General features: G+C 44.9%; 7 protein-coding genes across 16 annotated transcripts in view; 4 read left to right on the forward strand and 3 right to left on the reverse strand.

The window, feature by feature from the left end:
- Positions 1 to 3,895: 3,895 nt before the first annotated feature.
- On the reverse strand, positions 3,896 to 17,721 carry DHRS1 (dehydrogenase/reductase 1). Of its 4 annotated transcripts, none has more exons than XM_027843045.1 (9): positions 17,548 to 17,634; positions 16,682 to 16,850; positions 10,479 to 10,622; positions 10,163 to 10,242; positions 8,788 to 8,920; positions 8,277 to 8,414; positions 7,559 to 7,628; positions 7,097 to 7,177; positions 3,896 to 4,023 (listed from the first exon to the last, which is right to left on the reverse strand). In XM_027843045.1, exons 2-9 carry the CDS (start codon positions 16,829 to 16,831, stop codon positions 4,001 to 4,003), a joined length of 819 nt encoding a protein of 272 aa, XP_027698846.1. In that variant the 5' UTR covers positions 16,832 to 16,850; positions 17,548 to 17,634; the 3' UTR covers positions 3,896 to 4,000. The 4 variants fall into 4 exon arrangements, with proteins under 4 accessions (XP_027698846.1, XP_027698845.1, XP_027698843.1 ...); XM_027843044.1 differs by lacking the exons at positions 3,896 to 4,023; positions 17,548 to 17,634 and adding exons at positions 6,283 to 6,866; positions 17,667 to 17,721; XM_027843042.1 differs by lacking the exon at positions 3,896 to 4,023 and adding an exon at positions 6,283 to 6,866.
- A 238-nt stretch (positions 17,722 to 17,959) lies between these two features.
- NOP9 (NOP9 nucleolar protein) lies at positions 17,960 to 28,114 on the forward strand. Its single transcript, XM_027843099.1, has 10 exons — positions 17,960 to 18,188; positions 18,480 to 18,920; positions 19,171 to 19,281; positions 19,519 to 19,660; positions 19,767 to 19,959; positions 20,083 to 20,223; positions 26,680 to 26,799; positions 26,983 to 27,219; positions 27,444 to 27,549; positions 27,858 to 28,114. Exons 1-10 carry the CDS (start codon positions 17,975 to 17,977, stop codon positions 28,013 to 28,015), a joined length of 1,863 nt encoding a protein of 620 aa, XP_027698900.1. The 5' UTR covers positions 17,960 to 17,974; the 3' UTR covers positions 28,016 to 28,114.
- A 106-nt stretch (positions 28,115 to 28,220) lies between these two features.
- CIDEB (cell death inducing DFFA like effector b) lies at positions 28,221 to 42,566 on the reverse strand. 2 transcript variants are annotated; one of them, XM_027843106.1, is made up of 6 exons: positions 42,541 to 42,566; positions 33,211 to 33,394; positions 32,672 to 32,816; positions 29,209 to 29,358; positions 28,718 to 28,908; positions 28,221 to 28,607 (listed from the first exon to the last, which is right to left on the reverse strand). In XM_027843106.1, exons 2-6 carry the CDS (start codon positions 33,267 to 33,269, stop codon positions 28,475 to 28,477), a joined length of 678 nt encoding a protein of 225 aa, XP_027698907.1. In that variant the 5' UTR covers positions 33,270 to 33,394; positions 42,541 to 42,566; the 3' UTR covers positions 28,221 to 28,474. The 2 variants fall into 2 exon arrangements, with proteins under 2 accessions (XP_027698907.1, XP_027698906.1); XM_027843105.1 differs by lacking the exon at positions 42,541 to 42,566 and having other exon boundaries at positions 33,211 to 33,464.
- LTB4R2 (leukotriene B4 receptor 2) lies at positions 35,144 to 37,131 on the forward strand. Its single transcript, XM_027843100.1, has 2 exons — positions 35,144 to 35,227; positions 35,739 to 37,131. Exon 2 carries the CDS (start codon positions 35,740 to 35,742, stop codon positions 36,817 to 36,819), a length of 1,080 nt encoding a protein of 359 aa, XP_027698901.1. The 5' UTR covers positions 35,144 to 35,227; position 35,739; the 3' UTR covers positions 36,820 to 37,131.
- LTB4R (leukotriene B4 receptor) lies at positions 35,164 to 44,777 on the forward strand. 3 transcript variants are annotated; one of them, XM_027843101.1, is made up of 3 exons: positions 35,164 to 35,227; positions 41,239 to 41,298; positions 43,655 to 44,777. In XM_027843101.1, the coding sequence occupies exons 2-3, from the start codon at positions 41,239 to 41,241 to the stop codon at positions 44,714 to 44,716; spliced, it is 1,122 nt and encodes a 373-aa protein (XP_027698902.1). In that variant the 5' UTR covers positions 35,164 to 35,227; the 3' UTR covers positions 44,717 to 44,777. The 3 variants fall into 3 exon arrangements, with proteins under 3 accessions (XP_027698902.1, XP_027698904.1, XP_027698903.1); XM_027843103.1 differs by lacking the exons at positions 35,164 to 35,227; positions 41,239 to 41,298 and adding an exon at positions 42,424 to 42,457; XM_027843102.1 differs by lacking the exons at positions 35,164 to 35,227; positions 41,239 to 41,298 and adding an exon at positions 42,752 to 42,894.
- A 1,316-nt stretch (positions 44,778 to 46,093) lies between these two features.
- ADCY4 (adenylate cyclase 4) lies at positions 46,094 to 69,033 on the reverse strand. 4 transcript variants are annotated; one of them, XM_027843137.1, is made up of 26 exons: positions 68,896 to 69,028; positions 68,090 to 68,313; positions 66,073 to 66,270; positions 65,686 to 65,847; positions 65,375 to 65,524; positions 64,351 to 64,499; positions 64,047 to 64,158; positions 63,648 to 63,775; positions 63,020 to 63,178; positions 62,213 to 62,345; positions 61,588 to 61,764; positions 54,532 to 54,575; positions 54,248 to 54,334; positions 53,973 to 54,042; positions 53,321 to 53,418; positions 51,400 to 51,484; positions 50,669 to 50,806; positions 50,163 to 50,267; positions 49,509 to 49,693; positions 49,216 to 49,300; positions 48,373 to 48,531; positions 47,929 to 48,075; positions 47,481 to 47,588; positions 47,070 to 47,184; positions 46,412 to 46,536; positions 46,094 to 46,305 (listed from the first exon to the last, which is right to left on the reverse strand). In XM_027843137.1, the coding sequence occupies exons 2-26, from the start codon at positions 68,246 to 68,248 to the stop codon at positions 46,162 to 46,164; spliced, it is 3,222 nt and encodes a 1,073-aa protein (XP_027698938.1). In that variant the 5' UTR covers positions 68,249 to 68,313; positions 68,896 to 69,028; the 3' UTR covers positions 46,094 to 46,161. The 4 variants fall into 4 exon arrangements, with proteins under 4 accessions (XP_027698938.1, XP_027698937.1, XP_027698940.1 ...); XM_027843136.1 differs by having other exon boundaries at positions 68,880 to 69,028; XM_027843138.1 differs by lacking the exons at positions 46,094 to 46,305; positions 47,070 to 47,184 and having other exon boundaries at positions 46,451 to 46,536; positions 68,880 to 69,032.
- Positions 69,034 to 91,343: 22,310 nt separating this feature from the next.
- The window catches only part of NFATC4 (nuclear factor of activated T cells 4), a 12,388-nt gene continuing 1,376 nt past the window's right edge, over positions 91,344 to 102,355 (forward strand). The window contains exons 1-9 of the mRNA XM_027842938.1: positions 91,344 to 91,558; positions 92,834 to 93,932; positions 95,710 to 95,872; positions 96,491 to 96,690; positions 97,781 to 97,953; positions 98,386 to 98,526; positions 100,841 to 100,896; positions 101,176 to 101,302; positions 101,672 to 102,247. Of these exons, the coding sequence (XP_027698739.1) occupies positions 91,453 to 91,558; positions 92,834 to 93,932; positions 95,710 to 95,872; positions 96,491 to 96,690; positions 97,781 to 97,953; positions 98,386 to 98,526; positions 100,841 to 100,896; positions 101,176 to 101,302; positions 101,672 to 102,247 (2,641 nt within the window). The 5' untranslated portion in view covers positions 91,344 to 91,452. The remainder of the gene's footprint in view (positions 91,559 to 92,833; positions 93,933 to 95,709; positions 95,873 to 96,490; positions 96,691 to 97,780; positions 97,954 to 98,385; positions 98,527 to 100,840; positions 100,897 to 101,175; positions 101,303 to 101,671; positions 102,248 to 102,355) is intronic.

A 102,355-nucleotide genomic window follows, 5' to 3' on the forward strand; every position in this document is an offset into this window, starting at 1 on the left:
GCTTGGCATTACTGCCATTAGCTTGTTCCTATTCATCTGAAGAACCAAACATTGGTCAGTGCCAAGTCAACTAAGGGATACTCTTTCTTCTAGTTGAATTCTCCTTCCCCATGTCATTAGAAAGCAAAGTGCTTACCACCAATTCTATTCCTTGGGAAAGAATCATCCAGTGATTATCCCAGGGAAAAGGAGATCTGTCAATTAAGGATGACCTGAACCATTTCCCCTAGATGTACAGAACCTTCTGAGGGGGCAAAAACTTGGATAACTCCTTATACAGGACCAAATAAGGAAAGACTGAAGAGGGTGGCCTGGGACAATTTCTAATAGTTCATCCTTATCAGGTAACTCTTCCTGAAGGTTGAATCCTAAACATTGCTGAACTGGAGAGTCTCCCCCCTTCCTAGGCTAGTGCCAATTCAACATATACACAGGTTCTAGGAAGGGAGACATCCAACCCCAATAATCAGTGACAGGTACAAAGTTCATGTTCTAAGGGTCCATTCTAGTATTCAACAAGACCAAGTGCTTTATGATGCAGGAGTTGAAAAACCTAGCCAATGGGATAGTGATGGATCGAATCTCAGACATCCAGAAAACCTAGCAGTAAAACAAGTGTCCTGATCAGAGGCAATGGTGTCAGGGGGCCATAATGAAAAATGATACGTTCTCCAAGAGCTTTGATGTTGGCTGCTGTGGTAGAAGGCTTAATTGCCACTGTCATACCATATCCTGAATAAGTGCCAACTGCTCTTTTCTATTTCAGCCATGCAGCCCACAGCTTGGCCTGGTGGGAGAACTTTTCAGGAACCTCATCCCTCAGGGTATTCTCTGTTACCAGATTAATGGCCATTGAGGTGCAATTATGCATGTCTGTCTCATAGCAGGCAGAGTCATCAGTTAATCTGGCAATAGCATTCTTTAAGAGCCAAGTCCTCATAAATAGGGTCCTTTTAGGCTAGCAGAGGAGATGAAGCCCTGGGGCTGGTCCTGGAGGTGGAAAGGGTAGACAAACATCAAGAATATTCCATTTCCATTGAACGATTGAAGTCTCTTGGGCCCAACTCATCTTGTTAGGGGGGCATCTTGCATCACCCAACTAATAATGGGAAATTCTGAATGAAGGGTGATGGTATGACCCTGCATCATCCATTTAGTAGTAACTAGGGCCTAGTAACAACATGAGCATCTGCTTTTTAAAAGTAGATACAATGGTACAGATGGTACAATGGAGAACCTTTTCAGGGAGGTTATGGCTCAGTTTAGCCACCTCCTTGTGCCTATCAAAGGCTCCTTTCAGCCTGATCTTTACAGACAGAGCCTTCTAATAACAGAGATCCTATAGGGTCATAAAGACCCAGGGAGGAAGCCTGCTGGTTGGTTTCATTGGGCCTTTCTGAGCTAGAGTCTGCTGTGGGACTCTTCTGAAAGAGATGACTCAGTAAAAGGGAAACATCAAAATACTCAGCTGGGGAATATGGATTCTTTGGAACCTGAAGAAAGAATCCAATAAAGTCTCTGAGCTTCCTTTTCAGATTGTGAGGGCATGTCAGTAGCTTATTATGGACTCCATTTAGAATCACCTAGGTTCTTCCCATCCAATTCTCCACAATTCTGCTGAGTAGGATCCACTCTGAATTTTCTTAGGGTCGATCTCCTATTTTTTCTTCTCATATAGTGACCATCTTATCTGCCACTATAGCTTTCTCCAGCCCAGTCAACATTATATCATCAATGTAATGGTGGACATAAATGGCCTCAGGGAGTGGGGCTTCTTTGAGGTCCCTGCCCACCAAACTATAGTAATATAAAGAGTTCAAATAATGTTGAGGAAGGACTGTGAAGGAATACTTTACTCCTCTCAGGTAAAAGCAAACCCACTCCAGATTAGTTTCAGACATGAGAATAAGGAAAAGACATTGGCAAGGTCTGTAACTATACTATTAGTCTGACTCATGAGCTACTTAATCTAATAGATTGATAAGGTCAGGAACAGCTGCAGCAAATGGAGTAACAACTATATTTAGCTCTCTATAATCCACTGAAAAGTACCAACTACTATCTACCTTCTTCATTGGTCATATAAGGTTATCATAGAGAAAGCTAGTGTAGTAAAATATTTCAGCCAGCCTCAAACACACACGTTTCAATACTTGATATTGTTTCATATTAACCATACAGGATGGTTCAAGCAGTTTCAAGGGTTTCCATTTGGCCCTACCACAATAATTGGTATAGAAGTGGCCATAAGTACCTATACAGGCACTGACTCCCAAGAACTCATAATATCTATTTCCACAAAGTAATCACACTGATTAGCCATCACAGGGTCTAGATGGGGAATCTTCCGACCACGCCAGGACTTCCCTGCACCCCACTTCCTTTAGTAGTCTCCCCTTCCAAAATCCCCATGGAAAGTAGAATGTCCTTATGATCTATCTGTAGAATAGTAACCTGGGTATCTAGCAGCCTCTTATACATTTGGTGACTGCTCTTTGTAAGTTACCAAGACTTGGGTATATGGATTTGTGTTCTGTTCTGGTCCTGCAGTTAGAACTTGAGCCTTGGGGGAACCTTAGCCCCTACCCTAGGGGAACATCCCCGAAGCCTCTCAAGTCTACATTCAAAGATTTAGGTGGTTTAGAACAAGCAAATGAAATTGGAAACTTTCAGAAATGTCCTAAATCTGGAAAGAACAGAATCCCTTCTGCTCCCTGAATTCTAGATAAGGAAGTTTTATTAAGACCTCCACAGAGTAATGATAATCTTCTTCAACTCCATGTTTCAAAAGCCACATCCAAAACTTCTTATGAGAAAAGGTCACCCTCCAACCACTTAACCTGGGAGCAGTAACAGTATTTCTTCCCATCATTTCTAGTAAAGTTATTATGCTTGTTTGTGTGGTAGCCATATTTGCCTAGACAGTTAAGTCTGCCCTAATCTCCCTAAATTTCATGAGTTGGTCTGCTCAGGCCTGTATGGTGGTATGGCAGTGGAGGCCCAATTAAAGGCTGATACCACCCAGTTGGGGATCAGCACAAAAAGCAAGATCTAATTGGTCCTGACATATGTTGGTCATACGGGTACTAGGGTGGCATAGATTCAGTCAACCAAACCCCTTGTCTTCTAAGAATTTCATCTTATCCCTTGCTGACCTCCACTGGGGAACTGGCTGTAGAGAAAATTAATTTAAAATTTATTATTTATAACATTCATTTTTTAAAAAATTGAATTCTGAATTCTCTCCCTCCCTCCTACACTTCCCCTACCCACCATGAAGGCAAGAAATGTGATATCAATTATAGATGTGAAATCCTGCAAAACATATTTACCATATTAGCTATGTTGCAAAAATAACAAGAAAAAGAAAGTGAAAAAATTATGCTTCAATCTGTATTCAGACTCCATCAGATCTTTCTCTGGAAGTGGACAGTATTTTTCGTCATAAGTCCTTTGGAATTGTCTTGGATCATTGTATTGGTCACAGTAGCTAAGTCATTCACAATCTTTCCAGGTTTTTCTGAAGCCACCTTGCTCATTATTTCTTATAGCACAATAGCATTCCATCATAATCATATATCACAACTTGTTCAGCCATTCCCCAATTGATGGACATCCCCTCAATTTTGAATTCTTTGCCACTGAAAAAAAGCTGCTGTAAATATTTTTGTCCTTTTCCTTTGATCTCTTTGGGACACAAACCTAGTAATGGTATTGCTGGATCATAGGGTATGTAGAGTTTTATAGTCCTTTAGAACATAGTTCCCAATTGCTCTCCAGAATGGTTGGATCAGTCCACAACTCCACCAACAGTGCATTAGCGTCCTAATTTTTCCACATTCCCTCTGACACTTATTTTCCTTTTCTTTCATATTAGTCAATCTGACAGGTGTGAGATAGTACCTCAGAGTTGTTTTAATTTTCATCTTTAATCAATAGTGATTTAGAGCATCTTTTCATATGACTGTAGGTAGCTTTGATGGAATTCATTTTTATGAGGCTAGAAGTCCCTTGAGCAGTCACCTAAAAAGGGATAAAAGACAATCTTTATGTAGGGACATGTAACTGATTTAACTGGCTTTGCAAAAGTAAATCTTCTGTGAGGCTCATCACACCAATGGAACTGTAGCTGGAAGATGCTTTGAACTGACCTCATCGGACCATACTCTCACTAACCACTGTTTTAATGACTCATTAGACTATTGTAAACTTTTCTTGCAGCCTCCCAAGTTCCTTGGTGGTAAAAAGCCTGTCCATTTTAACTCTGGAGGAAGTAACCTGTGGGGAGTAATAACAGTAATAACAAACAGGCTTTTTTACCACTGGTGCCTGTTCCCAGTTCTCACCCTTTTTCCCACTACCCTTCTCTTCACTAATAGTTCTAATCTTAACAGAATTCAATATTTTCTCCAGAGTGAGAAACCATGCTTTTCACCTGTGGCCTACTGGTCCCTGCTCCCATCGGTCTCTAGTATAGCTGAATGTGCAATTCTATAGACAATCTATTTTCATTTTCCTCATGCTTGCTGTCATAAGCATTAACACCTGCATAGTTTCTTTTCAATGGTACTGAAACCACCTCAGGACTTAATTGGTCCAAGAAACCAAGGCTAAAATCAGTGAAGATATCTTCCTTGTGGTTTAAGTACAAAAGCCACCAGGGACTACCCTTTCAGATTTGACATTCCTCTTCACTGGCAGGGAAGCTGAACTCAACTGAATCTGTGTAAACTTGATGAATCACTTTACCATGCTATGGCTAAGTAAACTTCCTTTTGTTAACTCTTACTTAGATGATTGTCTCATTTCCTTCTAATCCTAAACTTGAGGCATCAGACTGCCTTGAGTCAAATCTGGTCTACAACACTGATGATCCTGCTTTTCTAAAAACATTTGCAAGAGCCAGGGAATATTAGTTCTTGCAATACTTTTATTTTACCTGTCAATCTCTTTAAACAGCCATTGGATTAATCCTAGGGGGTCAGTAGGGCTTCCCCCCTTATCCTAGAGAAGGGCTCCTTGTATTCAGCTCAAAGAGCCACAGGTGCTAGATTCCTGAAACTGGCCATCCAATCATCTCCCTCAACTGGACCTATGACTTCATTAGGTCCTGATGAGGAACTTCCTCCATCAATGGAGGTCAGAACCTTCTCTGCAATTTGTAGTCTTAACATTGCCTGGGGGAACTTGGAGGTTAAGTGACTAGCACAAGTCATAGTCAGTAGGTGTTTGGAGGACAGGTATCCACTCAATCAATCATCTTACCTCACTCAAATAAACTACTTTTGTCAGGTTAGAACACCTCTACTGAATTGGTCAATCAAAAGCAATAAACTAGGTGGGAAAATTCCTTGATTAATTTGGAAGGAATGAAAGTCATTTGACAAAATAAAGTAACTCTGCAAAGGAAGTGTATTGGGATTGGCTGGGGAGACCTAATAGCACCCTGTGGGCCATGGAACCCGGGCATCTAAGTATCTAGCCAGCCCAGGAGAGTCACCTAATGAAGTCTCTGAAAGGGAACTGCTTGGTGAAGAAGATCTGTCCCCTCTCTGCTCTCCCTCTTAACAAAAGGACCTTGTGAACTCTGAAAGGTCAGAAGACTTTGGACATTCTATCAGCGTCTTCACAGGGAACCAAGGACAAAAGAGATAGCCCGAGGAAAGGCAGTTTGAGGACTCTACAAAGCTTAGCAGAAAGCTGTATCACGCCAGGTCTTTACAAGGGCACCACAAATGAGAAAAGAACCTCCTACAAAAGGATTTCCAGGAGCTACAAGTTACCCTTATTGCCACAGCTTGCTCTAGGCTTGGGCCCTATTTCCCTGGATTCTATGTGTACTTGTGGGAGAGTGTGTCTTAATTTGGAGGCATATGTTGAATCTACTGGTTTTGCCACACTGCTTCAGTAAATACCCTTTCCTAAATGTCAAGTCCAGCTGACTAATTGATATCAACTGATAATCACTTGGGGAAGCACACAAACATCCGCTTCCAAGCTATACTTAGAGAAGCCACATTCCCCTTCTCTTAGAACCCCGATGGGGAAAAAAACTAAAACTAAAACTAAAAACTCTCTGGGTACTCAACTTACCAGTGCAGTGGAAGTTAGGAGACTGAGCCCCAGAGCATGAGCTATAGATAGGACTCAAACCCATGTCCTTCCTAACATCGAGGCTGGCTCTCTATCCACTATACTATGTTGCCTCTCTGTATGTCTATCATATCTCTTACATTAGATTATAAGCTTCTTGAAGGCATAGTCCATCAGGCTTCATAAATATATGTTAAATTAATAACTGAATTGAGTTCTTTATTATCCCAGGCATCTTTTTCATTAAAAGGTAAAACAAGGTACAGGAAACAAGGAAAAGAAACCAAACAAAAGCACAAGTGGTATTAGAGCTCTTAAGAGTCACAAAGCTAGCCACTGTTTCAGATAAGACCAGAATTTGTGCCATATCCCAAATGCTCTTCTCATCAGGAGTCCCTTCTGGCTGCATGAGGGAGTAATACGAGTGAGATAGTGAAGGACCCAGTTGAAGACTTCACTTAAAGGCAGGGGTTTTGCTCAAGAGTTCAGGTGTGTGGGAAATATTAACTCTTCTTATCCAAATACGTCAAATCACTCCTCGATCCACGGCTGATGACTTCGGCAGAGTAGAAAGCAGTTGTGCTAAGTTTGGGGAGACAGGAAGTCTTGGCCCTTCATCTTGGCTGTCTGGTAAGATCAGAACTTGCTGGAATAAAGGGTGATAATCCACTTGGGCATACGGAGGAAGCTGGGCATATAAGAGGCCAGCCAGGCCAGTCTGGGAACCTCAGAAAACACCGATCGCAGGGATAGATAGTCAGAGACAGGACGGCCTGAAGCAACAGGAAGGAAAACTGGGCTAGAGGGATTAGACTTTCAATCCCCACCCTTAAACTATCCCAAACCTTGGATGTGGGAACAAGGGGAGATAAGGAAGGGTTAATCAAAAGATATGCTGGGAAAGGGAAGTAGAAGAAAAGGTAGAAAATGCATGGGGAGAAAAGGAAAGTTTGAGAACATAAGGACATTTCCTTTTTCACTTCCCTGCCCCACATCTTCTCACCATCCACATCCTTAAAGCTGTATCTTTGAGCCAGATCGCAGGATGGCAGGACCCGACCACTCAGCTGCATGATATTGGGATCTGAGGATAGAAAGTATCAATGCATATAGAGTGAAGGGGGCAGCTTAATAAGAAAGTATCTACCTTAGAAATTTCAGAAGAATGAGTTTCTAGCTCCATGGCTATCTGGTTACCTCCCTGGATTATTGTCTTTCTCTCCCCTCCTTTTAGGGAGATACCCTCTAGTATATAATACCTCTGGGTCTGTGAAATGTTGAGTATACTGTTAATCAAATTAAGTTTATCTACCCAATACAGTTCCCAAGGTCGCTAACAATATTATTGGCTTTCCTCTTGCTTCCAAAGGCAGGATAAGAACCCAGCCCTGGTTCATATTAGTTCTACAGATTCCCATGATGTTTTTGGCAACATATCCTCCACCCCCCCATCCCATCAATTTACCTGTTGCCAGGGCTACCACACATTTGCCACTCAGCTCTGGGGTCTCCCCATTTGGAAACTGTTCTTTCAGCTATATTGCATAACCAGAAGATATGAACTGTTAGTCTAACAGCATCATCTCAAGTCTGCCTGTTAGTGTCATTCTTTTCAGCCCCTACCTCAAGCGGCCAAATCAAGGCTTGTTATGGGTGGAGAAGAATGTATTCTCCCCTCAGAAAATCTTCTGAGAAGGGGCTCTTCCTTGCCCCTCTCTCAGACAATGAAGTAGAGCCCCATTCTGCTGGTTTCCAAGAGCTCCTACTGCCTTTCTTCCAGGTCTTAGATTTAGAGATGAAAAGGACCTTAGCAGTTTTATATTCCAGTTATTTTGCACAAGAATAAATTGAGGCCCAGACAGATGAAACTACTAACTCAAGGCTGCAGAAGTAGTACCTGGCAGAACTGGGATTTCAACCCACGTTCTCTGACTTCAAATCCAGTTCCATTTACGAGCCCATGTTAGACTATAAATCTATAAGAGCAGAGAATATGCTTTATCTAAACACTGTATCTTTCCACAGCCTTACCACAGTGCTCTAAACACAAAAGGTTTAATAAATGCACATTGAATGAAAGTTGAATTAACTCTCCTCAAGGCTGAATCTAGTAGTGCCCCTTGGGCTCTGTGCCTATGTATTAGGTGGATAGATGACCACCCCCATGCCCTTTCCTTGCTGACCTGATGGGCCAAGGAGCTCTCTTCCTTGCTCAAATGTTCCGTCAATAGCTCTGTCTTCACCAACCCTGGCCAAAGAGACACATAGGCAATACCATGGCGTCGTAGTTCCTGGGCACAATCTGTGGCCAACCTATCACACTATGGAGGAAACAGGATAGAAATGAAAGCTATGATCCTCTATCTTCATTCCACTACTGTTTTCCCAGCTTTACCTATAAGTGACCCTGCCCCCAACTTCAGAGCCTTCCCTATCAAAAAAACCCCTCTCCTACCCAGAAACCCCTAAATTATTTCCCTTTCCACAGTATAACAACTGCAGGAAAGCATTTGGGACATGGGTTTTTTTTTTCCTTAAAAGTCCAAAAGGGAAGGTCTGTATATGAAGGGACAGAGCTATTCTTTCCAATACAATCTGAAAAAATATCAAGGTAATGAATCACTGTAGCCTGAGAACCCCTTCCATGAGTCTTGTCAAGCTTTTGTTTCCACTTCCCAGCCATCAGGACCTTACCGCTGCTTTGCCTACACCGTAGGCTACATTGAATAAATACTGCAGCCCACCAAGTGAGGAGACGACCACGATGAGCCCTCGACCAGCAGGCACCATTAGCCTGGCTCCATACACCGAGCACAAATAGTGGCCTCTGAAGGGGAGAGGAAGTGAAGTTTAGATAGTAACAGCACCTCATTGCATGCTTTGAGTGCTACAGAGAGCAGGTAGACAAGTGCCTAACCTCTGGGGAACCAAGCAATGAGTTCTTCTCACTTCTCACTGTAGTTGGTGGGGCCCTCTAGCGGATTCTTTATTAATCTCACCTTCAAAGAAGCTTGCCTAGACAACTTAAGACTTTGGTTCTCAAAGTCCTCCAGAAAAGGAAGCCCAGTTGCTGCCCCGGGTCTCCTATCTTAGGAGACCTCATTTCTTACTTTCAGGATGTTCTTGCTTGTATAGAACCTATATCCCTTCTGTTACACTTTCAATTCATTTTTTTTGTCCTATTTAGAAAAGGGAAACAGAACTCTAAGCGCAGTAATAATAATAGTCAACATCTGCATAATACCCTAAGGTTTTTAAAGTACTCTAGATTTACACTATTTAAATCTTACAATAATCCAGGGAGGTAACCATGCATTATTATTCCTATTTTACATAAAAAGGTAATTGATGGCTCTGAAAGGTAACTTGTCCAAGGTCACACAGGTAGTAAGACTTAAGATTTGTGACCTGAATTCAGGTCTTCCTGTCTCCAAGTCCCACAGTCAATCCACAGTATCCATGAAGTCTTTCAGTAAAATGGCAAACAGATACAATTTGTGCTTTTAATATCCAGAATAAGCTTGAAATGCTGTGGTTTCTCCCTCAAATTTCTGATGTACACATACTTTCCTCAATCCAACCTATGTGCACTACTAAAACTGGACAGAATGTATTTACATGATGGAGAAGGGGAAGATGTAACCACATGCTAATTCTCAAATGAGAGATGATAGATTTCTATAACACTGTATTCTTTACAACTTAAAAAACAAAACAAAACCCACAGCTAGCACGTAGACTGGAGCAGAGATAGATATTTTCTTGACTTTGTTAATTTGGGGGGCTTTCTAGAAGAGTGTTAGTAAAGGCAAGGGGATGGGAGGCTGAAGGCTCTTCTCAGATGGATGAAAGGTACATTGAAGAGTAGGTGAGGGTATGTGATGGGCCTCTTAGTGGTGAAGGGAATGGGAACTGAAGGGAGAAGACAGAGATGGGGGAACAATAGGGCAAGCACAGAAAGATGAGGAAATACAAGGATGGAAATAAAAGTTGTGAATTACCAGACTGACTGAAAAGAAGGATAACTGGTCCCTTGATTATAGGGTGGATCAGGAGAAGTAGTACTCACCGGAGTCCTACATTATTGACGTCATCCCAAATAGAGGCTGGGCATTCCCAGAATGGCTTCTCCATATGGGAAATGAGGGTCTAAAAAGAATGAGGGATGAGATGGGAGGTGGGGAGCTGGGGGTGGGGCAGTGGGAGGTGGGGTGGGAGGGTAGGCAGTGCATGCATGACTTGAAAAGCGGAAGAATCTCAAGTATATATGGATAGGAGTTGAGGCAGATGGGGCTAAGGCCTAGAGTTAGAATGTTTAAAAAAAAAAAGAGAAGTGGAACCATTGGTAGGCCAGGGAATCAAAAGAAGGGGCGGGGGGCTGGTACCTGGACCCCAGCATAGGCATTGTTGACTAGTACATCCAATCTTCCATCTTGTTCTCTATTCACCCTTTCAAACAGGCACCGCACCTCATCTTCCTGGGTTGAGTCACAAACCACAGGCACACATCGACCACCTCGGGACTGTGCCTGGGGTAGGATGGACACAAGAGTCCCTTGAGCACATATCAGCACTGCATTTAGGTATAAATCATACCAGGTCTCTCCTCCCTACTCAACTGGTCCTCGTTCTGAGGCCAGCAGATCTGAATGAATGGAGTAAGGCTATCCTCTGGTGCCTGAACAAGAATTGCAGGTATAGAGAAAGGATTCCTGAGAATTCCACAGTTTTTAAAGCGTGCAGCAAATTAACTGTATGGATTATAGTTACATTTGCAATTAGCTGCAATCCCATGGACACATGGAATCTGACTGTCTATTAGTACACTTTGATTCCTCATGGCCAAGCAGAAGAAAAAAATGCTGGAGAACCACTGCTCTGGGATCAACTCTAAACTCTTATTTGGCATTTAAGGCTCATTACAACCTGGTCCCATCCTATCTTTACAGCTTCATTACATATTACTGCCCTCCATGCATTTTGTAGTCCCAGCCAAACTGACCTTGTGTTCCAAACATGATGGGTCACTTTACCTTCTGGTTCTAACAATTAAAACTATTTTCAATATGATTTCTTGAGTTGCATTTACCTGGCTTTTTTTTTTTAATCACAGTTTTTTTTTTTTGTTTTGTTTTTAGGCAATTGGGGTTAAGTGACTTGCCAGGGTCACACAGCTAATAAGTGCCAAGTGTTTGGTCTGAGGCCGCATTTGAACTCAGGTACTCCTGACTTCAGAGCTGGTGCTCTATCCACTGCACCACCTAGCTGCCCCCTAAGTCATAGTTTTCAGGGATACCCTCCCCAACAATTCTTAAATTGTATTTCCCTGATCTACTTTGCAGATCAGTTGTTTTTTTGTATTAGATATATTACTTTCTTCTATTTTTCTCTGTCTTTTGATTTTTTTTTCCTATTCCTTGCTCTCAGGGAATCACTGATTTCTGTTTAATCTAATCTAATTTTCAGGGAGCTCAATACTTAGATAACATTTATCGTTCTCTCTTCTAAGTTATTTGTTCTCTTTCCAATTTTTTCCTCAAGAGCTTTTAAGTTTTAAATCTCTTGCTCAATTTCTTCTAGGCATTCATATGTAGTCCTTGTGGAAAATCCATTTTGTTTCAAAAAGTTTCTCTCTCCTTTTGGGGGACCTCTATAGCTGTAATAAATTTTGATATTGGTTGTTTTATTTACTCATCTCTCCAGATTTAGTTACTGAATTGGAGCTTTTTGCCAAGACCAGGCTGTGTACCCAGCTGCACTTTTGAGTTGTATGGTTGGCCCTTGGTCACAGGCATGTATATGGTTCATCTGTGGTCCCACTGGGCAGCTACTCTATGCTTGTAGCAGGACCCTTAATGTTTTTGGGCTTCAGACTGATTTCTTGTGAAATTGTGGGGTGAAGACTCAGTACTATAGCTTCCACAATGAATTTTTTCCCCCTACCTTTTTTTATTAATTTATTTTGCTTTATCAACAATCATTTCCATAAGTTTTTGAGTTTTAAATTTTTCTCCCCTTCCCTTCATCTCCTGAGTCAGGGCTCCATGAATCTTGAAAGTTCAGAGCATTTGCTCTTCTATAATCTAGAAAGATTTGTTCTGTAAAACTTGTACTCGGTCAAAAGGCTGCACCCACGGCTGCACCACGTGTATCCTCAAGGTCACAGGTTCCCCGCCCCTGTTCTACATTCTCAGGACACAGATTATGGGGACCTCAAGCTTGAGGGGAGGGTGGAAATCCTGGTTTGAGGACTGCCACAGTATTGGTCATTGCCCACTGGACTGCTGTTTCCTGGGGCTTTCTGACCACTCCACGTTTTTAGGGGAGCCTCCTGTTCTTGCTGTCTTTGGACACAGAGCTTTGCAGGTCTGTATGTGGTTCATCTGTGGTCCCACTGGGCAGCTACTCTACTCTTGTAGCAGGACCATTCATGTTTTTGGGCTTCAGACTGATTTCTTGTGCAATTGTGGAGTGAAGACTCAGTACTATAGCTTCACAATGAATTTCTTTTTTTCCCCCCACTTTTTTTAAATTAATTTATTTTGCTTTATCAACAATCACTTCCATAAGCTTTTGAGTTTTAAATTTTTCTCCCTTCCCTCCTCACCTTCCTCCCCAAGACGGCTCGCAATCTGATATAGGTTATACATATACATTCCTATTAAACATATTTTCACATTAGTCATGTTGTAAGGAAGAATTAGAATAGGAGGAACCACCAGAAAGAGGAAACAAAACACAACAGAAGAAAAAAAAATAGCAAATAGTATGCTTCGATCTAAATTCAAACTCTTCTTTGGATGTAGATGGCATTTTCCATCATGAGGCCTTTGGAGATGTCTTAGATCCTAGTAATGCTGAGAAGGGTTAAGTCTATCAATGTTAGTCATCACATCAGAATGTGGCTGTTACTGTGTACAGTGTTCTCCTGGTTCTGCTCACTTCACTCTGACCATACAAGTCTTTCCAGGTTTTTCTGAAGTCTACCTGCTCATCATTTCTTATAGCACAATGAATTTCTTGATTATTCAGTCTGGTACAAACTTTAGGATTTTGCTGGAATAAGTATGTGGGAGCTGGGCAGTCTGCTTCCCATGCCAGCAGCCATCTTGACTTGAAGTGGTCTCCTTCTCTTCTCCCTTTATGCTTTCTCATTTGGGGAACCCATCAGCTATCATGGGTTTATTATCTCTATGCAGATGATTCTCAAGCTCTATTTATCTAGCCAGAATCTCTCTGCTGACCACATCACTAACTGCCTAGTGGACATCTCAAATTTTACGTCTCATAGGCATCACAAACACAGTATGTCCAAGATAAATAATTATCTATTTCCCCAAATCTTCCTCTCTTCCACAATTCTCTATTACTGTTGTGGGTACCACCATCCTCCTAGTTACCCAGGCTTGACCTTGATGTCATCCTTGATGCCTCACTCACACTGACCTTGTATCCAACCTGTTGCAAGTCTTGTCATTTACCTTCACAATATTTTTCACATGTTCCCTTCTCTACAAACAATTACCATCCTATTGCAGGTCCATATCATATCAAGCCTGCACTACTACAATAGCTCACTGGTTAGTTTCCCTGCCTCAAATTTCCCTCCATTTTAGTTTATCATTCACTCAGCTGCCAAAATTATCTTCCTAAAGTGGAGGTTTGGCCATGTCACCCTAATTCAATAAACCCCAGTGGTTCCCTATTACTTCAGGATCAAATATAAAATCCTGCATGACTTTTTTTTTTTTGGCTAGGCAATGGGGTTAAGTGACTAGCCTAGGGTCACACAGCTAGTAAGTATTATGTGTCTGAGTCCAGATTTGAACTCAGGTCCTCCTGAATCGAGGGCTGGTGCTCTATCCACTTCGCCACCTAGCTGCCCCTCTCCAGCTTTAGTTCCTGAATTGCAGCTTTTTGCCAAGACCAGGCTCTGTACCCAGCTGCACTTTTAAAGCCCCTAATGAACTGTATGCTTCCTGCCTTTCCAGTCTTCTTACACTTTATTCCACTCTACAAACTACAATCCAATGACATGGACTTTCTTGGCACTTCTCACACATAACATTCCATATTTGACCCTATGCTTTCTCACTGCCTGACTCTCTTACCTGGAATGCTTTTACTTTCTCATCTCTGCCTCCTGGTTTCCTTTAAGACTTAGTTCAAATCAGTACCACATTACATCTATCAGATTGGCCAACATGACAAAACAGGAAAATGATAAATGTTGGAGAAGATATGGGAAAATTGGAACACTAATGCATTGTTGGAGTTGTGAAATGATCCAACCATTCTGGAGAGCAATTTGGAACTATGCCCAAAGGGTTATAAAAATGTGTGTACCCTTTGACCCAGCAATACCACTTCTAGGTCTGTATCCCAGAGATCATAAAAATGAGAAAAGGACGCACATGTACAAAAATATTTATAGCAGCTCTTTTTGTAGTGGCAAAGAATTGGAAATTGAAGGGATGTCTATCAATTGGGGAACGGCTGAACAAGTTGTAGGATATCAATGTAATGGAATACTATTGTGCTATAAGAAATGATGAGCAGGGGGACTTCAGAAAAACCTGGAAAGACTTGTATGGACTGATGCTAAGTGAAGTGAGCAGAATCAGGAGAACATTGTACACAGTTAACAGCCACGTTGCTTGATGACTAATATTGATAGACCTAACCCTTCTCAGCATTACAAGGATCTAAGACATCTCCAAAGGCCTCATGATGGAAAATTCTATCCACATCCAAAGAAAGAACTATGGAGTTTGAATGCAAATGAAGTATACTATTTGCTCTTTTGTTTTTCTTCTGTTTTGTTTTCTTTTCTCTTTCTTGTGTTTCCTCCTATTGGGTCTAATTCTTCCTTACAACATGACTAAAGTGAAAATATGATTAATAAGAATGTATATGTAAAGTCTATACCATATTGCGCTCCGTCTTGGGGAGGGAGGTGGAGAAAAATTTAAAACTCAAAAGCTTATGGAAGTGATTGTTGACAAATCAAAATAAATTAAAAAAAAAAAGAAAAAGACTTAGCTCAAATCCTACCTTCCGCAAGAAGCCTTTCCTGGTCCTCCTCACTGCTAATATGCCTTCCCTATGAGATTAATTCCCACTTACACTGTATATATCTTATATATGAGTGTTTTTTTTGTATGCTTTCCTCCTCATTAGCAGGTGAACTCCTTGAGTGTAGAGACTGTGTTTTTTCCTTTCTTTGTATCTATAAGTTAGCATAATTCCTGACACGGAATCAGTGCTCAATAAATGTCTACTGACTCCAATATATCCTCAATTCAATTATCAAAGTGATTTTCCTAAAGAGAATGTCTAGCAATCCCATCCCCTCCTGCCTACTCCATAATTTCCAATGGCCTCCTGTTAGCTCTAGTATCAAATATAAAGCATCCTAGTATTATCCCAACAAGACCACAGTGGCTTGTTTCTACTCAAATCAGGCTGGAAGCAAATTCACTATGCTTTAAAGGAAACTAGAGCACATCAGGAATGGAAGAAAAGGACTTTCAGCAAGGAAGAGCTGTGAGTTACATCTTTGCTGCATGCTCAAAGTTTAAGCACACTTTCCCCTGGACTCTGTATGTACATGTGGATGAAAGTATCGAAAATGTTGGGGAAAGAGGGGATTTTTTTTTTGTATCAACTTGTTACCGGACCACTTTAATAAATGACCCTTTCTAAAAGCTACTTAAGGCTGCTTGACTATAGATTCTCAGCCGAAAATTGAGGAAGAGAAGAAGCAGGAAAGCATACCAATGGCATTAGAGAATCACCACCTGTGTATAAGGTGGCATGGATCCAATCTGATACCAGCAGCCAGGATCCTTTGCCCTATACACTCACACTGTGCTTTCACAATGCTGACACATCATTATATAACCACAGAAAATGTAAACTTAGGAGCTTATTGTTGGCATGATGCCTTCTCTGTGTGCTTCTCTATAAATTAAACAAGTACTGGTCAGTAAGTGCAGCAAGGGGGATGCTGTACTAAAGGCAGAAGTTCCCTTCTTGTCTCCCGGGGCTCAGAGAATAAAGTGATCAGGCAGAATGTGAATGTGGATGCTGTAGGGGCAGGTGCTCCTATTCCTCTGCTTCCCAGCCTGCCCCAGAATAAGCTGAAGAGGCAGATGCTTTACTCTTCTTTCAACCTGCTGCCTGGAGAATAAAGTAACATAACCCCTTATCATGTCTCCACTGTCCTTTTGCAGTCTGACCTAATACAGAGTGAACCTGCCAGGACCCCAGGAGCACCTGTGTAAGGCCACCCCATACACACTCCTTAAAAGTACGTACTCCTTGAACCCCTAGGGGAAGATGTACCCTTGCTATGGGATCCAAGACTCTTCTATGACAGCTGGTTGGGATAAGGACTCTAAGGGCTTACAGGGCCTAAGTGCCTGCCGTTCCCGATTGTAATGCAAACTATTGGAGAGCAAGGACCATTTTACTTTTTGACTTCGATTCGCCAGTGCCTAGTACATAGTTCAATAATCCTCGTTTGATTGACAGATACTGTGGAAAGTGAGGGGGTTTTTGATGGAAGAGGAGATACAGAGCTCACCTCCAGAGCGGCAGTCTGCAGCGTGTCCTGTTTTCGGCCAGTGATGTAGACCGTGGCTCCTGCCTCGCAGAGTTGCAAAGCAATGCCCCGGCCAATGCCCCTGGAGGCTCCTGTCACCACACATACTTGGCCCTTCAGGGAGCCTAACATCGTACCAAGATGAGTTTCCCTGTTGAAGAAAAGCAATTGAATGCACCTGCGGCTGCAGAAGCGTCAGGGAAATAAAACTGGGGAGGCGGGGCACAAGGGCCAAAAGGCAGTGAGGAAAGGGGCTGGAGGACAGAGGGCCCCGAGGCGGCAAGGGCCGCGAGCACCTCCTCCCCCGGCCCAAGAAGGCCTCGAACATGGGGCACCAGGCTACGCACACCTCCGAGGTGCCCCGGAGCCCCCAATCCAACCCCGGGAGGCACTGCGGCGAGGGACAGCCTGAAGCCCCCCAGGAGAGAACAGCTTCACGACGCAGCCCGGGTCGCAGCGGGTCACGTGCGCGCGCAACTGCAGCCTTAGGGTCCGCTCCCGGGGGATCCTCGAGCCCAGGCAGACGAGCGCGCTACGGAACCTTTAGCTGCCTGGCAGGACACGGTGGACCCTGACCCTGACCCGTGGGTGGAGCTCAGCCGCGGAAGCTGCCCGCCCTTCAACTGAGCACGTAATCCCAGCTCCCCGGGCGTGTGGGGGAGCCCAAGGGGGGGTACCCCAAGTTCAGGCAGACGCGCGCGCCTCGGAGCCTTTAGCTGCGTAGCAGAACACCTAGGACCCGAACCCAAAAAGTGCGCGGGCGGGGCTTGGCTGCGGAAGCTGCCTGCCAGTCAACAGCACGCAGCCTCAGCTCCCCGGGGTGTGGGGGGAGGCAAAGAGTGGGGTACCTTCAGCCCAGGCGGACGAGCGCGCGCCTCGGAACCTTTAAGGGCGCTCCCGGACGCTGAGGACCCGGGCCGAAAAGCGCGTGGGTGGGGCCCAGCGGCGGAAGCGGCCCGCCCCTCACCTGCGCGCGCAGTCGCCGCCTCCGCTCCCGGGGATCTTCGACGCCGGCGCACGAGCGCGCCTCGGCACGGGTAGCAGTTTTCCAAAACACCTCGGACCCTGGCCCGAGAGGGGCGTGCACGGGGGGCGGGGCCCAGCCGGGGAAGACGCCCCCTTCCCCCTGGGAGGCGGCGGTCGCAGAGCAATGACGCAAGCACCACAGCGCCTAACCGCCGTGGGCAAACGCGTTGGCGAGCGGCCTCCAAGCTGGGACCGCGACGCTCGAGGGCCGGTTGCCGGGCTGCCAGGGCCAGCTCTGCGCGTGCTCCCATGGGGGTGCGCCCACACCTTTCCCCGAAGGCCGGGCGCCGCCGGCCCGGTGGGGGCGGCCGGGGCAGGGGCTGGGCGCGGCCCGAGCAGGGCCCTGACCCCCATCCTCGCCCGGCTCCCGACCCGCACCCTCGTCCGGCCCCCGAGTCGCTGACCTACTTTCGCCGGGCTCTGGAGGCGCTTAAGGAGACGCCGGAGACTGGGGAGGAGCGCGGTACGGGGCAGGAGCGGGGTCCACTGGGCTCGTGTGGGGGCGGACTGGGGTGGACGGGACTGCTGGGTGTGTGGGTGGGAGGGTATGCGCGCGTGAGCGTGCAGGAGGTGTGGGGGGGGGCCCGGAGGGGGGGGGCGGTTGGGGGGGGGGGGAAAGGGGGCTAGACCGGGCATGGGCTCCGAGAGTGAAGCAAGGAACCCTGGAGAGAGGAGGGGTTTGTGTGTCTGCAGTGCCCTTCTTATCTCTTTCCCCCCACCAAAAGGAAAAAATAACTTTTTTTTCTCTTTCTAGAGCTTTTGATACGTAACGTGCTGAAGGAATTAGAGACGCAGGCCGTGGCCTTGGCCACAGATAGGGCAGGCAGTGGGATGCTGCAGGAGCTCTTGTCATCCAGCCCCCCGGGCCCACTGCGCCGCTTGCTGGCTGCTCTCTTACCTCATTTGCGCTTGGTGGCTTGTCACCGAAGTGGGGCCCACGTATTGCAGAGTGTCATGCTGCAGCTTCCCCGATTTCCAGAAGCTCTTGCCAAAAAGGATGAAGGAGATGTAAAGGATGGAGAGCCTGAGACTCTGGAAGAGCTGATAATGAAGCTGGCATCAGAGGTGCGTGATGCCTTAGTCCTCTACAGTGGAGACACTCATGGCAGCTTCGTGGTCAGGACTCTGCTACAGGTGTTAGGGGGGACGGTCTTGGAGTCTGAGATAGCCAGACCCCGAGGTCCCCAGTCACTTGGTGAGTTCTCCAGGGTAGGGAGGTAGTGTTGGGGTCATGATGAGATCTCCCGTGCTTATTTACATTGGGGAGGGAAAAGGGTTTCTCATCCTAGTTTGAAGTCACCTGGAATAGAGGGGAAAAAACAAAGTCTCCTAAAACTATATTATCTTATTTAAGTGTAACCCATATTTGTTCATCTCTGGAAATTCAGTCTTTTTGAAAGCAGTTTGCTATTTTACGAAGGCATATGTTCTTACCTTTACTTCAGGTGGCCATCGGGCCCCAGTTCGGGAATGGAAGCCAGCCAGTTTTGAGGTTCCTGATACCTTCTTGAGCTGCTTACAAGAACTGAGTTCCTGTTTTCTGAAGGATATTTCTGGTGAGGGGACTGAGAGAGAGCTTAAATCAGTAAACAGAACAAGAGAACACATTTTTGGGGGGGGGGTTTAATGTGGAAGGGAGGCACTGCCGCAGTCCCTTGATGGGACCTATGGAGGTAGTAACTGTGATTCTCCCTGAATCGCTTGTTTTCATTTCTTATTCTGTTTCCTTTTGAGGAATGAGGGTGGGCAAATCTTGTGTAAGAAATTTTGTATGTTCCTGTCCTGTCTCACAGTGTTCATCACTGACAAGATCTCTAGTTTCTGCCTCCAAATAGCGCTGCAGGTACTGCATCGGAAACTTCCCAAGACTTGTGCCCGTCTTTGTGGTTCTGTGATCAAATACCTGAGTACTCGAAACTCCTCAGCTGATGGCAGGTTAGAGGAAAGCTTCTAGTCTTCATAAGTTGGTGGTCAGGATGTATTGTGCTACACAGGATGGAGTAGAATTAATTTGGATTTATTGCCATTTCCCTGTCCCTAGCCCCTTGCTGTTATTCCTACGAGACCAGACAAGCTCCAGACTGCTAGAACAGGTGTTGCTGGTGTCAGAACCTCCACAGCTACAGAGCCTCTTTGAGGATCACTTCCAGGGGCAGCTTCAGGCCCTAGCATCCCATCCAATTGCCAACTTCCCCCTGCAGCGTTTTCTTGATGCTATTACCACCCCTCAGTTGGTAAGTGTGGTGGGATAGAGGAGAGCCTGGGGAATTGGGTTAAGGAGATGAAGTTGGGTAAGAAAGTTGAATTGTACTTGAGGGGTGATCAGTGATTCATTCCATGTCATCTTTTACCCTCAGCTGTCCCAAGTGTTTGAGGAGTTGAGTCCTGCCCTGGAAGCTGTGCTGGCACAAGGCCACGCAGGTGTAGTCATTGCCTTGGTGGGTGCCTGCCGTAAAGTTGGGACTCACCAGGCCCAAATTCTGCAGTTGCTTCTGGAGGTGAGTGAGGTATAGACTAGACCTCTGCCATTCCCCTATTTCAGATACCCCTCTCAGGTCTTACCTCATTTATTCTTTTCTCTTATGGTTCCAAGGGCCCTCATGACCCAACCATTCACAAATGGAAAAAAAAATGAGACAGAGAAGGCACAAATAAGGGCTCGAGCTCAGTGTCCCAAACAAAGCAAGATTTCAGACTCAGAAGGGATCTCAGAGGCTAAGTCCAACCCCCACCCATCCAAGAATCCTTTTCATGCTCGTGCCAAGTAGTCATCTAACCTTTCTGAATACTCTAATGAGGGAAGACTTGCTACTTCCAAGGCAATCCATGGCATTGTCTAATGGTTCTAATTCTTGGAAAGTTTTTTCTTACATTAAGCAAAAATCTCTTTTTCTGCAATGTCTTCCCCTTTTCCCAGTTCTTCCCTGTAGGACCAGGTCTAGTCTTTGCACATGACAATTCTTCAGATACCTCAAAATAGTTCTAGTTCCTTTAGTGAATCCTCAGACAGCATGTTCTTCATTTTCTTTGTCATTCACCCTGTAGATAATGGAGAGGTTTTTAAACTGGGGTTTGTAAACTTGTTTTAAAAATATTATAACTTTCAATGTAATTGACTTCTTTTACAATTTCATGTATTTCATTTTATATGTTTAAAAACATTATTCTGAAAAAAAGGGTCCATAGGTTTTGTGAGACTGCCAAAGGGGTCCATGACTCAAAAAGAGTTAAGAACCTTTACTTTAGTTGCTCTCCAGCTTGTTAATGTCCTTCCTAAATTGTAGCACTTACCTGAATACAGTGCTCTAACTGTGGTCTGACCAGGGTGGGGACTAGCAGAACGATCATCTCTGGTTCTGGATGTTGTACCTCTCTTAATTGCAACTAAAGATAACATTAATGTTTTTGTCTTCCATGTCACACTGTTATCTTAAAGCTTGCAGTTAACACCAATATCCTCCCCTACTCCCCACCCCTACTCTTTTTTTACATGAACTGTTGTCTAATCATGCTGCCCTTATACTGTATTTTTTAAACTGATTTTTGGACCAAAGTGTAGAATTTCATATTTATCCCAGGTAAAATTAATCTAATTAGATTGGGTTCATCTTTCTAGCCTTTAAGGATCTTTTTGGATCCTGATTTGGTAGTGCAAGATGTTCATTAGCCCTGCCAGTTTTATGTCATCGGCAGATTTGACAAGCATATGATTTATGCTTTTATCCAGATCATAGATAACATGTTGACTAATGCCAAGCCAAGGACAGATCCTTTGGGTGCTCTACTACAGATTTCTCCATAAAGATAAATGTGCTGTAAATGCTTTGTCAAATTGTGTGTAACAGCTGTTCTCAAAAATTTTGGTCTTTGGACCTCTTGACACTCTTAAAAATTATTGAAGATCCCCACAAAGAGCTTTTGCTTATGTGGGTTATATTTACTGCATTAGAAATTAAAACATCTCAGAATTACTATGAAAATAGTTTTGACCTTGACCCCCGAAAGTCTCTCAAAGACTCCCAACGTATCAGTGGACCACCCTTTGGGAATCACTGATCTGTAGCTTTCTCCTGATTCATGATTCTACTTATCCTATTTAAAAATGAAATGAGATTATAACTGGCATCATGTATTCTTGATGTAGCCATCCTGGCCCTTAGTGATTACCACTTCCCTTCCTAACTGCTTATAAACTACTCATTTAATAATGCATTTTAGAATCTTGTCTTTGCCTGGCCTATAATTTGTAGGCTTCACCTTCTATCCTTTTTCCCCACTTTGGTAAATCATCATATTGACCCTTCCCTGGGTCTTTGTCATACATTCCCATTCCCCATAATCATTGAAGTATCACATCTACTGGTCCTGTCAGTTGTCTCATGTATGGTTGATCCTTGTTTGGTCATTGAGTCTGTTAAAAGCAGTTGGCTGAATACTTATAGTCTCTTCCCTTAGTTTGCATTCTCTATTCCCCATGAATCATTATTGGTCTATTCTCTTCATTCCAAAGATCTTTCCTTTTTGGAAGAGAAAACAAAGTAAAAATTGAGTAGTTTTCTTGCCCCTCTCTTATCACACCATTCTTCCTGGGCATTAGTTTTCTTCCTTATTTTATCTTCTTCCTGCTCTCTACCATAGCTAAAAAGAGCCCATTTTGTTTTCTCTCAGTATTCTTTTGCAGCCGCCTCAGTTTTTATTATGGACTTCAGTACTCCTGACACTCTTCTTTACCTACTCTTGTTCAACTGTCTATTCATGAAGCAAACTGTCTGACACATAGGCATTTAATAAAAGCCTAGTGATTGATTCATTTTAAAAAAAATCTGACTTGTTTGGTGATTGTCCCTCTAAAGTCAAAGTATTTTTGACAGTTTCCATTTTTAAGAATAATTTCTTCTATTTAGAATTTTATTTTTAATAACTTCCCCATCCCTCTGACTTTTTCTATAGAATTTTCACATTGACTCCTGCCTGTTCTTTCTCTGAATCCTTTAAAATATGATTTCCCAAAATCCAGGGTGTGTCAGACTGCCTGGCCTTTCTTTCATATTTTATATTGAATTCTAAGCTTGGGTGATCACTTATTTGTCATCGTTTCTGCTTCCATTTTAAGTTTCTCTTTGTCAGAACCCTTTCCAGAATGGCAGTTTCTCATTATTTTTATTAAATTTTTAAGAGTGAAGTCATTTAGACAAATCAAGATTTTATCAACTGCTTTGCTTTTTTTTTTTTTTTAAACTTTTCTCGGTGAGAGTTTCAACAGAGATCCAGCTAAGCTAAATTCTCCCGTCATTACTAGATCATGCCTCTGCCAAGTTTATGATGTTTTCTCTCACTTCTAGCCTAATGTCTGCTTTCTAGGTGGTCTACAGTATATTCCTATGACTATAGTGCTTCCACTTTTAATCCTTACTCAAGTTCTTTCACGGCATGTTTCTCCCTACAAATTTTTTAATTTCTTCACATGAGGATATCTTGTTCATGTAAAATACTACCTCACCGTCCCTTGTATCAATTCTGTTCCTTTTGAATAAATGTCATTCTTCCATACTCATATTTCAGTCATGTGCTATTCCAGTCCTTCCAAGTCTGCTCAAATTTGCCTAGTATCTCTCGTTTACCCTGTTTATTACTCATCTTTTGTGCATTAGCGTAAAGACAATTGAAACCATTGAGTTTTTAAAAAAAGGAGGAAAAAGCATAATTGAGCTATACATTGAAAAAGTCTGCAATATGTGCAATAGTAACACTATTGGACCTCCCAAAGGGGTGGATTGGGAGTATCTTCTTATCTCTTCTTTTGAGCACATTTGTTTTTCATAACTTTGCAATATTCACTTTCCATTTACATTGTTGTAGTCATCGTTGTATAGAATTTTTTCTTGGCTCTGCATACTTCACTCTGCATCAGTTCATGATGTATTCATCACATACGTGTTTTTCTTACAGCACAATAATATTCTATTATACTCATGAACCACAGTTTGTTTAGCCATTCCTCAATTAAGGGGCATCTGATTTGTTTCTCATCCTTTGCTTTCACAAAAAGTACTACCATAAACATTTTGTTGTATATGGTTAATTTCTTCTTCTCAGTGACCTTCTTGGGGTATATATAGGTTAGTAATGGAATTATTGGCTCAAAAGAAATGGGTTTGTTAGTCACTTTATTTGCATAATTCCACATTGCTTTTCAGAATGGTTGTGCTGATTCAGAGCTCCACCAACAATATACCAGTATGCCTATTTTCCCACAACTTCTCTAACATTGACATCTTTTGACATCTTTACGAATTTGCACATTATGACGTGAAATTTCAGTGTTGTTTTGATTTGCATTTCTCCCATTATTAGTGATTTGGCATATTGTTTTATGTGATTGTTAATAGTTTGAAGTTCTTTTTCTTAGAATTGTTTGTTCATATCTTTTGAACACTTACCTATTAGGGAATGGAAGCCATGAAGTTTTAACCTTAATGTTCTTTGATATTTTCTTGTGAGTTCTCTTTTTTTTTTTTTTAAAGGCAATTGGGGTCAAGTGACTTGCTCAGGGTCACACAGCTAGTAAGTGGCAAGTGTTTGGTCTAATGCTGGATTTGAACTCAGGTCCTCCTGACTTCAGGGCCAGTACTCTATCCACTGTGCCATCTACCAGCCTGAGTTCTCTTTTCTGCTGTCCTTTCCATGTTACTAAATGCTCTGGCTGTGATACTTGGTTTGGCAAATATGTGGGCAGTTTAAAGCCCTCTTGATCAGATATGAAAGATGTCCAAGTAAATATATTTTATGGGTCCTCATAAGATACGTTCCATCCAGAGCCAAAGTCCACCATTTTGATATTTTAAATTATGGTTTAGAAATCCAAATCTTATTCTCTTATTCAGCTGTTCACTTCCTAGATCTTACTTACTCACAATTCACAGTAGTGGTGAAAACTCCTTGCACCCCCAAGGTCTTCAGTGTATTCCTTAGAATTTCATAATTATCAGTGCTTTCTAGTTTGCTTTTAACAGGATCATTTATCCCCACATGAAGCACTCCGAGTAGGAAAGGTCATCCGTTTGATAAATCCTGGGAAGTTTTCAATTGTCTAGGGTACATGCATTGGAGAGATAACAGACTTCTTCACTGTTAAAAATGTCAGGCCAATGAGTAGCTAACTCTTTTTTTTCCCTGCTTCTTCTAGCTATTACTATGTGACCTTTGTCCTAATGGCATCTGTGGTTCCACGTCATCTTTTAATGGAACATAAGAAGTTCCTTATTTCTGGGAGTTCCCAGCTTTCCCTCCTGCTGCAGGAATAGCATTGTGTTTGTTATTTGGCTCCAGATGTTCAGTAGTCTTTCTTCCCTTCCTTCTCTTGTGTCACATACTTTGAACCTCCAGCCTCTTGACGGGTTAAGATTCTACTCTGCTTCCCTCTTTGTTTCTTGAAGCTTTCCTTTTTTTCTTTCTTTTTTTTTTCTCCCAGAGAAGACTTTAATTCCTTGATAACCTAAAGGTCAAGGATTTGTTCCTTTAGCCTTCTATCACCATTAAAACAGAAACCAACTTGTATCCCAGTTCCTTGGTAGTGATACAGATGCTTTTGCACAGGCTCTTGTCCATATGTGAAAGGCATTGCCTTCTTGCCTCTCCCTCTTAGAACTTATAACGAGATGGGGACTGGACCTGCGATTTTATTGTTTGGAGAACTTTGTGATGAGGAAACTCACCACCAGTATTGTTAGACACCTTCTTAGTCCAGGCATGTTTCCTAGGGCCCTGAATGTTAAATTAATTGCTCATAGAGCTAATATGTGTCAGAGGTGGGACTTGAACCTAGGGTGTTCTTAGCTTGGAGGCCAGCTTTCTATCCATTATATTTGTTGGTTGGTTTTGACATTTTTGCTGACAGCTTTTAGCTAAACCTGATTTGATCGGCAGTTAGCATATTCCTGCCAAGTTTTTTTTTTCCCCCCTTCCCCTTTTATTTATTTGTTTGTGTTTTTATTTATTTTTAGTTTTCAACATTGACTTCCATGAGATTTTGAGTTCTAAATTTTCTCCCGTTCCCTAAGATGGTGTTCATTCTGCTGTAGGTCATACATCTACATGTTAAACATATTTTCATGTTAGTCATGTTGTAAGGAAGAATTAGAACCAATGGAAGAAACTACAAGAAAGAAGAAACCAAAAAGAGAGAGAGTGTGTGAGAGAGAGAGAGAGAGAGAGAGAGAGAGCAAATAGTGTGTTTCGATCTGCATTCAGACTCCATGGTTCTTTTTCTGGATGTGGATAGCATTTTCCATCATGAGTCTTTTGGAGTTGTCTTAGATCCTTACATTGCTGAGAAAAGCTAAATCTATCAAAGTCATCACACAGTGTTGCTATTACTGTGTACAATGTTCTCCTGGTTCTGCTCACTTCACTTAGGATCAGTTCATGTAAGTCTTTCCAGGTTTTTCTGAAATCTGCCTGCTCATCATTTCTTACGGAACAGTAGTATTACATTATATTCATATACCACAACTTGTTCAGTCATTCCTCAATTGATGGGCATCACTTCATTTTCCAGTTCTTGGCCATCACAAAAAAAGCTGCTGTAAATATTTTTGTACATGTGGGTCCTTTCCCCATTTTTATGATCTCTTTGGGATACAGACCTAGAAAGTGGTATTGTTGGGTCAAAGGTATGCACAGTTTGATAGCCCTTTGGGCATAATTACAAATTGCTGTCCAGTGTGGTTGAATCAGTTCACAACTCCACCAACAATGCATAAATGTTCCAATTTTCCCACGTCTCCAACATTTATCATTTTCCCATTTTGTCATGTTAGCCTGCCAGGTTTTAATGCAAACAGAAGCAACTCTCAGATATCCTTCATGAACTTTAGGTTATGAAACCCTGCCTTAAAGTGTGTGGAGAAAGAGTTTTCAAACCCATGGTGTATCGTTCCTCTTCATACCTACAGGCATTCCACTGTGCAGAACCCCTATCCCGGCAGGTGGCATGTGTACCCCTCTTTGGCTCCCTGACAGCCTATGAAGTATACTATGGACTAGAGGAAGAGGATGTACCTTCTGAACACAAGGTGAGGTGGGAGTTCCGAATGGCTAACAGAAGCAGATCCCCTGATTCTTAGGAAGAAACTTGTATTTTAAACCCTTCACCATAGATGGTTGTAAAGTCTTTGGCTTTTAGAAATAACTAGAAATGGGGCTAGACCCTCACTTAACATTTCTGACCCTAAATTTAATATTTCTTTTTTCAACAGCTAGAGGTTGCTGCAGCCCAGCCCCTGAGGGAAGTGACTGTTCCTGGGTCACTGTTGCTTCAGCACCTGCTTCACTTCTCAACCTTTGGCCCAGTGCTTCGAAGTCTGACTTCTATGGAAGGACCACAGCTTCTGGCCCTGGCCCAAAGCCCTACTGGTTCCCATGTCTTAGATGCTGTGCTGACTAGCTCTACTGTGACCAACAAACAACGTCGCAAAATCTTACGGCCTCTCAAGGTCAGGCTTCCTGCATCCTTCCTTCATTGCTCTCCTATTCCAGACTTCCAATTTTTCAAATAAGGTGCTCTTCCAATTACCTGGCTGTTTTGACTGACACCTTCGACCACTTTCTGTACAGAGGACAAACCATGTTGGGGACCACTGTTTCTCTCCCATGCCCTCTTTACCTTCCTCACCTGAGCTGGCCTGAGACCTGTTTCTCCTGTTTTTTCCCTCCCTAGGGACACTATGTGGCTCTGGCCTGTAGCCGTCATGGCAGTCGAGTGCTAGATGCCATCTGGAATGAAGCGGCTTTGGGGACCCGTAAGGAGATTGCTGCTGAGTTGGGTAAATGCCTGAGCTTCTCCTTGACCTTCCTTTTTCTTGTTGAAGGCATCTGGGCACCTGTAGGAATGGGATTAAACTCTGGGTAACAAGGGTGGTCTGGACTTGAGGTCTGCAAACTTGCTGTTTGCAGCCCAAGTTTCTTTCTCATCTTCTGGGTGTCAGGGGTAGTGAAATGTCGGCTTCATTCTAGGACCTGCTTCAGGGTAAAAAGGAGAGAAAGGAAGCCTTACCCTAGGCAAGGTCTTTATTTCAGGCTTGGGAACCTAGCTGCCTAGTGATTGTGATGTTGGAAGTGGTTATCTTCACAGGGGAACAGAACCAGGAGCTGATGAGAGATCCCTTTGGCCATCATGTGGCCCGAAATGTAGCACTGGGCACTTTCCTGAAGCGACGAGGAGACTGGGAACAGCAGCAAGGAGCAGTGGCCAAGCGGAGAAAAGCCCTGAGCACCATACTTGGAGACTGAGGTCTTTGGACCTGGAGATGGAGCAGTGCTGGGATGGGGAACTGGCTTAATTTGACTGAGAAATTCTGATAATAAATATATTTCTATTTTTATTGGAAATGAGATGTGTCATTTTTTTTTCCCCTACCCCCTGGGAGGGGGGAGGTGGCAGCATTAAAAGGAAAAGAGAAATGGAGTCCTTTGGGGACATACAGGGAGGACTCGTCATCAGGTCTGGGGATGCTCAGGGATAGGGAGAAGAGTTGGTAAGTGATTTAGAATATAGCCTCTTTGTCAGTGGTGGCTACTGTAGCTGGGGATGATGGGTGTGGCACCTTCCTAGGAACCAGGGTTGAATAGAGAATATTAGGTATGAATATTAGTGGAGAGTTTGTCCAGTTTAGCAGTAGGTGCAAATGAGACCATGTCCTCTCTGTTCCATGCTAAATCCATCTTGAGACTGAGGATGGGGCAGAGTATTTAGTAGGTACGGAGCCGGCGTTGACGCTGCCACTGCTCGGCACCTTCTACTGCGTGGCGAAGGGTGGATGCAACACTTAGTAGCATGTTTCCCAGGCCATGCAGGATCGTGGAAGTCCACCGAAGGAGCTCTCTAAATAGAGAAGTCAAAGGGAAGGAAGTCAGAGGGGGGTGGGGGACAGGAGTGGCAGTGCCACTGGCCAGTCTTAAGGGTGAAGAGGATCTAGAGTGTTGTTCACTGACCTGAGCACCTTCTTGGGACCAAGTCCTTGAAAATCGCAACTCATGGAGTACAGCCCATAAAACGTGGCCTTGACGTTGAGGCTTCCAAAGAGGTCCCTGGGATTCTGCTTATACACGTCAAATGTGATGCTGGCAATGTCCTTGCTGTGCTTTGGCTTCTCCCGGCCCAGGCCATATGAGAGCACCCCGCTCTAGAAGGGTACCATTATGATCAATAAAACCTAACCGCCCCAAATCCCAACAAACTGCCCTTGGCTGGATGTACAATCCCTTGAAGTTCCATATGGGGGCCCTTTCAGATTGTCTAGTTCCCCACAACTCTTTCCCTTGCCTTCCTCCCATACATGAATTGCTGAACTTCCCCTCAGAAGCAGATAGAGTAGCAGATAGTAGGCTTTCCCATCAGGGATAGGAGGGCCTAGCAAGATGGGGGGATTGTAGGAGTGACTGCATTTGTCAGGTGATGCAACATCCTTGTGGGGAACACTCACTCTGACAGGGCTCCAGTTCTGTCCTTCCTCCAGGACCATCAGGCTGGTATCATCCTCCAGCATCTGAAAGAATTCTTCACTCTCCACACTTGTCCCATCCTCCTCTAGCACCAGCGTTAGCACGCCACTCAGCAGCAAGGTCTCAAGTGCCTATCCAAGTAAGGAGGTAGAGAAGAAGATACTGTCAGGCACTCCTATCTTCAACATCCTTTGTCATCTATTGGCTAGTCTCTTTTCCCATCCTGAATCCCATCCAGTCTTAAAAACTGGTATTGCTTTTTCTCTACCTCTTCATTCCTTTTTCTGTGCTATTCCTTTCTTTGGCTCCTGTTTCCAGCCTTCATCCCCAGCCACCCTGAGGACACACCCTATCCCCTACCCAGAGCTCCCTCCTTTACTTCTTCCGTGTGCTGTTCTGTGGTTCTTTCTACCTCCCCCCTGCAAAGCTCTGCCAAGGAGTAACCTGGAATCAATAGTGTTTCTGTTTTCTCTTACCAGCAAGAGCATGTGCATTTCCTGGCTTTCCCTGCTTTTAACGGTCCCTGCCTCTGACATTTACTCTCCTATCACACACACACACCCCTCCACTGATAGCTTGCAGTCTGACAGTACCAAGAGATGGTCAATCCCTTTAGAGCAGAGGAGTCAAATACGAAATCTGCTGGCTACAATACTCTCAAATGCTGTCTAAACCAGATTAAAATGTCACTGGGAAATAGTTAACAAAACAATACAATAGAACATAGATACTGTTAATATGAAGTTTTCTAAGTCAGTAGGTGGACAGCAGGCATCCTTATTATTTATGAATGATTTAGTGACCCGTTTTTTATTTGAGTTTGACACCATTGCTCTAGAAGTTACCTTGTCTATTTACCTGCCGCTGAGCATGATAGAGGCAGATAGGTAACACAAAGGGCCTGGAGTCAGAAAGACCTGAGTTCAACTCCTGGCCTCAGACACTTGCTAACTGTATGACCCTGGTCAAGTCACTTAACCCTGTTTGCTGCAGTTCCCCACCTGTAAAATGAGCTGGAGAAGGAAATGACAAACCACCCCAGTATCTTTGCCAAGAAAACCCCAAATGGGGTCACAAAGACTTGGACACAACTGAACAACAACAGGCATGGTAGTCCCTAATTCAGTTTGAAGAAGCAACACAGTACAGTTGAAGAGCTCTTGGTTGAGAGCCAAAGGATCTGGGTTCAAGTTTAGACTCTGCTCCTTAAGATCTACATGACTTTAGACAAGACCTTTCTGATTTGTTTCTTCATCTATAAAATATGGAGTCTCTGATATCTATTTCAGCTCTAAATCTATTCATGGCAATAGTATCTCTTGCTTTAGGTTCTTCTTTGCAACCTGGCTTCCAACCTTGTTACTCAACTGAAACCTCTCTCCAAAGTCACTGAAGTTCTGATTGCCAAATCTGATGGCATATTCAATTTTCTTGACCTCTTTGCAGCGTTTGATACTGTTAAGCACCTTTTCCTCCTAGATACTTTTGCTGGGTTTTAGTGACTGCTCACTCCTGGTTCTCCTTTGCGGGCTCATCATCAGTCTCCTAATTGTGGCTTATACCCCAAGGTTTTGTCGTGGTTGCACTCTCTCTGTCTCTCTCTGTCTCTGTCTGTCTGTCTGTCCTCTTTCTCCCCTCTTCCCTTTCTCTCTTCTTTTCTTTCTCTCTTTTCTTCTCTCCCCTTTCTTCTCTCTCCTCTTTTCTCTCTCTCTCTCTCACCTCATTAGCTCCCATAAGTTTAATTATCTGTGCAAATGATTCACCAATTGCCATTTCAAACTGGATGTCCCATACACATTTCAAACTCAACATAGAACTCTTTATTTCCTCCACTCCACCCCCACAGACTTACCTCTCTTACCAAATTTTCCTATTTCTATTAAGTACACCACCAGTCTTGTAACCTTGGCTGTCATCCTTGACTCATTCTCCCTCACCCTACATATTCAAGCAGCTGCCATATCTCTATATTTCTACCTCAACACTTCTTGTATCCATCTCCTCACTCCTTATACCTTAGTTTAGGCCTACATCACCTCTCTGCTGGACTACTGTAATAGACCCTTTTTGTTTTTTGGGTGAGGCAATTGGTGACTTGCCCAGAGTCACACAGCTAGTGAGTGTTATGTGTCTGAGGCAGGATTTGAACTCAGGTCCAGACTCCTGGGCCTGTGCTCTATCCACTGCGCCACCCAGCTGCCCCTGTAATAGACTCCTAATTGACCTCCTTGCCTCAAGTGTCTCCTTGCTCCAATCCATCTACCACACAGATGACAAAAGTGATTTTCTTTAAGTATAGATCAGACTATATTACTCCCGTACTCAATAAACCAGGGGCTTCCTAGCGTCTCTAGGACAAAATATAAACTCTTTCATTTGACTATAAATGCCACACTAAAAGGTTGGGGTTGAACTATCTCAGCTTGGGAAAATCCCTTATAAGAGCCGAAACTAGGTAGCCACCTAGGGTATAACACAAAAGGAGGGGAAATGAGATAATACTTTTAAAATCCTTTACAAGAGGGTCCCAGCCTATCTTTTCAGCCTCACTATACATTATTTCCCTTCCTATTCTTAATAGTCCAGCCAAAGTGGATTTTTCTTAGTCCCTCACACAGTACGGATCAACCTCAGGTTGCTGTGCTTTTGCTGGTCATCTTCCATGTCTGCAACGCAACCCCTCTTCACCTTCACTTCAAGACTCAGTTCAAGCAGCAACTTCTATCTACGTGAAGCCTTTCCTGATCCTGCCAACTGCTAGTACCTTCCCTAACTTGTATTAACTATCATATTTATTGCGTATTTATTCTGTATTCTTATATATTTATATGTTGTCTCTTCCCTCCCTGCTTCCCTCCCCCAATACAATGTCAGCATCATCTGGCACATAGTTGCTTAATAAATGTTTATTGGTTATTTGATTGATTTTTAAACTTAAGGTAAGAAAAGTCTACACCCTCTCCTGCCAGGGTTTCATGCTCCATTACTTTCACACTGTCTTTTAAAAATCTTTCTAAATTCTACTTTTATTAATATATTTTTTCTATTTTCAGTTTTATTGATGTTTTGTTTTTGCATTACATATAATTAAAGATTACTCCTGATTTGTGGTAAAACTTATAATATAATGAAAGTTGAAAGTTCATGCAAGTAAAAAAACAAAAATAAATTTATCTTCTCTCCCTTCTACTCCCCACCCCACTGGAGGGAAAAAAAAGCAAATTTCTTGTAACAAATATACATTATTAAGCAAAGCAAACATCCTATGCCAGTACATAAAACATGTATGTCTCATTCTGCACCCTAAATTCATCATCTCTCTGTAATGTATAGTATATTTGTATATCTGAATCCTTTTTACTATACTCTCTCATGTTCTCACCATTCTTTGGCTAAAGGACCCAGATTTATGGCTGAGAAGACAGGTGTTCAGGCCCCACTCACTTTGTCAAGCAGCTCTTGGCGGGTGGCAGCTGTCAGACCTTTTCGAGTGGACCGTTTATGGTCACAGATACGGAAAGGACGCTGGGGAGGAGGACCTGAAGCCCAGACCCGACGACCAAACTCAGAACCCACACTGGATACTGACCTGGGAGTCAGGGGGAAAATGTCAGAAATGATCAATGCAGGGCATAAGGAGGAGGGCCACAAGTATTGAGAGAAAACAGGTTGGAGGAGAGGGGGAAGTGGGAGAGTTTAGAGACAGTCTTAGAAAAGAAAAGAAAAGGTGAAAATATCATAGTGGGTAGATGGACAACTTGAGGGAGTAGGTGAAGGGAGAGTATAACCACTATAGAAATAGGAAGTGGGAAGAGGTGGTGCTGGGTGGGAGAAACACTTTTCACTGTGACATGGATGGGATTGTCTGGATGGTGTGCCTGGGAGCATACACGGGGCTATATTTCTGTCTAGCCCATAGTCCAGCCTAGCCTGATGTTGGGGGGTGGGTGCGAGAAGAGAGGGGATAAAAGGAAAGGACTTACCTGAGCAGGGAAGTAGGGTTCAAGGCTGAGATATAGCCCTTGGCCTTGTTGTATTCCATGATCAGATGAGGTGGTGGTAGAACTCTCCTACAGTTTTCTCTCGGAGACTCGTCTCTTGAATGTCTGGTTCAGAATTGAGGCTTGGTCTGTCTCTCAGCAGAGTTGTTGATTTCTGTGACCTGACCTGGGGTTTAAGCACCAGAAGACGTTGTGGAGAATGAGTCAGGGTCGGACTCTGGCCCCCTGGCCTGGATAGGAAGTAGGTCAAAGTCCAAGAGGGCTGGGACTTGGGGGAAGAGAAAAGGGAGGGGCCTGGGGGGGAGTTGGTGGAGGAACCAGGTCTGGTGGGACCTTGATGTTTTTGAGTCAAAAATGGGAGGGGGGGGACTACTGAGAGTAAGAGGCAATTGGGAAAAGGGAACGTAGCGATTTGGTGCTTATCTGTCTGTTTCTTTGGAAGTCATTTCTAGGGATATTTTCTGCTGGGCCCACAACCTACTCTTCCCCACTAATGGTCCATTGTTTGTTGTAGGGTTTGCTTCCATCTGCTGGAAAAGCTAAAAAACTACACTTTTCAAGGAAAAGTGGGATGGGGAAACGAGGTCTGCAATTTGAGAAGTTTACAGACTTGGGCAATATAAGCGATTTGTTGTTAAGTCTTTTTTCAGTCTCGTCCAACCTCATTTGGTGTTTTCTGGGCAAAGATACCAGACTGGTTTGCCATTTCCTCCTCCAGCTCATTTTGCAGATGAAGAAACTGAAGCAAACATGGTTAAGTGACTTGCCTAGGGTCACACAGCTAGTAAGTATCTGAAAGCAGATTTGAACTCAGGAAGATGAGTCTTCATCAAGAGACCTGGATTCAAATCCCAGCTATTCTGCTTACCACACATGACCTTGGCCAAGTCACTTAACTTTTTGGGGGGCCTTGTTTCCTCATTTAGAACATAAGGGTGTTGCACTAGTTAAATCTTATGACCTGAGAGAGACCTAGGAATTCTCTGTCCATTTCCCCTAGACACTACCACACAGGCCCTTGATGAATGTTGAATTGAATCTCTGGTCTTAAATTTTCTAACATAAATGTCAAACTAGATTGCTCATTGTCCCTTCTATTTGCTCACTATCCCATTCCACGTATGCTGTCCCCCTCCTCTCTACTTTATCTAAATCCTACCCACTCTTCAAAGTCTAATTCAAGGACTACCTTCTCAAAGCCCTTCCCATTCCGGAGGACACTTAACAATCAGGTCTGTTATTATTTGTTGACATGTGTATGTCTTGTTTCACATAGATTTTTAAACTCCTTGAGGCCAGGGACCATGCTTTACACCCTTTTAAAATATCTTTCACAAACTATAACACAAAGGCTTGTAGATAGATGGCAGACACCCAGTAAATGTCGATTGAATTGAACTGAATTGCTTGATTTGACAAGAGCCGGATATGGAAAACTAGAGGTTGGGAGGCAGGCCACCGACAGGGAACTGGAGAACAGTGGCATGGGAAGACAGGAGGCCAAGATTAGGAGGCCACAATAGAAGAATGGATTCGGATTCTCTTTTCTGTCTTTCTTCCCTCCCCCACCTCTCCTCACACTGAAGGGAGATGTAAAAACTTAGGAATGCACGGAGGTATGGATGGGGGCGGGGAGAGAAGAGGAGGCAGAAATTCGGTCATTGGGGAGACAGTGGGGAGGACGAGGAATGAGACACTCTCTTCACACATCCCTGACCAAGGAACTTTATCGGCACCCCCTCAGTTCATCCTGTTTCCTGGGGGAGGCGGAGCCCTCTTTTTCAGGCCTAGACTCGCTGGAGTTCAAGGTAGGGAGGGGCAGCAGGATAGGCTCAGGGATGAGCTCCACCCGTACTTCCCCAACTCCCACCTGTCCCAGCCCCAGAGAACCTGACCAACCTAGTACGTGACTGGCCACCTGAGCAGTCCCCCTTGGTCACCTTTCGCTCTTTTTCTGGGGTCATCTAGCTTCGCCCCCCAGCATTGCTCTCTCCGCCGGGTGAGTCCCAGTTCGCTCGCTCTTCCACTGCATACTCCTCCCCACCTTCCCCAGCGGAGGGGGCTTGGATTTAGAGGGAGGGGCTGAGCAGAGGAGTGGGGAAGGGGGCAAATCTCCTGTGACCCGGGAGTCTGGCTGGGCTTGTGGAAGGCACAGGACGCTTGGACTCTCAGAAGGGAGCATGAATCTCTGTGCCCAAGGCTTGGGTGGTGTGCTGAAAGGAAGGGCTGAGAACAGAACACTTGGCTTCTAGGAGAGGAAACGAGAAAGAGTGGAAAGTGGGAAAGGGCTGGAGGCTATGGGCCGGGTTGGTCCTAGGGGCTGAAGTCACCAAAGAGATTTGAGGGTGGGAGACCCCTGAATTCCAAGGGAGAAGTGCCCTAAGGGTGGAGAAGGGTGGCACTGGGGCAAGAAGAATAAGAGGGGAGATGTTTGTTCCAAATCCTGGCACTCCCGATCTCTTCCATACAGTCCCCATTTTTTCCACTCTACCTTCCTCCCCTCCTCCCAGGATGACGCTGTTCTGCCTCCGGCCCCCGGGCAATGAGACTCTGCTGAGCTCCCCAGCCTCGCGGGCCACCGGCACTGTGTTCTTGCTGCTGGCCGCTCTGCTGGGGCTGCCCGGCAACAGCTTCGTGGTGTGGAGCCTGGTGGGCTGGAGGCCAGCTCGGGGAAGGCCCCTGGCGGCCACCCTAGTGCTGCATCTGGCCCTGGCCGACGGCGCGGTCCTGCTGCTCACCCCACTGTTCGTGGCTTTTCTGGCTGGCCAGGCTTGGCCCCTGGGCCCCGTGGGCTGCAAAGCCGTGTACTACGTGTGCGCGGTCAGTATGTACGCCAGTGTCATGCTCACCGCCCTGCTCAGCCTGCAGCGCTGCCTGGCCGTCACCCGTCCTTTCCTGGCTCCTACCCTGCGCAGCCCGACGCTAGCCGGACGCCTGCTGCTTGGAGTCTGGTTAGCTGCCTTGCTCCTGGCGCTTCCCGCAGCCACCTACCGACATCTGTGGGGAGGACGAGTGTGCCAGCTGTGCCACTCCTCACCTGCCGAGGCCGCAGCCCACCTGGTCCTGGAAACCCTGACTGCTTTCGTGCTACCCTTCGGGTTGGTACTGGGCTGCTATGGAGTGACTCTGGCCCGGTTGCGGAGCGGGCGCTGGGGCGCCCGGAGGCAGGGCGTGCGAGCCGGCCGTCTAGTGAGCGCCATCGTGCTGGCTTTCGGCTTACTCTGGGCTCCCTACCACTCTGTCAACTTGCTGCAAGCAGCGGCCGCTTTGGCACCTTCCACTGGGTCCCTGGCGCGGCTCGGAGGGGCAGGCCAGGCGGCCAGGGCTGGGGCCACAGCTTTGGCTTTCTTCAGCTCCAGCGTCAACCCCATTCTCTACGTCTTTGCTGCCGGGGACCTTTTGCCCCGGGCTGGACCCCGCTTCCTCACCCGAATCTTCGAAGGCTCCGGGGAGACAAGAGGGGGAGGTCGTTCCCATGAGGGGACCATGGAACTTCGAGCTACTAGGCACCTGGGAGGGGCAGGGCAGGGACGAGGGAATGGGGACCCGGGTGGCGGAGTTCAGGAGGGCAGCTCAGATTGTAAAAGTTGAAGTCCTGTGCCTCCTTTCCCATTATTTCTCCAACACCTCTTCTCCTACTAGCTCCCTATACGTGTTTGAACGTTTCTCCCCCGGAATCCAGGGGTACTATCCCTCTACTCCTGCCTGAACTTCTTACCGGCCTAGAGACCTGTGATGAGATTACTGTGCAATCCTAAAGGTGGGATCCGCCCCAGGCCCACTAAACTCAGGGAGCAGGATTTGTTGTGTGTGGCTTACTTTTATGCATGTGCTCAGCTATGTTGACCAACAGTACCAGAGGTGTAGATTGTAAATACAATAGATAGCCATTGGTATAACTTTCTGCATGTTATTTGAATTTTTTTTCCAGCCAATATAAAAATGCAAGGGTATTTTAAAGGTCTCCCCTCTTTTCTCCTCCTTCACGTGGTCAGGCTAGGGTTGGGCCATCTTAGTCTGGGAAATTCCCTCACAAGAGTTGGGAGTAGACAGCCACCTAGGGAGCGACTCAAGGAGGTGCAAGATCATATACATTCTTTTTAGTACCAGAAAATTCTTCCCTCCAAGGTGGAGTATTCTTTTTGCATTAAAACTTTTTTTTTAAAATGAAGATCCAACCCTTTCTCCCTCCCTCTCCCTGCCTCCACTATTGCGAAAACAAAAAAAGCAAAATTCCTCACTACGTAGGCATTTTTTGAGGTATTGCCCAAATGTGACTTATCTGTCACAATGATCTCAAACTTCTTCTTGCCACAAAAATTTCTCCCTTTAATACCAATATTTGCCTAATCAATTCAATTCAACATTTATTTAGGGCTACTATGTTCAAGACCTTGCATTGTGTCTTCTCCCTATTCAATCCATCCTCTTCTCAGCTTTCAAACTGAAAAGATGCAGGAAGTAATGATGACTACTGGGTAATGACTCCTAAAGCACAGGTCTGACCATGCCTCCTGTTGTTTCGATATTGTACATCATAATCTCAGAAGAATCAAAATGATAAGGAACCCAAAAGTCAATGAAAAGAACACAGTTTGTATTAACAGGTGCAACATATTACTAGCAACAGATTTTTTTTTTTTAAGAAGTGGTAGGGAAGACAAGGAGGACTGCTATAACTTGGAAAAGAAGTATCCTGGTCATATCACGCACACACAAAAAAGAGACGACAGATGGACAGCCCAAGTGTTCACTGAGATATTAAAAGAATCTGAGGAAGGTCTTCAAAATGGTGAATCCCTAGATTTCTAGAAAAGCATGAACCAGGCTCATACAAGATGGAAGGCATGCAAAGTTTGTCATCTCTGTGGGTAAAGGGATGAAGTAGTGGATCTATCAAGGGAAGTTATATTGCTTGTCACAAACAAAGCTGAAAGTATTTAGGTCATGTCTTAGGAGTACAGTTTTTAAATCTTGATTAGGGTGTACAGATAACTGTGTTTCAATTCAGATGAAAAGCCTCTGAGCCTCTCTCCTCAACCTGATGCCCTCTCCTTTCCCCAGATCCCCAGTACATATCCATGTACCTGACATCCACCAGGGTTGGCACTGAGACAAGATATGCCGTTGGAATAAGGGTATAGGCAGGGCAAAGGACTTGGAAGGAGAATAGAGAAAAGAGAATAGAGGAGCAAAGGGTGAATTGGCCCTCATGTCTTCACCAAAACAAGATTTGGGGTCAGTTTAAAGAGGGCAAATGCTGCTTCCTTTCCTGGCATTTTCCTTCCCTTCCCTTAGGCTTTCCTAGCTACTCTTTCTCACTTGTCATCCGTAGATCTCCTATATCTAGGTCTTCTAAATTTATGTAAACCAAGTGCCATTCTACTCTGGATTTAACCAGATTACTGGGTTCAATGGAGGGTACTTTGAATAAGTGTGTTTAATTTTGTTTAATTATTCATTATAAATTTGCTTAATAATTTTGCTCCACCTATCTTGTATGGGAACTTTTAAGGCTAACTAAACTTAAGTCCCACCAAGCTAGAAGAACAGACGATGGACATACATAATAAAAAGTAGAACATCTAATTGGGGCCCAAAAATTAGTAAAATAGTAGCTTTAAAGTAAAACCAGCGTTGGTGGTATGGTGATGAGCATAGCTGCCTTCAAAGCAGCTGACGCGGGTTCTATTCTGGGCCAATGCAATGAAAGTTTGGGGCACTAGGTGGCGTAGTGAATAGACTGCCAGGCCTGGAGTCAGAAAGACTCCTCTTCCTGAGTTCAAATGTGACCTCAGACGCTTACTAGCTGTGTGATTCTGGACAAGTCATTTAGCCCTGTTTGCTTCAGTCTCCTCATCTGCAAAATGAACTGGAAAAGGAAATGGCAAACCACTCCAGGATCTTGCCAAGAAAACTCCAAAAATGGGATAATGAAGAGTCAGACATGGCTGAAACGATTGAACAACAAAACCAATCAGTCAACAAGCATTTATTAAGCTCTTTCTATGCTCCAGAAGGGGAATCTAGGTGGCGTATAGAAAGACTCATCTTCCTGAGTTCAAATCTGACCTCAGACACTTACTAATTGTGTGATCCTGTGCAAGTCACTTGACCCTGTTTGCCTCGGTTACCTCATCTGTAAAATGAGCTGAAGAAGGAAATGGCAAACCACTCCAGAATCTCTTCCAAGAAAATCGCAAATGGGGTTACAGAGAATTGAATATGACTAAAAAATTACTTAACTTCCTAATGTTCCAGGAACCATAGTAAGAGCTGGGACTTGAGTAATTAGTAAAAGATTAGGGCCTCATTCCCAAGAAATAGGGAGGAAAGCAATCTTTTCTAGGACATGTGCTCTGGGGTGGGGAAGGCACAGCATCATCTTTGGTACAACCAAACCAAAGGTTTGGTATATCCTTTCATGCACCATAGAGATCTCTTACTACTTTTCTTTCAGTTTGCCTTTAGAAGCCTGAATTGCTGCTGTCCCCCTTCTGGCACTCCATGGCTTCTTGACATGACCATGTTCCTACATGGCTCCCCTTTATTCTTTGAGTTTGTGTCTCCTAAAGAAATCATCCTGTGCTGTAGGCAGACAGTATCACAGGAACTGAAGTCTTAGAATCTTCAATTAGACCCATCCTTGAGTCATGGCGTCTTGTGGGAAATGTAGTCCTTTTCCTTAGATCTACCTAGGATGACTTATACTTGTGAATTTGCCAGGAGAAAGGGTGGAGGGAAAAGGGAAGAAGAAAGGAATTTGCTGTCTATGCATGTATCTATCCATGTAGGCAGCAGTAACATGCACACATACATACATACACATTCACACACATTATATACATACATACATGTATATGTATTTGTATGTGTGTGTGTGTGTATAAATATACCCTAGAGTCTTCCCTCCCATCTCAATCTCAGTGACTACTCTTTGGTTAAAGTTTGGCAAAGGGAAAGGAGGAAACCCAAGCAATTTTAGCATGCTGTGGATATTAATGTGACATGAAAAAATCATGACATATGAATTGTTCAGATGCTTAGACTGGAATATGGTGCTCTAAAATACTGAGAGTTGAAAGGCGATAGAGTATTCTGTGTCTAGTCCTTGTTGATGAGGAGGAAAGAAGAGTTGAAAGGAAGGTCGGAGGGATGTCTTTTTTGACTATCTGTCTGATAGTCACTTTGTTTCTGTGACAGTCACTTTGTGTCTTTGTTTTTTCTATCTGTAAAATGAGAGGGTTGGGCCAGATGATCTCTCAAGCCTATAATCCTACGAAAACTACACTCTCTTTATTGACTGGCTATTTTAGAAGTTGTTTGGTTCTGAATGAGATAGTTACTTCCCCAGCCCAGACAGATGGGACTCAACTCTTCTTCAAGATCTCTGAAATGGAGAATTTACATACTCTCACTCTCACATTTCACATCTCCTATACTGTATCTCTCATTGTTTGAAAATTTTCACATTGGACCTCAATCCTTGTGGTTTTAGTCCAAAGTTTTTCTTCATATCCTCTGCCTGACAGTTATTTGGTCATTCTACCCCCACTCCCCCAGTAATATAACAGATAGCTGGGGGAGGGTAAAATTACCCAGTAGTCATCATTACTTCCTGCATCTTTTCAGAGAATGGAACAAGAGGAAGCGAGTTGCTGAAACTACAGCAGGAAGGTTCATGGTCAGATGAAAGAAAGTCCTCTTTCACATAGAGTAACCTCTGGGACAAAGGGACAGTTGCTCCAAATGGGAAGCTCTCCAAATGAAGGAGACTCCCCTTCACTCTGATGATCCTATTACCTTGATGCAAAGGTATGCGCAAGGTGGCATTTGGTGGTATGTCTCACCCAGAATCTTCTTTGGGATGCTTTCCATCTTTCCATCCTTGTCACAGTAATGATATTTAGATGGGGCTTTAAGGTTAGCAAAGTACTTTGCAAATATCATCTCTTCTTATCCTCCTAACAACCCTGAAAGGTAGGTGCTATTATTATTCCCATTTTACAGATGAGGAAACTGAAGCCAAAGGAAATTAAGTGCCTTACCCGGGGTTACACAGCTTATATGGTAAGTGTTGGAGGCTAGATTTGAACTAGATTTGAAGACCTGTTGAACTCAGGTCTTCCTGACTCTAAATCCAGCATTGTGTCATCTAACTGCCTGTGATGTGGTAGGCCAATTCCACCTTCCCTTTTGTCCGTTGGGTCTCAGTCTCAACTCTTCCCCCCACCCCAGGCAATTGGGGTTAAGTGATTTGCCCAGGGTCACATAGCTAGTGAGTATCATGTGTCTAAGGATGGATTGGAACTCAGGTACTCCTGACTCCAGGGCCAGTACTCTATCCACTTCGACATCTAGCTGCCCCCCAGTCTCAACTCTTCTTAACAAACACGTAGTAAGCTCCTACTCAAAGTCTATACCTCTTTCATTTCTTTTGTGGGGCAGATCTATGTGGAAGAATGGAGGGAGGCTGCCAAATGATGGAGTTAATAACTTTTACAAAATATAATGAAGTTTATAAAGTGCCTTCATTACAATAATTCTGTCAGGTAAGGAATACATACATTATCACCATTTTATAGCTGAGGAAACTGAAGCTCAGAGAGGTTACACAAACTACGTACAGCCACACAGCTAGGAATTGTCAGAGAGAGACTTGAACCCAGGTCTTCTGAAAGCAATTCCAGTGCTCTTTCTGTTATGCTATGTTGCTTCCTAGTTTTGCACCCCTTAGCTAAGCCCCCAAATGTCTAGATCTAAAATTGTGACTGAGAATCTACAAGAGCATATACATCAGCATTAAGGGAGAATGATGGGGCAGATGAGCATTCCCCTCCAAACCAAGGAAAGTAGAATGGGGCTAGTCTCTGCTGCGGGAATGTGGAATGACTTTAAGATGAATCTTGGTTAGTTTTGGTTTGGGAGCCTCAGTCCACCTAAGTTGTGAACAGGAACGGATCCAAATCCTGAGATTGCCTTAACATCAACCAATCCCTTAGTCCTCAACCTAATGGACTGGAGAGGGGAAAGGTTCTGGGTTTTCCCAGCCTTGTCCTTGGCTGACCTGTTGGAAATTTAAAATGAGTGGGTTGAACCAGGTCACCTTCTAGCTAGAATTTTATGCTGCTGTGATGCTATAGGGATGAGTCAAGATGGAGACCAGAAAAGAAGGATGGAAAACACTTACATTGAGGAAGAGAAAGGGAGATGAAATTTAGTTCTCCAGGTAACTCACACTTGCCATACCCCAATGAAAAATCAAAACCAAATACTGTTGTAAGGAAACCATGCTCCCCAAACTTTACTCACCTCCTTAATACTTCCCAGGCACCAACCCTAGATGTGTTCAGACATGATCCTAAGAGCTGAACCTCTACCTCCCCTCCCCTTTCCCTATTTCTCATTTCCCATCACATCTGGCCCCACCCACCCTGACCTTTTTTCCCTCCTTACTTGCTTCTTTGGATCACAAGGGGCTATTTCTTGCTTAGATGTAGGAAATAGCATTAAGCACCACCCCTCAGAAGGGTTCTTCTCCCATCCTCCTCCTGCCCCCTCCCCCTTCTCCACCCTTGCTGCCCCAACACTTCCTTCCCCACTGACTGACAAGACAGTAGCATCCAAACCCTGGGCCAGCCAGGGCTCCAACTTCTGGTAAAGAAGGTAAGTGTCCAAGACGGTGGGTGGGGATGAAGGAAACAAGGTCTAGTTTGTGAGAGAGAGGACTTAAAATGAGAAATATTTGGATTCACTCAGTACCCCCAACCTTCCCATTCTGGTAGCATCTCAGATATCAGAGGGAAGAATTAGGGGAGAGGGATGTAGGAGAAAAGGGGAAATGGGATGAGAGACAATCAGAAAACTGGGGGTGTTGGGGATGAAGAGGGTAGCATGGTGAGAGAATTGGACAGTCAGCTCTAAGGCTACAGTAAGTCATCCCCACAGGAGAGAAGTATGAGAGGAGACAGGAGAATGGGGGAACTGTTTACAAGACAGGGCTGGGGAAGAGCTAACTCCATTTTATTCTGAGACTCAGCCTCTTTCTGAAGGGAAGAAAGATTATAGAGGTGTGGAAATGCAACTACTGCAAATTTAGCAATTTGGCTCTGTGGGCAGGAAGCCCTATGGCCCAGTTAGGAAATTGGTCCATCTCTCTTCTAAGGTGGCTAAAGGGTGGGGTGGGAATGGGTGGAGCAGGGTAGGACAACCCCCTGAAAAGCAGGCTTGGAAAATCCTGATACTAGAACATGAAAGGATTTCAGAGATGCTGCCTCACAGGGTAGGGAAAGCCTGTCAGGTACTGAGCACTTGGCTAATGGTCCTTATGAGGTGGGTGCACCCCAGACAAAGGTGAAGGCTGGCAGGAAGTTCTCCCTTTGTCCTATGCCTAGTCTTTCCTATCTTTCCTGAACTCATCATCCAGGTCTTCCCAATGGCTACCAACACCACAGCCCAGCCTGCACCCATTCTATCCAGCCTCCTGTTTATCCGGTCCCTCTCTATCATACTGCTCTCACTGGCCCTGGTGTTGGGACTCCCTGGAAATAGCTTCGTGGTGTGGAGTATCCTGGCCCAAATGCGACATCGCTCTGTCACTGCCCTTTTGGTCCTGAACCTGGCAGTGGCTGATCTGGCTGTGCTGCTTACTGCACCTTTTTTCCTTCACACCCTGGCCGGTGGTACCTGGTCCTTTGGTCTGGCTGGATGTCGCCTCTGCCACTACATCTGTGGAGTCAGCATGTATGCCAGCATCCTCCTCATCACAGTGATGAGCCTCGATCGTTCCCTGGCTGTAGCTCGCCCTTTCCTCTCTCAGAAATTTCGAACCAAGTCAGCCGCCTGGAGAGTCTTGGTAGGCATCTGGGTGGTTTCTGCCTTCTTGGCAGTGCCTGTTATAGTGTACCGGCAGGTGCGTACAGTGACACAAGGCAGAGTGATATGTGAAACGTGCTACTCTACCCTTGGCCACACAGCCTTCCATTTGCTATTTGAGTCCATCACAGGCTTCGTGCTGCCCTTTGTGGCAATCGTGGGCAGCTACTCAGACATTGGGCGGCGGCTGCGGGCCACTAGATTCCGCCGGAGTCGCCGCACTGGACGCTTGGTGGTATTGATCATTTTGACCTTTACTGCCTTCTGGCTGCCCTACCATGTTGTGAACCTGGGAGAGGCTGCCAGGGCCTTGGGTGGGCATAAAATAGGGGAGGGATCAGCAGGGCAGAAGCTGAACTTGGCTCGAAACATTCTTATTGCCCTAGCCTTCCTGAGTAGCAGCCTGAACCCTATACTGTATGCCTGTGCTGGTGGTGGCCTACTCCGCTCAGCTGGTGTTGGTTTTGTAGCCAAGTTGCTTGAGGGCACTGGCTCAGAGATTTCCAGCACCCGGAGGGGCACCCAGGTTCAAACACCTCGTAGCAAGCCCAATAATCCTCTGGAACCTGGCCCAGCAGAGGAACTCATTCTGTCCACCAATCCCATTGACTGAACTACTGAGTAAGACCTGGGGGGGTGGGGGTTGGGGATGGGCCTGTGCTGGGGTTAGCTCCTCTGTTCCTAGGGATGACTGAAGCAAAATGCTGTCTCATTCCTGCTCAGTCATTTTCCCTAAGGGACGTGGAGTTAGAGGAAGCTCTTAGTTTGGACTGACAGTCAGTTTATATGTGAGATAAATTGACATAGGGGTGGGATAGCAGGAGAAGAGATGGAAAAAGGTGAATGAGAGAAGGAACCACATCCTGATCTGTCTCCTCATGCAGTTTTTAAAATTAAAAAACTAAAGCCTGAAAACATGTCTATTCATGAGGGATGCTCCCTGGAGTGCTGACAAGGACAACCCAGATTTTTCCTCAGCAAACCTTGTTGCAGTGGACTGCTGAGGCCATGGGTAGAGAGGTAAGAAGATAGGCAGCTCTGGAGTTCTGAAGGAGACATCTGACGAGCAAATGACTGGGTTTGAGGCTGACTCACTTTTCTGGCAACAGAATGAGGGAAACTAGGCAAGCTAGTTAAGGCAGGAATACACATAAGCTCACATGTACACATATACATACACAGACATATGCATGCTTATACTTACATACATGTACCATTCCCCAAGTTAGGAGATCCATATATTGCAGCCTGTCAATTCCAAATCACTCATAAGAAGATCAAGAAAGGTTGTGGGAAGCCCCACATAGCTGGGATAAAGATTGCACGTTTATGACCTTCCTCTAGAGTGGTACCCATGGTGACTATCAGTGATTGTCAGATTTCCTGTTGATGATCACTTTAGTCCTACACAGGAGGTAATTAGATCAATGAAATATCTAACAAGACAGCTTTCAAGGCTCTCTTCCATATCTAGTTTGAGGCAATTTCTGTTCTTAAATCACTGTGATGATTCAAGGATGAACAGTGGTCTCAGAGGCCCCTCGATCAAACCCTATGCTCATAAATTCAGAAAGGAAGATCTGAGGATGTGCCTTTCTCAAAATCTTCATTGGGGCACTAGTGGGTCTGAGAGCAAAATTTTTCTTTGGCATTTCCCCTTGAAAGTAGAAGGGAAACATCTGCCATTGGCCCCAAATGTCTGGAGTCACTAGGGAAGACAGAACCACAAAGGGACTTCCCGGTTATCCTGAACCAAGGAAAGCAATGTGTATGCCTCAGAATAGAAGCCTTCTCCTTCCTAAGATGGTGAACGAGGCAAGTTGGAATGAGTGAGCGAAGGATCCTTGGCTCTCTCTTTTCCAGGGACTGAGAACTTTCCCCCCTCCCAATCCTCAACTCCATCATCTATCTTTGGGAAGGAACCACCACTTGTTCAGAGGCAGAATGATGAATGCAATGATGTCAGAAAGCAGCAATCAGCACCATTTAATCTAGATGAAGCAGTGTTGTTTTATTGAGTATTTTCGAGGTCAAAGGATTGAGGGGGGAGGGAGTATTTCAGCTAAGCATGGGCCCCATCCTTGCTAATTCTGTGGATAGGAAGTAGGTACGGAGCTGTCCTTTGCCTTTGACCTTGATTACTCCTCGGCTATAGCAGGTGTAACCCAAAGACTGTAGGACCCGGGCTGTCTCCTCAGTTACCTGGAAATGGTGAGAGAGATGGTGGTGGGCTAGGGGTAGGTTCCTGCTTTCTGTGTCCTGTCCCCTGCGTGTTGTCTGCTCATCACATTTCTCCTGCCCCCCTCACCTGGATCTTGCCCAGAACGCCTGTGCTCTCCATTCTGCTAGCCACATTCACAGTGTTGCCCCAGATGTCATACTGTGGTTTCTGTGCTCCAATTACCCCAGCCACGACTGGCCCATGATTCAACCCTGAAATAGGAGGGAGGAATTCTAGCCCCAGGGGAAATTCAGTTGAATACTGGGTAAAATGTGGAGAAATGATATGATTTACAAACCAAACACTAGTTAGGCTCATTCTTTAGCAGAAAAGGTCACTAAGCTATGAACCAAAGCAACACATTATTTAATTAATCAATCAAACATTGGGAAAGGGATTATAGTTGCCAAAAGGACTACATATAAACTCCTCAAGACTTTAGAGGATAGATGTACTTCTCCCACCCCACCTGTGATGATAAGATGTCATCATCCCACAGGTAAAGCCTTGGCCACTCCAACATAGTTATAACTCTGAGTTTCAGGAAAGGGTGAGGAATCAGAGTTGGTCTTCAAAGATATTGGTCTGGTGTCCCTCCCCTAACTCCAGTACAACTGATGCAGGGTGAGCTGGCAAGGAAAGAATGTCCTATGGAAGCCCTAAGGAGATCTGAGAGAGATGGGAGGGAGTATGTGGTGAAAGGAACCTTCTGGGTAGGCTAGAGGAAGGAGTCTGGCACCCTCACCCACACGAAGGCGGAAGTTGTTGAATGAGTGCTTGTTGATGATGTCCAACTTGGCCCCCAGGGCCACTGCAAACTCCACCATAGTGCCTAGGTGGCTGCAACTTCGTTCAGAGTCCTAGCAACAAGTGCAACCCACCAGAATGAACCAGCAAAGGAACAGAGACAGGTTATACCTATGGGATACACTAGTAGGAGTCTGGGGAGAGGTATTTTCTCTAGGATTCACCATTGAGGGAAAATGACATAAAACATATCAATGAAGGAAGAGGGAGGATCACTTCCCATGGATACACCACTAAGGGAAGAGACATAGGCTTCACCCTTGGGATATGACTAAAGGAGGTTGGTCCCAAGGGGCCTCCCAGAGCTGGAAGAACATGCTGGACATGGGGAAGGGAAAGGATAAAATACCTGCTGGGTGTCCTGTCCAGAGGTGGCATTTAACCCTGTAGCTGCCATATATGTGCTGCCAATAGTTTTGATCTTTTCCACACCACTGAACTTGGGTTTAGAGAGTAGCTGTGGGGGAAGGTAGCAGTGTTGCCTAGGAGCCAGATCTCTCTCCCTGTTCTTGTGCCCATCTCTACAGCTGAAGCCCCAGCTTTTGGGAAGGGAGACTGAGATAGAACAGATATGCAATGGGAAGGGAGCTAGGGTAAATGATGAGTATTAGATGAACAGGGTGCTTGTGGGAGAGGAAAGTAGAAGACCCAAATGGGGAATCCCAGAGGGGAAAAGATAGCTCTGCTGGCTGTTGGGAAGGATACAGTAGGTATATAAAGATCAGGAAGACTCAGAAAGGTTTGTGGGAAGTGCTGGGGGATGGGACTTGAGGCTCAAAGGTGGGAAGTTTGTTCACCTCATCAAAGTCTGCAATGATCTCATTGAGCAGCCGAAGACACTCCAGCCCCTCACGGTTGATGTTGGACTCAGAGTAAAACTCCTTGAAGTCAGGGACAGAAGCAAAGAGGACACAGACACACTCATAGGATTGGTGGTAGAGGTCCTGGGTGGGTACGAGAGTCAGAAAAGTGAGGCACATGTCTACCTCAAGTTCCTTGTCTATATGGGATGGTTTCTTCCCCCTGTTTATATACTCCAAGGAATTCTCCCAACCCATCAACTTTTTGATAGATTGGGGGAGGGGGACAGGTAAATTTGGTGAAGTAGTTTGGGGAAGCTAAAGATTAGGGTACACTGCATTGTGATTCTGAGGGTTAAATATCAAGAGCAAGGGCAAAATAAGATCATAGCAGGAAAAAAGAGTTGCTCTATAGTGGTGGTTCTGTGGGGTCAAGATCACCTCATTTCGCCGGTTCTGACCAATGAACTGGGGGGCAACATGTGCAGGTAGTACATTTTCCAGCAGCAGTCGAGTCAGATTCTCCATTGTCTCTGTCTCTTCCCGCTCTTGCCGAAGCTTCTTTTTCCACAGGAAGTCCAATCGGCAATAATACTCATTCTGAGAGTTCACCACCATAGAGGGTGGGGGAAGGGAGGCATCAATTCAGAGAAACCAGGGGCCAAGGTAGGGCTGATCTTCCATGTAAGTAAACAGTGAAAGCAGTCTCATCTGTGATCATCTGGGAGCATTGGGAAGACCATCCCACCTCACACACACACCCTAAAATATATCTCCCCTTTCTCCATGATGCTTAAAATTTCATTTCACAATTAAAGGAAAGGCTTTGGGTATACGTACTTCCCAAAAAAGGTAACAAGGGACTTAAATGTACATTGAGTTGTGACTGATATCATATCCTTTCCTTTTTGGTCTGGGGAAGAGAGGAAAGAGGTTAAGGACACTGGATTCCTGAAGATAGTGAGGAGAGAGGAAATCAGCAATAAGGAAGGGGTGAAGAAAGGTGAACCTGAAATCACCCAGAAGACAAACTCTACCTTCTTTGAAATTTTGCCCTGGGACCAACCCTAGGGAAGGAATATGGATATAGACGATTGGACAGGGACATGATTGAGGGAAATTGAGGGGTGTAGCCAAGGACAAGGAGGATATCAAGTCACAGATATGGGAGACCCAACCTCACCCACTTCTAGGTAAACCCAGAGCACTATGCCGCATCCCCTCTCCCGCCCTCCTCCCTCTATGGAGTTGGGGAGTGCAGAGACTTGAAGCTGGTAGACTGACCTGTCGAGCCAGAGCCAGAAGGGTGAAGAAGAAGACGAAGAAGGAGATGGCACCCATCAGTTTGGGCTCCTTTAGTACCCCAGGCCTGGGGAGGCCACAGGTTAGAGATTCTCATCACACCCCTTCCCTGAGCTTCCCCCATTTTTCAAGCTTGTCGCCACCCTTTTTTTCCTTCTTTCCCACTTGTCAGAATCAGCACCAGGGACAGATCCAGCCAACCCAGGTTTGCCCTTCCTCCCACCCACCAGAATGGTGTTGGCTATCTCCTGGGCTCAATCCTCACGGTTGGGTACCTTTGAGCACTGGGGGTTGGGTAGAGATGGGCAACAAGGCAGTCAGAGAGCCAGGCGTGGGAATGCAAGAAGAGGCTGCAGGAGGTCAACAACCAGAGCAGCAGCAGCAGCAGCTTCAGTTCGAAGTTCATATGCAGAAAGAGGGAGCAGGAGAGGAAGCCCAGCACACAACAATGTATGGAGTACTGGAGACATAGAGGCAGGTGGACATGGTGGTGTCAGTGAAAGGGGAGAGGGTCAGAGGCAGGTCCAAAGGGAGAGATTGCCTCATCTGCAAAAGGGCATGGCACCAGATGATCTCTAAAGTCTCTTCTCTTGACCCTCTGACCCTTATGCCAAAGTGAGTGAGGTGTGTGTATGTGTGTGTACCTTTGGTGCCTTTCTAGTTCTATTCCTTTCTGGCTCCTAAGGTTGTCATTCTCCCCCTTCCTTTACTCCTCCCTTTCCCAGTTCCCATTTCTGTGTATGAACAGAGAACTGAAAAAAGGTTTGGGTTTCTCTAGCTCCCCTCCCCAAACAGGATGAAACTTTGTGGCCAGATTCTTACCCCTTCGATCCTGATTACAAAAGGAGAAATCCTTTACCCAAGGTTAGGAGGTCTGTAAGCTGAGCCTGGGACAGTGGTTACTAGGTGGAGCCAGGTGAAAGACTCACCGGGATGCTGATGAGAGGCAAGGAAGCAGATGTATTCCAGGAGTTGAGAGCCGCAGAAGAGGAATTGGGGGCTGGGAAGGAGCAGTCAGACATTGGCTGAAAGAACTGTTAGAGGAGAGAGGGCTGAGAGAAGAGCAAGAACATTTTCGGAGCACAAAAGTGGTCTGGGATTGGCCCTTAATTGTCCTGGAGTGATGAGTTTGTGTTTCCTGTATTGGTCAAGGTCCTAGTCAAACAGTTTGCTGTTATTAACTGGGGTTGGGGGTGGGTGGGTAGGGGAGAAGGAGTAGCGGGATTAAGGATCTGATAGGAGTGCTAGCAAATTCCCAGTTATCAACCAACCTGTTCTTAGACCTTGATTCTCCACTTTTGCCCTTCCCCTAGAATTAGTTTCTTTCTTTTTTTTTTTTTTTACCCTGTTCCTTCCCTTAGGGAATGAGGTTTCTCTTTTTCTTTACACCCCACCTCCAGGGCCAGTTTTCACCTAGCAGCTCAGGCCTGCTCACCATGTTGACAATGGCCATGGTGAGGACAATAAGGATGGTGGTGGTGCCGAGGGCAACTCGAAGACCAGGCCTCGTGGCTACTGTTCCTGAGAGGGCTGGCAGCCAGTGCAGGAATTTGGGACCCTTCAGGACACACTTCTGGGGAGGAAGGAAGGGAGAAAAACTGAGCTGGATGTGAGACTGTGGCTCTGCCTTCAGGCAAGGTTTTGCCTAGGATTTTTCTCAGCAGGTTCTCTGAGTCCCACACACTCTAATTGCCTCTCTTTTAAATGTTCTGGGACAGAAATAGGAAGTCCTGATCCTACACCCTTGGGATAGTTTATGCCCCAACTCTGTTCCCAGGCCAGCAGGATCTGAGCAGGTTTCTGGAATATCTCTAGGATGCTTAGTTTGATGGGACCAGAATAGGAGCAAAACCCTAGATGAATTCCCTTAGCTAGGGTCAGAACTTCATCCCCTTGTCTAAGTCTCATTTACTTAAGAAAAATAATGAGTCCCAAGTTTAACAGTTTTTAGAGTCGTTTTTCTTTCTTTTTTCCATTCTTCTACTATTTTTATTCCCCTCCCCTGTCCTTTCCCAGTCCATGTACCAAGAAAAATGGATGTGGTCCAAAACAAAGCAAAGCCCCAAACCCCAGGTAAATTTGGAATGAAAAGACCAGCTGGCCCCAGGTTACTGGGGCAGTCTAAACAATAGTTATCTGGTCTGGGGTTCCCTGGTATTCTCTTACCATCAAGTGTTCTGAGAAGCAGATGAAGAGGAGGAGGCAGAAGAGGATGAAGATGATGCCATAAGTGACAGCCAGAACTGGGGGCCTAACAGAGACAGTAATAAACTCTCATGTGATTCTCCTGGGCAATCATCCTGACAGGCTGTCTAGATGGAGCTTTCTGCCTTTGAGAAGGTTCTTGACAATTCAGTTTTGTGTTGTTGAATTACGTGTCCATGAGGGGACACGTGGGTCCAGGTGGAATAGCTGTGGAACCAAAGCTTGGAGTGCAAAGGGGATTAGGGAAGGTCTAGAGCTGGAAAGATAGAAGCAATAGGGGAGCAGAGGCTCATCTTCATCAAAATAACTATGAGCATTTAGACAAATAGTGCTCACAAATCTGTTGAACTGAGTCTTGACTTCTCATCTTACCACTGGACAATAAGTCAGGAGACCAGGGTTCTAGACATTAGGCAGTTTAATTCTCTGAGCCTCAGTTTCCTCATCTGTCAAATGAGTATAATGCTTTTTGGATGGGGCTGTTGTGAGGATCAAATGAGACAATATATGCAAAAGTATTTTTGTAACCATAAAGCACTATAGAAATGGAAGTTATTTTCTGTATTCTACATATTGGAATGTAGAGAACACTAAATTTGGAGTTAGGAAGACCCAAGTTCAAATCTGGTCTCAGGCAATTACTAACTTTGTGATCCTGGTCAAGTTCATTAACCTCTGTCTGACTTAATCTCCTCACTTGTAAAATGGGGATAATACAGATTGCTTGCTGTCTTGGGGAGGGGAGAGGAGAGGGAGGAAGAAAAATTTGGAACTCAAAATCTTATAAAAATGGATGTTAAAAACTATCTTTACATGTAATTGGAAAAAAATAATATTATTTTAAAAAAGAAAGTAACAAAATGAGGATAATAAAATAGAGATAATAATAGCACCTACCACCCAGGGTTGTTGGGAGGATAAAATGAGATATTTGGAAAACACCTTGCAAACCTTAAGGTGCTGTACAAATGCCAGCAATTATTATATTATTACTGTGGTATGGTTGGAGGGGACACTGGATTCTTGAAGACAGGGATCTCTGGCAGATCTCACCAAGTTTTAAAGGCTTTAGGTATGGTCTTGTCACCTGAGGGTTAGGCTAGCTACATTAAAATAAACTTATCAGGGGCAGCTAGGTGGCACAGTGGATAGAGCACTGTCCCTGAAGTCAGGAGGACCTGAGTTCAAATGTGACCTCAGACCAAACACTTGACACTTACTAGCTGTGTGATCCTGGGCAAGTCACTTAACCCCAATTGCCTAATAAATAAATAAATAAACATCATCAGAGAGTTGGCCATGAGGTAAAAAAATTATCATGCCAAGGCAACTCATGAAGACCCACTAAAATGTGGAGAGACTGCATTCTACCCTGATAAAATCTCAGTTCGTTATTAAAGTATATTTACAAGGCTCTTGGGAATATGCAAAATGTGAGGAATAATGATGATGAGTTCCCAAGGTCACCTCAATATTTCCACCTTAGCCACCTGTTTCCCACCTCTTGGTACCTGTCCCCATGGGGAATGAGAAGGCTGAAAGAAAAAGAGGGACAGAAAATGTGGAAGGAGGGAAGAGAGGGCAAGGGGAATCAACAGTTGTAATAACTTCCATTTACATAGGGCTTTACAATCACAAAAAACTTTCATAACAGCCCTCTGAGGGAGGAAGGGCATGTATCATACCCATCTGATGAAGAAGCAACCTAAGGTTTGAGAGTTTAAGTGACTTCCCTGGGGGTCATAGATTTTAGTGGTAGAGTTCTTCTGAATCTAGGCTCAATATTCTTTTCACTACAATGCCTCAGTTGGGGAGAAAAACATTTCCTTTCCTTGCCCAAGTTCCTCTATGGAGGCCTGGGTCAAGAGTAGGAGGAGCTTACCTGTTGGCCACCAGCATCTGAATGATGAAGTTGGAGAGGAAAACCAGAAAGGTACAGGCTGCATAATACTTGAAGGCAGGGAGAGCAGAGAGCCGATACTAAGGGAGAAGGGATTGAGTGTGGAGGTTGAGACAAAGGGATCAATGCTGTTTATCACCTTGAAGGAGTCAAGCTAGCCTAAGATTGACTCACACTATATTCCTTTCCGCCTCATCCATAACCACAATTCATCAGAATATTCCTTCTTTTAGAGGAGAAACTCAGGCCAAGAAGGATATGTATGCCTCATCTGGGTACATAAATTGGTGGAAAGAGAAAGAAGGCTTCTTATGACCAGGCAAGAGATTTTGTGTGTGTGTGTGTGTGTGTGTGTCTGTGTGTGTGTATACAATTCCAAATCAGGTTATAATTAAATGGTATCAAGGTATGAAGCATTAAACATACCTGAAAAAATGTTCCCAACCCAATCCCAGAAACTGTCCTCTGAAGTCAGCACATAGAAGGGGCTTAATCAATAATGGTTGATTGACTAGTCCATGACTAGGCATGGGCAAGGACTTTGAGTCAACTGGCCAGGGAGTTCTTTAGGGGTCTTTGAGTCATCCCCTTGGTATCCGCCTTCACCTCTCCCTTAGATTCAGCCCTCCCATACCTCCTTCTCCATCTCTTTCTCCCGGAAGTACAAGGTGAGTGGGCTGAAGTCCTTGGATCGTTTCCACTGTCTGGAGAAGAGGGTAGGGTTGAGGCACAGAAAAATGTGAGCTGGTCATAGAAGTTAGCTTTTTATCTAAACTGCGGTCAAGGATAGATGTCCTACTTTCTCACAATCACTCTAGTCACATAGAAATGCACCATCCCACCAATCTCGCCATCCCTTGCTCCCTCAATATCAGGAGTGCTGAGATTTAGGCTCTGATTTCTACTTACCTCTGGGAATTGAGCTGTTCGATGACTTGAAAGAATTTCTCATCCCCAGTGTCCAGTTCATCTTCAAGTCCCCTAGGGGTTCTGGTCCTGTTGGGGGGAGACCTCAACCCATCACCAGAGAAACTGTCTTGTTACCCTCATGTTTCTGTGCTAAACTGGTGTTATTGTGTGGTAAGAACATAGGATCATGGAGATTTGTTTCAGTTCCCTATACTTTCAGCTACCTCTGCCCTTATCCCAGCTCCCTAGGCCAGTCAAGTTATGTGTATTGGGCTTCTTCTCACCGGTCCAGGCTCCTCTGAGGACCCAGGGAGGTTAAGGCATTTTCCTGTTAGGGGAAAACAAAGGGAATTAAAAAACTCTTAGCAACATCCCTCAGTTCTGTACGCAGCAATATAAGATGTAAGTTTCAAGTTAAAAAACAATCACTAATGCCTCCAGTCAAGATGGCCTACTTCCCCCCACTTTTTGTTCTCCTTTCCCACTGCTAGACTGATGAGGGCTTCCTGGGGAAAGAGAAGGTTCACAAGTGCCTCTTTATTCCAGTGTCATGTACCTGGGAAGTCCTTTTTGATGTCTGACTTTTACTTGTCCTGCTGCTGCCTGGGGTTGCTCTGCTATAGCATAAGGGTGTCAAGGGAAGGAACAATTTTTCATTTTGTTTTTGTATCCCCAGCACCTAGCACAGTACTTAATACATGCTTGTTGGTTCGGACCTTTGGCTGATTTTGTTTACCTTTGAGTACCTTTAAGTCATTGGATTTTTAGTGTTTCAAGGGCTTAGGTGCCTTACTGTGTCAGGAAATAAACCTCAGAAGATTGCCTTTCCCAAAGTAGGTAGCTGAGGGAGAGAGACAGCGCTCAGTAGTAAAAGTGGGATGAACAGAGATAGTCTCAGCTCCTGGCCTGGTCATTTTTTCAAATTCCAGTCCCATATTTCCTAGGATATCTTTGCCCATATATCCCACCAGCATTTTAAATGTAGCATTCTCCAAACTGAATTCATTATCTTTCTCTTACCAACCATCGCTACTCTCAACATTTTCCATTCCCTCAGTGGTACCATATTTGGTCCAGCCTCCTAAATTCAAGACCTCAATATCATCTTTGACTTTACTCTCTCTCTCCGTATCCACTTAGTTGCCAAATCCTTTCAAGTCTTATTTGTATTATCTCCCATACCCATCCTTTAATTTCCATTTCCATTGCTATCACCCTAATTAAGGTCCTTTATTACCTTTTTTTTTTAAAAAAACAATTATTTTTATTTTGAACAAATCTGAAGTGGTTAAAATAAGAAGAGAAATAGGTAACTAAGAAAAAATCTTTATAGGAAGTTTCTCTGATAAAATCTTGTATCCAAGATATATGTGGAATGAATTCAAATTGATAAGACTAAGAGCCATTCTAGAACAGATAAATGGCCAAAAGATATGAAAGGCAATTTTCAAAGGAAGAAATCTAAGCTATCAGCAACCACATAAAAAAAAAAACTCCAAATCATTAATAGCTAGAGAAACGCAAATTAAAGAAACTTCGAGGTTCCAACCTCACATCCTTCAGACTGGCAAAAAATGACAGAAGAGGAAAATGACAAATGTTGGAGTGGCTGCAGGAAAACAGGCACACTAATGTACTGCTGATGGAGCTATGGATTATTTGAGCCATTGTAGAAAGTAATTTGGAACTATACGCCAACAGTCACTAAACTGTATACCCTTTCACCTAGCAATCCCACTTCTAAGATACCAGAAAGAGATTAAAGAAAGAGGAAAAGTGCTTATCTGTATAGCAGCTCTTTCCATAGTAGCTAGACATTGGAAATTAAGGGCATGTCCTCTTATTGGGAAATGGCTCAGTAAATTGTGGTATATGAATGCAATGGAATGTTGTTGTGTCATAGAAATGAAGAAATAGACAGTTTCAAAGGCAACTGGGTAGGGAAGGAGGAAGGAACAGAAAAACGTTTATATAGTGCCTCCTATGTTTCAGGCACTGTGCTTTTACAAATGTTATTTCATTTGATCCTCACAATAATCCTGTGAGGTAGATGCTATTATTATCCCCATCATTGCAGTTGAGGAAACTAAGGGAAGAGAGGTTAAGAGACTTGCTTAGGGTCAGACAGCTAGTAAGTATCTGAGACCAAACTGGAACTCAGGTCTTTCTGACTCCAGGTCCAGTACTCTATCCAGCTGCCAGGAAAACCTCTAAAAACTAACATATTGAAGTAAGCAGAACTAGGAGAATGATTTATTCAATGATAACAACATGATAAAGAAAAACAACTTTGAAAGACTTTAGAACTTTGATCAATGCAATGATAAACTAAGAGTCCAAAAGAATGAAGATGAAACATGCAATTCGCTTCTTGATATAGAGGTCACCAAAATTAAAATGCAGAAGGAGATACATGTTTTTAAACATGACCAATGTGGGAATTTGTTTTGCTGGATTATGCAGCTTTGTATATATTTTATGAATATATACAAATATATACAAATGAAAGGTTTTATATATTTTTATTTACTTAAGGAGGGGGATAGTGGAAGAGAGAGAATAGTAAAAGAAAAAACCCAAATGATATTTATTATTTTATTTTCATATAATTGGCTACTGCGCAGTGGTGTTGCTTTGAATTAAAACTCAGGCAATAAACCAGGCATGGGAAACCTGTGGCCTCAAGGCCATATGTGGCCCTCTATGTCCTTGGGTGTGGCATTTTGACTGAGTCCAAGTTTTGCAGAATAAATCCTTTTATTAAGGGATTTGTTCTGTGAAGTTTTAATTCTGTCAAAGGGCTGCACTTGAGGACTAGAGGGCCACATGTGACCTTAAGGCCGCAGGTTCCCCACCCCTATACTAAAACAACACTGCCAAAGAGGAATGGTGAAAATATATTATATCATCTTGCTACTAATATACACATGCATATATGTATATACACACATATATATATACACATATATATACATATATATATACACACATATATATATTTCATATATACATATATATTTCAATATACTATCTTAATGGGATAGGTCTGCTATTGATATTATGACTATTGGGAATGTATGAAAAAAATAATGTGTTAAGCATATAGGATTTAAATCATTGAATTACTAAGACACATGTACTATGTAATAACAATCTTTTTTTAAAAAGAAAAGCATGAAATACTGAAAAAAAGTTTGAGGGGACAGTGGGAATTGAATTCAGGACTGGAGATGTCTGGAGGGGATGATACAAGGGTTGATGCTATTCTAGAATATGACAAAGTAAGATAATCACATTGATGCCCTTTGTTTTGATACTGAAACTACTTAAACAATTGCATAAATGTGACATTATTATTATAATACTTCTAATCCTCCCCTTCCTTATTATGAGGGCAAAATAATGGGAATGCTGACCCCAATCCACACATGGCCTCTTATGACTACCTGGGATTACCAAGAGGACAGAAAACAGGACCAAGCCCAAGTCATTCCTTTCAGGAATATGGCAGAACCCAGACCAAACATAAAGTCCAAAGTCAGGAAGTAACATTGGAAGAATTAACAAGCAAAAAAAAGGATACTACCAAAAAGAGTTTTTATAGCAATGACAATGTTCAAGGTGGAAACCCAGAAGAAGAATATAATTCCAAAACATCTACAAGCAAAGAAAAACACAGCTTGGGCATGAGTTCAACTAGAATGCCTGAAAGAGATAAAGCAAGAGGGTTTTTTTTTAAGGGTTAAACATCATTTCATAAATGAAATGAGAGGGGAGACAGAGTCAAGATGGCAGAGAAAAGGCAGGGACTAGCCTGAGCTCTCCCTAAAATCCCTCCAAACAAATAATGCCTCAAAACAAATTCTAAAGCAGCAGAACCCATGAAAGGACAGAGTGAAATAATTTTCCAGACCAAGACAACCTAGAAGGTCAGAAGAACAGGTCTATCACATGGGGTGAGAGTGGAACACAGTCTGATGCTGACAGCTCCCCAGAAAACCAGCAGTACGCCCTAGGGGTGACTGAATCAGTGGCAGCAGTAGTGGTTTCTAGACTTCTCAGCACACAGATGGTAAGGGGTCAGACAACTGGTCAGAAGGAGGTTATAGGGGTCCCTTTGCTGGCACCAGGGTCAGGACTCTGTTGCATTGCCCATACTTGGATCTGGGTCAGTCTTAAGTCTGTCTCTGGGTGAGGAGGAGCACTAGTACACCAGAACTTGTGGCCACAGGGGAGCTGGGACTCTGATTCAGGGTGGAAAAAACTGTTGTTGCTCACAGATCAGAGCACAGAACAGGAGAGTAATAAACACACCTCTCCCTAGATCATACCACCTTGGAAGAACTGAAAACTTACAGGTTCCCAGGATTACCTCTGAAAACAGTTGCACAAAAAAACCTGAAGCTTGGGACAGTGCCCTCTCCACTCTGGAAGCAGAGCCCTACATTTAAAAGTCATGAAATAGGCTGGAAAAAATGAGCAAACAGCAGAAAAAAATCCTGATTACAGAAAGTATATAAACTTTAATTATAGAAAGTACACCACAAACTCAGAAGACAACAAAGTCAAAACTCCTACATCCACAGCCTCAAAGAAAAATATGAATTGGCCCCAGGCCATGGAAGAGCTCAAAAAGGATTTTAAAAATGAAGTATCTCTAGAGACGTAGAGGAAAAATTGGGAAGAGAAATGAAAGTCATGCTAGAAAATCATGAAAAAAGACTCAATAGCTTGATGAAAGAGGTGCAAAAAATACTGAAGAAAATAACACCTTAAAACCAGAATAGACCAAATAGTAAAAGAGATACAAAAATCCAATGAAGAGAAGAATGCCTTGAAAAGCAGAATTGGCCTAATGGAAAAAGATTATAAAAATTCACTGAAAAGAAGAACTCCATAAATGAAATGAATGCTAGAGGAAACAATTGAAAAAGAAATGAAAGCACCAGGGGAAAATTGGAAAAGAAATGTTAGCTATTAAAGAAACGATTGTAAAGGGAATGAACAGTTTTGGCAAAAAATGTATAAAACCTTAACCAAATGACAGACTCCTTGGAAATTAGAATAAACCAAATAGATATTAATGACTCCATGAGACAAAGTCAAAAGACTGGAAAAAAAAACTGGAAGAAAATATAAGATATCTCATAAACAACTGATCTGGGAAAACAGATTAAGGAGAGAGAATTTAAGAATCTTGAACTACCTGAAAGCCATGACCAAAAAAAGAAATTATTTCAAGAAATGATAAAAGTGCCCAGATCTCTTAGAAACTGAGGGCAAAGTGGAAATAAAATCCACCAATCAGTCACCTCTTAAAAGTAACCTCCATGTGAAAACTCCTAGGTACAAATAGCCCAGATTCAGACTCTCCAGGTCAAAGAAAAAATACTTCAAGAAGACAGGAAGAATTAAAGTTCTGATGAACCACACTTAGCAACTATCACTCTAAAGAAGCAGAGAACTTAGATTACAGTATTCCAAAAGGCAAAAGATGATGACTTACAACCAAGAATAACTTACCCAGTAAAATTGAATATAATCCTGGGGAGGGGGAGATACACTTTTTTTTTGTTTTGTTTTGAGGTAATTGGGGTTAAGCAACTTGCCCAGGGTCACACAGCTAGTAAGTGTTAAGTGTTTGGTCTGAGGCCGGATTTGAACTCAGGTCCTCCTGACTTCAAGGCCAGTGCTCTATCCACTGTACCACCTACCTGCCCTAGGGAATACACTTTTAATGAAATAGAGAACTTCCAAACATTTTTGATAAAAAAAGGCCAGAACTGCACAGAAACTTTGAAAAATACACAGGGGTCAAGAGAAATGTAAAAAGATAAATCTGAGTGAGAAGTCATAATAGACTAAACAAGGATGGATTGTTTACACTCTAATAAGGGGACATGATACATGGTTCCCTCCAAACCCTGTCATCATCAGGGATTATAGAGGGAGTCTAATAAGACAGGGGGCATAGGTGTGCTTTTTATTTAAAGTTGGATGATCTTAAAAGAAGAGAGGAAAGGGAGGGGGAGAAGAACAGAATGGGGGGAAGGAAGGGAAAGGGTGGGGAAAATTATCTCATAATTTGTGTGAGCAAGTAGAAGACTTCAAACAAGAAGGAAAAGGTGAAGGGAACAGGGGACACTTGAACCTCATTTTTATTTGAGTTGGTCAAATGAGGGAAAAATACCATAGACCACTGTGTTTCATTCAACAGGGAAACAAGAGTGAAAAGGAAGAAAAGAAAGGAGAGTAAGAGGGAGGATAGATTGAGGGAAGGAGTACTCCTAAACAAAATAAATTCTAACTAAGGAGACTGGATCTCAAAGAGGGGTTTAAGATAAAAGAAAGAATGGATAAGAACCTATGACTGGACTCTGAGTAAAGGAAAGAGAAGGTGGCAGGAAAGGAGAAGCAGATTGTATCAAACCTAGAGCAATGCTGCGAAGCTCACTATTTCTTTCACTCCACCCTCTGACGGTGAGGAAACTGATCAATATAGTGACTAATCATGATTCCAGAAGATGCATAATGAAACTTGACACCTACCTCTGGATAGACAGTTAATAGACTCAGGATGCACATTGAGACATATTTTTTTGGACATGGCCAATGTGAGAATTTGTTTTGCTTGATTATGCATATTTATTAAAATGGTTTTGTTTTTATTTTGTAAAAATATTGGGGAAATAGGGTACAAATAATGCAATTTGCAGTGGCCTCATCATTCTTATCCTCCTCCTCTGAGGAGATTGCTGTGAAAATCTTATCTCTTCTAAGAAAGACTGCTAAAAAAGGCTCCTATTTTTTTTAAACTGCAACAGACGGTATTTGAATTAAACAGAAACATTTCCTGATAGGAAGGGGTGTGTAATGCTGAAACTAGCAACCCAGGCAAACAGTGGCATCTGTCTCTGTACATTTGTCTAGTCTGGAGAAAGGAATATCCCAACTGAAGGTGAAAGTGGAGCTGGAAGGGAATTGAGATCATGCCTGAGAAGCTCAGCCAGCTATGAGGGTTTAGGACTTGGGAATCTTTGCTGAGGTGATCTTAGAAGCCAGGTAGAAAGCAGTGAACTTTGCTCTTTTCCTGGAAGAGCAGATTAAGGTCTGGCTTAATCCCCCTGGAGGGAGAACTCAGAATCTTGGGATATTAGAAGGCATCAAAAGTTACAATAGGGAGGCAAGGTCTCTTGAGAAGTATGGGGGTATGTAGGGGCCTGAAGGCACAGGCATGTGGATGAACAGTATTGAGAGAAGGGATATATGTTCCAATGATGACAATGGAGGGATCTATCCCAGGAAGAGACTAAGGTGCCCAGATACAGAAATGGACATACCGGAAGAGGGGGTGATGTGGGCACAGGGCTGTCCAGGTGGCTGAGGTGGGCAAAAGGCTTGGCTGCACCCCAGGACTCCAAGTATCGAGTCATCAGAAGTGATGGACGCATTTTGGGTCCCTCAGGAGGGGACAGGGGTCCTCCTGCAGTTACTTCCTCTTCTTCTTCCTCCTCTGCCTGGAAGATTTCAAACGAAGGTGGGTTGATGGCAAGACCCCTCCATCATTATGCCACACCCCCAGCTCAGATTCCTCAGGGCATGGAAGAAGCCTAATTCTCTTAAGTCTTTTGCCCATTCTGCTTCAGATTCTGGCAATGTATCTCTGATGGAAGTCAAGAGAAAGGGCTTAATTGGATCTGGTGCTGTCTGTAATCATAAGGTTTTAGAGCTGGAAGGGAAGTTAGAGGTCATCTAGAGTGATGTCTCCATTTTACAATGAAGAAGCTTTAGAAAGAGATGTTATTTGCTCAAGGTCACAAATGATAATAAGTGGAACAACAGGAATTTGATGTAGGTAATTTAATTCCAAATCCAGGACTCTTTTTCACTCTGCCACCACACTTCAGGAACTCAATTAGTCTATGTCTTATCAGCTGGGCTGATGGCTGGAATGGGAGATCTCACCCTTGGGTCAATGACCAGGTAGGTGGGCTCCCCAAGCTCCCGGAGATATGGGTCCCGATGCCCTGGGGCTGCATCCTCCACAGCATAAGCCCCTCCCAACAGGGCCAGGGTTGCCCCTGTGATGTGCACTCGACTTGGGGGGGGGGAGAGAAGAAGGGAGAGTGGAGTGTCAGTAGCCCCAGCCTTCTTATTCATCCACTGCAAAAATAACAGAATCTTAACAGTTGGGAGAGACCTAAGAGGTTACAGTATCATAAATCTGGAGCTGGAAAGGACCTCAGAAGTCAGTCCAAATCCCTCCTTTTACAGATCATCTTGACCAACTTCCACCTAAAATGTTCATTCCACAAATATTTACTGAAGCACCTGCTATATACAAGGTACTTGTATTTGGCCTAGGAACTCTGTGCCCAGGCCTCCAACCACCCTACCTGCTATTCCTCCCACCCTATTCTCCAGTCCCTTCCTTCCAATAATAAGCTCCTCCCCTTAGTCACTCTGCCTCTGCTCTGGCTGTATACACATTCATATATACACATATACACACATTTATACTGTACACACAGTCATATATACTAAGTACATGTGCATATATGCTATATACAGATATACATATACTATATATTCTCTCTCTATACACACATACTGTTCACTTATAGGGGATATATTGGGTGGTGAGGTGGGCCTGGGTTGGTGGGGACAGAGGCTTGTCTTAAGCTCAGAATTTTCTAGACACAGCTCTGTTCCCATTGCCTCTTTCAGCCTGAGCTTGTGTCTGGGTCCCTAGAATGGAGCTGACCCACTCACCCTGGCACTCCACCTGCCTCCATGTGGTTGGCCAGGGTCACATCATGGGACCAGACATCGTATTGCCACTTCTGAAGCCCGATGACACCGCAGAGCACGCTGCCCGAGTGCACGCCCACACGCATGTTGATATCTACTCCAGTGGCTGCCCGAAGCTTCCTAGGGAAGGGCAGAAAGAGGGTGGGCTCAGCCCTGGGCTTAATCTGAGCACAGATCCTCTCCCTGAGGCATCAGTTCTGATTTTGCCTAAGCCATGCCCCCTACTCAGATTGAAGGGCTTCTTCACCCTAAGGGGGGCGGAGAGGAACCTTTGGCCTGGAGGCCACATGTGGCTCTCTAGGTCCTCAGGTGTAGCCTTTTGATTGAGTCCAAGTTTTACAAAACAAATTCTTTTATTAAGTGGGTTTGTTCTGCGAAGTTTGGATTCAGTCAAAGAGCTGCACTTGAGGACCTAGAGGTTCATATGTGCCCTCCAGGCCGCAGGTTCCCCACCCCTGAGCAGCCTAGTGTAAGCCCAACATTCCCCAATAGTCCACCTTCCCTCACTGGACCCCAGGCCTTAAGATTTCTGGGTTTCCTGTTCTTTCCTATTCTTCAGTCCACCCCACGGTGTCTCTCAAGCACTGACCGGATGGCTCGGCACATGTCCAGCCCCATGCGCACACAGTTGAGTGCATGGTCCGGCAGAGAGAGTGGCAGACCAGACACACAATAGTAACAGTCTCCCAGAATCTTAATCCGCATGCACTCGTGCTCCTGGCAGGGAAGAAGGGGTGGGGGAGACACATGACATGGCCAACAGATTAGAAGCAACAAGAGGAAAGAGGGGCAGGAGATTGACTAACGGGGATGACTTGGAGTGTTGGGGTTGGGATGGGGAGCAGGCTGCAGTTCCCAAATATCAGGAGGTCTCTCAGAGTTGGGAATCTCTGAGGGAGTGAGTGTCTGGGGGCCTAGATGTGGCTGAAGTGGGATCTCAGAAGGTTAAGAGGTCTTTCTAAGGCATGAGTCCCTCACCAGCTCTGACCTTGGCGATCTGATCGAACTTGCCAAAGAGTTCATTCAGCATGAGCACCAGTTCCTTGGGAGAGCATTCACTGGCCAGTCGAGTAAAGCCAACAATGTCAGCATACAGCACACTGAGGTAGGATGTGGGGGATGGAAATTAGAACCTACAGAGTGCCTGCATTCCCTCTTCTCTTTTCCTTTTTCCCTTTATCTACTCCTCCCCTTCACCCCAGCCAACTCATCTGCACATTCTGTCTATGTCTGTCTCTGTGTCTCTGTGTCTCTGTCTCTGTCACTGTCTGTCTGTCCGTCTGTCAGCATACCTGACACCCTGATGCCTCTTCACATACAAACTGTGAAAGTTGTTGGTGCCCTCAGGCCGGGGACCTTGCCCAGCCTGGAGCCGTGCCATGATCTCAGCCTTCATTTCCCTGGCCAAGTAAGCCGGCAGAATGGACAGCAGGAGATGTTCCTAGAATGTAAGCAAGTTCTTTGAGGCCAGAAATGGTTTGGTTTTTTCGTTTTCCTTCTTTCTGTCTTCAACACCTAGAGTAGTGCTTGTCATAAAGCAGGCAAAATGCTTGTTGAGTTGAATGAGCCATGGGCATTGTTCTCCTTTTGCACCAAATTTCTGAATCTCTGAATACTGTTCCCCTCAAATACTAGTCCAACACTGTGTCCCCTCCAACTCTGCTCCCCTTGCAAAACACTGCTCCTGTCAAATACTTTATTTCACCTGCGTAATAATGGTATCTTGCATTCATTTATCACTTTAAGGATTTTTTTGTTGTTGTTGTTGCTGAGTCGTCTCCGACTCTTTGTGACCTTATTTGGGGTTTTCTTGGCAAAGATACTGGACTGGTTTCCCATTTCCTTCTCCAGCTCATTTTCCAGATGAGGAAACTGAGGCAAACAGGGTTAAATGATTTGCTCAGGGTTACACAGCTAATAAGTGTGTGAGGTCAAATTTGAACTCAGGTCTTCCTGACTCCAGGCCCTGCGCTCTATCCACTTCACCACCTAGCTGCCAAGGTTTATAAAATACCTAATATTCGAGATTTGCTACAAGCCTGTGGGTTAGCTCTTTGAATCTTATTATCTCCATTTCATACTTGCAAGAACCTCAGAGAATGACTCACTCAAAGTCTCAGTGGCAGAGCCTGCATGCCAACCCAGGTCTCCTGACTCCAAAACCAGTGCTCTTTCCATACATCACTCCTGACCACACTCAGTAGTAAGTAATCGCTGTCCACAATTCCCCGGACCCTGGTCCTCCGACAGTAACTCTCCCAACATTGATCTGTCCCTCCCACTGCCAGGTCCCTGGTCTTCGGCCCCAGGTCTGACCTGGTGTCTCTTCTCCGAATCCAGTCGCCTCCTCGAGTGCAGGGAGCTCAGAGCCTCGCGGAACGTGGCCCGAAGCGCACGCTCCATTAGTGCCTTGTGATAGGCTCCTGCAGCATTCCCGCACAAGAACAGCACGGCATTGGCAGCCAACTACAGTGCGATAAAGGGATCAGAGTGTAGGGCAGTGTTAAAGACTGGGGCCTGAGAATAGCCTGAGAGGGAGCAATCTCAGCCAAATCCTAGGGAACCTGGTCCCTGGACTAGGGAGCTGTCCAGAGCTCCCGATTTTCTATGGTCCTGATGGCTCTCACCTGAGGGAGAAGGTGGGGCTGGGCGTCAGGCTGAGGTCCAAGGTACAGCCCAAGGACCAGGAGGTGGGAGAAAGAAGAGGCAAAGCCGGCTGCAGCTGCGTCCCGCATACCCAGAGGCAGCATTGTGTACACGGTGAAGATGATGAAGAGGAAGAAAGATACCTGAGACGGAGGACAAAAGAAAGAAGGGATGCTCCCAGATGTCCCGATGATGTCCATAGAACCCCTGGGCGTCCAACAGACTTATTTTCTTTCACCTGTAGGAGCAGTTCCACCCTGCCTCTGTGATTTGCCTTCAAACCCCCCTTCCTGCCGCCCCAGCTGACCTCCTGGTTTAGTTTTGTTTCCCAGCTTCCCCTCCCTCGTAAAGGCTCACTCCCCTCTGACCTGGTCCCAGGCGCTGACCACACCTCCAGTGAACAGGAAGCTGTGGCCCAGGGCCAGTAGGGAGGCCCACACGAGGCCTGATACCGGGCGGGTCCAACGCTGCAGACGCCGCTCGCGGGAAGCCAAACAGAGCAGCAGCACAAAGCCTCCGAGTGCGCACAGCACCCCAGCCAGGAAGGCTGGGTCTGAGCCCAGTGCCTATGAGAAGATAATGGGGCCTAAGACCTGTGGGAGGTGTAAACTGGAGAAAAATAACCTAGTTGGAACTGGGGGTGTAAGGAACCGGGGAGAAACAGGCTGGATGAAAGAGAAGGATGCTCAAAAAAGTAAATTGAAAACTAAAAAGCAGCTGGACAACTTTGAGTGTTATTTACATCTCATTATTTTAAATACAGAATCACCCAAGGTCTTTACTTGTTTTCAGCTTGCCCTTAACTCCTAAGCAAAAATTGAGGAGTTGTCTTGAAACTTGCTTAGGGTAAACACCAGGTGTGGCTGGTAAGGATGCTGACTGGTGGACCTTTTCTGTAGTTTAATTAATCTTGTCCGAGCTCCACTTGGATTCTTGTGGTTGTTCAGTCCTTTCAGTCGTAACTGAGTCTTTGTGACCCTATTTGGGGTTTTCTTGGTAAAGATACTGGGGTGGTTTGCTGTCTTCCTTCTCCACCTCATTTTACAGATAAGGAACTGAGGCAAACAGGATTGAGTGACTTGCCCAGGGTCACACAACTAATAAATGTCTGAGGCTGGATTTGAATTCATTAAGATGAGTCTTCCTACCTTCAGGCCTGACACTCTATCCACTGTGCTACTTACCTGCCCCACTCGGACTCTTACCTGCCCTGAAATCTTGTCCATCCTTCCTTCTCCTGCTCTCCTCTCCCAAGACTTCCTAGTTTAATCTAGGTAATAAGACTATCCATCTAGAGCTGAAAGGGACCTCAGAATCCATCTAGTCCAACACTAATATTTTGTAGACAAGAAATTAAAAGCCCCAGGAGGTTAAGTGATTTGTCCAAGTCATGCAAAGTAGTGAAGACTAACCTTGAGACGTCAAGACCTAGGTTCTCCGACTCCAGAGGCAGTTTGCCATTTCTGTTGTACTACCCTGGTATAGCATATTGGAAAGAGATCTAGTACCCAGAGGAATCCAGATTCCAGTATGAATTCTGTCACTTACTGAGTAGCCTTGGGCAAAGGACAACTTTCTCTTGATTTCCTTTATGAGGCTAGAGAAAGTGGACAAGGTCCTTAAGGTCCTTCCAGCTCTTTGTGCCTTCCCTCTGTTGGTTTTCTCCAATTTATCCTGTATATAGTTTGTACACAGTTGTTTGCAAGTTGTCGCTCCACTTAGATTGTGAGCTATAGCAGGTATTGTCTTCTGTCTTTTATCATTATTATTATTATTATTTTTATCCCCAGGGCTTAGTACTGAACCTGGCTTAGAAGAGGTGCTTAATAAATGTTTATTGACTGCCTCTGCTCCCAACCCAATTGCCCTCAAACCAGTTGGAGGGAAAATAAAGCAGAAAACAGAGATTAGTATTTGAATTTGGAGATGCAGGATGATTGTTTCTTTGGAATGGAGTTGGGGTGAGCTTAGGGACTGTGTGAGAGGAAAATCCGTTAGATATATTTGCCATTTGAGACTGGCTGTGGGTACAACTGCCCCTATGAGGGCCTTAAGAGGGAAAGAAAACCAGGAAATGGATTTCCCAGGGGCCAGGGTGGAATTCCCCTCCTGGAAAAATGTAAAACCTGGCAAAAGATTGATCCTGGCGTATAGATGCATAGTCACCCAACCCCAACATATTACAGATGACAAAACTGAGGCCCAGAGTCCCAGGCTAGTTATTGGTAGGGTCCTAAACCCAGAATCAACCTTTTCCTCTTAATCAACTTCACCAAACCACAAGACAATCTGTTAGATTCCCAGCCCCTTTGCCTCTACTGGAGGCTGGAAGGACAGAAAACCCGGAGTACGATCTCCTATCTGGGCAAAGGGGTCCCTCCTCACCCGACCGCTGGCCCAAGTGACTGCAAGCAGAGCAAGAAGCGTGGAAATCACTATGGCCAGCAGCAGTAGTAACAGCGGGAACTGCTGGCTCAGGCTGTAATAAGTCTCGTAGAACAGATCTTCGCTGGGGGGAGGCCGGGGGCTGAAGAGGCGGGGCATGGTCTCTTCACCCTCACCCCCTATCCTAAATGGCCCAAAGTCACAGTGGGGCTCCGAGGGAACAGCTGGAAGATGGAGAAGGGGAGGAGGAAGAAATTGACAGTTTACTCCCTCCAAGAGAAAAAGAGACGCCCCCCCCCCCCCGCCCCAGTCGCTTACTGCTCTTTGCTCACCTCCCTTTGATTCTCAACTGTACTGTGGACTCTTTCCCAGTAGCTCCCCAGTACTCCCATCTATTTTCTCCCCTAGCACCTCTTCTTCCACCTCTCTCCCCAGCTCAGACCCCTTTTGCACCATCTTTCCATTCCCCAGCTTATTTCTCTGTTTCACTTTCTAGTATTTCTCTCATTTCTATCCCGGCCACTCTCCCGCAGTCCCTCATACCTTCTAACCTCAATCCTGTCCTCCACCTAGCCCCAGGTTTTCACCTCCTTGGTCCCCTTGGCCTTCCTTCCCTCCTGAACCTCCTCCCCCTCTCCCTTTTAGGGTTTTATCTAGTGACCCGAAGTCTCCACGATGTCAGGTCATTATTTGCTTGGAGAGGAGGGCAGGCCCTGGAAAAGAGGACAAGAGTGGGAACAAAACGGGAGGTGGTCCCAGAGTTTCCCCTCTTACTCATCTCTATACTCACTGCGTGGTGCCCCTACAGGGGTTAGTGCAGAAGAACCGGGGAAAGACCTGAGGAGTTCTACAGCAGGGAAAACGAAGCTGGGATGGTAGTGGCCAGGGACCCAGGGGCTACAAGCTCTTCCCGGCGCCACAGCCGCCTCCCACTTCCCCGACGGGGCAGCTGAGCCCCTCCCAGTCTCTGAGTCTTACCCTTCTTCCACCCCCCTCATACATCTCTGAATTGTTACCCCCTAACACACAGCCACCTCCTTCTCGCCTGTTCCCCGCTCCCCCCTCCCTTCCGTTCTCTTAGAAAAGGGAGATGCGAGGCAGCTGGAGAGGCCTCCGGGGAGGGGCTGGTGCGACTGGGGCTAGGAGCCAGGATGTGCGGCTGGACATTGAGGTTTAGAGTCTCCGTGGGGAGAGACTGGGTCTTGAGTCCAAGTTGGATTTAGGATCTGCATAGGATTCAGAGAGCTGGTTTCAGGTATGGAGAGGCCAATTACCCCCTTCCCACCTCCACCGCATCTCAGTCTCCTAGCACTTGTGACCGCAGCTGAATTATTGATGCTCCTGTCTGCGCAGGGCTAAGGGACTCTAGGGAAAGAATGGTGAAGGCAGGAGATTGTAAATGCATATTGTTTATAAAATGAATCTGCGTCTAATACAGCTATATGGAAAAGCAATTTAAATACAGGCCCAATAAATAAATAAATCCCCAATCAAAAGACTTAAGATTTTAAAGCTAAAACTGCAGCAAGACTTTTGGGATACCCTATAAAAAAAAAAGACGGCAGCTGAGAGTCAGTGACTCACGCCTCGAAAAGGAACGCTGGTATGGGGAAGGGACCCCAGGAGACTAAGTGGATGGGAAGGAAGCCAGAAGGGCCTGAGGATCTGAAAATTCCCACAGAGGGGTCTCCCAAGTGCCCCAGTCCAAGCCTTTCAGTTCTCCCCACCCTTTCCAGTTCTTTGTCTCAGGGACCTGGACATAAAAGTGCCCCCTCCCCTCCTCTCTCTCTCCTTTCGTCCATTCCCTGGAGGTATCAGGGTGGGGTCCCGGTCGTACCACTTCAGAGGAAGAGCTCCTCCCTCAGATAAGAGAAGCCCTAAGAGGGAGGCTGGGGAATCAGGCCTCCCGGAATTCCTTCCTGCCGCCGGCTGGGAGTTGACCCGATGCCACTCTACCCACCCCCACTGGCCCTAGGCCCCCAGCACTACCCTTCACTTCCTGACCTCCACAAAGGGAACTCTGCTTCTTACAATGCCACCCCCCCATCCTCTTTTCTGTTGTCTCTCTTTTCTCTCCAGGCCTTCCCCCTACCTTCCCCTTCCCCGCCCCCTCCCTAACAGATCCCACCACTCCGGACTGGGGCTCAGAACACGACACTGGAGCACTCTGGGGGTTGTTGTCCAGAGGACTGCGGGGGAGGAGGGGCAGAGCGATGCTGGGTCACACTGAAGACCTACTATTCCCACTCCCATTTCACCGCTTGCTTCCCAAGAGCCCCCTTTCTTCATACCATCCTCCCCACCCATCCACCTTGAAACACTGCAAGTCCCTCTCTAATCTAGGACAATGCCAGGTCTAGCTCATCCTGGTCCCTCCAATCCCCTTGCCCAGATGATTTCAAGAGTGAGCAGCGCAGAAAGCATACAGCCGGCCAGATGTGCACCTTTATGGCTCATTTTTATCCCCAGCACCTTAGCACAGTGCCTGGCACATTAGGAGATGCTTAATAAATGCTTGTTGACTTGACTCATTAACAGTTCAGTTGGGTACAGCCTGTCACCAGCGCCGGCTGGAGTTCCTCTGGATCATTACTATGTTATTGTTCCCTATCTGAAGTTCCCTCACGTTGCAAGCGTGGAAAAAGACTGGGGAGGCTATGCGTGTAAGGATGGTTATGTAGTGATTGGAAACTAGGGTGTGGAGAAGCCTCTCTGCGCAAAAGAACAAGGGTCCCTTGTGTCCACTTCGGGGAACTGCAAGTGCCGATTCCCACCTCCAACCCAGAGACTAAGAGATATCCGAGTTCCAGCTTGCCCAAGAAGCACTTTGCAGAGAAGCTCTGGGCGGGAAATTAGGAGGGGGTAGAGGATCTGGAAGCCTGGACAGAAGAGGAGTGAGATATATCTCTAGGCTTCTTCTATCCCAACCACCCCTTCATCCCCCTGAAGGGATTCAGGGGACTGAAGGGGGTTGAGAAGCAAGAATGAGTAAAGGAAACTAGTGAAAAAAATATGGGAAAGGGGGTACCTTCTAAGAGACTGAATGACTGAGAAGACCCTCATGGGCTGTTACTATGGAAAATAGCTGCTTCCTGAATACCCAGAGATCTTAGGCACCCATCCTGGAGCTGCCCTGGCCAAATCTCATACACTGAGACACATTGCAAGCTCCAAAGACCCTACAGATTCCACTCCTCCCCATCCTATCCTTTCAGTTTCTCACCTGGCTCCCTATGAGAACCTCCTCTGGATAGGGAGCATCCCTGCATCGAGGCTTGGGCTCTGCACCCTGACAGATGCTGCTTCTAGTGAGGACGATCATAGCATCTTGGTTAGCAGTGAACTAAATCTAGGATCACTCCTGCTGTTTCTCCCCTTTCTTTTGGTCATCTTCACTTCCACTTCCTCTTCTCCCTTCTCTGCTCGCCCTGTGAGTGGAGTCTTACTGTTTTTTTAAAAAATATATTTATTTAATATTTTATTTTCCCCAAATTACAAGTAAAAACAATTTTTAACATTCATTTTAAAAAAATTTTAAGTTCCAAATTCTCTCCCTCTCTCCCTTCCCCCCATTGAGAAGGCAAGCAATTTGATATAGACTATACATGTGCAGTCACGCAAACCATATTTCCATATTAGTCTTGCTGTGAAAGAAAACATGGACCAAAAAAATAAACCAAGCAAGCAAAATAAAGAAAGTAAAAAAAAAAAGTATGCTTAGATCTTCATTCAGACTCCCTCAGTTCTTTTTCTGGAGATAGAAAGCATTTTTTAAAAAATTGTAAGTCCTTTGGAATGGTCTTGGATCATTGTATTGCTGAGAATAGCTAAGTTATTCACAGTTGATCGTCGTAGAATGTTGCTGTTACTGTGCATCATGTTCTCCTGGTTCTGCTCACTGCACTTTGCATCAGTTCATGTAAGTCTTTCCAGAATTTTCTGAGAGCATCCTGCTCATCATTTCTTATAGTACAGTAGTATTCTATCACAATCATATACCACAACTTGTTCAGCCATTCTCCAATTGATGGGCACTCCATCAATTTCCAATTCTTTGCCACCACAGAAAGAGCTGCTATAAATAGTTTTATACATATAGGTCCTTATCCTTTTTTTTTTTTTAAATCTCTTTGGGATATAGATAGAGTAGTGAAAGTGTATGCAAAATTTTGTAGTCCTTTAGGCATAGTTCTAAACTGCTCTCCAGAAAAGCTGGATCACTTCACAACTTCATCCCCTCCAACATTTATCATTTACTTTTCTGTCATATTAACTGATCTGATGATAGGTATTCTTATAAGATTTCTTTAGTGAGCTTTTGTACTTCCTTTTCCATTTGGCCAATTCTGCTTTTTAAGGAGGTCTCTTCAGTGGATTTTTGTGCTTCTTTTTAACATCTGGACTATTCTGTTTTTTAAAGTGTTATTTTCTTCAGTATTTTTTTGTGTCTCCTTTACCAAGCTGTTGACTCTTTTTTCATTATTTTCTTGCATCACTCTCATTTCTTTTCCCAGTTTTTCCTCTACTTCTCTTATTTGATTTTTAAAAATCCTTTCTGAGCTCTTCCAGGAATTATTTTTTGGGGCCTGAGACCAATTCACATTTTTCTTTGTGTGTTTGAATGTAGCAGTTTTGACTTTGTTGCCTTCTTCAGAGTTTGTGTTTTGAGCTTTCTTTCCACCGTAGTAACTTTCTATGGTCAGGTTCTTTTTTTGTTGTTTGCTCCTTTCCCAGCCTATTTCTTAACTTTTAACTTCATGTTAAAGTTGGGCTCTGCTCCCTGGGTGGAGGGTGCGCTGTCCCAAGCTTTTTTATGCATCTGTTTTCAGAGATATTTCTGTGGGTCTGTAAATTTTCAGTTCTTCCAAGGTAGTGTGATCTAAGGAGAGGTGTGTTTACTACGCTCCTGGCCTGTGCTCTGGTCTGTGAGCAACCACAAGTACTCTTTTCACCCTGAAACTGTGACTGGGGTCCCTGCTCCCCTGTGGCTGCAAGCTCTGGTGTGCTAGTGCTCCTTGTCCTGAGATTGCCATCCAAGACTGTGACCCAGAACTGAATATGGACAATGCAGCAGAGTCCTGCACCCAGTGCCAGTGAAGGGTCCCTGTAATTGCCTTCTAATCAGTTGTCTGACCCCTTTACTATCTGTGGGCTAAGAGCTCTGGAAGCCACCACTGCTAAAGCTGATTCGATGACCCCTAAGTCCCACTGCTAGTTTGCTGGGGATTGGCCTAAACTGGACCATGCTTCATTCACACCCTGATGCAATAGACCTTTCCTGCCAACCTTCTAAGTTGGCTTGGGCTGGAAAACTGTTTCACCCCTCCTTTTGTGGATTCTACCACTCTAGAATTCATTCTGAGGCATTATTTAAAGTTGTTTGGAGGGGAACTGGGGAGAGCTCAGTCAGATCTCTATCTTTTTTCTGCCATCTTGGCTCTGTCCCGGTCTTACTGTTTTTAATGCACTAATATATGCAGAGTCTTCCAGGACTCAGAAATCTCAGAGGAGCTAGATTTCTTGACAGTTGAACTCCCCACATCCTGTCAAACATCTTTCAGGGACAGAAAGAACTCTGTGGAAGCCAAATAGAGGGAGGTCTAGGATACTAATTTGGTTTTCTGTTCTGGATCTACATGTAGGAAGGAGGATGCTGGCAGGTTGGAGTCAGTCTGTATGTGTCATGTATATGTGATGGAATAGAGGAGTTATTGTGTGGGCAAATATGCCTAGGTGGGGTTAGCTCTTTATATGCATATTAGTAAGGGGGGATTAGTGTTTTGCAATTTTCATGGATGACTATGGATGTCATTAGGTGGGGGTGACTACATGTGTGGAGGAGATGTTAGTAGGTGAAAAAGGGTCACTCAGTGTTTGGAAAAACATTCATAGATGGGGATCACTGGGTTCCAGAGAGTTTGTGGTACATGGTGGGTGATGGGAATGGTGGAGTTGGAAGATACAGAGAAATTTCTGAGCCTCTTCAGCTTTCTCATGCATAAGATGAAAGGGCCAGAGCAGGTGATATATGAGATCCTTTCAGCTCAGATTGGTATCAGTCATGATCCTCGGGATGTTCTAACCTGTATCTTTATCTCACCAACTTCCTCTTTCTTGTATAACAAGAACACTTTAGTGGTTTCTACAACACAATTGAGATAAGCAATGGTGTGGAGGATAGAGCAAATCTCGTCTTGTCAGGTAGGCATGCTCCACACCTGCATTACCCCAGAAAGAATTTTCATATTCCTTTGCACTTAGGTCCCTTTTCTCCCTTCTCACCCTGGGGGAAAAAAAAACATCTTTAGTCAAGTTCTTGGTTCCAGCAGCACTCCATTAGCACTAATTCTTTAGTTTTTGCAGCCTAGGTAGCTAGGATTTGTAAGGCAGTTCTTTCACTGCAGAGCCAGTCCTCATCATACAACTAAAACAACATAAAACAACATAAAACTAAAACATCTGTCAACAGGCAGATGTGGAGCACATCTGGGAGTTGAGAGTAGAGGGTGGCTGGGAAAGGCAGAGACCAGTCATCCAGGGCATGGGGAATAGAGAAGGTGAGAATGAGGGTGTAGTGTAGATAAGATTTAATTAGATTGGATTAATAAAAGGGTTAGGGCAAAAGATCCTGGGGACAGTTGGGAGTGTGTGTGGGGGGAAGCATAGGGATTGATGGAGAAAAAAGGGCACTTGCAAAGACCCCAGCTTTTGGGAAAAGAACCCACTCTTTGAAAAAAACTGCTGGGAAAACTGGAAAAGAGTATGGCAGAAACTAGGCATAGACCAAAATCTCACACCATATACCAAAATAAAGTCAAAATGGGTACATGATTTAGAGATAAAGGCTGATCCTATAAGCAAACTGGGAGAGCAAGGAATAGTTTACCTGTCAGATCCATGGAGAACAGAAGAATTCATGACCAAACAGGAGATAGAGAACATTATGAAAAGCAAAATAGATAATTTTGATTACATTAAATTGAAAAGTTTTTGCACAAACAAAGCCAATGCGACTAAGATTAGAAGGAAGGTAGAAAATTGGGAAAGAATTTTTACAACCAGTCTCTCTGATAAGGGCCTCATTTCTAAAATATATAGAGAACTCAGTAAAATTTATAAGAATACAAGCCATTCCCCAATTGATAAATGGTCAAAGGATATGAATAGGCAGTTTTCAGATGAAGAAATTAAACCCATCTATAGTCATATGAAAAAATGCTCTAAATCACTATTGATTAGAGAAATGCAAATCAAAACAACTCTGAGGTACCACGTCCCACCTATTAGAATGGCCAACATGACAAAACAGGAAAATGATAAATGTTGGAAAATTGGAACACTAATGCATTGTTGGTGGAGTTGTGAAATGATCCAACCATTTTGGAGAGCAATTTGGAATTCTGCCCAAAGGGCTATAAAAATGTGCATACCCTTAGACCCAGCAATAGCACTTCTAGGGCTGTATCCCAAAGATATCACACAAATGGGAAAAGGACCTACATGTACAAAAATATTCATAGCAGCTCTTTTTGTGGTGGCAAAGAATTGGAAATTGAGAGGATGCCCATCAATTGGTGAATGGCTGAGCAAGTTGTGGTATATGAATGTGATGGAATACTGTTGTACTATAAGAAATGATGAACAGGCTGACTTCAGAAAATCCTGGAAAGACTTGTATGGTCTGATGCTGAGTGACGTGAGTAGAACCAAGAGAATGTTGTACACAATAACAGCCACATTGTGTGATGACTAATATTGATAAACTTAACCCTTCTTGGCAATACAAGGATCTAAGACATCTCCAGAGGCCTTGTGATGGAAAATGCTATCCACATTCAAAGAAAGAACTATGGAAGTCAAACTGCTATTTTTTTTCTCTTCTATTGAGTTTTGTTTCCTCTTTCTGGTAGTTCCTCCTATTGGTTTTAATTTTTACTTACAGCATCACTAATGTGAAAATATGTTTAATATGAATGTAAAAAAAAAAAGAAAAAAAGAAAAAAGGGCACTTGGACCTAAGGATTTTGGTTATATCTTGGGACTCACTTTTTTTTTTCTTTTTGGTTTAGGCAACGGGGTTAAGTGACTTGCCCAGAGTCACACAGCTCTTGAGTGTTATGTGTCTGAGGTCGAATTTGAACTCAGGTCCTCCTGAATCCAGGGCCGGTACTCTATCCACTTCTTCACCTAGCTGCCCCTAGGACTCACTTTCAAATGATTCCTTCTTTGACAGCTTTGCCCACACCAGGATCCTGAAACTGAAGCCAGGAGATGCAGCTCAGGATCAGGTCTCTTCTCCCCCACCTCTCCAGGTGTTCTTTTGCCCCAATCTGGTTCCTAGGGAGGAAAAAGGATATGTCCATTCCAAACTAAGAGGGGGAGCAAATCCAAGAAAGGGCAGTGAGACAGCTTGTGACTTACTGAGGGCCCACTTAAAAACAGAGTATTAGGGAATTGGTGGGGGGGAGGGGGGAATGAGAGCATGGGGTTTTCATTTGTGTATGTATCGAGGTAGATGTTGACTAGTCTCACTATACGTGCTCATAGACATCACTAGGAGTATTCACCCTCTGATTCACATTCTTCAGTATCTCAAAAGCCTTGGGCCACTTTGATTGTGTCTGTTCAGAACTGGGACAAACTGAAACCTGACAGCTTCGGGGGGAGGGGAAGGAGGGTGAAGGCCTATTAACCATAACATCTTCCTCTGGGTCTTATTACCCCTGGGGTTCTTTATATTCCTGATTCCACAATCTAGTGAATCTGCTTTCTCATACCAATTCTACTAATTGATTCTTACTTTGAGATCCTTTGGTGAGAGAGAAGGAAGATGTAGGCAGGGCTCATATCTCCTGGGAGGAACGTGGGGGAAGGGGGCTAAGTCTTTAAGATTGGGAGATTGGATCTTTATGTCTAAAGTTGGGGCAGCATGAGAGTCTGGGCCATTACCTCAAGTGTATAGATCAGGGGTAGGGAACCTGCAGCCTCAAGGCCACATGTGGCCCTCTAGGTCTTCAAGTGTGGCCCTTTGACTGAGTCCAAATTTTGCAGAACAAATTCCCTTAATAAAAAGATGTGTTCTGTAAAACTTGGACTCAGTCAAAAGGCCGAACCCAAGGACCTAAAAGGCCACCTGTGGCCTTGAGGCCACAGATTCCACACCCATGGCATAGACTCCATAGTCTATATATGCCATAGAGCACAAGACACCACTAACATAGATCATGGATCTATAGCTGGAAAGCACCTTGTAGATGAAAACTGGCTCCTAAAGACATTGTGATTTGCCCAAGGTCACAGAAGTAGTAAGTAGCAGTGCTTTCTAAATGGGAACTCAGGTACTCAACTCCTCTGCTCAAAGATCTTCATTGGCTCCCTCTTGTCTGAGTGACCAGAGCTCCTCTGCCTAGCATTCAAGGCCCCCCCACACCCACTACCCACCACCACCTAACTTCCATCTTCCAATTACTTTCCTCCTCTTCCTTATACTCTGTGGTCTGAAGCCTAACACTTTGTCCTCCCCAGATCTACCCCCATGACACAGTGTTTTCTTTTGTTTCCAAGCTTTTGCTGAAAGGGATTCCCTCCCACTCTTTGTTGTTTAATTTTTAACCACCACTTTGGGGACCATCCCAAATGCTGCCTCCTTCCAGAAGCCTGCCCCTGGTTTTTCTTTTTCTTCTCCCTTCTTCTAACAAATGTTCCCTTCTAACACTTTGTTTTGCATCTTTCTAATAATATACTTGTAGCTACCTTTGGTGATGTCTTTCTAATCCACTGACTAGATTGTAATCTCCATGAGGGCAGGGATTCTTTTTTTCCTCTAACCTTTGTATTTCCCCTATCTACCACCCATTTAATAAATGTTTGTTATAATTGTTTAGTGAGGTAGGCCCAGGATGGGGCCTTACCTGGAGGCCTAGATCAAGTTCAAGCCCCAGATGGGTGGGTTTGAGGTCTCAGCGCAATGGTTTCAGGCCTTTGGCCGTCCTTTCTGTGTTCTCTTTAAGGTGGCGTCAGCACAATGACCAGGAATGCGGGGACCCTGAGACCAGCAGCTGGACCTGAGATACGTGCTCCTTGTAGAGATCACCAGCCAGCCCTAGTGAAACACACGCATTCCATCTCGTTGCTCACCCAGCAGTCCCAGAAGGGAGCTCTGTCAGGACCTGAGCCTGTAATGCAATAATCTTCCTGCCCTAGGGGATGGGGGCAGCGAGTATCCTGGCCGGGCCCAAGGACTTAAGGGACTCTTCCATGTTGCTCCCTTTCGTGTTGCAAGGGTGCTCGTGTTTTTCCCCTGCCAGGCAGCGTCACTCACCCTTAGATGATCTTGACCGCCAAGTCGTGGCCTCAGCTCCTGTGCAGCCCCTGCAACACATGACACTGTCCTGCCGATGTACAGTGGGTGGGGCAGCTGCTCTCAGGACACGAAAGAACTGGATATTATCTGGCTCTAGAAGGTGGAAATGGCTTCGTGCTGAGCTTGCTGAGGTAGCCCCTCCCCTCTAGCTCCTTTCTCATAAGCAGTTTCCCTCTGTCTGCAACTGCACCCCTCAAGGCTCAATTCTTGGATCCACAACTTGTCTTCACAGAAGACAGTCAGTGGACTAGGAGTTTAAATGTACCAGGTTTGATCCATATGTACAAAAATATTTATGGCAGCTTTTTTTTTTTTGATGGTAAAGAATTTGAAACTGAGGGGTTGCCCATCAATTGGGGAATCAATTAACAAGTTATGATACATTGTGCATTGAAAAATGATGAAGAGGGTGGTTTCAAGGAAACTGGAAAAACATGTTAAACTGATGCAGAATGAAATGAGCAGAACCAGGAGAACAATTTATACAATAACAACAATATTGTAGAGACAAACAACTTTGAAAGATTTAGGAATTCTGATAGACTCAATGACTACCCTTGGATGCTAGAGGACTCAAAATGAAACATGGTACCCACTTTCTTATAGAGGGGGAATGGATTCAGTGTACAGATTGAGACTTTTTTTTTGGCTTGGCCATGGGAGAATTTGTTTTGCTTGAATATTCATATTTGTAATAGGAGTTTTGTTTTTCTTGCTTTCTAAAAGGGATGGGGGAGAGAATTTGTATCTTAAACAAAATTGAATTGCAGGCTTAATCCCCCTTCCTGCCTGAGAAGTGTTCCTTAACCCTTGAGACCTATAGTTCTTTTACCTTCTGCTGCCTCCCAGGGGCCTGAAACAGTGAAACTGCACTGAGCAGGACCAGTACATAGAATGTCAGAGTTGGCAGGAGCATTAAATATCATCCAGTTTAACTTCTCCATATGACAGAGCAGGACATCGTGACTTGAACCTGGATTCTCTGACTCCAAAGCCAGTTCTCCATTATACCACTCTTTATTCTTGTGTAGGCCTGAAACTTTCTGAGCCTGTCCCTGTCCTGTACATACTAGCCTTGCTTGAGATGTTAGGGCAGAGCTATGGGGATTGGGGGAGAGAAAGAGACTTGTGGGAGGCAAAATTTAGAAGCAGGGGCCCAGACATGGTTATCTACTCACTCCAATTTGTGATGATCCAACAGGGATCTCTTTGGGTCTAGGAAACCAGAGGAGAACCTGCTGCTATGTGATTAAGCTAAGAAGTTAAGGGAAAGGGAGGTCAAAAAGGGTAACTAAAGAAATCAGGAGATTGTAGGGGGAAGGCACAGTGTGAAGAAGAAGGTTTAGAGTATTGCTGACACTTCTCTTTTGTGGGGCTGCAGCCTATAGCATTGCTATACTATTGCTGTTCAGGTGCTCCTTCTCCATAAGGAGGGGACAATTCATGGGGCTGTTGTCTTAGGATGGAGGAGTTAGGTAGATTTTTTGAGGTTGGGACCCATTGATTCCAAAAGCTTTAGAACTGGAAAGAAAGAAGTCACTTGTCCAATCCCATTATTTTACAGATGAAGAAATAGAAGCCTAACGAGGCAAAAGGATTCATCCTAGATCACACAACTCACTTGGGATAGTCAGGATTTGAACCCTTATTTCCTTACTCTTGGTGCCATTTGCACTAAGCTATTCTGTGTGAGGACAAATACTATATGTTGAAAGTGGCTTAATATTGTGACATTGCAACTATAGGATTCCAGAAAATCATACCCTGGGGTCAAAAGAAGGATATGACATCAAAAGTCATCTGGCCAAACCAGTAGAGTTACTATCCTAAGCTGGGAGTGGAGACCTTCCTTGAGTTCATGACCTGTCAGTCACATCAATTCTGCACGTGAGTTAAGAGCTAGAACAGAATATGAGATTCAGAGGACCTGAGTTTAAAGGTTATCTCTGCTGTAACTTCCTGTGTGACTCTGGGTTATGTTACCTAATCTTTCTGGGTCTCAGTTACAACATGTGCAAAATAAGAGGTTTAGGTGGAATGATCTTTAAGAGATCTTTTCCAGATCTAGAACTATGAGCTTAAGCATTTCTATGACCTCTGGGGTGAGAGGGTTGGGGGTGAGGATTTCTTTCATAAACTAGGAATAAATTCCAGAGAAATGAAATACCATCTTGTCTTGTTGTCCTAGGCTCTGTGCATTTGCATATGCCTTTCTTCATGCCTAAATTGCCTACTCACACTCAATCAAAAAAAAAGAAGAAAGTTAGGAAGGATAAAAGGAAGGAAGGGAAGGAGGGAGGGAGAGAGGGAAAGAGGAAGGCAAACTTCACCTCAGATTTTTCCCTCTCCCTTCATCTCAGCCTATGGACATCCTTCTTGCATCTTTATTCTCCTTCAGAGACAGCTTAGATGCTACCTTCTTTATATTGTATTCCCTCATCCTTGATCCCTCCCCACTACCCCACCCCCAATCTCCATAGCAACAAAACCAGAAGTGATCTATCCTTTGTCAAATCTGTTGGCCATCTTTGCACCACCCCCCAAAAGAATCCTCATATTCCTGGATGATACCTTTGCACAAGCTCCCTTTTCCCCCTTTCCCCTTGGAAGGAAGACCTATTCTGGGGCTCTTGGTTCCAGCAGTATTCCATGAATACCTTTAGCTTTTCCAAACAGGTAAAGAATCCCTGTCTTAGAGAATTCTAAAATATTTTTATGTTTTGTTTTTACATTACTCACATTTCCCAATGTATCCCTCACACCTCACTCTTAAAAAATTGCCCTGTAAACAAAAAATAAAAAAAGAGGAAAATAAGTCCACACAAATCAACCAACGTATTGAAAAAGTCTGACTACATTGTATGCAGTGTTTCACATCTATAGTACCCCACGTTTGCAAAGAAATGGGAAGGTACTTTTAAAACAAGCCTTCTTGAAGCCTTTTTAGGGGGAGAAGAGGATGATGATGTATGAAGCCAGAAATAAGTCTCCCTATCTTTTTTAAATTGGAAAAGGTGATTTTAGAAATACTTACTTTAAATTCAATTTCTGCAAAAGGTGATACAGCGTATCCCCAGATTCATTTTTCAGAATGCAGAAGAATTCTAGAGTGATACAATGGAAAGAACAATGGATTTGGACTTGGAAGGAAAGGGGAACTGGACTAGAATAAAAAAACTTGGCTTAGCGTCCCAGCTATACTGTGTACTAGTTTGGAGTAGTAAAAAATTTTCTGAGTCTCAGTTTCCTTATCAATAAAATGAGAATATAGTATTTGTGTTATTGTCATAGGGTTGATGGATTGATTAATTGATTCCTTAAAGAAATATTTACTGAGGTTTATTTTGAGGAAAGTTATTGTTGGGGATGGGGTATTGGTAATAGAATTTTTTAAAAATGTGAACTTCCTGCCCTAAGGAACTTATAGCTTAATTGAAGAAGTAGGGAGGTGTGACTAACAACTCAGATTTATGTGGTGCTTTAAGTGACAAAGTACTTTCCTCATAATAAAAGGTATGAGGTAATTCAAGTAATTATAATCATCACCTCCATGTTACAGAAGATGAAACTGAGGCTGTAGAAGGTTAAATGATTAAGTATGAGTTAAGGCTGGGATCTGAGGTCCAAGGACTCTAAGAATAAGTTTGTGTGTGTGTGTGTGTGTGTGTGTGTGTGTGTGTGTGTGTGTGTAGTATGCTGTATTCTGGGTCCACTCCTTGGTCAGCAATGCCAATGAAACCTGCCTTGCCATGCCCATAGGCATTGCTATGAAAGCTTAAAGCCAGCAGGATGCCACTTTTTGATTTCTGAGCTTTCATGGCCATTCCTGTGAGTATTACAAGGTGGGTTACAGTGGCTTGACAAACTCTGTAAGTGAGGAAGATAATCTGGCAGTGGTAAGAGCCTGAATTAGAGGAAGCAGAGAGTAGAGATGGACAATACAAGAGGATCCTATAATGGTTCAGGCAGGTGGTAATGAGGGCTGATTTTAAGATGGGAACATAACAGTGGGAAGAGAAAGAAGGGATGAATGTGAGAGATGCCATAGAAGTAGAATTGGTGGAACTTGGTAACTGATTGGATCAAATATGACTGAGGCTTCAAGCCTGGAAATTGGGTGAATAGTGCTGCCATTGGCAGAAATAGTGAAGTCAGAGGGAGGGGACAGGTTGGAGGTGGAAGTGAAGATAAGAAACTCAGTATGTAAAAAAGAGATAGCTCACCTACCTAGGGCTAACAGAATCCAATTCCTACTAGGCATTAAATCATACACTGTATGAACAAGGTGTTAGGAAATAGGAACAGTTAGGATATATGCCTGGGCTCTTGTCTTCCATGAATACCAGCAAAACTCACAAGCACTCAGGAAATAGGAACAGTTAGGATATATGCCTGGGCTCTTGTCTTCCATGAATACCAGCAAAACTCACAAACACTCCAAGTAGTACCATTTCTCTCAGTTTGAATGTCTGCTACTAAGTCTCACTCATGACGATTGCAGAAATCTTGGTGTCTTTGGTTGGGGCAGTCATGGATAGTCATTGTTCCTTATCACTCCTAACGTGTCCTCAAATCCACTAAATTGTATGTGGATCTCACCAAAAGGTGACTAAGAATTGTGGGCTGTTACATTCTCTTGTATACTAGACTCTATGGTGAATTATAAGAGTCATGAATTCCCTGACATGGACCACCAGACAGAGGTCATCCTATGTTGATCAGACTTAAGAAAGACCTCACTAAGTTTACATCCCAGAGAGATCAAAGGAAGAGGAAAAGGACCCATTTGTACAAAAAATATATATAGCAACTCTTTTTTGGGGTAGCAAAGAATTGGAAACTGAGGGAATGTCCATCAATTAGGAAACAGCTGAACAAGGTATGTTATATGAGTGTGATGGAATGCTATCATGCTATGAGAAATGATGAAGAGGATGGTTTCAGAAAAACCTGGGAAGCTTTGTATGAACTGATGCATAGTGAAGTGAGCAGAACCAAGAAAACGATACATACAATAATAATATTGTAAAGATAATTAACTCTGAAAAATTTTGGGTCTATGACCAACCATAATACCAAAGTACTCATGATGAAAAATGCTATCCACCTCCAGATAGAGAAATGATGGATTCAGTGCAGATCAATGCATATTTCCTTTTCTTTTCCTTTTTTCCTTCCTTTCTTCTTTCTCTCCTTCCTTCCCTCCTTCCTTCCCTTATTCCTTCCTCCCTCTCTTCTTTCATTCTTTCTTTCCATGGCCAATGTGAGAATTTGTTTTGTATAACTATACATATTTGTAATAGGCTTTGTTTTTCTGCCTTCTCAATGGGTTGGGGAGAAGGAGAGCATGAGAGAGAGAATTCAGAACTAAAAATAAAATAAAATTGAATTGAATAAATAAAGGCACACTTTTTATGTTAGAATATTCTGCACTCCATGACCTAAGGTATTTTGTGACCAGTTAAGTTTGAATGAAAGTTCAAAGTCTCTAACATCTAGTAACATAAAGGGAGTACATTTTTCAAACTTGACCCAGAATAGAATGTACTAGAATGGAAATAACACTGAATTTGGAGTCCGAAGATGTGAGTTGCAGTTCTGGCTTTTCTATTCACTCACTAGTGTGACCATGGACAAGTCATTGAATCTCAATTTTCTCATCTGTATGTAAGAGTTTAGACCAGGCCTTAGAAAACTTGAGTGGCTAGTGTTGCAGGAATTTACAATTAGAGATGATCTGGAATGCCCCATTCCATGTCTCCATGATTATCTTTGATTTCCACCTTTGTTGAGGATAGGAAGATGTCCATGACTGGGAGATCACTCCTTCTCTCTCATATCACTAGGAGGTGTATTGGGGGTTGAATTATACCTATCTATTACACACTAGATTTTGTAGTCCAGGGATAGAATACTCTTTTGTGATTTAAGATGAAAGCCACTTTCCTTGGTCACTCCAGTAGGGAGTAATACTACTCCATGCTGGGAGAATAATTATACTTTGACTCTTTTTTTCTACTTTTCTCTCAGAGCTCTCTTAGCCAATCAGAAGTCATGTCTCCCTATCTCCCCCTAGGTATGCTTTCTTTCAAGGGGCTATCAAACTCATGGAGGTGGGGCAGACATGCAAAATGGTGATAATAGCCCTTACACAACCCACCTCACAAGATTTTTTGTGATGATAAAATATTTGTAAAGATCTCTTGAATAATAAAATATTCTACAAATATAAGTTATTGTGATTACTCTTATTGGGACATTGAAATGCCTTGCCTTGGCTCTGAAGGATAGATTCGATGGGGAGGAGGAGACAAAACTGGAAGCAGGAAGACTGGTTAGGAGGTCATTTCAAATGGTCTAGACAAGAGGTAAGGAAAGCCTAAACAGGGATGGTGGAAATGGATAGGAAAGGAGAGAAGGGATGCAAGAACTATTTCAAAGAAAGAAAGAATTAATAAAGACTTGAAAACTGGTTGAATGTGAGAGGTGAGGAAGGAAAAAAAGTAAAAGATTATGCTAAACCTAATGCTCACTTGAAATCCAGGAATCTGGTTTTAGCTTTCAGTATTCTATAGATTTCACTCTCCCCAATACCACCAATGACCTCCAAAATCAATAAATCTATTTTTTTCCTTAGTCTTTTTCTTCCTTGACTTTCCTATTTGAAGCGTTTTATACTTGAATACATCCTCCTTGAAACTTTCCCCTCACTTGGCCCCCATGATGACTCAACAATTCTGTTTTCCTCCAATATCCATCTGACTATTCCTTCTCTGTCTCCTTCACTGGATCCCTTTCTTCATTCCATCTCCTAAACAGAAGGATTCTCTAAGGTTCATACTTCATCCCTGCTCTTTTTAAATTCTTCAAAGTAAATTCAACAAACCTCTACTAAGCACCTACTATGTGAAAGGCAGTTTTAGGTACTTGAGAAGTAAAGATGAAAATGAAACAGTTTCTGCCTTCAAGGAGATTGCAGTGTATTGGAAGACACACACAAATAAGTGTATTACATAGAAAATTGAAGAGACAGAAGACTCAAACAACTAGGAGTAAGATGATTAGGCATGCTTCATTAGGCATCTTGTCACCTGAGCTTACCCTTGAAGGAAGACAGTGATTCTAAGAGATTCAGATGAAAAAGAAATGCATTCTAGGCTTGTGTGAATGAATGGAGGTGAGAAGTGTTGAGTTTAGGTAATACTCAGCTAGAATGTAGAATTTGCTTAGGGAAGTAGTATGAATGAAGTTGGAAAGGAGGTGTGAACCAGATTGTGGATGGCCTTAAATCCCAGACTAAGGAGTCTGTATTTTATCCTATAGGCTAAGAGGCAAATGGATATATTTAAGTGGGACCCAACAATTTAGATGGGGGAATATTACATTTTTATTCCCATTAACTTCTAAATGAAATTTAGCATTTCCTCCAATATTGAATTTTTTTATTAATTTATTTTGATTTATCAACAATCACTTCCATATGCTTTTAAGTTTAAATTTTTTCTCCCCCTTCCTCCCCACCATCCTCCCCAAGATAGTGCACAATCTGATATAAGCTATATGTATACATTCTTATTAAACATATTTTCAGATTAGTGATGTTGTAAGTAAAAATTAGAACCAATAGGAGGAACTACCAGAAAGAGGAAACAAAACTTAACAGAAGAAAACAAAATAATACATAGTATGCTTCAATCTGCATTCAAATTCCGTGGTTCTTTCTTTGCATATGGATAGCATTTTCCATCATGAGTCCTTTGGAGATATATTAGATCCATTAATTTCTGGGAAGGTTTAAGTTTATCAATATTAGTCATCGCACAATGTGGCTGTTATTGTGTACAACATTCTCTTGGTTTTGTTCATTTCACACAGCATCAGTCCGTCCAAGTCTTTCCAGGTTTTTCTGAAGTCAGCCTGTTCATCATTTCTTATAGCACAATAGTATTCCATTACATTCATATACCACAACTTGCTCAGCCATTCCCCAGTTGATGGGCATCCTCTCAATTTCCAATTCTTTGCCACCACAAAAAGAGCTGCTATGAATATTTTTGTACATGTGGGTCCTTTTCCCATTTGTATGATCTCTTTGGGATACAGCCCTAGAAATGCTATTGCTGGGTCAAAGGGTACGTACATGTTTATAGCCCTTTGGGCAGAGTTCCCAATTGCTCTCCAAAATGGTTGGATCATTTCACAACTCCACCAACAATGCATTAGTGTTCCAATTTTCCCACATCTTCTCCAACATTTATCATTTTCCTGTTTTGTCATGTTGGCCAATCTGATAGGTGTGATGTGGTACCTCAGAGTTGTTTTGATTTGCATTTCTCTAATACTGAATTTTTAAAAAAAATTTTAAGGGGGTCCATAGGCTTCACCAGACTACACAAAGGGTCCATTACATGTAAAGAAGTTAAGAACTTTCACTCTAGGCCATGTGGGGAGCACTGAAGACTTTTGAGCAGGGAAGTGATGTGATCAGATCTATGCCTTAACAAGAATATTTTTCAGCTGTGTGGAGGGATGACAAAGAGAATGGACAGACAGGAAACTTGGAAACCAAATAGGAGGTTGTTACAATAGTCTAGGCCAGAGGTGTCAAACTCTTGCAACAAAACTCTAGATTAAACTGTAACCAGGACATATTTAACAAAATCAGTGTGATCTGCAGTCTTGGCAAAGATACTGCAGTGGTGTGCCATTTCCTTCTCCAGGTCATTTTATAGATGAGGAAACTGAGGCAAACAGTGTTAAGTGATTTGCCCAGGGTCACATATCTTAAACAACACTCATTTTCTCATTCTTCTTTAGATTATAAATTCCAAGAGGGAAGGGACCATTTCATAGTTCAACTTTTCATCTCCCTTAGTACCTACTACCATAGTATAGTACTCTGCCTACAGTAGCTGCTTTAGAAATGTCCACTGAATTGAATCGGATTCATCAAGACCCAGCTCAAGTCCTACTTTCCTTTGGACTTAATTAAGCATTTATTAAGTGCCAACAATATCACAGGCATTGTGCTAGGTGTTGGGGATCTAAATGTAAAGAATGAAAGAATCCCTGATCTTACTTCCTTTCTAATAGGGAGACAAGTAGACATAAGTTTATTCAGAATAAAATATATGAAAAACAGAGAGTGGTTTAATACAAAGTGTTAAGGAAGTAGGGTACTAACAGATTGGGGGATCAGGAAAGGTTTTGTATAGAAGGTGATATTTGATCTATATCATGAAGGAAGAAAAGGCTTTGACAAGGGGTTGCTGAGGAGGAAGAGCATTCCAGGCACAGTGGACACCAGAGACAGTATGAAGAATTGAAAGAAATCCAGTTTGGCTAGATTGTAGAATGCCCAAAGGCATAATATACAACGAGGCTGGAAAGATAGCTAGGAGCTAGATTGTGAAGGGTTTTTAAAACTAAACAGGGCAGATAAGAACAATTTGTTCCAATGACCATTAAGGAATCTGAAGCAGATGATGTGGACTGCTGAGAGCTTGGTCAGACATTGAAGACACCAAGGTGCATCCCAGGCCATCACCAGTCATCTTGATTTTTGTCCTGCCACTGGACTTTGATGACTCATGAAGAGAGAGTAAAGCTGATGACTTTGCACAACTCTGCCTCAATTAAATCCAATTCACAAGCAAGTCAAGACATCACCCCTTGATGTCTTTGGTTCCCTTCGAAAATGAAGGACAAACCACAGATGGAGGTAATAGGGAGCTATTGGAATTGGAGTAGGAGAGTCACATGCTATGTCATTGCTTTATCACATGCTTTAAGGAAGATCACTTTGGCAGCTTCATAGAGAATAAATTAGAATGAAGAGAGGCTTGAAATAAAGAGACCAAATAGGAGGTCATTGCAATAACCTAAACAACATATGATGAGTGTCTGAACAAAAGTGGTGGTTGTTCAAATAGAGAGGGGGGATAGGATAGGATTCTAGAGAAGCTGCGGAGGTAGAAACAGATTGGGCAAACGATAGGATATGTGTAGCAAGGAAGAGTAAGGAGTCAGTTAACTTTCTGTTAATTCAGAGGTTACTAGATTTATGCTGTATTGTCTCGAGTCATTTCTCCCTTCAATTGTATTTGTCTTGTCTCTCCAAGTAGATTACAGGCTCCTTGAAGACTGGATTGTTTTGTACTTATTTGTATCACCTACAGAGTAGATTATACATTAGATTTACAAAATATTAGTTTGTTGATTATTATATGATCACCACTCAAAAGGAAAAAAAAATGAGCTAAATTTATAAGTGGACACCATGGGGCAGTAGAGAGAGGAAGAAAATACTAGAGGAAAGAGAAGTTACGGAGAGCCTGAGAGGAGGAAAAGGATGACTAATAGCTAGGATCACCAGGCGGCAGCAGGGAGTGGGAAGATACTAACAACACTAGTTTCCTCTCTTCCAAACCCCCACAGCTTCCCAAAGGTCATTTAGTCCATTCTCTTCCTGACCGCTTCTTTCTCAGCCCAGGTGAACCCAGGTTTTTCTCATGTTAATAGAACTTCAAGGAAATAAAATATTCAACTCTCTCTGATAGCTCAGTGATGTGGAAGTCCTTTCTCTTACACATTCTTTTTTTTTTTTTTGTACTCAGCTCCCCCCCCACCCCCACCTCCCCAAACCTAGAGATCCTGGGTGGAGGTCTTGATTTTGGAAGAGGAAACGGTTTTCTGCGAAAGGTCAGGAAGAGACCAGTAAGAACAAAACAGGCAAGCTCACCTCCCAAATGCAGGGAGTGGAGGCACAGGGCAAAAGCTCAAAAGGGAAAAATCGACTAAGTTAGGAGGGGGGGGGTAGGCTGGGCAGGGAGCAAAGCCAGACACATGGAGAAATGCTGCCCAGGATCAAAGGAAATAGTGACATTTGAAAAGAATGTGAGAGTACGTGTGTTAGAAGGAGGGGGGAGGTTAGGGGCAGGAGGAGACTGGTTCTCTTCTCTGTCTTCCTAGGTCTTTGTCTCCCTCTGCTCCCTGCCTGCTTCCTTCGTTTTTGTTTTTTTTTTTTTCCAGGACTGTCTCTGAGTATCTCCACAATGTGCATCTGTCGTGTATCTGTCTGTGTTGTCTCTAGCTCTCCACCGCCTCTAAAATGCCCTCCTCCATCTCCCCCCCCCACCCTTCTCCGTTATTTCCAAGATGAGCCTGGAAGGGAAATGTAACTTGAGGAGGACTGCAAAAAAGTCAAACCAGACCGCCTCCCCCCCTCGGCCTCGCTCAACTCAGAACATTTTTTTTGCCCCGCCCCCAGCCAGCGCACCGCGGTCTTGGGCTCTGAGCCTGGGCCTCTCCCGACGTCACTGAGGGGTCCCCCGGGGCTGGGGAGGGGGAAGGTCCCCCTGGGCGGGTCCATTGGAAGACTGAGAAGGAGGAAGCGTGAGTCTCCTATGGAGCTTCTGAGTCTGGACCCGACAGCCCCAAGCCTGCCCAGTCCACCTCCCCCCTTTCCTTCTTCTCCCAGCTTCCCGCTCCCATTCCCCCCTCCCACACTCGATGCCTGGTTCTCATTAGTGTAATGAGCTCGGCCCCCGCCCGGCGCTGGAGTGTTTGTAAATGTCTGACCTGGGGGCCTTAGTCAGTTAACCCGTTCAAGACCGAGGACTGGGACAGGGCGGGCAGCACAGCTGGATAATTTGGGGATAGAGGAAACTTGAACTCGTTAGGAGAGGTTTTAGCGACGAGTCGTTGAGGAAACTGAGGGTTTCCTGGCCCTAGCCACACATCTCATTCTTAATTTCTCTCTTCCTAAGTCACAACGTCTGAATTTCGGCTACTTTAATACAGCCCGTCTTGGTCGCTCCAATATATGTTTTCTCGCTTTCTCCTAGCGCCCGGATGACAGGTGTTGGTCCTCTGGGCCACCTAAGCACCAGTGGCCAGGGAAGTCGGGTAAATCTAGCCAAGATTACAGGAAGAATTAGAGAAGGCTTCAGAGAAGCCGATCTCCTCCCTCCCCCAAGCTGGGGAAGTCAAGCCTAGGCTCTGTACCGGGTGGGTAATGGGGAAACAGGCTTACTGATGAGGTTAATTAATGCCACTCCCTCTTGATGGGGACTGCAGAAACAACAGGAAAGCTAGGCCTGGATGGCTGTTCAGTGGCCAGTTGCCGTAAACTCTGGTCCCTTCAGCTCTACCTCTTCCTGGGAGAGCTTAATGAGGCTGCAACCCTCATTTCCCCGGGGCGGGGGTGGGGGTTGGGGGGGAGCAAGGGGAGGAGTGATTACTACAGAAGAAGGGGCTGACTGTTGTGGTAAGGGCTTCTAGTACCGGCCCAGACTTCGGAGCAGGACCATTACTCCCTAGACAATCCCTAGAATCGAATGGATTGTTCCCTGTAGCAGTCAGTAGGGTGCTGGGTCTGCCGAAAGGGGAGTGGGACTGCGTGTATTCCACCTTACATCCAGGGGAGACCCCGTGGGAGAAGAAAACATAGTTGCGGGGGAAGTTGGAGAATACTTGAGGACCCAGTCCCTAGGGGCACAGTGACTTGGAGGCTTTAAGAGGTTCGGACCTAGAAATCCAAACCGCTAGGAGAAGGGGCTGAGGGAAGCGGGAGGTCAGGTTGGGCAGTGACTGTCAGGGCCATTGGCCAATAAGCGTCAATAAGATTGTACCACGCGGAGGAGTGCAGGAGGGACCATTTTCCAATTCATTTTTTTTTTTTTTTGGGGAGAGGGGGGGGGGGGGAGAAAACGGGGGGGGGGGGAGGGTGGATTGGGACGAGGGGCGCGTGGTTTTCCCATCTCATCCCAGGAGGAGGAGCTGGAGCATCCCGGACAGCCAATCAGAGACAGGCTGAGGGGGGGCCGCTTTGAAGAAGTTTGGGGGAAAAAGTTTGGAAAAGTTTCTATAATAAAGAGGGGGCGTCGGGAGGGTGGAGGCGGCGGCGGCGGAGGGGGCAAGCCCCGGGTGAGGACACAGAAGCCCCCCCCTCACCCCTCCCTAGCCCCGAGTAGAGGCCCTAGGGGCTCTGGCCAGATCTATGGGGGCTGCAAGCTGCGAGGATGAGGAGCTGGAATTTAAACTGGTGTTCGGGGAGGAGAAAGAGACCCCCCCGTTGGGGCCAGGGGGGCCTGGGCCTGGGGAAGGTTAGTGCGGGGTCGGGAAGGGTTTCGGGGTGCAGGGAGGGGGGTTGGAGGGGCTTGGGTCTGTGAGTCTAAGGGGCTTGAGAATCTTTGGGGCGGGAGGAAAAAAGGTTTGAGGCAGCCTTTAGAGGGATTCCGTGGGGCTTGGGGGTCGTGGAGATGGGGCTGGGGGCATGGGCACCGCTTTTTCCTTTTTAGGTCGCGGCTCGGGTGGGGGGTGGGGGCCGGCTGGTCCGCCGCGCACCGCCTCCCGCGCCGGCTGTCACTGGGATGGGGAACTGGAGGGAAGGAGAAGGGAGGGACTGACGAATGGACGTAACCGGGTTGAGATCTGAGGGACATGGGACACCCCCCGGGAGAAGATGAAGTCCTGCCTTGGGTCGCATCCCATCCCATGCTTCCCACCAGAAAGCCTCTAGGACGGGGAGACGGGACAAGGCGGGACGCAACAGGACTAGGGTGGAGGGGGAATCTCAGGTCCCGCCGGAGCTCCCCCTCCGAGCTTCGCGGGGCGCCCCCCCCTCGTCTGGCCGCAATGAGAGGCAGATGGCTGGGAAGAGCCGGGGGCGGCGGCCGCTCCTCTCACGGAATCCACGGCCCCCCTCGATCCCCCTCCCAGTCCCGGCACGCAACCACCTTCTCTCCTCCTCCGGATTTGGGGGAAGGGGGAGAGGGGAGACCCCGCCCCTCTCCACCCACCCCCAGTCACCACAGCCCGGGTGCCCCCTCCCCCTTCTTCCCTGGGCCCCCGGGGCCAGGCCACGGTTACGATGGTAACAGAGGAGCCTGCCAGCGAAGTTTGGGGGTTTGGGAACCGCTGCTAATTGGGTTCATGTGTGTGTCGCCCCCAGCCCCGCCCAGCACCGCCCTAAACCCTTCTCTGCTCTTAAGCCTCACCCCAACCAAACCCCTCTTAGTCACTCCCCTGAAGTCTAAGTCCCCACCCTCTTCCTTAAGGCCCCACCCTCTGGAAGCCCACCTTGGAGTTGAAGGTATCTTGTTCTCTGGTACCCCGCCAGGGTTCAAGCAGATAGTCTGGTTAGCAGGGTGGCTTCCAGAGCTTCTGGAACACCTGTAACTGGAGGGCATGTCTCCTTTGTTGTCATGTCCGGGGTGCTGCAGACACCCCACCATGTCGTGGAGCCTGCGGGGTAGAGAGAAGTTGGGTAGTCAGAAGCCTCTGTGGGACAAAGATTCTATCTCTTGCCCCCCCCCCCCATTTTCTCTGTCTTACCTTCTGCCCTTTTCTGCCTTCTTTTCTTACCTTCTCATTCCCAGAGCTGGACACAGAAGACTCCCCTTCTTGCTGCAGTCTGGCCCTGGGTGAACCTCCTCCCTATGGTGCCTCCCCTATTGGCATCCCTCGGCCCCCACCATCTCGGCCAGGCATGCATTCCCCACCCCCACGGCCTGCACCACCACCTGGTACCTGGGAGAGTCAGCCAGCCCGATTGGTGAGGCTGGGGGGACCTGGTGGGGGACCTGGAGGGGCTGGAGGGGGCAGAATCTTGGAGTGTCCGAGCATTCGCATCACCTCAATCTCCCCCACACCTGAACCTCCACCTTCACTAGAGGATACTCCAGACACCTGGGGAGATGGTTCTCCCCGTGATTATCCACCACCTGATGGCTTTGGAGGCTACCGAGAGGCTGGGGGTACTGGCAGTGGAGGCTCCTTCTTTAGTCCCAGTCCTGGTAGCAGTAGTTTGTCCTCCTGGAGTTTCTTCTCAGATGCCTCTGATGAGGCAGCCCTATATGCTGCCTGTGATGAAGTAGAGTCAGAACTGAATGAGGCAGCTTCAAGATTTGGCCTGGGGTCCCCACTACCCTCACCCCGGGCCTCCCCTCGGCCTTGGACCCCTGATGATCCCTGGGGTGTATATGGTCCCAGTCCTGGAGGTCGGGGGCCTGAGGACAGCTGGCTGCTCCTTAGTGCCCCAGGCCCAGCTCCAGCCTCCCCCCGACCAGCATCCCCTTGTGGCAAAAGGCGTTATTCCAGCTCTGGCACACCATCCTCAGCCTCCCCTGCCCTGTCCCGTCGAGGAAGTCTAGGGGATGAAGGGCCTGAACTAACTCCACCTCCACCACCACCCTTGGCCCGGGATCCTGGCTCCCCTGGCCCCTTCGACTATGTAGGGGTCCCACCAGCTGAGAGTATCCCCCAGAAGACCCGGCGGACATCCAGTGAACAGGCAGTGGCATTACCCCGGCCAGAAGAGCCTACTCCATGCAATGGGAAACCTGTGCCAGGTGGAGAGGAAGTTGTGGCCCCTCCTGGACCTCCTCGAAAAGATGCACCTGGCATGGACTACCTGGCTGTGCCCTCCCCACTGTCCTGGTCCAAGGCCCGCATTGGGGGACATAGCCCCATCTTCAGGTGAGGGTATCAGAAACCCTTCTCTGCAACCCTGGGGAAGGAGAGGCAGCGGTCTGCTTCTGCTGAGTGAACTGGCAGAGAGAAGGGGATAGGGCTGAAGAAGGCTTCTCTCTTCCTGCACCAAAGAGGTTTTTCTTTGCCTGCTTCCCACATGCTAGACTAGAACTAACCTAGTAACGAAAATGGATATTTATGAATGAATACAACTTTACAACTTAATTTCATGCTACTTTATTTTGATTTTTAAAAATGCTGTTTTTCTTAACCCTTCTACCTATCAAGATCCTTGTTTACTTATCAACTTATCTAGAGGCAGCTAGATGGCACAGTGGATCCAGTGTAGGAACTGGAGGCTGGAAGAATGGAGTTCAAATCCTGCCTCAGATGCTTGCTAGCTATATGAACATAAGCAAATCATTTAACCTCAGTTCGCTCATCTGTAAAATGGGTATAATAATAACAACTACCTCTCAGAGTTGTTATTAGGATAAAATCAGATAATATGTGTAAAATGCTTTGCAAACCTTAAAGTGCTATCTATATAAATGCTAGCTAAGAATAATAATAATAATGATAATAATGATCTCTGCCATGTCTGGTTGAGTTGACCCAGACTGAAAAAAATAGGTTGGGCTCTCTTCTGGGTGTCTCTTGTCTAGATGGAAGTTTGGAGAAGACTTTTGTTAAGATTCCTTCTCATGAGCTTTGTAAGAGCATATCAGTTCGCAAGCCTTCATCCTAGGCAGTCAAGGTGACAAAAAGGACTCTGCTTTTACAGCTTTCAACATAGTCAGAAGAGACCTCTTCGAGTGAGAAGAATGTTGTACCTGGAGTCAGAGACTTGGTTTTGAATTCCAGCTCTGACAGTAGTTGTTGTTGTTCAGTCATTTTCCAGTCATATCCAACTCTTCACAACCCTATTTGGGGTCTTTTTGGCAAAGATACTGGCATGATTTGCCAGTTCCTTCTCCAGCTTATTTTCCAGATGAGGCAACTGATGCAGACAGGGTTAAATGACTTGCCATATAGTAAGTGTCTGAGACTGGATTTGACCTCTGACACTAGCTACGTAACTTCTACAGGCTGTTTCACTTCTCTGTGACTCAGTTTTCTTATCTGTGAAATGGCAATGATAACACACCACCTATCTTGTGAGGTACCAGGGAAGTGCTTTGTAAACTTCAAATTACTATATAAACATGAGTTATTGTTATTATTTTTTTTACCATTATTATTGGAAAGAACTTTAGACTGTGAATCAGGAGGCCTGAATTCTTCCATTAACTCACTATATGACCTTGGTCAAGTCACTTAACCCATGTGACTCTTAAATTTCTTCATTTGCAAAATAAAGTTGTTTCTATTATGTGATCTCTAGGGTCTCTATCAGCATAGATCCGTACCTTTATCTTGTTTCTATTTCATATTGAAGTATAGAGTGATTAGAGAAAGGGTTAGGTTTTCTGTGTAAGGAAGTGAAAAGCCTAACTTTCCTTCCTAACTCTCTAACCCCCAGTGCTCTAGAGCTCTAATTTCGGGGGCATGGAAGAAGCAGAGAATACACTTGCCCCTGTCACGTTGCTACTTTTTCCAGAGCCCTGAGAGGATCCAGGTGTTCTTTCTCCTGTGTTCCTCTGTAGCTGTTTCTCTCTCTGAACTCTTGGGGAGCTCAGGGGTGGTGGTAGTGGGGGCGCTGTTTAGGTCAGGGTCAAGGTGATCCAGATTTTGAGTCCACGGAAAAGGGAAATCAACTTTCCTTTTCCCTCCCCTGCCCCAGGGCCTCAGCACTACCCCCCCTGGACTGGCCCCTGCCCAGCCAGTTTGAACAACTGGAGCTGAGAATTGAAGTGCAACCCAGAGCCCATCACCGTGCCCACTATGAGACAGAGGGCAGCAGAGGTGCTGTCAAAGCCACACCAGGGGGGCACCCTGTGGTCAAGGTAACCAGAGGATTGATTGAAGGAAGGATTCTGTCCCTTCCCTGCTCCCAGCCCCTAGGACAGATGGGCTCCAGCTGTGTAGCCCTATAACCATGCCCTTTCCCACGATCCCTGGCAGCTCTGACCTGCCTGGCCGGCATACTGGAGGAGGGGCTAGGCTGTTTCAAGGAGGAGAATGAAAGTGGGTACTCTTTCTTTCAGATCCTCTGATACTAATCCCTCCCCATTCCCCCCATGCCATTTTCCCCTCATTCCATCCCCTGGGAGTCTTTATGATCCACTCTGGAGAAGGATTGTCAGCTAGATGTTAGGGGTAAGGTTGGACTGAAGGCAAAGGTCACTGGGAATTAGATTGTCACTACATTGAGTCCAATGTCTCCTTCAATTTTCTCCTGCCATCTCCTCAGCCAAGTCTGGGCCCTTCTCCAAGAGCAACACTCTTACTCCAGGCCATCTTTTCCCAATAGCCCATGTTCTATCTCCCTTGAGAAATATATTCCAGTTTTTCTTTTATTTTTCACCCCCACCCCCAATCCCTGGTGGTCTAAAAATCTTAGGATATATTATAGATGTTACTGTGGTAAGCCCTAATTCATGGCCCCTGTTTCCCTCCACTAGCTACTAGGCTACAATGAGAAGCCACTAACTCTGCAGATGTTCATTGGTACGGCAGACGAGCGGAACTTGAGGCCCCATGCCTTCTACCAAGTGCATCGAATCACTGGCAAGATGGTGGCCACAGCTAGCTATGAGGCTGTGGTCAGTGGTACTAAGGTGCTAGAGATGACCCTGCTCCCTGAGAACAACATGGCTGCCAAGTGAGTTTTCATTTTCAATCTTTAGGGCCAGCAGGGCCTGGGGACCAGGAGCCTTCAATGGGACCCAGCATCCAGGATCAGGTCATTCATTCCTCTTCTTCCTTCTTTTCCTTTCCCATACCCCTTTCCTCCAAAAAGGGTTAAGAATCTGTCCCTGAGAATGTGCTCCTAGCAGGTAGGACAGGGATCTTTGTTCTAGGTCATCAAATCACTTGGAGAAGCCTATTTGGGGATGAGATGGAGGGAGCCATTGGGGGTGCTGTGGGGGTATCCCCTCTGCCTTTGGAGATTGCATTTCGGAATAAGTGTATCTAGTTTCCAGTCCTTCAGAAAAGTCAGGAGAAATCTTTCAGGGATTACAAAGGGAATATATTTGTTAGCCAACAAGTATTTATTAAGCGCTTACTAGATGCCAGGCACTGTGCTAAGTGTGCTAAGTTTGAGAGATACAAAGAAAGGCAAGTTCTTGTCCTCAAGAGTTCATAGTCTAATGGGGAAGATAACATGCAAATAATTAAGTACACATAAGATAGATACCTACCAAATGGAGAGTTATCTCAGAAGACTGGCACTAGGAAGGGGGTAGAAGGGGCTGTGAAAAGCCTCCAGCAGAAGGTGGGGTTTGAGCCAAGCCTTAAAGATGAAGGAGGGGTGGGCGAGTGTTCCGGGCATGGAGGGCAATCCAGGCAAAGGCAACAGTTACGGGGATGACGTGTCATGTGTGAGGAACAAGCAAGAAGGCCCACGTCATCGGCTCATAGAGTGTGTGCAGAGGGACAAAGTAGAAGAGGACAGGCAAGATGGGAAGGAGACAGGTTATGAAGGACTTTAATTGCCAAACAGAGGGGTTTACACTTGATCTTAGATGTAATAGGGAGTTGCTGGAAGTTATTGAGTGGGTTGGTGGTTGGGAGGGGGAGGGAAATGATGTGGTCAGGCCTGAGCTTTAGGAAATCACTTTGGTAGTTCAGTGGTGGAGGAATTGGAACGGGGAGGGTCTTGAATGTGTTCCCTTGGAGAAGTTCATTTTGACCCAGGAAAGAAAGAGCAAAGGGGTCCTTAACCCTTTTCCCTGACCCCACATGGACAGCATTGACTGCGCTGGAATCTTGAAACTTCGGAACTCAGACATAGAGCTGCGCAAGGGGGAGACAGACATTGGACGAAAGAATACAAGGGTCCGGCTAGTGTTCCGTGTCCACGTGCCACAGGGTGGAGGGAAGGTCGTGTCGGTGCAGGTGGCTTCGGTGCCCATTGAGTGCTGTGAGCAAAGGGAGAGGGCTATGTCAGGGTACTCCAAGAAGAGTGTCTAGGTCTTTCTCTCTTCCATGTTCTCCTGCTTATGCCCTTCCTATCATCCCCCTCCTCCATTCACCTTTCTGCCTATCTGTTTGCAGAAGCCTCTTTTCCCATGAGTCACCTGCTTGTCTATGGATTCCCCTCCACACAGCTGGGATCTTATAGTCTGTTTTCCTGGAATCCTCTGTCTGCATGTCCATGGATCTGCTGGGATGCCTATGCCTGCTTCTCCCTAGCATGGGGGTGAAGGGTAGGATTTCCCCTCTGAGTCCCTAGTGGATTCTGTGGCCCAACTCTAGAATCAGGGAGTGGTGAATCAGGAAGTGGTGAGGGAAGGGAGAGGCTGCATCACATTCTCCATATCCTTGCCCAGACTCTCATTCCTTTTGGTTGCAGCCCAGCGTTCAGCACAGGAGCTACCCCAGGTAGAAGCCTATAACCTGAGTGCCTGTTCTGTTCGAGGGGGTGAGGAGCTGGTGCTGTCAGGAGCCAATTTCTTGCCTGACTCCAAGGTGGTTTTCATTGAGAGGGGCCCTGGTGAGTACTCAAGGGGGTGAGTAGAACCCAGGCTAGAGAAACATAGGAGTAAGAGTGAGGTCCAGTGCAATGGGACAAAGATTAGGACTTAGGGAAGTGTTGGAATTCTGGAACAAATTACCCATATGATTCTGGGTAGGTGACCTAACTCTCTGAGTACTCAGTTTCCTTATCTCTAAAATGGATAAAATAAGTATTTGGGAAAGCTGAGTAAAGTGCAAAAGTTAGAAATAATTTTTATTATACTCAAATTCTCTCAGCAGACTGACTGCCCTCCTCTGAACATGCTTCGATTTGTCAATGCTCTTTCTGAAACATGACACCTAATATTTCAGATGATGTTGAAACAGCAGGAAAGATAGCACTGCTGTCGTTCTGGAGGCTTGTTTTAAATTTATACCATTCATCTATTAGAATCTTACTATCTAATTCTTTATTTCTCTCCTCAAGGACTTACTATAATTAAAGGAGTGCCAGCCTGAGGATGGTTGGCTTCCATGGGGTGGTAGTAGATGGGATGAGGTTCCAACCCCCACCTTTCAAATTTTGAGTAGCCTCTCCATTCTACACTGTAGTTTCATAGCACAGAACATGCTGTGAAACAGAGAAAGGCTCATATGGTTCCCAAAGATGAAACCTACACAGAGTTTTGGTGGTGGGTGGAATGGGAAAGCATTTCTGGGCTAGGATGGTGAGGCACATCTGGAGAAGGGGAGCAGAAGGACTTCTAAGGGCCATGCTTTCCATTCTGGGACTTTGAAGCCCTAGACATATGCTTCTATTTTTTAGTTTCCCAAGAACCCTACTCCTACCATAGGTGGAAGACAGGCTCTACTTAAGCTTAAGGTCTAGTTAGAACCAAATCTAGGGTATATGTGGGTCTTGTGGAAAGAGACTGGGCCCTCATTTAGATTGTGCCAGCTCTTCCTTTTTCATTTGCCCTGTGGTCCAGAAAAGAAGATTCCAGTGCCCCCAAGTGATGCTTTTCATATTAAAGAATATCCTGGTTTCTACCAAAAGGCAAGCACTGTGGAAGCCATACCATCATATTAAGGTTGATGAGTTCTGTGTCTGGATCTACCACTGACTCTGGATTGGATCTTTCCCTCTTCTTGTCTTCCATGTAACTTTCTGCATCATAGTAACAACATCGAATCTGATTCCTGGGACACAGTATCTTAATTTGGGAAAGCACCCTTAGAAATCACTAGTCTAGCACTTGATCTCAGACCTATGGACATGATGGGGGTCTGACTGTGGTGGGATACTTTCCTGTCCCCCAAAGTCCTACTATGTAGGTGTTCCTTTATTAAAACAAAAATCAAATGGGATCAATAAATCTTTACAAATACATTTAGATTTAAATGTAAAATTTAAATCTAAATAGATTTAGATACAAATAGATGAATTGTGTAAATGGAAGATAACTTCAGAATGGGTGCTGCATACTAGGAAGGATATTGTCAAATGAATGTATAGAGGAGGGTAAAATGGGATATCTTGCCTGAAGAAGTAGCAGTCAGGGAGGGAATGGACATGATGGCTGCTTCCAAGCATTTCAACGACTGTCATCAGTTAGATTGGTTATACTCGATCCTGGAGGTGAAAAAGAACTAAGACCAGTGTGGGTCAGGTGTACTTTAAAGAGAGACAGGTTCAAGTTTGGAAGTTTCATGTTTTAACTTTATAATCCTCCCAAAGTGGAATAGTTCTTAAGAGGTAGTAGGTCTACCATCGCAGGAGGCCTTCAAATAGAGCTTGAATGATCACTCATCAGGTATGTCGTAGAGAGGTTTCCTGTTCAGGTATTGTTGTTCAGTCATTTCAGTTATGTCTGACTCTTCATGACCCCATTTGGGGTCTTCTTGGCAAAGATACTGAGGTGGTTTGCCATTTCCTTCTCCAGATGAGGAAACTGAGACAAACAGGGTTAAGTCACTTGCCCAGGGTCACACAGCTAGTAAGTATCTGAGGCCAGATATGAACTCAGGAAGATGAGTCCTCCTAATTCCAGGCCCAGCACTCTATCCTCTGTACCATCTAGCTGCCTATTCAGGTGTGGATTGGATTAAATGAGTTCAGAGGTCCCATCCAAAATCGTGATTCAATGAAACATGAACGTTTGAGTTGGGGATACACTGAACTAACTTTTGGTTCCTCTGGTCATAAGCCGTCCAAATTTCCCTTCTGCTCCAATAGAAGTAGTCCAGTAACTGTTTTGGGGTTCCCTTTTGCGTGCTTCTGTCTTCTCTCTGGAGTTGGGGGGGGCAGGGGCTCCTGAGCAGGGCTTGAGCTCTGTGTCCCCTTCTCACAGATGGAAAGCTGCAGTGGGAGGAGGAGGCCACTGTGAACAGGCTGAAAAGCAATGAGGTAATATGGTATCCTTGGGGGACTCCCACTTGCTTGGGGGAGGTGGATAGCCCGGAAATTCCGCACTGCTCAGGCTCAGTAAGCCTTGTGGGCTTCTGAAGTTCTACATTCTCTCCACGAGGGGGCAGCATGGTAACCCGGGAATTGGATATCTCCCTTTGAGAATGAGTTCTCAACAGCAGATGAAAAAAGGCTAGAGATCAGAGTTAGTGTCCTTGGAAAGGATTGTTGGGCTGTTCTCTGCTTCTCATTTCTCCTCTCCTTCCTCCCCGCTCCCAGGTGACACTGACCTTGGCTGTGCCCGAGTATAGCAATAAACGAGTATCCCGACCCGTGCAGGTCTATTTCTATGTCTCTAATGGAAGGAGGAAAAGAAGTCCCACCCAGAGCTTCAAGTTCCTACCTGGTATGATGGCAGGAGGGCATGAGATCCTGGTGGGGAGGTGGGGAAGCGGGGAAGCTCATCGGTCCTTGATGAGAAAGAAGTGACAATAACCCTGATACAAAAACTGGGCCCCGGAGTGTCTGCCACTTGGCCAGTCATTCCTTCCTCCCTCCACACCCCTTCTCCCCAGAGAAACTACCTCCGTCCACTCCAGGGATAAATGAAGGAGTGGAGACAGCTCAGGAGAGCTAAAGAGAACAGAGTTGTGTTGGGATCCTCAGTGGCAGCGAGGAGGGAGACAGTGAGGGGGGCAGAATGCCACTCACCTAGGACCACTTGCTTTTCATTATTATAAATGTGTTCTTCATGCTTCCCTCTCACCAACCCCAGTGATCTTCAAAGAGGAACCACTCCCAGATTCATCAATCCATGGTTTTCCTTCAGCTCCTGGCCCCCTATTTGGTACCGACATGGACTTCTCACCACCCCGGCCCCCCTATTCTTCTTATCCCCCTGATGATTCCTCCTATGAACCCCCTTATTTGTCTGAAGGGTTCAACTTTGGGACACCCCCACTCTACCCTCAGACAGGCCCTCCTTCCTATAGGCCTGGCCTGAGGTTGTTTCCAGAGCCTACTGGGACTCCTGGCTGCCCCCGTCCTCCTCCCCCTAACAACTTTCTTCCTAGACCATTCTCTGCTGATCCCTATGGAGGAGGTGGGGCACCCTTCTCCCTGGGGCTGCCTTTCCCACCATCAGCTGCCTACCAACCCCCACTGCCATCCTCTCCTCAACCAGAGGGGCCCTTCTCACCCCAGGGTGCCCATCCTGCTGCTGAGGGGTATGATGAGGTGGGGTCAGGATATGGCGCAGGAGAGGGAGCCCCAGAACAGGAGAAAGACAGGGGCAGCTATGGCAGTGGCTTCCGAGAGAGCGTCCCCATCCAGGGCATCACATTGGAAGAAGGTGGGTGGGTGGGGTCTGGGTGGGATACATATCTCTGTGTCTATGTCTTGTAGTTGGGGGTGGCTATAGCCAAATAGAATGGGTTTAGGTTTTTTTTGGTAACAAAGA

Source organism: Vombatus ursinus, unplaced genomic scaffold (genome assembly GCF_900497805.2).
Source record: "Vombatus ursinus unplaced genomic scaffold, bare-nosed wombat genome assembly UNPS02014894.1, whole genome shotgun sequence".
Classification (NCBI taxonomy): domain Eukaryota; kingdom Metazoa; phylum Chordata; class Mammalia; order Diprotodontia; family Vombatidae; genus Vombatus; species Vombatus ursinus.

Bases quoted from the DNA above. Each gene is read 5' to 3' on its own strand.
- DHRS1 (XM_027843044.1), bottom strand. From the start codon at position 16,831: ATGTTAGGCTCCCTGAAGGGCCAAGTATGTGTGGTGACAGGAGCCTCC. The intron at 10,623-16,681 runs GTGAGCTCTGTA...ATCCTACCCCAG, and splicing joins TGCAGACTGCCGCTCTGGAG to GCACAGTCCCGAGGTGGTCG. The intron at 7,178-7,558 runs GTAAATTGATGG...TTCTATCCTCAG, and splicing joins TGTGGTAGCCCTGGCAACAG to ATCCCAATATCATGCAGCTG.
- NOP9 (XM_027843099.1), top strand. From the start codon at position 17,975: ATGGGGGTGCGCCCACACCTTTCCCCGAAGGCCGGGCGCCGCCGGCCC. The intron at 19,661-19,766 runs GTTAGAGGAAAG...CCCTGTCCCTAG, and splicing joins AACTCCTCAGCTGATGGCAG to CCCCTTGCTGTTATTCCTAC. The intron at 27,220-27,443 runs GTCAGGCTTCCT...TTCCCTCCCTAG, and splicing joins AAATCTTACGGCCTCTCAAG to GGACACTATGTGGCTCTGGC.
- CIDEB (XM_027843106.1), bottom strand. From the start codon at position 33,269: ATGGAATACAACAAGGCCAAGGGCTATATCTCAGCCTTGAACCCTACT. The intron at 29,359-32,671 runs GTGAGTGGGGCC...TTACTTGGATAG, and splicing joins GCCAAGAGCTGCTTGACAAA to GCACTTGAGACCTTGCTGCT. The intron at 28,608-28,717 runs GTCAGTGAACAA...TTCTCTATTTAG, and splicing joins GGTCCCAAGAAGGTGCTCAG to AGAGCTCCTTCGGTGGACTT.
- LTB4R2 (XM_027843100.1), top strand. From the start codon at position 35,740: ATGACGCTGTTCTGCCTCCGGCCCCCGGGCAATGAGACTCTGCTGAGC.
- LTB4R (XM_027843101.1), top strand. From the start codon at position 41,239: ATGAGGAAACTGAAGCCAAAGGAAATTAAGTGCCTTACCCGGGGTTAC. The intron at 41,299-43,654 runs GTAAGTGTTGGA...CTCATCATCCAG, and splicing joins GGGGTTACACAGCTTATATG to GTCTTCCCAATGGCTACCAA.
- ADCY4 (XM_027843137.1), bottom strand. From the start codon at position 68,248: ATGCCCCGCCTCTTCAGCCCCCGGCCTCCCCCCAGCGAAGATCTGTTC. The intron at 63,776-64,046 runs GTCAGAGCTGGT...CTTCCCTGCCAG, and splicing joins AGTTCGATCAGATCGCCAAG to GAGCACGAGTGCATGCGGAT. The intron at 54,335-54,531 runs GTGAGAAGAAGC...TCCCCCCAACAG, and splicing joins CCTCAGAGGAGCCTGGACCG to GACCAGAACCCCTAGGGGAC.